The sequence below is a fragment of the Panthera leo genome, chromosome D2 (assembly GCF_018350215.1).
Source record: "Panthera leo isolate Ple1 chromosome D2, P.leo_Ple1_pat1.1, whole genome shotgun sequence".
Classification (NCBI taxonomy): Eukaryota; Metazoa; Chordata; class Mammalia; order Carnivora; family Felidae; genus Panthera; species Panthera leo.
This window is the reverse complement of record NC_056689.1, coordinates 28,928,365-29,042,937: the sequence shown is the minus strand read 5'-3', so window position 1 is coordinate 29,042,937 and position 114,573 is coordinate 28,928,365. Positions and strand designations below refer to the sequence as shown.

The 114,573-nt window shown below is 38.6% G+C and overlaps 4 protein-coding genes and 1 long non-coding RNA gene across 9 annotated transcripts; 4 read left to right on the top strand and 1 right to left on the bottom strand.

The window, feature by feature from the left end:
- The first annotated feature begins 2,040 nt into the window (after window positions 1–2,040).
- Window positions 2,041–49,015, top strand: RUFY2 (RUN and FYVE domain containing 2). Its single transcript, XM_042907603.1, is given in 19 exon segments — window positions 2,041–2,189; window positions 4,095–4,268; window positions 8,231–8,348; window positions 10,987–11,035; window positions 11,037–11,089; window positions 12,859–12,982; window positions 13,177–13,238; window positions 14,652–14,717; window positions 18,933–19,002; window positions 21,438–21,539; window positions 21,680–21,796; window positions 23,368–23,535; window positions 24,402–24,499; window positions 26,889–27,008; window positions 35,852–35,981; window positions 36,750–36,844; window positions 43,297–43,345; window positions 48,638–48,715; window positions 48,807–49,015. Coding segments are annotated over 19 exon segments (1,821 nt in total). The 5' UTR covers window positions 2,041–2,185; the 3' UTR covers window positions 48,951–49,015.
- A 2,359-nt stretch (window positions 49,016–51,374) lies between these two features.
- Window positions 51,375–63,602, bottom strand: HNRNPH3 (heterogeneous nuclear ribonucleoprotein H3). 5 transcript variants are annotated; one of them, XM_042907606.1, is made up of 10 exons: window positions 63,414–63,602; window positions 58,339–58,473; window positions 57,678–57,816; window positions 56,985–57,169; window positions 56,448–56,534; window positions 56,017–56,132; window positions 54,033–54,168; window positions 52,927–53,022; window positions 52,758–52,850; window positions 51,375–52,621 (listed from the first exon to the last, which is right to left on the bottom strand). In XM_042907606.1, exons 2-10 carry the CDS (start codon window positions 58,448–58,450, stop codon window positions 52,545–52,547), a joined length of 1,041 nt encoding a protein of 346 aa, XP_042763540.1. In that variant the 5' UTR covers window positions 58,451–58,473; window positions 63,414–63,602; the 3' UTR covers window positions 51,375–52,544. The 5 variants fall into 5 exon arrangements, with proteins under 5 accessions (XP_042763540.1, XP_042763542.1, XP_042763539.1 ...); XM_042907608.1 differs by having other exon boundaries at window positions 63,395–63,514; XM_042907605.1 differs by having other exon boundaries at window positions 57,030–57,169; window positions 63,395–63,477.
- LOC122201802 lies at window positions 59,908–68,516 on the top strand. Its single transcript, XM_042907788.1, has 3 exons — window positions 59,908–59,916; window positions 62,270–62,884; window positions 68,149–68,516. The coding sequence occupies exons 1-3, from the start codon at window positions 59,908–59,910 to the stop codon at window positions 68,269–68,271; spliced, it is 747 nt and encodes a 248-aa protein (XP_042763722.1). The 3' UTR covers window positions 68,272–68,516.
- Window positions 68,517–68,838: 322 nt separating this feature from the next.
- Window positions 68,839–75,509, top strand: LOC122201709. The gene is made up of 2 exons (XR_006194311.1): window positions 68,839–69,748; window positions 74,961–75,509. It is a non-coding gene; the product is annotated as an uncharacterized LOC122201709 (long non-coding RNA).
- A 13,600-nt stretch (window positions 75,510–89,109) lies between these two features.
- On the top strand, window positions 89,110–110,477 carry PBLD (phenazine biosynthesis like protein domain containing). The gene is made up of 9 exons (XM_042908966.1): window positions 89,110–89,193; window positions 99,309–99,408; window positions 99,764–99,862; window positions 102,575–102,684; window positions 102,768–102,797; window positions 105,273–105,361; window positions 105,622–105,800; window positions 108,457–108,519; window positions 109,628–110,477. Exons 1-9 carry the CDS (start codon window positions 89,110–89,112, stop codon window positions 109,738–109,740), a joined length of 867 nt encoding a protein of 288 aa, XP_042764900.1. The 3' UTR covers window positions 109,741–110,477.
- The last annotated feature ends 4,096 nt before the right edge of the window (window positions 110,478–114,573 follow it).

Genomic DNA, 114,573 nt, shown 5'->3' with positions numbered 1-114,573 from the left:
AAAAGCCAGAATAGTATTTACCTAGGGGGATGATGAATGGTGGCTAGGTGAATGGTGAATGGGTCCATCCTGTGCTCACTGATCTGGTGGTAGTCACCCAGCTGTTCATTTTATAATGATTCTTTAAACTTGTAGAGAGCGAGTTACTTATGTCCAGCAATAACCAAGCAGTTAAGGGTACTGCAGCAATCAGATATTTGAGGAGACCAGCACCTGCTGACTGTACCCCAGTACAAGTCTGATAACAAGCAGAAGCAGAGGAGCTCTGCAGGAGCCGAAGACTGATTAAATTCCTTTAAAAAAGGGAGGATTGGGCCACCTGGGTGGCTCGGTTGGTTAAGCATCTGACTTCAGCTCAGGTCATGATACTGTGGTTCACAAGTTCCAGCCCTGGATGGGGCTCTCTGCTGTCAGTGTGGAGCTCGCTTTGGACCCTCTGTCCTTCTCTCTCTGCCCCTCCCCTGCTTGTGCACTCTCAAAAATAAACATTTTTAAAAAATTAAAAAGGGGCATCCGCATGGCTCAGTCGGTTAAGCATCTGACTTTGGCTGAGTCTGAGCCCCAAGTCCGGCTCTGTGCTGACAGGTCAGAGCCTGGAACCTGCTTGGGATTCTGTGTCTTCCTCCCTCTACCCCTCCCCCACTCATGCTTGGTCTGTCAAAAATAAATAAAAACATCAAATAAAAAAAGGGAGGATATTTTAGCAAACTGTCAAGACACCTCAGACACCCCTCTGTGAACACTTTAAAAAGGCAGCTGCTGCTGAAGGCTCTGCCTGATGGATCTCAGAACAAAACTGAGATCCTTCAGTGCTTGAACATAATATGTAAATATTAAGAGGTGACCCAACAAGACTGAGGCTTTATCTCAACTGCACACCCACAGACTTCTGGTTTGGTTTGTTAACTTCCTACTGGCTGTGTTATCTTTTGTTGTGTGACTTGTAAACCCCAGTTTAATCACGTGGTGAAATGTCATTGAGTTCAGAATCCTGAACTTGTTTTATAATTATGTTAATCTTGTTTTATGACTGAATAAGGCTGACATTGTGGAAAAACACAACTCGTGTTTGTATCTTTATAGCTTGCTCCTGACACTGCATATATGTTTTATACTTTTTTCTCTATGTATGATTATCTCACAGTAAAGAAAATTAAAAACCAAAAGAAATAAACATAACAGAACTATACTGGCCAAGGTGTTGAAGAGACAGAGCAGAGCCCCATTTTCATGAAATTTCTCGGTCTTTCTGGCTCCGCCACTGTCTTAACAATTGCTGATCTAACTAGGTAATAGCTTAAGTTTCCCAGGCTTAACCTACCGTCATGTGCCCATGTGGGTTTTTTTTCCTCTTAACAAAATTTTTTTTTTTTTTGAGTTTATTTTTGTGAGAGAGACAGAGTGTGAACACGGCAGGGGCAGAGAGCAAGGAAGACAGAATCTGAAGCAGGCTCCAGGCTCTGAGCGATCAGGATAGATCCCGATGCGGGGCTTGAACTTGCAGTGAAAGCATGACCTGAGCCAAGGTCGGATACCTAACCGACTGAGCCACCCAGGTGCCCCTTTACATGAGAAACAGGTAGCTTTATTTCTATACCTCTGTCCCTTGATTAGTGTGGCCCTTCCCCCTGCCGGTGTATTTACTAGTTTAAAAGTCGTTTTGGGGCTGCTTAGTTGCAGCAGATTTCTGCCTACTGTTAACTGCTTCAGATTTTCTAAATTCTTCTGCTCCCCTAAGTTTGAGAAGAGTGAAGGGAAGCGGTCAGGTGTGTCAGATGAACCCCGCCCCCGTGTGGATGAAAACGTTTGCACGTGGCTCGCACCCTTTGGCAAAGCGGCCCCAGCGCGCCAGCGAAGCCCCCGGGTGAGAGACTGGTGGTCCGGCCGGTGACCAGCCTCAGGCTCCTCACACGCGAGGTCACCTTCACGCTCCTCTCCCTTCTCCTTCCGGTCCGACTGGACGCGAGGAGGCCTGGCGAGGGCGGGTTTCTCTCCCGCCGGTTGCAGGCCCCGCGGCCCCCCACTCGCGGCGCCGCGGGACCGCCCGGGCGTCCTCCCGCCGCCGGGAGCGCTGTGGGCCGCGGCAGGCCTGGTGGCAGACGCCGTGGCGGCCGCCGCGCGCCTGAAGGAATCTGCTGGCGGGGCCCAGGGCGTCCCCGCCCGAGACCGCGCCGCCGTCGCCGCCATGGGTAAGGGGAGCGGACCGAGAGCGGACCCTGGGCTCTCCGTCCTAGGACGCGGCCGGGCGAGGAGGACCCGTGGTGATAGGCACCGAAGCCTCGGGTCGCCACTGGGGCCCGAGTCCGGGCCTGGACCAGGGCGGGGGCAGCCGGGGACTCGGGGGTGCCGGGGATCGCCATGGCAACGCGCGGCCGCCCCTTGTTGCCTCCCGACCCCGCCCGGGTTCTAGGGCCTAATGGCCGAGGGCTCCTTGTCTGACGACTTCCAAGGGGCGAAGCCAGGGTCGGCCAGGGGGCCGCTCCCGGGTCGGTGGAACAGCCGCGGACGGGCGATGACTTTTCAGGTTTGGGGGTGGCGGAGGGAAGACGCGTCTCAGGTTTTGGCTTGGGTGCCCGACGCCAAGGGCGGGAGAGGTGCAGCGATGCCGCGCAGGACCCCGGGTGAGCCCTCCGTGGGGAACCTGGGGCGCCCCGAGCCCTTTGGGCAGCCTTACTGCAGGGAGGCAGGGAGGGGACTCTGGGCCCGGGCGAGACGAGGGGACTGGCCCTTGGCCTTGTTGGGGCTGCGAAGAGCCGGACACATCTTCGAGCCCGGGCGGGGCGCGGTCGGCGTGTAAAGGCTCCCGGGCGAGGAAGCTGCGGGCGCGGAGCATGGACCTGCCTCGGAGCAGCTGTAAAGGCGCCTTTTGTCTGCTTGTCCCTTCACAAGTTACGGATCGTGATCCACACTGTTAAGAAAAATGAGAATTGGTACAGATTATGAAACATCAAGTGGTTTCCGAAAAATGAGGGAATCACACCACGATGCAGATTTGAAGGAGTGATGTGTGTGCAGATTTTCCACCAGTTAGCTTGGTCATAGCTGTTGTGGGTGTTTGCATTTTTAGTTGCTTAGAATTCTGACTCAGGTTTCACCCTTAGCTCAGAACTTGAATACTGGATCATTGGAAACCCTGGACTTTTGTTCAATAGAGGAGGAACGGACACTTGGTTCACTTGGACTAGTAGATTTGCCAGAGATTATGAAAGGTTATATTAAGTGCTTTCATTTTTCTGCACTTAATGTTGTCATCTGTGTTGGCTGTAAATATTCCTGCCTGTCACAACAGTGGTGAGAATAGGGGGAAACATCTGAATTTCTAAATTAAGAATAAAATTTGTGGGGAAGAAAAAGAGTTTTGTGATATGAAAATATCAATTAAAAATCAGTTTTTTTTTTTTTAATGTATCTGTTAACTTAGTTTTTGACTGAATCAGCTGTGTGGAAGGGCAGGGAACTTAAATGTGAAATAAGGACTCTGCTTTTATTTCCTCTGGGAAAATAAAGGAGTCCTGAAATACAGAACTACAGTAGCAATGAAAAAACAAGATGGAAAGAGGGCTAAAATGAAAGAATTGAATGGCTTTGCCTGTATCCCCTTATTTGTCCAGTTGTTTTTATTTACCTGTCATATTTATAGATGATAGTGTAATTTTAAAATTGTAATTGCCTTTTATTGCCAGTTCTGAACATTTTTTGCCTTGAGATTCATCCTTGGACTACTGCTGTCCACCTTTTGCATGAGACTCTTAAATATGTTATTACTCCAATCTTAGCTCCAGAAGTCATTAAAAAAAAAAAAAAATCAAAATTCATTCTCCCTGAAGAGGTACCACAAAAAGTAAAATAAATACCAGAAAATAACAAATTTGCACGGTCTTGAGAATAATCCATAAACTGTGTCTTGGGTAGGCATGGTAATGTTCTGTGGTGTGTGTGAGAGACAAAAAGAGAAAGTGTGGGTTAGTTAGGGAGACTAATTTGTCAACCAGAGAAAAACAGCATTGTTCATTTTACAGCAGAATGAAAGGGTTTATATGTTTTTCAATGTCATGTCTTGCAAATGATGATGGACTCCTTTCTTGTGCTTTCAGCTACAAAAGACCCCACAGCTGTAGAGAGAGCAAACTTGTTAAACATGGCTAAGTTGAGTATCAAAGGACTCATTGAATCTGCTCTGAGCTTTGGCCGCACTTTGGATTCTGACTATCCCCCCTTGCAGCAGTTCTTTGTTGTTATGGAACATTGTCTGAAACATGGTCTTAAAGGTATCATGAGATTAAAAAAAAAAAACTAATTAACTTATAATCCCCTTGTTCCATCTTAAACATCCTGGAAAATGTGATATTTGTTGAGGCCATAATTATTGTTACTTTACATTTGAAAAATACTGGGTGGGTTGGTTTTGGGAGAAAACAGCCCACTGCTTTATGTTTTCTTAAATAAGTTGTCTTCGGAAAGTGCCTACGTAGGGGCTCCTTGGTGTCTCATTTGGTTAAGCGTCTGACTCTTGGTTTTGGCTCTGGTTCATTAGATCGAGCCCACATTGGAGCCTGTTTGGGAATCTCTCTCTACCTCTTTCTGGCCCTGCCCTGCTCTGCTCATTCTCTCTCAAAAAAAAAAAAAAAAAAAAAAAGATGCCTACTTAGTGTTTTGTAAAAACATTTTCCATTTCCTCCCCCCCCCCCCCAACATATTCTGAAGTGATTTGTTTTCTAGGGGAATTATAGAGTTATTTAAAAAATTTTAAGCTTAAAACAATGTTAAAATTAAAAAAAAAATTAAGCTTAGTGATCCCAATATGAAGTCTTATTACTAGTTTCAGTCCTATTGAACAAATACATTAAAATAGTTGATTGTTGGGGCATCTGGGTGGCTCAGTCGGTTAAGAGTCCCAGTTAGGCTCAGGTCATGATCTTGTGGTAGGTCAGTTCAAGCCCCATGTTGGGCTCTGTGCTGACAGCTCAGAGCCTGGACCCTGCTTCAGATTCTGTGTCTCCCTCTCTCTCTGCCTCTTCCCCACTCATGCTGTCTCTCTCTCAAAAATAGACATTAAAAAATTTTTTAAAAAAATAGTTGATTGTTGAAATATAAACCTCCTTGGGACCCTGGAAGAGATCTAGAAAGATTTTCTTCTGGATTGGGTTATCGTAGAAATGTGAGTGTTCCCTGGAAATGATGATAATAGTGGATATTGTATTCTTCTACACAGTTGAATTTATTGTTACTTGTGAAATGTTTATATTATATTTAGTTATTTAATATACATTGTGTAATAACTATTCTTTTACTTATTGCATTAACAGTTGTTGGTAGTTTTGGTCTCTACTTCTTTTGATCAGCTGTGTAGGGGCTCTGTGAGTAAAAGTTTATACCCAAGTGACTATTATAATGCAAAAGAAGCTTGCCTGGTTCCTTGTTGGTATAGTATGAACCTGGTTAAGTTGGGCAGACCTAGAAGTTCTGACTAAGGGGCAGGAAAGTGAGGATCAATGTCAACAGCAGAAGAGGTTTACATAAAATTGAGAAGGAGCCTTGACATCGAAATTTGAGACTCTATGTGATGTTATTAAAGTACTAACTTCTTTTTTTAATTAAACATTTTTATTGAGATATAATTAACATTATTTTCAGGTATACAACATATGATATTTTTCATTATTTTCAGGTATACAGCATAATATGATATTTTTATGTATTGTGAAATGATCACCACAATATGGTGATATCCATCACCATACATAGTTACAATTTTTTTCTTTTGATGAACTTTTAATATTTACTCTCTTAGCAACTTTCAAATATATGACAGTATTATTGTAGTCATCATGCTGTACATTACATCCTTATGGCTTACTTATTTTATAACTGGAAGTTTATACCTTTTGACTACCTTTACCCATTTCCTTTGCCTCCACTCTCTGCCTCTGGCAACCACCACTCTGTTCTGGTTTTTATTTTGTTTTTTTTAGATTCCACTTTTTCTTCAATTGAGGATGAAGTAATTTTTTAAAATTTTATGTATTTTGAGAGAGAGAGAGTGTGCACACAGGTGCATGCGGTGGGAGGGGCAGAGAGAGAGGGAGAGACAGAGTCCCAGGGCTCCATGCAGGGCTTGATCTCACAAATTGAGATCTTGACCTGAGCTGAAACCAACAGTCGGATGTTCAACCCACTGAGCCACCCAGGTGCTCTGAAAACAAAGTAATTCTTAAAAATTGTGTAAAGAATAGTGAAATCTACTCTTTTTGTACATGAACCAAACAACATAGAAGCACATAGAACAAAAACTGTTTCCTTCATTCTCTTCCTTGTCTATTCCTTGTCATTGTTCTAGCTCTTTTCTGTTTTTTTTTTCTTTTACTGTATATAGAATTATGCTATAAGTATTATTCTGTGACTTTGTTTTAAAAGATTGGTGATATGGTTTGGAGATCTTTCCATTTACATAGAGCTCTTTATCACATTTTTAATGGCTCTATAAAGTTTCATAGTATATGTATACCATAACTTAATTAACTGTCCTCCTCTTAGTGTACCCTTAGGTTGCTTCCAATTTTTTACTATTAATATTGTGTTGGGGCTCCTGGGTGGCTCAGGTGGTTAAGCTTATGACTTTTGATTTTGGCTCAGGTCTCACAGATCTCACAGTTCATGGGTTTGAGCCCCATGTTGGGCTTTGCACTGACATCATGGAGCCTGCTTGGGACTCTCTCTCCTTCCCTCTCTTTCTGACCCTTCCCCACTTGTATGTTCTCTCTCTCTCTCAAAATAAATAAAGTTAAAAAAATTGTACTGTAAGTACATTGTTGGGTATGTGTGTTTGTATACTTGCTCTCTTTAGGATAGGATTCCTAGGAGTAGAATTACTGGGTCAAAGGATATAGGCAACTGGCCTCTATGAAGCCTTCACTGATTTATCAAACATCATATTTTTTCCTACTCTTAACATTATCAGTCTCTAAATACTTCTTTCAATACATCAAGAAGCCACCAATCTGATCTAACACCTTGAGTTTAAAAAGAATTGTTTTTTTAAATGTTTATTTAGTTTTGAGAGAGAGAGTTGGAGCATGAGTGGGGGAGGGGCAGAGAGCGAGAGAGGGAGGCACAGAATCCCAAGCAGGTTCCAGGCTCTGAGCTGACAGCACAGAGCTTGACCCAGGGCTCCAACCCATAAACTGCGAGATCATGACCTGAGCCCATGTCGGACACTTAACCAACTGAGCCACCCAAGGCACTTGAGCTTTAATTTGCTTTTCGATAAACTTTTATTTAAAAAAAATAGCAGTGACAAAAACCTTTATTTTCTCCCATGCTGCAGAAATGGAATTTGCAAAATGATGGCCAAATAGTTAAATTTTAAACTCTTCTTTCCTTTTTTTTTTTTTTTTTTTTTAGTTAATTTATTTTTGAGAGAGAGTGAGGGAGAGAAAGAGAGCAAGCCGGGGAGGGGCAGAGAGAGAGGGAGAGAGAGGATCCCAAGCAGGTTCCACACTGTCAGTGCAGAGCTGTCGTGGAACTGTGAGATCATGATCTGGGCTGAAATCAAGATTCTCATGCTTAACCCACTAAGCCATCCAGGTATACCTAAACTCTTTTCTGAATTTATTTGCCTTTACTTCACAAAATATCAGGAGGCATGTCCTAACAGTCATAGGCTTGTCTTGATGAATCAATGTGAAGCTACTTTGTGCTGATTTTTTCCCCCGAAAGGAAAAATTGCTTATCTTGGTGATTGTCCTTGGTTAGTGCATATGATAATCACCCTTGATCTGCAGGAGATCTGGTCAGTACTAAGAAAGAAATATGTAGTGATTTCATGGTTTTATATTACCCAATTCTCACACCTTTTATATTAAAAGTAAAATAACTACTTATTTGTCTTTGGTTTATTTAATAAGCTGATAAAGATCACCCTGCTAGGGCTGCCAAACTTCTTTATTTTGGTACTGGTAAAGAATAATCCCAGTTATTTTTTTACTTTAATTACCTGCCTGCATATTTCTCATAGGGAAGAATGGCCAAGATGCATATTTCTGATAAGGAAAAAATATCAGGATCCTGATAAATAGGTTTCTGATCAGTAGGGCTGTGTAGTGATAAGAGAGGAAAGGTCTTTGAATAATTGTGTATTAAGTTAGAAACGTTGAAACTAAATATTTAAAAGGAAGTTATTACAATTTTATATGTTGAAATTGTATGCATTATATGTACTGTTTTTTTTCAGTAAGAAAATCATTTTTGAGTTATAACAAAACTATCTGGGGCCCCTTGGAACTGGTGGAAAAGCTGTACCCAGAAGCAGAGGAAATAGGAGCCAGTGTCCGGGATTTACCTGGTCTCAAGTAAGTAATCTTATTACTTGTTCATTTCTGACCACAAAAGAATATTTACTGTTTCTTAAAAGTACCTTACACTCTATTATCTTCTCTTAGCTGTAAGTAGCCTTTTTGCATTCTCTCCTAATAAAATTCTATTCTTTCTATATGGCTTAGCTCAAATTTCATTTCCTTTATGAACTTTCTCTTAGCCTCTTCGGTTTTTTTTAAGGTTTATTTTTGAGAGAGAGACAGAGCGCAAGTCGGAGAGGGGCAGAGAGAAAGGGGGAGACACAGAATCCAAAGCAGGCTCCAAGCTCTGAGCTGTTAGCACAGAGCCTGATGTGGGGCTCGAACCCATGATCCATGAGATCATGACCTGAACCAAAGTCTGACACTTAAGTGAGCCACCCAGGTGCCCCCTGTTTTAGCCCCTTCAGTAAGAACTAACTGCTTTTCCATTTATACCCTATCACTGTATTCACTCCTTTATTCTGTGACTTCAATTCTGCATTATATTGCAGGAAACTGTAGGTCCCTTTAAAATAAGATGTGTCAATTATGCATTTCTGTTTCCTGAGTGTTAAGCTAGTTTGCAGGAGTAAGCTAGTTGGCAGCAAGTAACTATTTGCTGAAGCCGGATTTAGGTTAAATCCAGGGCATAGGCTCAGGAGATTTGAATTCTCATATAAGACATTTATATATATGGGACTGGTGCAAATTACTTTTCTTTCTCTGAAAATTGGGATGTATAGTGTCATGTGCCCATTTCACCAAACAAATATATAATGTTGTAAACGTTGCATTTTCTGTCAGATTATCAGTGTACTTTCTCTTAGCTTTATAATTGAGAGTTTTACATGTTACAGGGAATATGGTAGTGTTTTCTGGCTGTTAACACAACATCCAAATATTTCCAAGTTGTAGTTAATTGAATGATAAAGTAAATGGCTACTGTTTATTAAGCACTGTATCAGGGTAATAAAATGATTGTTTTCCATGATTTGTCTCATTTAGCGCTTACTTCAGTCTTACAGGGTAGAGATTATTATAATAATTACATAGATGTGAAAAATAAAGGTCAGAGAAGTTATAGTTAATACATGGCAGAGTGAGGATTCAAACTCAGTTTTTATTTTTATTCTTATTTATTATCATTATTATTTTTTGTAAGTAATCTCTATACTCAGTGTGGGGCTTGAACTCATGCTGAGATCAAGAGTCACATGCTGTATCAACCGAGCCAGCCTGGTGCCCCTTAGACTCAGGTTTTAGAGTTAAATAGCAAGTGATGTTCACACTTGATGTATCTTATAATGATATATTAAGAAGGATAGTGATTTTCAGCAAAGATAGAAGAAAAAGGGAATTATAAGTCTCAAAAAGAGAAGTATAAACAGGGGTGCCTGGCTGGCTCTTGATCTTGGGGTTGTGAGTTCATGCCCCACATTGGGTGTAGAGTATTTAAAAATAAAATCTTAGAAATACACAATTTGGTTATTTTAATATGAAAATACATGTTCATATTGTTTTTAAAAAGCCTAACTCTACAAGAGTAAAAAATGTTTTCTGAAGAATGGTATTCATTAAAATGCTACACCATAAAAATCTCATTAGCTCTTTGTTGTGAAGATTAGTTTTCCTCCCATAATACCTGCTGAAACATTCTTTGTATAAGAAAACATAAAAGTGTGAATGATATCTTTCTCTTTAAGAAACCATACATATTCTGTAAAATTTGCTTTTACTTTTACTAAATGATAGAACTTGGATAAGATGTGTGAGATTGAATTTTTTATGGACAACTGGATAGAGAAACATTTGAAAAATAACAAGCAGCCTGGTGATTTCTCTTTAATTAATTACCAGCTCAGTGCCTTCTTTTTTTTTTTTTTTTTTAAGCTCAGTGCCTTCTTTGTTATGATTTTTAAAATTCAGATATGATGTCAGTTACTTTTGTTTTTTAATGTTTATTTTTGAGAGGGAAACAGCATGTGTGAAGGGGAGGGGCAGAGAAAGAATTTCAAGCAGGCTCCTCACTGTCAGTGCAGAGCTGGATGTGAGGCTTGAACTCATGAACCCTGAGATCATGACCTGAGCTGAAATCAAGAATCGGATGCTCAACTGACTGAGCCACCCAGGCATCCCATAATGTCAGTTACTTTTTGAAGGCATTATACTGCCTTATTTGATGCATTTTGTATATTCATCTTTTATTATTATTATTATTATTATTATTATTATTATTATTATTACTATTTTTTAAGTAACCTCTATGCCCAGTGTGGCTCTTGAACTACTCTTGAACTACCTGTACTGATTAAGCCAGCCAGGAGCTCCTTGCATATTCATCTTTAGAGGGTTAGGTCTGTTTGGACAAAATATTTCTTACAGAAATAGCCTCACTATTCAGAGTCCTTTCTTCTAAGGCATAAAATGTTACCTAGATGTCTTGCAGGTGCAGGTTTACCAAAGAGACTTAAATAGCTCCCAGGGATTAGATTGCATGCTCAAAGAGCTAGCTTAAAACTGTAGACACAAAGATGAAACCATGATAAATTGCAGTTTTTATTTATTAATATGTACCTCAACAGAAATAGTATAATAGACTACATATTCTATAAGGGTTGGAGCAGTTTTCTGACCAGTTCGTTTTGCTTTTTAGGACCCCCCTGGGTCGTGCAAGAGCATGGCTTCGATTAGCCCTCATGCAAAAAAAAAATGGCTGATTACCTGCGTTGCTTAATTATTCAAAGGGATCTCCTAAGGTTAGTACCATACCATTATATCATGTTCATTTTCATTTAAAAAATTTCATTTATATCCTATTTTCCAAAGAGAATTAAAGATGTGGTACAAAAGGAGACACAAATACAATAAGATGGTATAAAATAAAAGAAGAGCAACGTGAGAGAGAAAATCATGGTAAGGACATAACACGGATCAGGAACTAGCCTAAAAAATGAATACCATAAGCTTTGTTTTGGCTGATAAGCAGGAAATTTATTTATGTGTTATATTTGTAAGTTAGTTTCATTTTTTTTCTAAATTAGAGTTAATTCTATGAATAAAAATTCGTATTGGGATTTGGAACTTTAATTCAAGAGGTTTCTTTTTACATACTAAACTACTGTTTCACCTGTGTTGTGGGCACTTTTTAAACTGTCAGTTTAAATTGAAGGCCATATATTTAAAAAAAAATTTTTTTTAATGTTTATTTTTGACAGAGAGAGAGGGAGAGAGAGAATGAGTGGGGGAGGGGCTAAAACAGAAGGAGACAAAGAATCCAAAGCAGGCTCCAGGCTCTGAGCTCTCAGCACAGAGCCCGACGCGGGGCTCGAACCCGTGGACTGCGAGACCATGACCTGAGCCAAAGTCGGATGCTCAACTGACTGAGCCACCCAGGTGCCCCGAAGGCCATATATTTTTAAGCAGACTTTGAAAATTTCAAAGTAAGATAATCAGTTGTCAAAGGGAGCAGCCCATGGCTGTCCCTCCATTTGCACTTCTTCTCTTGGAGTGCCTCTCTAATGTTTTGGAGAATCTGGTCATTTCTTTTTTAATGTTTATTTATTTTGAAAGAGAGAAAGAGACTGTGTATGAGCAGGGGGAGGGGGAGAGAGGGAGGAGAGTGAGAATCCCAAGTAGACTCCACACTGTCAGCATGGAGCCCCGATGTGGAGCTTTATCTCACGAACTGTGAGATCATGACATAAGCCAAAATCAAGAGTTGGATGCTTAACCAACTGAGCTACCCAGGTGCCCCAAATCTGGTCATTTTTGGTTTTACTTATGACTCTGGTTATACATCTTGGTTTTTCCCATTTGTTAAATGAGAATGACCATACTTTAAGCATCAGCAATTTCTCAATAATATTCTGAAGGTCAATGAAAGTGATTAAATACTGTAAATGGGACTTCTTGAGGAAGGCATGAGACCATGGTAATTAGTTCCATGAATACGTAATTGTCAAGTCTTAGTTTTTAGATTGTCCTATTTCTTTCACAAGTCCTTTGTTTGAACATTTTTTAGCATATAGATATCCATAAGTATCTTTAGTTGATGATTATTAAGAACACTTGCAATGTACTTATCAAATGTTGATTTGAACATGGGCTTTGAAATGTTTCATATATCATTACCTACCTTAGTATTTGTCCCAAGACTCTTAATAAATCCTAGGCTTGAAAAGTCAACTCTGACAAGTATTGTAATCAGATCAGTAATAGTCACTATGTCTTCTGAGAGTCACGGACATTCCAGACCTCAGTGATGCCTTTTTCTTTTGATATATATTTCTTTGCTTCTCTTTTCTTTCTCTGTCTTAAAATTCTTTTTTTCTCTTTTCTCTTTCCCATTCTTTTGCGTTGTCTATATAGACACTAATATTTCAAAATGTTTGTTATTCACATCTAGAAAAGCTGATTTGAAGAGACCTAATTTGTATGGATTTCATGTTTATATTACTGGGCTGAGATTTTAAATTTATGTTTGAAAGAAATTTGTGTTTTAAGCTTTTTATTTTGATTTCCACAGTGAATTTTATGAGTATCATGCACTAATGATGGAAGAAGAAGGAGCAGTGATTGTTGGGCTGCTGGTTGGCCTGAATGTGATAGATGCTAATCTCTGTGTAAAGGGAGAAGATTTAGACTCACAAGTAAGTGAAAGTGACCAAAACCAAATGCAGAGAGTTTTTAGTTTGTGCTGTTCCTCTTGGATCCAGTTTACAACTCTAAATTGTAAACAGTGCTATTAAACATGAAAGGAAACTTAAGAGTGAAATTCAGTTGCATGTTAAATGTACTTCTAACATTTCTCCCCTTTAAATAAAAATAACATTATTTACTTTAGGTTGGAGTGATTGATTTTTCCATGTATTTAAAGAATGAAGAAGATATTGGAAATAAAGAAAGGTACGATTTTCCTAAGTTATTTCACATGTTGTATTTTCTATGGAGCTCTTTACAAATCACCATGGGGTCCATCTACTGATAATGTAGTTTTTATTTACTTTTTTGTGCATGGTTCCTGCTTTATTTTGTTTTGCTTCCATATAAAAATTTCACAAAGCAAAAATCACTTAGAAGGAGGCTTTAATACAAGGTTATGACTTTTGGTCACACCTGTTCTTGAGACCTATTTTAATAATCAGCTGTTTTTTGTGGTAAAAGAGATGAAAACTTATTCACAAGTTTACAAATGCTGGTTCATTTCAAGATCCAGTGTTTAAATTTAAAATACACTCATTACAGCTTAGAGAAAGGATAACTATGTAGCATAATAGCTGTGCTAATTATTGCTACAGTTGGAGTCCTATCACAAATGTATCAAAATAATATGTACACCTTAAATTTATAGTTATATCAAGTATATTTCAATAAAAAATATACTGATGCAAAAGAAATTCTTAAAAAAAATTTTTTTTAACATTATATTTATTTTTGAGACAGAGAGAGAGAATGAGTGGGGGAGAGAGAGAGGGAGACACAGAATCCGAAGCAGACTCTAGGCTCTGAGTTGTCAGCACAGAGCTCCATGTGGGCTCAAACACAGGAACCGTGAGATCATGACCTGAGCTGAAGTTGGACGCTTAACCAACTGAGCCACCCAGGCACCCCGTCTTTTTTTTTTTTTTTAATGTTTATTTTATTTTTGAGAGAGAGAGAGAGAGAGACTGGGCATGAGTGGGGGAGGGGCAGAGAGTGAGGAAGACACAGAATCTGAAGCAGGCTCCAGGCTCTGAGCTGTCAGCACAGAGCCTGACAAGGGGCCAGAACTCATGAACTGCCAGATCATGACCTGAGTGGAAGTCAGCGCTTAACTGACTGAGCCTAACAGGAGCCTTGATGCAAAAAGAATTCTTAAATATATTTTTTAATGGTATTGTTAAATAGATTACTTCTTAATACTAGATTTAATAAAGGTTATAATTAGTACACTGTTTACTGCCTCCTTAATGTAAAAATGTTGAATTTTATTTTAAAAGTAAGATAATGTGGGGTGCCTGGGTAGCTCAGTCTGTTGAGCATCCAACTTAAATGATCTCGGGGTTTGTGGGTTGGAGCCGCATGTTAGGCTCTGTGCTGACGGCTCAGAGCCTGGAGCCTGCTTCAGATTCTGTGTCTCCCTTTCTCTCCGCCCCTCCTCTGCTCACACCTTATCTCTTCAAAAAATTAATAAAAACGTTAAAAAAATTTTTAAAAATGAAGGCAAGATAATTTTTTTGCCATTATGTTTTACAACACTTTTAGGTGATGTAGATACTTGTTTGGTCATCCATTGAACACCTTTCCAACTGACACAAAACTACTTTTCCCCATCTTTAGGAATGTTCAAATTGCTGCCATATTAGACCAGAAGAATTATGTTGAAGAATTAAACAGACAACTGAAGTAAGTATTATGGATACTTGAATACTTCGTACATTTGTGACTATTGTCTTAGGGGTTTTTTTCATCCTTTTTAGGTCAGCTTTACCCTATTCCTTCCTACTAAATATCTTTGAGAACGGGTTGAGGGAATAGAGAGTGGAAATTAAGAATACAGAGAAATCTTGGAGATAATTTTCAACAAAAAATGAGAGTCAGATTTTCAAATAGGACCTTGAGAGAATTTAAAGATAGAATTTCTGAAGAGAGGTAAAAAAAAAAAAAGGATACAATTTCAGGGGCATCTAGGTGGCTCAGTTGGTTAAGTGTCCCACTCTTTAAAAAAAAAAAAAATTAAGTTTATTTATTTATTTTGAGAGAGGGCACACAGGGTGTGGGGAGGAACAGAGAGAGAGAGAGAGAGAGAGAGAGAGAGAGAGAGAATCCCAGGCAGACTCTGCAGTATCAGCACAAAGCCCAGTGTGGGGCTCGAATCATGAACTGTGAGATCATGACCTGAGGTGAAATCAAGAGTCAGTCATTCAACCACCCAAGCCACCCAGGCACCCCTAAGTGTCCCACTCTTGATTTTGGTTCAGGTCATGATCTCACAGTTTGTGAGTTTGAGCCCCACATCTGCACTGTCAGTGCAGAGCCTGCTTGGGATTTTCTCAAGGGGCACTCTCTCCCCCTTCCCTAGACATGGACAGGCTCGCTCTCTCTCTCTCAAAACAAATAAGTAAACTTAAAAAAAATTCAATTTCAAACTTATCCCTGTACCCTTGAGAAAAAAAGGCTAGATATAGTGGAAGTTTATATCATTTTCATGATTCGAAAATTCATTTTTCCTACTTCAACAAGCTTCATGTGTAAATGTGGCTGTTGCCTCCCATGGTGGAAGTTTTTTCCTTACAGTGTCACCTGGGCATTGAAGCTGTCAGTGAATACTCTGGGAAGAATTTTAGAGATCTGAATGTAAAATAGTATAGTGCAGTTCTGTCTAATAGAAGTATAATGTGAGTTGTTATACAGATAATTTAAAATTGTAGTAACCATATTAAAAGAAACTTGAAATTATTTTAGAACTATATTTTATTCAATCCAGTATATACCCAAAATATTATCGTTCAGTATAAAAACTTTTCATGAGATACCTTATATTCTTTTTTTGTTTTGTCTTCACAATCCAATGTGTATTTTACACTTAACACATTTCATTTTGGACAAAATAGCATAGGTATAGTGAGGAATCTTTGATATGTAGTTAGAAATGGACTGTTCCCATTAATTAAAATGAGTAGCAAAAATGGCAATCTTTGGGTGATGGTATTATGAATAATTTTTTATACTTTTATGATTTTCTAAGTTTCAGTAAGCATAAAATATAATTAAACATTTTCCCATTAGAAGAAGAAACTAAAGCTGTAATTCTTGCTTTCTCTGTGAAGTTGGATAGGAAAGATCTTCTATTTGTGCCTTTTTTTAAAGGAGTTTTAATGTTCATACGAAATATGTGTGTATGTGTGTGTATTTAGTAATTTATATTTCTGAGATTGAGATTATATTTCTAAATGCAACTTTGTATTCCTTATTTATTTAATTTTAAACCTTTATTCCCTTTTGGGAGCAGGTAATGTATTCACATAGTTTAAACTTCAAAAAACACACACAAAAAAAGTCTTCCTTTCACCTGATCAACTACCTGGTTTCCCTTTTCAGGAATAATTAATAAGTTCTTGTGTATGCTTCCAGAGATACTTTATACAAATAGACAAGAATATGAATATATATTCTTAAAGTTCTCACCTTCCTCTCTTTTTTTTTTACACATAAAGTAGTATAACTTACACACTATTAAGTTTTTTTTTTTTTTGAAGGAGAGAGAGAGAGGCAGAGCATGAGCGGGGGAGGAGCAGAGAGAAAGGGAGACACAGAATTCGAAGCAGGCTCCAGGCTCTAAACTGTCAGCACAGAGCCCGACACGGGGCTCAAGTTCACAAACTGTGAGATCATGACCTGAGCCGAAGTCGGACGCTTAACCGACTGAGCCACCCAGGCGCCCCAACACACTATTCTATACTTCAGTGTTTTTATTCAGTTTATCTTAGAGTCTATTCCATTTGGTTCAGAGAGTTTTTCTCATTTTCTTTTAAAATATGTGTATTAAATCATTTACAGCAATACTACTGCCTTATTTTTGTACATTTTATGTATTTAAAAATGTTTCATTGTTTTTCTAATTAGAAAGTTTTTGTATATTTAGAATATTTCAAAAATATAGAAAATAGATATAGAAAAAAATAGAACTCATATTATCCTTCATTCAAAAAAACCACTGTGAGGATTTATTGTTTTTAAAAGTGCTTTTTTTTGTGGCGCCTGGGTGGCTCAGTTGGTTAAGCGTCTGACTTCAGCTCAGGTCATGATCTCACAGTCCGTGAGTCCGTGCCCCACTTCAGGCTCTGTCTCTCTCTCACTCTGTCATTTTTTTTTTTAATGTTTATTTTTGAGAGACAGAGATAGTACATGAGCAGGGGAGGGGCAGAGAGAGAGGGAGAGACAGAATCCAAAGCAGGCTCGTGCTGTTCTTGAAAAACTCAAGTTGTTTACCTAAGAATATTATATTTATTTATTTATTTTTAAATGTTTATTTTTGAGACAGAGACAGAGTGTAGTGGGGTAGGGGCAGAGAGAGAGAGACACATAGAATCCAAAGCAGGCTCCAGGCTCTGAGCTGTCAGCACAGAGCCTGACGCGGGGCTCGAACTCACAAACCGTGAGGTCATAACCTGAGCTGAAGTTGGATGCTTAACCGACTGAGCCACCCAGGTACCCTAAGAATGATTATATTTAAAAATGATTCGGGGCGCCTGGGTAGCTCAGTCCGTTAAGCGTCCGACTTCAGCTCAGGACATGATCTCACGGTCCGTGAGTTCAAGCCCCGCGTCAGGCTCTGTGCTGACAGCTCAGAACCTGGAGCCTGCTTTGGTTTCTGTGTCTCCCTCCCTTTCTGCCCCTCCCCTGCTCATGCTGTGTCTCTCTCTGTCTCAAAAATAAATAAAAACATTAAAAATGATTCAATATGCATGAAAAAACATTTTTCTTGTTTCACCAGTTAAGCTAAAATACCAACATTTATTTCTGAGGCTGGTATAAAATGTGTTGAAATCTATAGATTTTATTTTAATATATACAGCATATCATGTCTTATTAAAGTTTGAGATGGTAGAATCAAGGCCTTGATAAATAGACTCAATAAAATGTACAATAATGTTCAGTCTTGATCAGTTTAAATAAAAATGTAAAAAACCAAGTTGTTCATGTGGCATAATATGACTTTCAACTATATCTTTGAAAGTCAGGGTGTTTGCTTAGCTGCAGGTTGACCAGGTACCTGATGTATATGTGGTATTCACAGTTCTCAAACTATAGGTGACTTTAGAGGTCTTTAAGTTATTATGAAAGTGGATAGGGGAAACTGAATGAGGTTTGTGTTGGAGACCACTGTGTAAGTGTCATTAAGCCACTTCTAAAGTAGATATTTAAAGTTCATCCATTAAAAAATAATTTTGAATTTAGTTTTTTTAAATTTTTTTTTTTTTTTCAACGTTTTTTATTTATTTTTGGGACAGAGAGAGGCAGAGCATGAACGGGGGAGGGGCAGAGAGAGAGGGAGACACAGAATCGGAAACAGGCTCCAGGCTCCGAGCCATCAGCCCAGAGCCTGACGCGGGGCTCGAACTCACGGACCGCGAGATCGTGACCTGGCTGAAGTCGGACGCTCAACCGACTGCGCCACCCAGGCGCCCCTGAATTTAGTTTTAACAATATTTGATGATCTTTGTGTGGAATCCATTTCTAAGTATTATAAGTTAAATGTGAGAAGGACTCTAAGAAGACAACAAAAGTAATGAGCAGCGTAAAATGTAATTTTAATAGAAGTGATTCCTTTTCTATAGTCTTTATTGCTGTCCTAGGCAAATGAAGTTATCCAACTTAATGAAATTTCCTACACCCAAAAATTCAGGGCTGTTAACTAACCAGAATTGAAATAAAAACTTAAAAAAAAAAAAAAAAAACAAAAACAAGGAAAAGAAGGATTAGTTAACCTTCAAAAAAAAAAAAAAAATTCAGGGCAATTGGTACTTGTTAGTCAACACATTAAGTCCAGGATAACATACTTTTTTTGCCTTTGTGAGTTTGTGTGATTTGAATGAGTTTTTTCTTTATTAATTTCAGCAGCACAGTCAGCAGTCTCCATTCAAGAGTTGACTCATTAGAAAAGTCAAATACTAAGCTGATTGAAGAGGTATTGTAATCCAGCCGTGGATAATTGTGTTTCATGGACCTAGTATTTGTGAACCTTTTCCATTTTAAGTATGAATATATTAAGCATGTGCATGCGCACAGGCACATTTTCATCATTATGATGGAGTATTTGCAATATTGTTGTAATTGATGATTAGAAGTTCTAGAGAAATCACATATTCTCAGGCAAATTCTCAGGTGAATCTGTGAGATACTCCTAGAAATTAGCTCCAAAGATGACACTCCTATAAGCTCTTCTATAAATAAATGTGATTCTCATTATAAAATCTGGATGACCTGTATGTAGATAGTGACTCACCTATAGTTTGAAATTCCTGTTAAAATGATACTGTCCTTGTTGTACTATTCAGATTCCTTTTCTTTACAAGCACCACTACATGATCATGTCCACCCTTTCTCCAGCCCTCCCAAGTGTAAAACTCATCCCATATGTTCTGGTTTCCTGCGTTGTCAAAGTGGCTATCTGGTAGTCCCAGACCAGAAATTTATCTCTGCTCTCTTTTTAATACTGTTTGTAAAGTTACTTTAAGATAAGTTCTTTTGTTTTTTAAATCTATCAAATCACAGAGTTACTGCTTTGTATTTTCCGAATTATTTAGGCTAAGAGGATGGAATGTGTTACGAGTGCTATGAACCCTACTTACTATGTTAATTAAAATTGTTAGTTTAGAAGTGGCCTCATTTTTCCAGATCAGAGAGCACATGATTATTTACATGATCGCAGTTTAGAATGCATCTTTGTTTTGATGGTTTGGGACCATTTGATAGTTTTTTCTTTAAATCATAAGTGTACTGTTTAATCCCTATCACCTGTTTCGCCCTCCCCCCCCCCCCCCCCCCCACCTTCGCTCTGGTAACCATCAGTTTGTTCTTTCTATAGTTAAGAGTCTGTTTCTTGATTTCTCTGGTTTTTTTTTTTTCTTTGCTCATTTGTTTCTTAAATTCCACATGAATGAGATCATACTGTATTTGTCTTTCTCTGACTGACTTATTTTGCTTAGCATTATACTCTGGCTCTATCCATCATGTCATTGCAAATTGCAAGATTTCATTCTTTTTTATGACTGAATAATACTCCATTGTATATATTATACCACAACTTTGAAAAAAAATTTTTTTAGTGTTTACTTATTTGAGAGATAGAGAGACAGAGACAGAGCATGAATGGGGGAGGGGCAGAGAGAGAGGGAGACACAGAATCTGAAGCAGGCTCCAAGCTCCGAGCTGTCAGCACAGAGCCCAGCGTGGGGCTTCAACTCATAAACTGCAAGATCATGACCTGAGCAGAAGTTGGATGCTTAACTGACTGAGCCACCGAGGCACCCCATATACCACAACTCTTTTATCCATTCATCAGTCAGTGGATACTTGGGCCACCTCCATAGTTTGGCTATTGTAAATAATGCTGCAATAACCATAGGGATGCATGTATCTCTGAATTAGTATTTTTGTATTTTTTCTAGTAAATGCCCGGTAATGTGATGACTAGATGGTAGGGTAGTTCTATTTTAAGTTTTTCAGGAACCTGCATACTATTTTCCCCAGTGGCTGAGCCAGTTTATATTCCTACCAACAGTGCCTGAGGGTTCCTTTTTCTCCACATCCTTGTAAACACCTGTTGTTTCTTGTGTTTTTTATTTTAGCCATTCTTACAGGTGATTTTAGCCATCGTGGTTTTGATTTGCATTTCCCTGATGATCAGTGATGTTGAGCATCTTTTCACATTTGTTGGCCATCAGCACCATTTGATAGATAGATGGGGACCATTAGAGCTGCTCACTAGTTTGTGCCTCTTCTTGGCCTTAGGCGCACTCTAAAGTTCAAGTTATATCCCTGATGAAGTGTTCAGAAATTTATGTGCAAGCCAACATTAGGGGTAGGCCCTGCTTTCCTTTCCTGGAATCCCTTTTTTCATTCTAGGCATCAGAGCCAAGCCACTCAGTCATTCATGGCTACCTCTGATGTTGAGAAATGTCTCATATTTGTGATGGTCACTCAGTATTATTCCTGTATTTCAGAGAGTGTCCTATTTGGTTATTGTGAAGGTCTGTATCACATTTTCAGTGATCGCACAGCCTTCTTTCCTTATAGATCTTGTCTTTACACAGATCTTTACAGTCTTATTGTTTCCTGGCACTTTGTATTCAGAAAATATTATAAATCAGATAAGCATAATATGTTTTAACTAACATATTTTGACTAATAAAATGAAATAATAGAAATAAGAGTATAATTTTTTTACTGGTATCTTGGGATAATAGCGTATTTTTCTTATGAAAACTTCTGTACATGTGAGACATTTGACTAGTTTTAGGATTTTATATTTTGTTGTTCATAGCCATGAACATAACCTGTAAAGCAAGTATAAGTAATGGTGTTTAAATTCTTTTTCTTTCCCCGTTTTGTAATTTTTAGTTAGCAATAGCAAAGAATAATATCATTAAACTCCAAGAAGAAAATCATCAATTACGAAGTGAAAATAAATTGATTTTAATGAAAACACAGCAGAACCTAGAGGTAAGTATAGACTGATTGCAAACAGACCATCTTATGTCAGAAATTGCCACTTTGGAGGACTTGTGCATAGACTGGATATTTATTTCTGTGCTGTATTAATAGTAGTGATTAAATAGTAAAAACTTATGTTTTATTTCTAGGTTACCAAAGTAGATGTGGAAACTGAGCTTCAAACATATAAGCATTCTCGGCAGGGGCTTGATGAAATGTACAACGAGGCCAGAAGGCAGCTTCGAGATGAATCTCAGTTAAGACAGGTATGTATCATTAGCAAAAATAATAATAATCATAATAATTTGCCCTTAAGCAAGTACCATTTAAAATCTCTTCTTTAACCTTATCTTCCTTGGTGTGGGATAGAAATCTCACCAGTTTGCAACTCTCTCAAGTTCTTTTAAGTTCCTACTTTATCAATTGTTTTTTAAAGTGTTTTTAAAATTTTTTTAAAGTTTATTTATTTTGAGAGATAAGAGTGAGCAGGGGAGGGCAGAGAGAGTGGGAGAGAGAGAGAATCCTAAGCAGGCTCTGTGCTGATAGTACAGAACCTGATGTATGGCTTAAACTCATGAACTGTGAGATCGTGACCTGAGCCAAAACCAAGAGTCAGACACTTAACTGACAGAGCCACCCAGGTGCCCCTTTAAAGTGTTTTTAAACTGTGAAATGAGTGGATTGAGTGAAATGAGTAAAACCATATTAAAGTTTTTATTTATTTATTAAAAAGTTTTTTGTTTAATGTTTATTTTTGAGAGAGCATGAGTCGGGGAGAGGCAAAGAGAGAGGGAGACAGAGAATCTGAAGCAGGCTTCTTGGTGAGAGCAAAGCCCGATGTGGGGCTTGAACCCAGAAACTGTGAGATCATGACCTGAGCCCAAGTCAGACGCTTAACTAAGCCACCCAGGCGCCAAAAGTTTTATTTATTTATATATTTATATATTTATTTGAGAGAGAGCACCAGTGGGGAGGGGAAAGAGAGAGAAGGAGACAGAATCTCTAGCAGGTTCCACACTGTCCCCACAGAGCCCCAGGCAGGGCTCAAACCTATGAACCGTGGGATCATGACGCGAGCTGAAATCAAGAGTCAAGCTTAATGGACTGAGCCACCCAGGCACCCCAGTAAAATCGTGTTTAAAATTAACTTATTTTGGGAGCACCTGGCTGGCTCATTCGGTAGAATGTGCGACTCTTGATCTTGGGGTCATGAGTTCAAGCCCCATGTTTGGCATAGAGGTTACTTTTAAAAAATTAACTTATTTTTTAACCTTTTAAATTGTTCTAGTATATATAGAAAAATACAAATGTACACCTTAATGGGTAATAACATTAATACCTATGTAATCACCACCCAGGTCAAGAAGAGCGTATGGCCAGCCTTTCTATCCCTTTTGCTATATATCTGTTATGCTATTTATTTATATTAGGAAACTTCTTTTCATTCTGATATAAAATTCTTGAAGAGAAGAAATTAAAACTGTGAGGTGGGATTTTTGAGTTATCTTTGGCCTTCACTTGTACTGACTGCTTTTTTTCTTTGATTAAGGAAAATTAATACTGAATTAATGAGGCATAAAATACTTAATTCTTGAACTAGTAGAATAATGATAATAGAATCTAGAAAATACTTTCATTTTAGCAAAATATGCAGTTGAAAATATTTGGAATTTTATGTTGTTATAGGACCTGGTTGATTCCCTTTAGTGGGGCTTATACTTCAGAAGAGTACTGTGCATATTGAATAGAAAATCTTTTGTGTTCTTATTAACTGTTGTGTATCTGATTTTTGACATCCTGAAGTGGTGTGTGAGTTGAATGTATATTGAAATTGCAGGATGTGGAGAATGAGCTAGCAGTACAAGTTAGTATGAAACATGAGATTGAACTTGCCATGAAGTTGTTGGAGAAAGATATCCATGAGAAACAAGATACTCTGATAGGCCTTCGGCAACAACTAGAGGAAGTTAAAGCAATTAACATAGAGATGTATCAAAAGTTGCAGGTAAGGATCATTCTTAAATTCTTGGAATTTCTTGAGTTGAATGGAAATTGAAAATGACTATTTGTATGAAGCATCTGGTTTTTAAAGGGATGAGTCATTTTAACTGTGCCATATTGGTAATCAAAACCAGTGACTTTTTTCTAAATGGAAGCTTAAGAAATAGAGCAGACTATTTCTTAAGTAAGGTATCAAAGAACAAAAAAATCACCTACCTGATTTCCTTTTAAATGCTGAAAGGTTAAGTATGAAGATTAAATCTTTTGGGAAAATTCACCCTAAATATGCAGGACATTTTTGTGAATTCTTTATACAGTATAGTCCTGAGCAAGATTTAGATTTTTTTAAAAGATTTTATTTTTTTAAGTAATCCCTACACCTGATATGGGGCTCATACCTACAACCCCAAGGTCAGAGTCACATGGTCTACTGACTGAGCCAGCCAAGGGCCCCAAGAAAGATTTAATTTTAATTGAAATGCTTTCCTACAATAGTTACAAATTCTCTCATAAAGGGACATCACTGTTTAAGTAGTTTGGTGCCAAAAGCTCTTTATATTTAATTTGAAATACTTTACATTGAAACTATTTTACATAGTTTACAAGAGTTTATTTTGTTGTTTTCCCAAAAAAACGCTGAAGGCAAAGTGTGTGTGTGTGTGTGTGTGTGTGTGTGTGTGTGTGTGTGTTTATTACATTTTAATTGCAGACTAGTAGTCTACTGCTTTACTTTATATCATAGGAGTATTTTGATCTACAGAATAACTGTTCATTTCAAAGTAAAAATTCCGTAGTGAAATGGTATACAAAACTTAAAAGTATTCAGGTTTGAAAATCAAAGCCACTATAGTTTTTCTTTTTTCTAAATAGAGTTCTGAAGATGGCTTGAAAGAAAAAAATGAAATAATTGCCCGACTAGAAGAAAAAACCAATAAAATTACTGTAGCTATGAGGCAGCTGGAACAAAGGTACAGAACCTCCAGTCTTAGTTTCTTTTTTTCCTTTTTTTCTCCCTTTTCTTTATTCAACTCTGACACCTGCCACAAAAACCATTAGGAAAATTTAGTTTAGGACCTTCCCCCTCACCCCCCGCAGTAGGATTTTGCCTTTTTTGTTTTGGTTGTTGCATGGAATCAAGTTGCTTTATATTAGGCTGATTCATTTGAATTTACCATTTTGTGGATTTTCATAAAAAGGTCTGATATTGACAATTTCATGTGGTTCAATTTATTACATAAAACAAATACACAAGCAAAAACTTAAAAAAAGTGAAAAACGAACAAAATCTATGGTGGAATTATCCCTGATTGATTTCCATGCATATTGATTGTCATATCTTTTGTCATTCACCATCTCTATCTGAAATTAGGCCTTGAGTTTGCAGTTTAGTGTGTTTCTTTGAGCTAGGACCCTCAACTGAAACCAAGAAATAATTTTATTTAAATTGAATTGTTTTATATTGGCATTTTTCACTTTTATTGTTGGAAAATGTAATGTATTTCCATTGATCTGTCATGTTGGTGTCAACATATGTCTTATCATTGCTTTCTTTGAATCTACTTATGAAAAACATAACTATTAATGCTTTATTGACATGAATATTCTTTTATTGACATCCTCTTTCTTCTTTTTTCTTTTTTGTTTTCTTTATCCCCATTTTTACATTTTGGACATCTTTATTACCTTTTTCTGTCTTTGATTTCTGTCCATTCCATTATGAAGTGACAATGATTTGTTAACTCAAACTAGGACAATTGCAATGTCATTGGTGAAATATGCCAGCAGTGACACTCAAGACCAGTACAAGCTGGTCAAAGATATATCTTTCTGAAAACCACTTGTATTTAAACAGACTAAAAGAGAATCAACAATTTTATAATATATTAAATAGAAAATAATTTATGCTATTAAGTATTTGAAAAGGGTATTAGGAACCCTATACACTTCTTGATCAGCTGCTATGGTAATACACTGCCATAAAGCAGAGTGGGTGCACTTGGATTTCCAAAAACACATTCCTCAAACCTTGTGCACAAAGGCTGATTTGAGTATTGACCTTTTGGAGGTCAGGATTTTCAAGTGCAGTTTTATCTTTTTAGCTACTTTTTGATGGAAAATATAAACATTGTTTCAAAATAAGTTAACCTTTGGTTTCACAATGTGTTGGCACAAATTTTTTCCCTCTTGGCCTAATGGCTTCTTTACTGATTTTTAAATATGTTTTAAAATAGTTTACAACCCAGATTGGCCATTCTCTTGTGCTTTAGCAGCTCAGTTTTCCAGTTCCCTTAGCCCTCTTCGATGATAGCACAACTTCAAGCCCTACCTCACTCTGAGTTTTATTTTGGTTTCTGTAATCTTAGAGAAATGTGCCCTATCCCCTCACCTTAATGTTTTAAATTTAGATTTAGAGATAACTTGAATGTTACTCTCATTTGCTTAGAAGTGGCATTATACTTCTAAAATGTGTCAGGGTTGCCCCATTGGTATGGTTTTAGGAAGAAAAGAGGCAATTTTTTGGCTAGTCGAATAGAAATTTTACCTGTGATCCCCTACAAGGAGTTAATGTCTCTTGAATATGTGGGAAATGTTTTCTTATAAAAATATCAAAGTTAAATCTAAGAAATCCTAGATGGGAGGCAGGGAGTGGAGCTAAGCACAGTGAGAAGCAATGACTTAAAATAAAAACAGCAAATGAAAGTCACATTTTTAGCTAATTTTTAAATGTCAGTGATGAACAAAAATGATCTCTAGAGAATGTTGCCAACTAATACCATATTCCTTTGAATCTTATCACGCACATGTGCATACACACACAGAGCTTTTGGCATAATTTAGTAAATGAATAAAGATCTTACAGGGAGGACTTGGCTGTTATTTGAAGTAATTGCAGGTCTTTGCTCTTGGCCTTGTAGCACACTTGATTCCTGGCATACACATCCTAGCATAGTAAATAACAAATGTGGCTTCTTCACCTAGTGTAGACATAAATACTGTGCTTTACATGGTTTTGTAAAAAGGCAGTAATGCACCTATTATACTTTCAAAGTTGATTCATAATGCTCTACATAAGTGGTAAAGGCTGTATTGCTTTGCATTGTTAATTATGAACAAGAAATAAAACAAATTTGAAGATAGTATTCTGGGCATATTATATGTTATGTTGAAAAAAAATCACAAAACAATTTCTAGACATTGTGTGGCTCTTTCACGTTTGAGTTTGTGAGTTTCCCCCCAAACTTTGTTTTCATTTAGAAATGTTTCTATTTCCCCATTTTTCTTTTATTTGTCTTCTTCACCCTTTTACACCCTAGTTCTAGCCTCAGTTTTACCCAAAGTTGATTTGAATTACACCAGATTGCAGCAAGCAGAGAAGGCGCAAATGGAAGCCGAAGATGAAGACAAGAAATATCTACAAGAGTGTCAGAGTAAATCCGACAGTCTGCAGAAACAAATCTCCCAAAAGGAGAAACAGCTGTGAGTATTTCACTCTTGGAAACAAATACTTGTATTAACATAATTTCCACTGCCCCTTTTTTGCACATCAAGATAGGATACCTATATTTTCGTTTAGTTAATGATTACAGCTAGATTGTGGAGTTCTCCTTGGGAAAAAAAGTTAGAAAACATAATTATGATAAAACCTATGTTTCCAGATATGAGTGTAATAGGCCTTTATAACTCAAAGGAACTTATATTATCATAGAACATGATGTTTTATGAGAATATTTTTATTAGTACTTCATATGATAGATCTGTATATCACCAACTAGGAAGGATGTCAGTATATGTCATTGGACTGAAGAAAAAAACAAGTTGCAGATAGTATGTGAAATATCCCATTTTTTATAAAATTAAAACCATGTACATGTGTATATTTACATATACATAGAAAAGAGTTCAGGGGCACCTGGGTGGCTCAGTCGGTTAAGCGGCCGACTTCGGCTCAGGTCACGATCTCACGGTCCGTGAGTTCGAGCCCCGCGTCGGGCTCTGTGCTGACAGCTCAGAGCCTGGAGCCTGTTTCAGATTCTGTGTCTGCCTTTCTCTCTGCCCCTCCCCTGTTCATGCTCTGTCTCTCTCTGTCTCAAAAATAAATAAATGTTAAAAAAAAAAAAAAAAAGTTCAAAGAATTCAGATTCAGGTTCAAAGAATTCAGATTCACTCAGGGGAGTGATGGCAGATTAACAGGGGTATTTTAGTTTTTACTTTATAAACATCAGTATTTATTCCCCAGTAAGTATGTGGGGAAAAATTAACAACAATAGGAAATAGTTATGTATCATATTTAATAGATCATTAAGACTACATGCCATTTATGATGTGTAACTTGCTAAGCTGCAAGATTCAGTGATTGAAGTGATAAGTTCTTCCTCTAGTCTTGCTCATTTTCTAATAGTTCTGTCAGTTATCGAGAGGGCATTTCTTGAATATCCCATCTATAATTGTAGATTTGTGTATTTCTACTTTTAGTTCTATCAGTTTTGCTTCTTGTATTCTGATTCTGTTTGGTGCCAACACATTTAGGATTGCTGTGTCTTTTTGGCGAATTAATCTTTTTATCATTTTGTGATATGCCTCCTTGTCTCTGATAATTTTCTTTACAGGATATTAATAGAGCCATAGCTGCTTTCTTTTGATTAATGTTGTCATGTAGTAAACAAAAAATTAATGTTTGCATTTTTCAGTCTTTAAACTTTTGGTCTAATATTTATTATTATCAGTATATTTGAAGTAAGTTTCTCATTGTTCACGTTTTTTATCTGTTCTGACAATCTTTTTTTTTTTTTAAGTTTATTTTTGAGAGAGAGAGAGAGTATGCACATGTACAAGCAGAGAGGGGCAGAGAGATAATCCCAAGCAGGTTCCACAGTATCAGTGCAGAGCCAGACACAGGGCTTGATCCCATAAACTGAGATTATGACCTGAGCCAAAGTCAAGAGTTGGGTGCTTAGCTGACTGAGCCACCCAGGTGCCCCCTAACAATCTGTTTTAACGATGTATTTAGTCCATTTACATTTAGTGTAATTGTTGATATGAGAGCTTAAGTCTACTATTTTATTGTTTTTTTTCTCATTCCTTTATTTCATTTTTCCTGCCTTCTCATGGGTTGAATATAACTTAGAATTCCTATTTATCTCTAGTGTTTTTAAGTGTATTCCTTTGTATAGATATTCTAGTGATTGCTCTACTTTCTTGTATGTTTGCAGCTTTTCACAGTCCACTGGTGTTTTACTACTTTGAATGAAGTGTGGAAGTCTTACCTCCACTTGGATCTTTTTATTCACTCCCCTTTATAAATTTTTTTTTTGAGAGAGAGAGAGCAGTGAGAGAGGGAGACACAGAATCTGAGAGAGGCCCTAGGCTCTGAGCTGTCAGCACAGAGACGAATGTGGGGCTCAAACCCATGAACCGTGAGATCGTGACCTGAGACAAAATTGGACGCTCAACTGACTGAGCCACCCAGGTGCCCCTATCCACTCCCTTTCATAACATAAATTGCTTAAATATTTTCCCTGCATAATATTGAGAACCACATCAGACAGTATTAGAAAGTTTTTATTAATTTTTTTAAGTAAACTCTAAGCCCAGCGTGGGGTTTGAAGTCACAACTCTGAGATCAAGAGTTGCATGCTCTACAGCGGAGCTAGCCAGGTGCCCCTACATCAGACAATATTATAGTTTGTGCTTCAACCCTGAAACATAATTCAGAACACTCTTTATTATTTCTTCTTTACTCTTGATATTTTAAGTTTTCTTCTTTGTGTCTGGAGAACTTCTTTTGCCATTCTTTTTAGGATAGGTCTATTGGCAGCAAATTCTCTTAGTTGTTTTGTTTCCTCCCATCTGCAGTCTTGATTTCACCTTCATTTCTTTTTTTTTTTTTTTAATTTCTTTTTTTAATTTACATTCAAGTTAGCATATAGTGCAACAATGATTTCAGGGGTAGATTCCTTAATGCCCCTTACCCATTTAGCCCATCCCCCCTCCCATGACTCCTCTAGTAACTCTGTTTGTTCTCCATATTTAGGACTCTCTTATGTTTTTGTCCCCCTCCCTGTTTTTATATTATTTTTGCCTCGCTTCCCTTATGTTCATCTATTTTGTATCTTAAAGTCATAATATGAGTGAAGTCATATGATGTTTGTCTTTCTCCGGCTAATTTCACTTAGCATAATACCCTCTAGTTCCATCCATGTATCTGTGTTTGGCAAGATTTCATTCTTTTTGATTGGCGAGTAATACTCCATAATGTGTATATATACCACACCTTCTTTATCCATTCATCCATCGATGGGCATTTGGGCTCTTTCTATACTTTGGCTATTGTTGATAGTGCTGCTACAAACATTGGGGTGCATATGTCCCTTCCAAACAGGACACGTGTATCCCTTGGATAAATACCTAGTAGTACAATTGCTGGGCCATAGGGTAGTTCTATTTTTAATTTTTTGAGGAACCTCCATACTGTCTTCCAGAGTGGCTGCACTAGTTTGCATTCCCACCAGCAGTGCAAAAGAGATCCTCTTTCTCTGCATCCTCACCAACATCTGTTGTTGCTTGAGTTGTTAATGTTAGCCATTGTGACAGGTGTGAGATGGTATCTCATTGTGGTTTTCATTTGTATTTCCCTGAGGATGAGTGATGTTGAGCATTGTTTTATGTGTCGATTGGTCATCTGGATGTCTTCTTTGGAGAAGTGTGTATTCATTTCTTTCGCCCATTTCTTCACTGGATTATTTGCTTTTTGGGTGTTGAGTTTGAGAAGTTCTTTATAGATTTTGGATACTAACTCTTTGTCTGATATGTCATTTGTAAATATCTTCTCCCATTCTGTCAGTTGCCTTTTAGTTTTACTGTTTGTTTCCTTTGGTGTGCAGAAGCTTTTTATTTTGATGAGGTCCCAATAGTTCATTTTTGCTTTTGTTTCCCTGCCTCTGGAGATGTGTTGAGTAAGAAGTTGCTGCAGCCAAGGTCAAAGACGTTTTTGCCTGCTTTCTCCTGGAGAATTTTTATGGCTTTCTGTCTTACATTGAGGTCTTTCATCCATTTTGAGTTTATTTTTGTGTATGGTGTAAGAAAGTGGTCCAGGCTCATTTTTCTACATGTCGCTGTCCAGTTTTCCCAGCACCATTTGCTGAAGAGACTGTCTTTATTCCATTGGATTCTTTCCTGCTTTGTCAAAGATTAGTTGGCCATACGTTTGTGGGTCCATTTTTGGAACCATTTTGGTTCTCTATTCTGTTCCATTTATCTGAGTGTCTGTTTTTGTGCGCATACCATACTGTCTTGATGATTACAGCTTTATAATACAGCTTGAAGTCCGTCAGCTTCATTTCTGAAGGATATTTTCAGAATATCCTTAGAATTCCAAATTGACAGTTCTTTTCTTTCAGCACTTAAAAAGGGTTGAATATTTTCTTTGGTCTTCATAGTTTCTGATGGAAAACACTGTCATTTGAATCCTTGTTCCTTTTCCCAAGATTATTTTCTTTTGGATTTATCCTTTTTGGGCTTTGGTCATCTTCTGTGTGTGTGTGTGTGTGTGTGTTTATTTTTGAGACAGAGGCAGAGAATGAGCAGCGGAGGGACAGAGAGAGGGGGAGACACAGAATCCAAAGCAGGCTGCAGGCTCTGAGCTGTCAGCACAGAGCCCAAGGTGAGGCTTGAACTCGTGAACTGCGAGATCAGGACCTGAGCCGAAGTCTGACACTCAACCGATTGACCACCCAGGCTCCCCATGGTCATCTTCTTGATACTACACTTTATCTTAGCTAAAAGGACAAGAAGCGATTGGTCAGCTTCTTGAATCTTTAGGTTTATCTTTGACAAATTTGGAAATTTTTAGGCATCTTTTTTCCTACATACATTTTCCAGTCCACCTGCTTTCTCTTCTCTGGAATTCTGATAACATTGAATGTTAGAATTTTTTTTTTTTATAGTCCTGTAAGTTTCTAGTCTATTTTTTCTTTCTTGTTCAAATTGGGTAATTTCTATTGTAGTGTTGTGTTTTGTTTCTCATTTTTAAGTAGACTCCATGCTCAACATGGGGCTTGAACTCACAACCCTGAGATCAAGAATTGCTTGTTCTACTGACCGAGCTGGCTGGGCACCCCTCTACGGTAGTGTTTTGAAATCCATTCTTTTATCATCATCTTCATTCTACTGAGCCCATTTAGGGTGGTTATTGTAGTTTTCAGTTCTAAGATTTTCATTTGAGTGTATTTTCTTCCTTCTTTCTCTCTTTTTTTGCTAAAGCTTCCTGTTTTGTTTCAGGTATGTTTTTAATTGGTCATAGGAGCATTTTTATGATGAATGCTTTGAAATTCTTGTCTAGAATTATCTGACATGGTGGCATCTGTTTTCTCTCATCCAAGTTGGGATTTTTCTTGGGTCTTGTTATGACAAATTTTTTTCAATTGCATTCTGGATGTCTTGAGAATTATGAGACTGCATCTAATTTAATTTTACATTTGAGCAGTTCTCCACTGAAACCACACCAGCAGGGAGAAATATAGACACTGACTCTTTATACCAAGTGAGTATAGCAGAAGCCTAGGACCATTCTGGATGGGATAGAGAAGGGTGCCTAACTATGGGGCAAGGATTGAAATCTATGCTTTCCACTTACTCTCCACTGACACAGTGGAGGAGAGGAGTTGTGTCTTGTTACCATCAAGTAGGAGTGGAAGTCCAGGCTTTCCTCTTGGTCTCTGCTGGTACCATCCTGGAGGGGGAGAGTTAGAGGTATCTCATTACACTGGGCAGGGGTTGAAATTTAGGTTTTTCACTTGGCTTTCACTTACCCTCTGGCGAAAGTGAGAAATGCCTTGTTACTGATGTAGGAATAAAAGTCCAGGTTCCCCATATAGTCTCCACTAATATAAGGGTGGTAGACATCTCATTACTGTTGAGTGGTAGTGAAAGTCCAGGCTCCCCACTTAGCTTTTGCTGACAGTGGTTGGGGGCCTATTGTTTTCTCCACCTTCCACCTGCTCCACCCCCCGCCCCCAGAACAGGGTATGTATTGTCACAAAGGTTTCTATCATGCTAGGCTACCTCTTCCCGGCTCTTTAGCAAGAGAGAGGAGGCTTTTCTTGGGGCGTTTTTTTTGTAATCATTTTTTTAAAGTTCCTTTTAACCTACTACAAAAATAACATTTTTCTTATTCTGTAGAATAAGGCTTTAGGCCAAGGAGTATCACCTTAGTTGAAAACTTGCATCATTTGTACATTATGAAACTAAAACCCATCCCCCAAAACAAAAACACTCAGTAAACAAACATTTTCTCTTAATTTTAATACTTCCATAAAAGGATAGCTAGCATTTTCAGGGCTCCCTTGGCAACAAAAATCACAAGAAGCATTTAATTCATCAGGTTTCTTTCTGTCTTTTTTTTTTTTTTTTAATGTTTATTTACTTTTGAGAGAGAGAGAGAGAGAGACAGAGCTCAGAGCTCAAGCAGGGGAGGGGCAGAGAGACACAGAATCCGAAGCAGGCTCCAAGCTCTGAGCTGTTAGCACAGAGCCCAACGCCAGCTCAAACCCATGGACTGTGAGATCATGACCTGAGCTGAAGTCGGATGCTCAACTGACTTAGCCACCCAGGAGCCCCTAAGTCATCAGGTTTTTTAATGATGTGAAATGTTTTGTTGTTTAAGCCTGTGCCCTACCAAATGAAAAACATGAAAAGCAAGACTGGAACACTTTTGCCAGTCACTAGAATACAGTTTTAAAACCCTGGTACTCTGTGTTACTGAATCACTTAGACAAATCTGATATTTATCTGCATTGATGCAGCTATTCCTTGACCAAAGGATGATCCAATTAACACTGTAGGGACCTGGCCCTTCCCTATAGGGCTAACCTATTCAATAAGTCTTGGGTACAACTGTAGAGAGATGTTTGTTTCTGCTGAAGCCATGAAAGTAAGTTTGTCTCTCAGTTGGTGACATTTTGGTAGAGTATGAACATGTGAACATGTGACATTTTGGTAGAGTATGAACATGTGAGCAATTTGGTAGAGTGTGAACAATTTGATTGTCCCTGATGGCTTAAAAAATTGAAATGGTTTCTGTAGAAATGGGCAGCTGGGACTGTGTCCAAGAAAAACAAATTCCCATTTTGGAGAAGTAACTTTATTGATTTCTGACTATGAAAATATTACATGCTGTTGGTTAAATGTAAGAAAATATAGAAAAATGTGAAGAAAATAAAAATTAGAGCAAACTTTTTTAACATTTGGTGAGTATCCTTTTTTCTGGTATGCATAGATGTTTTTTATGTTTTTTAGACAGGATCATGCTACATGCTCCTTAGTATTTTGTTTATTGCATTTACTATGTCATGGACATTGTATCATATCAATTAACGTAGGCCTATACCGTCATATCAGTTAACCTGAAGGAATCCTTTAGCCTGAAAAATTGTGCTTAATTCTCTGAATTTACAAATCTTTGATTATTGGTGAGATCCTTTTATATATCTTTATTTTGTTAGTTACCAGCTCCTATCATCTACTTTTTTCCCTTGGGGTGTTCAGCTTATTAATATTTATTTGTAAGAGCCCTTAATGTATTGGGGCCCCTGGGTGGCTCAGTCAGTTAAGTGTCTGACTTCGGCTCAGGTCACGATCTCGTGGTTTGTGAGTTCGAGCCTCGTGTCAGGCTTTGTGCTGCAAGACTGCTTTGGATTCTGTGTCTCCTTCTCTCTGCCCATCACCTGCTCACACTCTGTCTCTGTCTGTCTGTCTGTCTCCCTCTCTCAGAAGTAAATAAACCTTAAAAAACATTAAAAAAAAAAAACCTATGTATTTACTCTGGGTATTTCACAGACAGTGAAATGTTTTCTAAGTTTACTGTTTTTAAACTTTGTTCATAGTGGTTTTTTCATTTAGATATTTAAAATATTCATGTAGTTGTATTTTTCCTTTTTTCTTCCTTTATGGTTTCCAACTTTGGTGGTCAACATGTGTTTTGACAATATATTTATAATAACTTAAAATTTTTTTCCCTTGCTTTTTCTCTCAGTCTTTTTCTGATTCTGGATGATGAGGCCACTCTGTAGTTTAGCTACTTCACTTTTAGTAACATAAACCTGTTTCTGTATTTTTTTCCCTTTTAATTGATTTATCTATTTTTGAGAGAGAGTGGGGAGAGCAGAGAGAGAGAGAGAGAGAGAGAGAGAGAGAGAGAGAGAATCCCAAGCAGACTACACATTGCCAGTGCGGAGCCTGATGCAGGGCTTGAACTCATGAACCGTGAGATCATGACCTGAGCTGAAATCAAGAGTCGGACGCTTAACTGACTGAGCCATCCAGGCGTCCCTGTATTCTTTTCGAATGTATAGTGAAATAGTATTTATAAACAATTTGTAAATTCCATTTAGAGGTATCTCTTCTCTTCATCCTGAATTATAAAATCTGAAATTTACTTCAATGAGAAATAATGTGGCTGTAGATGGAAATGCTAACTTTATGAAGAAACAAAAGTAATCAAAATATTAACACAAGAATATTAAAATGATGTAATATTGTGATAGTGTCAATATTATGATACGTTGGAATTAAAATTTAAAGTATTAGAAACTGTAGCATTATCAGCATATGCCTCATCTGTAATACCTACTTATGAGCAATAATTTTCAAAATGATTTCTTTTCGGTATCCTAAAATGTAGGAGTTTGACTACTTTTGTTTTGCCAGTTAGTACCTATTAGAATGATTAGGTGGTGTTTCAGATGTGAATTGGCATTTCCAGGCAGTATGGATTTCCCCTCAGTGTCTCCTTGGTCTTAGATTTGTCTTGTAATTGGTCAGCTTTCAGCAGTAGTCGGTAAAGTAACACTTTGTATGAGGGTTGATTTTTCTGTGACTGATGTTAAATTGCTTTAGTGGTGGCTGTACTTCTTATATCAGAAATATAGTTTGTTGTAAAATTTTCCCATGGCACAGAAATGTAAATAATTAAAACCTCACATTTTTCTCCTTGATTCCATTCCCCAGATGTAACTAGTTTTAATCGTGTGATATGCCCTTCCAGGCATTTTCTGTGTTCTTACAGTACTTATGTTTACAGAATTGAAAAATGACATAAATTATTATTTAGCAAGGAGGTTTTGTGGTTGGCAAATAAGTTGATACCTTGGGATCAAAAAACCCTGTGCTGCTGAACTTATTTACCAAAAAATATTTATGAAAGAAAATACCTGAAGAAATGCACAAAAGTGAAAACAATCAACCAAAAAGATGCTGTTACTAAAGAGTACAAACAACTCTCGTGTGATAAATAGCACTAAGCTTCTGTGTATTTGTCATTCAAGGGTGCAACTGGAAACTGATCTGAAGATTGAGAAGGAATGGAGGCAGACTTTGCAGGAAGATCTTCAAAAGGAGAAAGATGCCTTATCTCATCTTAGAAATGAGACCCAGCAAATCATTAGTCTTAAAAAAGTAAATGGTGGTAAAACTTTTAAAAATTATATCTTTGAAAACTAAGTTACTTAAAAGGAGAAATCATAATTTATATTTATACCAAAGAGACAGAATATACTAGTCATTTTTTTTTTTTTTTTAAATGAGGAGCGCGCCCTCTTGTGGCTCTGGCCTGACCCTGTCGCTTCCTAACCACGTGAGCTGGGCCAGCTGCTTCTCTTTTTTTTTTTTTTTATTTAATTTTTTTTTTTTTTTCCAACGTTTTTTATTTATTTTTGGGACAGAGAGAGACAGAGCATGAACGGGGAAGGGGCAGAGAGAGAGGGAGACACAGAATCGGAAACAGGCTCCAGGCTCCGAGCCATCAGCCCAGAGCCTGACGCGGGGCTCGAACTCACGGACCGCGAGATCGTGACCTGGCTGAAGTCGGACGCTTAACCGACTGCGCCACCCAGGCGCCCACTAGTCATTTTTAAAAATACCAATAAGAAGTGGCTCTTGGCTGACTCGGTTGGTAATATATGCAACTCTTGATCTTGGAGTTGTGAGTTCGAGCCCCACGTTGGTTGGAGAGTTTACTTAAAAAACACAAAACCAGTAAGGAGATTAAATGAATGTGAAATAGGTGATATTTGATGGAGCAGCGATGAAAGAACTTGGACATAGAGTTCTATTTTTTATAAAAAACTAAAGGATATGTGTTCCTAATTATTGGTATGTATACAATTTGGAGTTTCTTGTTTATTTCCTTTAAATTGCATTTTCTGTCTTTTTATTGTTTTGAAGGAGTTCCTTAACATCCAGGATGAAAATCAGCAGTTGAAAAAAGTACATCACGAACAGGAGCAAGCTCTTCAAGAACTTGGCAGCAAACTTAGCGAGTAATTTCTCCTTTTTTTCTTCACCTCTGTAATCATTGACTTGTATAAAGGTATGAATGAGTGTGCCAAACCAAATAGGAAGAAAAGTTTAAATGTAGAAAAGAAAGATATGAACTATTAAGGAAAATCAAAACCAAACAAAAACCTTAAGGATAAACATGCAAGACTGTGGATTGGAAGGATTTTGTTAAAAGTTGTGTTCAGTTTAGTAAATTTAGCTCTAAACATTTCCTGTAGATAAAAGTTAAGACTCTAATTTCTTCAAATTAGAGAATTCAGAAGTCCATTTAATATATTTTTCCCAGAAAAACAGAAACCAAATTTCCAAACTATCTGGAGAGATCTTCTTCAGACTGTTTTGAGAAGGAGTTAACATTGTGAGGAGTGGAGAGTGTTTTATGCTAGATTTGGGGCTTAACTTCATACGGCAAGGTTGGTTCTGTTGCAGTGAAGTGTTACTGGGTTCCTAGAAAGACAAGAAGGAGAAATGTTGTTCTTTCTCACACCTTCCTCGTTGTTCCGTGTAGTCTGTGTTTTGGGTTAGCAGCTTCATCTTTGTGCCCTGATAGAACATACTGCCAAGTATCTGAGATAAGCTCTAGAAGGTTTAATTTAGTATTAAATGTATCACTGCCATGTAAAAAAAAAAAAAAAAAAGTGTCACCTTTTTTAACACCGAAGAGTAAGAGTAAGAAAGCTACAGTGCCCATAATCTTGTCACCTATGTAAATCCCTTTGATGTTTTATATGGTTAGGAAGTTAGTACACCTTAGAACAAAACTGTACCTGAGCATCTCGGCCTTTATGTGGATGTGGTTAGTTACATATATGTACCTATATATCATTTGTAAAAATTAAACTCAATAGAAATCATAACTAGAATGGAGACTTCATTGCTAAAGATGAGATTTCTTTAAGAAGTCTTGAAACCAGTTTCCGGTTGCCACAGGAAAGAGTAGTTCACTAAAACCACTAAAGGAAATACCAGTTTTCAAAAAGATAAAGCTGTTGGGGCACCTGGCTGGTTCAGTTGTTAGAGCACGAGGCTCTTGATCTCAGGGTCATGGGTTTGAACCCACGTTGGAGGGTAGAGTTGGCTTAAAAAAAAACAAAACAAGGATAAAGCTATTTTTGTTTCTGTCAATTCAAAGAACAATTTGCATTGTGACTCTGATAAGCAAGATTTCAATTCTAATCTGGCATCCACCTAGTGAGCACTTTGACTCGGACCCTATGCTAAGTGTTTATTACTTTATTTCCCATATATTCGTTCGACAAATATTAAGCTTGTATTATGTGCCAGGCACTATTCCAAGTGCCAAGTACTCAGCAATGTACAATCCCCACAACAAAAAATACTTTTATTAAGATCATAAAGGCTTAATGTTAAAACAGATTAGAATAGGGGTGCCTGGGTGGTTAAGCATTGGACTTCAGCTCAGGTCATGATCTGCTGGTTTGTAAGCACGAGTCCCGCTTTGTGTGAGCCCTGCTCGCGCGCTCTCTCTCTCTCTCTCCCTCTCCCTCTCCCTCCCCCTCCCTCCCTCCCCCTCTCCCCTCTCTCTCTCTCCCCTTCCTCTCTCCCCTCCCTCTCTCCCCTCCCTCTCTCGCTCTCTTTCTGCCCCTTGCTCACCTGTGCGCACACACTCTCTCTCTCAAAAAAAAAAACCAAAAAACCAAAAAAACCCCGAAACAGATTAGAATAGTAAAATGGGAATAACTTTTCACCCATCTCCCATGCAGTGCTAAAGACTGTGGAGTTGTAAACTCATGATCATTTGAATGTTCAGATAGCTGAATTCATCACTTTTTTTCTTTTGAAGATTTTATTTTTAAGTAATCTCTACACTCAATGTGGGGTTTGAACCTATAACCCTGAGATCAACAGTTGTGTGCTCTACTGACTGAGCCAGCCAGGCGCCCCTGAATTCACTTTTTTCCCCCCTTTTTCCTTTAGACTGGTTCATTGTTTCTCAAATTTTATTTTGCATGAATATTACTGCTCAAAGTTGGATATACTCAACAATCTATACTGAACTTTATGGGCTATTTAAGGAATTTTCAAGAGTTATTTTGACTAGGTTTTTTTGCATGTACGGACTGCATGTCTAACCCCTGTGTAAACTACTGTATGCATGTTCTTCTGAAGTTTGTGGGTTTTTTTTTTTTTTTGTCTTTTTAGGAATATATTAGACGTTTTTCTGTATCAGTACATACTGATATTCCATAGGATGGATGTGCTATAGTTGAAACTGTTTCTAATTTTTTTCTTTTATAAATGATACTGCTGTGAACATCCTTGTATGTGCATGTTGATATCTTGATATACTTAAAAAAATTTTTTTAATGTTTATTTATTTTTGAGAGAGACAGAGACAGAATGCGAGTGGGTTAGGGGCAGAGAGAGAGGGAGACACAGAGTCTAAAGCGGGGCTTGAAGTCACAAACTGTGAGATCATGACCTGAGCCGAAGTCAGACGTTCAACTGACAGAGTCACCCAGGCACCCCGATATACTTTAATGAGGATATCTGAAGAGTAATTTCCTAGAGGTGATTGCTGCCCCAGAAAGAATGTGCTTTAAAAAATTCTGGTCATAACAAAACATCCTCCATCCAGTAGTAGGAGAGAATGCCTGTTTTTGCCGCTCTGACAGTTGAAATTCTTGTTTTAATTTGTGTTTCTTTAACCATAAGCAAGGTTGAGCATCTATATTTATTTATTTTTTAAGTAATCTCTATTGCCAATATGGGGCTTGAACCCATGACCCTGAGATCAAGAGTCATATGCTCCACCGACTGAAGCAGCCAGGTGCCCCTGAGTATCTGTATGCATTTGTATTGCATTTGTATTTATAGTTTATTGCCTATTCATATCTTTTGCATATTTTTTGGTTGACTTGCTCATTTTTTTCTTATGGGATTTTAAAAGTTGTACACGGTGTACATCTTTTTTTTTTTTTTACCAGTTTGTCTTTTGTCCTTTTACTTCATTTATGATACATTTTTTTCTCATTAATCTTCAGATTTTTGTGGCGCAGATTTATTAGTTTTCCTCTACTGTTTCTGGGACCATAGTCCATAAGACATGGGTAGGGTCCATTTTGAGTCAGAACTTATTTTATCTTTCTCAACTGTTGTCCTCTGAGTGGCGAGAATAATTTATCGGGGCTGGATGAGGTGCAGTGGCCCCTGTAAGTTTCCCTGTACCAGTTTATCTGTGAAATGCCTGTTCTCTTCATCCTCCTACTCCTGTGATTAGAAGCTATCAGATTGAAATTAAGTAAAAACCGATTCCTCCCTGGTACACAGGGTGATGAGTATTTGTTACAAAATTTGTTGATGAGGGAGGGACTGAGGTTGGAACAGTACTTTATAATCTTTGCTTCTATTTCACCAGAAGCCTTTAGGCTATATATAGACCATTTGAGTATTATTTAAAATGGGGAGTGGGAGGAGAAAGGTCATTTGGAATAATAGGAACCAAATTTAATTTTGTTAAAAGGTAAAAGTTATATTTCAGGAAGAATAGTTTTTATTTATTTTAAGTTTATTTGAGAGACAACATGAGTGGGGGAGGGGCAGAGAGAGAGAGAGAGAGAGAGAAAGAGAGAGAATTTCTCCCAAGCAGGATCCATGCTGCCATCGCAGAGCCTGACATGGGGTTCGAACTCATGAACCCATGAGATCATGACCTAAGGCAAAACCAAGAGTTGGATGCTTAACTGACTGAGCTACCCAGGCGCCCCTGGAAAGAATAGTTTTTAAACTTAACATTCAATCATTTTCTAATTATGATTAAACTTAAAAATTAGTATTCATTAGTATTCATCTACCATTTACCAGCTTTGTGATTTAGGGTTATTTAACCCCTTTAAGCCCACTTCTACATTTGTAAATTGGAGAGCTGTAAAATCCCCAAAGGGTTCTTTTTCTAATTAACTGAGAATAAATATGTGAAAGCAGCTAGCACAGTGCCTTTGCTTATCACAACTGGAGTATCATTTTCTTGTCAGATGAGGTTGGATGGGAAAATTACTCTCTAGTGCTCACTTTCTGAACCTATGATTTTAAATGTAAATGATTAATTTTAACTAGAAAAATACTTTCACTAATGAAATATTTACTCCTATTGGCTTCTTATTGAAGGATTCTTTAAAATAATTTTTGATAGATTTTGAAAGGTTTTAAATGTCCTGAGTGAATTATAGTTGTAGAGAGACTAATTTGAGGGTTGAACAAAATGAAGATAAACTTCATATTTGAAGAAAACGTGGAGCATGAAATGTCAGGGTGGAGTATACAAGGAAGAGAATGTAAACTAATATATCTGTGTTATAATGGCTGAGTTTAAAATAAATGAAGGGTCACCTGAGTGGCTTGGTTGAGCGTCTGACTTCAGCTCAGGTCATGATCTCACAGCTTGTGAGTTCAAGCCACGCATCAGGCTCTGTGCTGACAGCTCGGAGCCTGGAGCCTGCCTCAGATTCTGTGCCTTCCTCTCTCTCTGCCCCAACCCACTCGCATTCTGTCTCTGTCTCTCTCAAAAATAAACATTAAAAAAATTTTTTTTTAAAATACATGAAGGGTGATAGCTAACTTTCCCTTTAACCTCACCAAGGCCTACATTCCAACAACAAGAATTTTTAGTTTAAGAAAAGAAAATTTCCAGGACTCTTCCAAATGTAGTATTCTGTAAATGATATTCTTTCCACGTAAACAAACTTACAGATTTGTTTTCTTTCCTCACAAGCAGAGGTTTTTGGATTATCAGAGGCTTGTGGAATTTATGGATGTTTTCCTCTAGTATCGTAATCGTGTCATAATCGATTGTGTCACATTTGTTACAGTCTCCTATCTGATTTTGGCCCTTCTCTGTGCTGTCTTCATGCCATGGTCAAATATATTTCACACACTTTAAATTCTTGTTCCTAAATGAAAGCTAATTAAAATGTATAATATAGACATCTGTTTCCTCCCTGTCCAGGACAAAGAGGACATGTTCTTGTACATTGCTTTTATTGGAACTGTAACTGATACTCCTTTCTTCGGGATACTTTGGCAGTTCGTATCAGAGGGGGACAATCTTTACGGTGTCTCTCTCTCTATATAGTCCATATCTGTGAACGAAGGCATTCATAACGATTTATGCAGTGAATGCCATTAAGCTGCTTTCATTCCATATTCAATTTTTCTGTGTAGCACAGTTGCTGTTTTGGCCATGATTCCCATCAGCATTAATTTTGTTCAGGCACATTTTGTAGATGTGAACTCAGCCAAGAAAATTTTAGTATTGTGTTTGTACTTTTAAGCTGTGTAATTTTACATTGATTATTCCCATTGTAAAAGTGTGAACTGGGTAAAAAACATTTTTGTTTTTATGTGTTGAACAAAGCATTTGTAGTATGAAGCAAGTTCCTAATGTTCTACCTCAGGAGCAGAGATGTTAGTTCATGGACCTTTTGATTCAGTAATTTCATTTATAAGTTATCCTGAGAAAAATAATAAAATATTTTGGTCATTCCAATTTTAATGAACAATTTTTGTGGCAAAGAATTTGAAACAAGTTGAAAGTTCAACAGTAGATAATTATATAAACTACTTTATATTTTTCATTGTTTACGACGTAACCACTTAAGATAATGATGTGGCAGATACTTAATAACAGTCAGCTCTCAGCCTTTCAGGATATATTATTACCTGAAAAGAGCTGTTTATGGAAAATTATATAACTGATGGTTCCATTTAAAATATGTACATACTCATCTCCTCAACATGTAGATTATTGTCTCTTGGTGGTGGGATCACAGATAATTACTGCTGTTTGTAATCTGCATGTTCATTAACATGTGTTTTCAAAAGGTGAAAAGTAGCACAGCTCTATTTTCCTTAATATTTCTATTCTTATCATTCTTTTGCACCTGGTAGAGAAACAGTGTGCGTAATGGTTAGCATGTGGGCTCCAGCTTTATGGAGACCAGGGTTTGAATCCTGCCTTGCGCAGTTACTACCTCTGTGACCTCTTACGGGGGTGAAACCTCATTAGGCTTCACCTTATTGATCTTTATTGTTGTTGTTGTTTTTAATTGATCTTTAAAATAGGGTTTTGTTTTGTTTTTTAAGATTAAATGAGTATATGCATGTGAAATTTATAGCAAGGTGTCGGGCACACATAAGCCTACAATAAATGATAGCTTTTATTAATATTGTCATAACCACATGAAAATGCCAATATTCTTCTGTTAAAGCAATTTTTAAATTTAAAAAGGACATTTTTGCTTTAGGAAATTTAGAAAACACAGGAAAACAAAATATAATTCTAGTCAAAGATGATTAGAATCATGTATGTACAACTTTGTATTCTTTGAAAACCCAATACCTTAATAATGAATTGCTGGATGTTCTATATTTAATGTATTTACTGAAATATGGATCTATTTTATAATCTTTTTAGATCAAAACTTAAAATAGAAGATATAAAAGAAGCCAACAAAGCACTGCAGGTGAGTAGGAAGTGTCTTCCTCAAGTAGGGAAGTATAGATATATGTGACAGTCTCCAACAGAAGGTAAAAAAAGTCCTGTATGAATCTAAGGTATTGTAATCGAGTCCCGCGATGTATAGAGGCAGAAGCACTAAACAGGGAGCTGGGACGATGGGGATCCAGCTCCTCCCTATTATTCCTCTAGAATTAATAATCATGTTGGAAATGACCTTGGAAATAATTTTATCTACTCTCCTACAAAGCACGGCATGACAAAGTGAAACAGTCTTTGACTTTGAGCTCGAGTTCCTATCCTGGTCTGTTACTTATCGGGTTTTGACCTTCAACAAGTCATACCTTTATGGAGTCTGTTTTCTCTTCTGAAATGGCTGGTGAAATGGCCTTATGATTTTGCACGGCTTTGCTTTGAATATTGAGGTTAATATGTGTGAAAAGTGATTAGTACAGTCTATCAGTATATGATTCTGAATGTGTCTGGATACAGGAATCCCTTCTACAACACAGGAGAAAAATGGTCTCTCTGTGAGTACTTCAGTGAGATTGCCTCCTACCACATAGCTTCCCATTTTTTTAATTATTGTTTTTTTTAATGTTTATTTACTATTGAGAGACAGAGACAGAGAGAGACGAGCCTGAGCAGGGGAGGGGCAGAGAGAGGGGAGACACAGAATCTGAAGCAGGCCCCAGGCTCTGAGCTGTCAGCACAGAGCCCGACACAGGGCTTGAACCCACAAACCGCGAGATCGTGACCTGAGCCGAAGTCGGATGCTTAACCAACTGAGCCACCCAGGAGCCTCATAGCTTCCCGTTTTTAAAAAGTTATTTATTTTAGGAGCCCTTGGGTGGCTCAGTTGATTGTTTGACTTGTGATTTCAGCTCAGGTCATGATGTCATGGTTTGTGAGTTTGAATCCCATGTTGGGCTCTGTGCTGACAACGTGGAGCCTGCTTGGGATTCTCTCTCTCCCTCTGTCCCTCCCCTGTGCATGCTTTCTCTTGTTCTCTCTCTCAAAACAAAATAATACACTTAAAAAAAATTAAGTAATCCCTACACCCAGTGTGGGGCCTGAAGTCACAACCACAAGGTCAAGAGTTGCACGCTCCTCTGACTGAGCCAGCCATGTGCCTCCATTTTGTTTTTTATCAAAAAACATGAAAATGTTACATGTAAATTATTTAAAAGGTAAATTAGTGCTAGGAGGACTTAAAAAAAAAAAAATAGTAGCAGTCTCTTGTTCTTCACCCCCTTATCCCTTATCTACTCTAGCTCCTGCCACCTGAAGGGAGCTACTCTGAATTCTCTTGGTTATTTCTTCTGGCACTTATCCCCCTATTTCTAAATAATATGCAATATAATTCACTCATTTATTTAAGACCTATTTTAGATATATATTATTATTTATTTCTTTGAGAGAGAGACAGACAGACAAAGAGAATATCCCCAGCAGGCTCCACGCTGTCAGCACAGAGCCCAAAGCGGGGCTTGAAAACGAACCATGAGATCATGACCTGAGCAGAAACCAAGAGTCAGGTGCTTAACCAACTGAGACACCCAGGCGCCCCTATTTTAGACCTGTCTATTGCCTGGTTAACATGGTAGATGAGGAGCATTTGCTCACTCTCACCTTGGTCTGTTTGCTCTTCATCGTCCTCCCAATATAATGAAGTAAAAGTTTCTGTGGAATTCATTTACTGGATATGCTTTATTATGGCTATTGAAATATTCTTTGTTGGGCCATGTGGTATATATTGTGACTATATTTTCTTTCTTGAACTACTTTTTTCCTCTGGAGTTAATAATTGCCTTAAAAGTTTTGTTGTATTTGAACATCAGAGTTTGCTCATACCTTTAAACACCTCTATAATATGCTTGATAAAAGTTTTCCACATGGTAAAATGAATCAGGTAATTATTTAATTTTTTTTTTCCTTGGAGTCCTCCCTCCTGGAGTTCTTTGCTCTCCTGCTCCAGTCTGGTCTGGTTAGCCCTGTCTTGACATTTTCCTTTTCTTCCATTCTCAGAATTCCCTTCACCCTTCTTGAATGTTAGAGCTCCTGTTACCTGAACCCCTTAACTTCTTTCTTGGTTTACTCCCTTGTTTGGGACAATGCATTCTTTGATAGCTTCCTGGAAAATGTTGAATGAAGGTCAATGTTTTAAGAATTTGTGCATCTGCATAGATGCCTTTTATTTTGCTCTCACATTTTTTTGGACGAGTATGGGTGTCTGCCCAACTGTCATTATTTAAACTCTGTAAAATTTTTTTCATTATGACACATACCGTGTATATAACTGTATTCATACAACTTAAAAACGATGGTATACTCTGTGACTTAGTTTATAGGGAGATTACATTCTCCTCTTTACAGTAGCAATTCTCTATTTTGTGTTAACCACTGTTGTTTTTCTTTATAGTTTTATCATTCTTGTCTATCTTTATAAAATATCTAGATTTTTGTTTTTGTATACATATGAAAATGGATTTATTTATATGTGACTTAATTTTTCTTGTCCTTGCTATTGACCTGTTGATTGGGTCTGGGAGGGCTGTCCTCCAGTTTCTTACATTCTGGATATTATCTGCCATTTCATAGTAGCAAACTTGTTCCTCTGTCCTCTTATTGCTGTAAACTGGAAGTTAAACCTAAAAGGCTTGGTTAGATTCTGGTGCAGACTTCTCTGAGAATTTTTATCCCTGCTACCATATTTTTAATATTCAGCAGGCCTTATTTACTCATTTTTCCTTTTAAAATTAGCAATCTGCATTTTATCTCTGATGATATTCATTATAGTTTCTTTAAAGTTTTCTTTTGCTACTGCCATTCTGTCTTCGGAATTCCCTTCTTGGGTTTGTTTCTTTGGCTGAAGTACGTCCTGCCTGTCATTCCTTAAATGTTGGAATATCCTCCCATCTCAATAAAGGCACAAAAAATCTTGGAAGTCCTGTGTGTGTTGGCCGGGCGGATGAGAGTGGGTTGTTACAGACCGGTAAGCCTCACCATTGAGAAATCTGTTAACTCACAAACTGTTGGCCATCCTCTCCAAATTATGTTAATATCTATAGGACTTTTCTCTGGGGCAATTGAGTTTCTCCAGAGAAGGATCCTCTAATATCCTGTCTTGGGGGTGTAAGTTGGGCAGCTGACATTTTGGAATTGGACAGAGAATAATGGCCATGTTTACAGAATGATAGCTTCTAGTTTTGGCTCTGCTTGAAAACTGCTGTTTCCTTGAGGAGGCAACTTCAGCTCTCTGGACAAGTTTTCACATCTGTAAAATGGGAATGGAGTTGCTAATCTCTGAGGTCCCTTCCAGCTGATGCACAAGGCTTGCCCTGCAGTGTACACATACAGCCTTTCTATTTGGGAGACAGGCAGGGTGAATTCAGTCAGATTAAAATAAGATTGGAAGGCCAAGCTCTGATGTCAGAAAGATTAATTCTGAACCTAATGATGCTGCTTTGAAACCTGCTTCACATCAGGCTTGCCATCCCTTAAGGTATAGCTGGGCAGGAAGCAAATCTGCTTCCACTAGGTGACTTTTGGACATTTGGGAAGTCACTTTCCTTTTTAATGGCATTCATCAAGTTGCATTGGATTATTATTTTAAATGTTTTCTTTTTTATTTTTGAGAGAGAGCATGAGTGGGGAAGGGGCAGAGAGAGAGAGGGAGACACAGAATCCAAAGCAGGCTCTAGGCTCCAAGCTGTCAGCAAAGAGCCTGATGCTGAGCTCAAACCCACGAACCACGAGATCATGACCTGAGCTGAAGTCGGATGCTTATCTCATCTTGCTTTAAAAAAAAATTCTACAATTCAAATCATTTAAAAAAAATTTTTAAATATTTATTTTTGAGACAAAGCACAAGTAGGGGAGGGGCAGAGAAAGAGACACACACAGCATCCAGAGCAGGCTCCAGGCTCTGAGCTGTCAGCTGTAGTCAACACGGACTAGAACTCACGGACCGTGAGATCATGACCTGAGCCAAAGTCGGACGCTCAACCGACTGAACCACCCAGGTGCCCCCAAGTCATTTGATTTGATAGTATTTGATATCTGGTATTTGATAGTAGCTCTCCAGGTTTTTTTCTTTTCTCTAGCTTACTTTAAGAATATATAACATATACATGTAATACATATGCAAAATATGTATTAACTGTTAATTCGTAATGCTTCTGGTCAACAGGTTTTTAAATGTAGTTAAACTTTGGGGGGTTCCAGTTACACGTGGATTTTTTGCCTCTGTGGTGGATCGGCACCTCTAACCCCCAATTTGTTCAAGGATCTGCTTGGTTCTTTGGCATTGTGCCTTAGTCTGGGCTATTTTAAAAAGGAACATGTGGTGAGATTAATCAGAAGCACTCAAGTATCTTCTCATTATAAAGCTGGCATCATCTAACAAAGTTGCTTTTGTAGGGAAAAAATGTTCTTAGCCAGGGTCTTGGATGGGTTAAGAATGGGTCAATTTAGAAATTTCAGGTGTCAAGTTAACTCTCACCGGTTAAAGACTACTTACATACATATTCTACTTATCTACACAGTAGCTATTAAATTTGTTATATAACTTAAGGGAAATTAAGTCCTATAAAACAATGTAAGGTGGTATCTAAAATGACAACTTCAAACGTGATTTCCAAATTCTCTTCAAATTTAAGGACTTACGGTGGTATATGGTATACATTATGCCAAACTCATGCATTTCATAGTGAAAATGTATCCTTATTGTTGGACTAGATAATGTCCAAGGTTTTTTCTTTTTTTTTTTTTTCATGTTAGTTTTGAGAGAGGGAGAGACAGAGTGCAAGCTGGGGAGGGGCAGAGAGAGAAAGGGAGACAAAGAATCTGAAGCAGGCTCCAGGCTCCGAGCTGTCCGCACAGAGCCCGACACGGGGCTCGAACTCACAAACCGTGAGATCATGACCTGAGCCAAAGTCAGATGCTTAACTGACTGAGCCACCCAGCCAGGCGCCCCGGTTTTTTCTTTCTTAAAGTGAACTCCCATCAATAGATTTAAAAACAAAAATCATGGAAATGTCCACATACAGTTGTACAGAGAAGTTAACCCAGTTTCAATATTTAACAATATATTGCCAATCTTGTTTTATTTATATTCAACCCCTACCCCTTCTTCCTTATCCAGATTATTTTGAAGCAAATCCCATACTTGTTTATCTCTCCAACTATTTCAGTATTTCTATATATTCCTACAAGAGGTTCTTGGTTGAAAATGTTTTCACATGTAATTTTTATTGTTAACACTTTGAGCATTAATATGCACACTTCTTCCTACTAGGGACTGGTTTGGTTGAAAGACAAAGAAGCAACACATTGTAAACTTTGTGAAAAGGAATTCTCGCTCTCCAAGAGAAAGGTAAGGGAGATAGATAGGAAGTGAATCCAAAAGCTTTGGTGCAAACATGTCTTCTAATTTTATTCATTCTTTGATTTTTTCCATTTAATAGCACCACTGTAGAAACTGTGGGGAAATTTTCTGTAATGCTTGCTCTGACAATGAACTGCCGTTGCCTTCTTCACCAAAGCCAGTACGGGTTTGTGATTCCTGTCACGCATTGCTGATCCAGAGATGCTCATCTAACTTGCCATAAAACTCCAGAACTAAGTCCTTACGTATGAAAGTACCTACAATGGATGGTTAATGTATGAACCTGCATACGCTGTGTTTAGACAGTCCTTCTTAAGCAGCTTTCAGATGGTATTGGTTATCAGTTTTATCTTCCACACATTCATGGGAATTAGAAGCTATAGAATAGCTCATTGTTATTCAAGAACTTTCAACAGGGCATGCTTTAAAATAACTTTAGCTTAATTCCTCATTAACTTTTAACGCCATTTAAATCATGTAACTTTTAACGCCATTTAAAAGGCCAGATAACAAAGTTCACACACACACACACACACACACACACTTGCCTTATTTTGTAAAGGCCTTCTGTAAGGGTGCAGATTAATTCTCCAGATTGTCAAATTGGCATTTGATGATGCCTGTAGTTTTAATGCACTTTAAAGCTTCACAGTTCTCAGAGAAAGATCAGAAATACATTGGACTTTTTGCAAGTATTAATATTCCAACTCAAGACTTTTCCTTAGCTTGCAAAGATTTCAACCTTAACTTTGTCCTTTCTGCCCTACTTCATTTGCCCATCTTGCATTAGAAAAGGCCAGTACTTTATCCTATAGAATTTCCTTTTGGTCATCCTCTAATCATTAATGTATTTATTAGTACTTCTCAGATACAGTGGTTTAAAGAGGTATTATTTATTTTACCTCAATTTTTTCCTTTGAAAGGAAGTTAAAACTTATCCTCCTTTACCTTTCTTTTTACCAAAAAAAGAAAAAAGTTCTTACAGATCTTTCCATACGCTATACCTGCTAACACTGCTAGTTTTTTCAGGGAGGGCTCATACTTCTTTCAAAAGAAAAATCTGTCCCCAGAAAAAAGGTTTATTAATAGTAAGGGATTACAAGCTCCTTATTGGTTCTCCTCTGAGCATTAAAGGAGAAACCTAAAATAGCTAAACTTTGCCTTTGATAGGACTTGGGTAATTAACTTTATTAGATTTCCATTCTAGTGACTTTTAGGAAGCATTACATCATAGTGATCCACTACTGCAGTTATAAACACAGTGAACTCTTCACCATATAATGAGAACCTCCAAGGCAGGATTCTTTCTGCAACAGATGATCTGGTCTCAGCCCTGCCATGACACATGAACTAGGTCAAGCATGAAAGATTCAGTGAACACTAATCCCCTTATACTGCTTGTAGCATACCAAGAATATGTAAAGTTACCCTTGTATAAGTAATCTTTGAATAGCATCACCACTTGGGAGACCCCTCTTAGGTATTTTTAGCCATGCACTTTAAGTCTATGAATCTTTCACACAGATAGGAATTAATCCTAGGAATATTATAGAGAATTAATCATGACCACTTCCCTCCTACCTAAAACGGTTACTACTCTGCAGGATCATTTCCTCAGAATATATGTATTTTCACTTGGGTTTAAAACATGAATTTTCTAAATTGCCAAAGTATGAAACCAGTATTTTACTCGAATTATTTTCTCCATATCCAGTTAGCTTTTGAGGTCTTCAGTTAGAACTGTTGTACAGATTTTTAGGTGGTCTTTCTTGAATGTCGACAGAAATATTGTCAAGAGATGAATTATATTCTTGAACTGTTTTGTATTGATGGGATGAATTAACATTTTTATGATTACTAAAAATGAGAATAAGCAAATATGAAATTTCAAATACTAGGTGTTTTATTACTGTGCTTACTAGAACAAACTTTTGAATGTGATTTTGCTTAAATTCCAAGGCTTGGTTTCATTCAACAGACCATGATTTTCAGTCCCCTTTAAATTCATTATTCAAAACTCCCATTATCCCCATTGATTTGGGCTTTTTGTATGCAAGCCTTTGGGACAGCAATACAACTTGCTTCATTTAGTTTGGGCTCTTATTTAAAAACTATTTACTAAATTTTGGACTTTGTTATAAAACTTAATTTGTATTGTGAATCTACACTTTCTATTTGTCAAGATTTGCCCTCATAGAAACTATGAATCTCACAAACCATTCCGTCTAGCCAGTACTACAGTAATGCTATGGTGGTGCCAAGGAATTGTAATTCTTACTCTGTGCTGTTTTAAAACAAAATGTGAATTTTATAAACCAAATAAAAGATATGAAAAATTGCCCTTTGAAAGGCTAACTTGCATTTATGACTATAACTTTTGATTTTAATAGGGTAGTCCTGGGAAAAAAGCCCATAGGATCTCTAAAGGGTTAAGTGGTATGAGCCTAATACTTAAACGGATAATTAAGGGAGGAGTACAAGCATTAAACAAGTCACTGCTCCATTTAAGCTAACACAGCTTCCTTCTCTAACAGCAGAAATCACTCCTTAGGAGTCACTTTGTCCAGTGTTCACGTAGATACGGCACCTTCTACCAATATGATTTACAATCAGTAACCGACACAAAGCATTCTAGGACAGACCACACTATTATCTCCCATGTTGATATTTATTACATTAATAACATTTCTAGCAAAAACAAGTAACAAGGTCAATAACTGAATTCACATTGACAGGTTTCATTTTGATCCATTAGCCAATTTGGAAAAAAGCCATATTGATCAAAGGGATTAAAAGTAAAAAGCACCTTTTCCTTGCTACATATAGTATTTTTAAACACAATGGCTCTAAAACTCCAAACAGATATAAAATGCAAAATCCAACTTCCAGGACTCTCATTTTAATTGACTATCACATGGACTGGTCTCTTACATTTGTTTAATCATTTATACAGTTACTAAAAAACCATATACTTTAACTATTGGGCAGGAAAACTGAAAATAACAGCTGTGAGAATTATACTCCACAGTAAATACTTTTTGTACTGAATTCTCATGTCACTGAGAACCTTAACCTAGTCTAACATTTAGAGAGAACTTACAACTATCATTTTTTGGGAAACATTTTTGGTACTTCAGTCAAGTGCTGAGTGAATCTTATTCTAAACTCTAGGGCTAGAATTTAAACTTCCAACGCTCTCATCCCCAGGTAACACAATTAGGAATATTCAGAAATCCAGATACCCTTTAGATCTTCATTTCAGAGCTATGCTTGATAAATGACATTTGAAAAAGAATGACTAATATAGAAATTAGTGGAATTTATACTCCTGAAGCCACCTACACTCATCTTTAGGTTTTATATATTTACAGTATTGTCCAGGAGAAATTAAAAGAAAAAAGTTACACTATTTTCCAAGCTCTATTCCAGATGTCTGCTTATTAAAGACTTGTGGTTTATGCAAAGGTGAACCATTGTCCTCTAAAATTACACTATACTACTACTTGTAGAGCTAATAGTAAAATACATCAACCCAAATCTTATGAAAGCAGCACATCCTTAGGAGTAACTAGTATATAAAAAGTATCAACATCAGTGGTTTGAATATAAAAATTTATTTTTAAGTCAAAGTATGCAACAAATAAAACCTACAGAAAACAGATTTTCCCATCACAATCTGTTGCTTTACCAAATAATATTTTGAAAACACATTCCTTCAGTCATTATAAAGTTCTTAAAATACAAAAGAAATTAAATCTGTAAGAAAGTCTAGTAGACCAGACACTGTTGTCAGGACTTTGATGTTGGTGGTTATGCTTTAATACATCCCACGCCATCCACCTCCACTCATGCCACCTTGCCCATAGTAACCTCCACTGCCTCCACCGCCACGGCCTTTAAAAAAAGAACAAAAAACACAAGAATTGTTTAGCAGGAAATATCAGTGCATACTACGTTAAAGATAACATGAGCTTAAAAACGTCCACACATGGGACTAACAGATCAAACCACAGTAACCAAAGACACTTACCATAACCACCCAAGCCATCAGGAGTACCATATCCTCCACTGTAATTGTTACCCATTCCCATTCTTCCAACAGATCCATAACCTCCCTGATTATCTTAAAAAGAAAAAAAAAAAAGTTGGAGATTGACTGTAAAATGTGTAACTCTGCTTATTTAAAAAACTTTACATACCCATTCCATCTCTGCCATAGCCTCCCATTCCAGAACCTCCCATTCCAGAACCGCCTCCAGGAGTAGAATTCAAGAAGAGTTCAATGTACCGATGTTCTTTAAGAAAAAAGAAAAGATTAATAGGGATGAGAGCAATGATGGATCAAATTTATCAATAAAAGCATAAAAATAATGACTAGCTAATATTAACCTGAAAGCATGTCTATAGACTTCCTATTTACAGAGTTCCTCGTGGAGTGATAAAATGAATGCCAGACGGGCTACAAACCTAACTTACCAAGTCTGTTCAAATTGTACAACCCTGAACAAGCAAAAACTGGATGAGGACTCTGTTTCCTCATCTATAAAAAGGGCTGATTCATTATTGTAGAACCAGCTAGTGTACTTCTTAAAATATATTCCATGTCCCCAGGGACACCTGGGTGGCTGGCTCAGTTGATTAAGCATCCATCCCACTCTTGACTTCGGCTCAGGTCATTATCTCATGGTCATGAGATCCATGAGACCAAGCCCTACATCAGGCTGTGTGTGCTGGGCATGGAGCCTGCTTGGGATATTCCTTCCCTCTGCCCTTCCCCTACACGTGCTCGCTCTCTCAAAAAAATGTATACTCCACGTCTCAAGAACTGAATTAGAATCATGAAAGTAATGTCCACAAAAACCTATTTTCTACTGACTACAAAATGATCTGTGTATAGTCAGATTTAGGAATCACTAGTCAGGGTAAAATTTAATATTTAAAATGGATTTGATAACATGCAGAAATAACTTCCCCGAGTTAGTTGACATATGGGTTAAGCGGTGATTTGCAAATGGCATGGGAACTCAGGCAAATGCAAGTAACATACCTATTTTCCCCCAATAATAACTTAAGCTGTAATAACCTGTCAAGTACTAAGCCTGAATTACCTTTTCATTAAAAAGGCCCGTAAAAAGCCTTTAAAAAGTCTGAACTTATTAGAGGCCATATGGTTTCAGGTCCCAATAACTGCCAAGAATTGTATCTACAGATCCTGTAACATCTTACATATGAGGAATTACAAATGAGAGTTATTTTAGAAATTCACACCTGAGAAATGAGTTAGCAAGCCAAAGATACCACTTACGCATGTTATTCTTATCTTTAGACATGGCAGCTACGGCATCTTCATGTGTCACAAATTCTACATCTGCTTCTCCTGTTGCTCTGCCATCAGCTCCAATATCAATATGCACTCGTATTGGATTTAGTGGTGAGAAGAACTAAACAAAACATTTGTTATTAATTTTTCTATTTAGATTATCAGAAGTAAATTACCACATACCCTTATGCATTAAAACAAACCTCTCTACTGCCCTGTATTGCAAGGCTAACAGATCAACTACAACAGTTCTGGGAATAATATAAAATTATACACTCAGGGGAAAATGCAAAGAAATTCTCTTTAAAATAAGCTAATAATGGGGCGCCTGGTGGCTCAGTTGGTTAAGTGTCTGACTTCACCTCAGGTCATGATCTCACTGCTTGTGAATTCGAGCCCCCACATTGTGCTCTGCTGACAGCTCAGAGCCTGGAGCCTGCTTCTGATTCTGTGTCTCCCTCTCTCTCTGCCCCTCTCCCACGCTCTCAAAAATAAACATTAAAAATTTTAAAATAAGCTAATAAGAGTGCCTTGGTGGCTCAGTTGGTTAAGTGTCCAACTCTTGATCTTGGCTCAGGTCTTAATCTCACGGTCATGAGTTCAAGCCTTGTGTTGAGCTCCACCCAGTTTGGAGCACTTAAAAAAAATAACCTAAGTAAAAGAAAAAGCAAGCTAAGTGATATTAAAAGAAAAAAAAATTCTAACCCAAAACACAGTTCACTCTAAACAGAAAAAGTGTCATATCCTACCACTGAGAGGGAGAGGAGTTAAGTCCTCTGTCCTCCCAAGAAAAGTATTTCGAAATTGCTAAAGGATAAATAGGTCACCTGAGACTTAGAAACATGCACAGAGAATTTAGGTGTTAGGATTTAGACCAATGGAATTTGATAAACATATACCAACTATATGTGGACAGCTCCCAAAATATATTACTTAGTTCTAATCACAAGTTAACCAGGTTGAAGCAATCCTAAAAAGGTACTTAGGCCATCAGTTCCCAGTAAGATCTACAGCTAAATTCATTTTAGAACTAGATAGTAGTCTTGGCTTTGTAAGGCCCCCAGGATCTCTACGGCAACTACTCAGGAGGTAAGAATGGATGTGACTAGATGCACCTGGGCTGAAGTTTGCAGATTCTCTAACCAATTTGAAATCAACCAATTTCAAATCAGCAATAGCATCTATGCCCATTATTTTCACAGCTCCTGTTTCTAATCACAATATAGCTAGAAAGTCAAACTAAACTAAACTTTGACTTGTTAACGTATTTCCACTTCCAAAACTTGACAAGGGCAATAATACTCCAGTCATCTCTACTCTATGCTGATCACTTTTCACTAAATTTTTTAAAAAAAGGTTACTTATTTGAAAAAGAGCATGAGGGGAGGAGGAGCAGAGAGGGAGAATCCTAAGCAGGCTCTGCATGGTCAGCACAGAGCCCGATGTGGGGCTCGAACCCCTGAAACCCTGAGATCATGACCTGGGCCAAAATCAAGAGTCAGACGCTTAACTGACTGAGCCACCTAAGCATCTCTTCACTGAATTCTTAACTGGACTTTCTAAGTAAATCAATATACAATGGACAAAAAAATATTCACTGATAAGGATATATATATACATATTTATATACAGTATTAAAGGAATTCTGACATTAAAACTATAAAAAACATGAGTCCATTTAAGAATGCTTCAGGGGCGCCTGAGTGGCTCAGTCGGTTAAGCGGCTGACTTCAACTCAGGTCACGATCTCGCGGTCCGTGAGTTCGAGCCCCGCGTCGGGCTCTGGGCTGATGGCTCAGAGTCTGGAGCCTGCTTCCGATTCTGTGTCTCCCTCTCTCTCTGCCCCTCCCCCGCTCATGCTCTGTCTCTCTCTGTCTCAAAAATAAATAAAACGTTAAAAAAAAAAAAAAAAAAAAAAGAATGCTTCAAAATTGGATACCAGAATAAAACTATTACTAAAATTACTCACATTAGCAATGTCATTTTCAGTTGCACGAAAAGGTAATCCTCTCATATGTACAAAATGACCACCATGAAATCCCGAACTTGCATCACCAGCTCCACCATAGCCGTGTCCTCCCATACCTAATAAAATTTCCAGATTATAAATGGCTGATACATGTAAAGCCTCTTGACAACACTTCTTCTCTATACATTACTTTTCCTATTTATACCTTTTTCTTTGCCACCCAAGAAATCTTAACACAGTTGTTCTAAACATCAAATAAAGAATCATTCTGAGTATCAAATACTGTAAGTATGTATCTGTATAAAAGCCCCATGTACGGATGCACTGAAATATGCCTATTTTTATACAAGTCACTTAACCTATATTAAACCACAAATGGTAGTAAAATACTAATATGCACCTAAAAATGAATGTCTTTAATATTTATTTACCTCTTCCATCTCTCATTCTGTCATCGAAGCCATCATTTCCATAGCCATAATTATTATAGCCACCATAGTCATCAAAACCTCCATAACCTGTATAATTTAATGAGAAATACATGAATACACTTTCAAGAGATAAATTTTATAAATCCAGTTTATAGAAACATTCTGTGACAACAGTCTGGTTATCTTATTACAAGTTTGCAACTCCCAACTCAGTGCATGTGAAAAAAAGCAGTTAACACTTGGTGGAAATAAAAAAATCTCAAAAGGATACATTTAGACATCAAATTAACTTTCATTCTGACGTTAAACAGAAAATGTCAAAATATGCCAAAATCTTCATTTTAATTTCTGTATTATGTAGGTGCCAATATGTGCATCAATCAAGTCCCATAGCTGGCCATGGGAATTCATATTTTCATGAACAGGTTTTTAAAACCTAGTAGGTACTGAAATTACTGCCATTTCTATATTTCTTGACAAAGTGTCAGGAACATTAAGAAAATGACAACAGAACCTTTGTTCATTAGATACACATACCACCATCATATCCATCACCTCCTCGTCGCATTCTGTCATACATACTTCCACGCCCAGCTCCATAATAACCCCCTCTTCCTCCTATCGGTCTATCATATGGTCCCGGTCGCTGGCCCAGCAATCTTCTTGGTGGATCATAAAATCCTTTGATTTCACTCCTGCTACTTCTGAAGATCTCAATATACCTATTTAAAAATGGTTTAAGGTACAAGTTTTAGCGTAAATGTATTAGAATAAATAAGATACTGGGCAAAAATGCAGTAAGTTTTTCTACATCTAGATACATAACCCAATTTAAATTGCCTAAATACACCATAAATTAACATTTTTTACACCTACAAACTTAAATAATATTTAAGTTTTACATAAATAAATTAGTCATTTGAAAACAATTCATAATAATTTTAGCTTGTTTCCTTTAGTACATCATAGGTGTTTAGAGAAAATAGCTGATTATAAAAAAGCATTTATCAACATCCTATAGAGAAATGGAAACAATCTAATTTTAATTTAAGCAAACTATTAGCATTAATTCCCCACCCAAATCTGTAGTTTCCAAGTTAAATTTAGATAATTATCAATTCTTTTAAACTACCCCAGAAAAATGTTATTGTAACCCCCCCATTTAAGCAATAGTGACCCACAACCCCCAAAAATAAAAATTTAACACCATCCCAAACTCTCCATCCCCACCTGTGCCCTATTCTTTCCTTGTGTTTCCCCAGAGCATTTTCTGCTATCTCCTTTGAAGCAAACTGCACGAAGGCCTCCCCTGTGCTTCTCCCCTGGTAGTCCATCGTCAATGTTATCCCATTTGGCACGATTTCCAACCCTTTAACCCAAGGACAAATAACCCCATCAAGGGGAACAGTGTTAAAGGCTGAAACATTCCCATCTGAATCAAATATTTAAAACAAGTCTAAACAAAACAAAACAAACAAAACAAAAAAGCTTAAGTTTCCCATCACCCCATAATACAAGCGGAAGATTTTTTTCAAATATTACTGGATTACATATTTTTTTTTGCAACCAGTGTCTTTTTTAAATTACATACACTAAAAGCTCACCTATATTACATTAAAAAAGCCAAATCAAATTTATGCTCCATATAATTCATGGTTCATCACACATAATTACTCTCAATTAAGTTTATTGCACATTAGTTAGGTTTCACATATTCTAAACATTCTGTACTGAATATTAACTGGAGCATATTTCGTAACATAATACATTAACCAAGATACTATACTCAAAAAGACCCCAAAACAAATGGGTTTTACAAATTAAAAACTGAGTAATATAATAAAAATATATAATTAAAATACTACTAAACTTTGACTAATACTAGAGGTACCTTGAAAGAACTGAACTATTTCCTCTTTGCTGCAACCAAATGGCAGTCCACGAAGTCGTACTGTCCCATCACTAGCGTCATTTGGACCATTATGTTTCATAACCCAATCCATCTCAATAACGTTTGATTTAAACGCTATAAAAAATAAACAAGCACATAAAGCAGTCAATCAAAATATACTCTTGCTACAGGTACTGAAGAAACACCACTCAGTGGTGTACAACAGGAAATGTAACATATGGCTTGTTGACAATGCAAAGGCAAAACACCTTCCCATTTTGGGGTTGGCAAAAAGGGAAAAGTGAGTGAAACCTGTCCCACCCCCCACAAAGTACTGAATTTCTAAGGCCCAAATATTTTATAATGCCCAATCTTAAGAAAACTTACACAATTTCAGATTAGTCTTCAAATTCCATTTCCTGTCACCTTATTGTCAACTCTAGCCTTTTCCTCATTTCTCCAATTTTCATTCACTTTTCAGGTTTTATTATTCATTTGAATCATTATGCAAATTCTTTAAAACTTAATTACTCAAAAGCTGCACATACCACCAGTGTCCACTTACAGCAAGAGCCTAAGTCAAAAGTTCAATGAGTACTTCCTTCAATATTAGAAAAATGGCATTACAAAAGTCGTAATTTTTAGATGCACTTTAAATCTGAACAAGTCAAATTGCTTTTGAAGGAGGGGAAAAAATTGATATCTCTACTTTAAATCTAAACACTTCTCAAAAGTTTTAAAATGACTTAATTAGGGTATGTTTTAAAATCGGGGTAAAAGGCCTCAAAAGGCCTTCCAACAGTGTCTGTTTTTTGAAGCTACCTGTTTGGAGTATATTAAAGATGAGTTTACTCACTGCTTTACTTTTAAACACAAATTTTAAAAGGCAACACATTCACATTTTTTTTTTTTTTTTAGGGTACAGTAAGAAGCCCTCCTAGCCTTCCAGAAAGAACCCATCCACACCCAGCTCCCTTCCCAAGAGACAACCATCCTTTTAGAATTCCAGTACATTTTAAAGAGGCTAATGCAGAAGTCCTTCAGCTGCAGAAACTTACCAGACGTTACAAATTTCACTAAGCAGCTGTAGGAATCCTACTCACCTGAGTATTTCAAACCTTTCCCTCACCACCTCCTCCCCTGTAAACAAAACAATTTGTTCACTTGATTCCTTTACGCTTGAAGGTATTCCATAACAGTGTTCACTAATATTTAATTTCACACCATCTAATTATCAGTGCAACTGTGAGAAGTAGCATCTGCAGAAAGTAATTTTTTTTTTTTTGCTAGAATTGGTACATTTAAAAAAAAACGGACAAATTTTCCCAATGTGGTTATTAAATACCTCTGCGTGTAAATAACAACTTTGAGACTTGTTTTGTGGTTTTAAAAAATCCTGGGAGGCACTCTAGACACAGACACCAAAGTGGGAAGATTTTGAATTTTTTTTTTATCAGACGTTACAACTGATTTTTACGCACATGAATACTTGATGTGAATTAAGAAAACAAACAAAAAAATCATAAAAAAAAAAACAACCCTGGATTTGAATCCCTATTCTGCCACTCAATGGCTGATGTAAGCAAACTTCTTAACCTCTCTGTTCAACTGTAAAATACAGATAGCACAGGTGCTTATACTTCACCGGACTGTTACTTTTAAGACTCGTTTATAAAGCTTGGTCCGTAGCATGGCTAATCATTCAATGGTAGTCACTGGGTTTTAAAGGGCCCTGTATAACTACTGAATTATACCACAAACAAAATAAAGAAACCTTAATTAAAGGACAGAAAACTATCCTGAGTCTTGAAATACAGATAGTTAAAGTCTTTTCCATAGTCAACATAGGCTTAAGCTTTCAAGCTTCCTAAGGAAGGATTATGTCCAAGGCAGAGGAAAAAGGAGGGCTTTTTGGAAATGTTTTCTATAGCACCTATTAGATAAAAAGCAGAGTAGTCCTGAAAAAAGTAGACCCTGAGTCAGTTTGAGAAAAAGTTACGACATTTTGAAGATCTCTACCATTTTCTTAAAAAAACCCCAAAAGACTTTAAAAAATGGCATCAACTTAAAAAAAAAAATTCCTATAAAAGATGACTCAATAGAAAAAAAGAAAAATTAAAGGATGTAACATCAAATGTTACTTCTTATAAAACATGTAAGTACTTTGCAAAATCAATTTAATGTGTTGTAAAAAGACCTTGGTGTGACGCTTTTTATTATTTAGAACGTTTCTTTCTTCAAAGTAAAGATACTTTGTTTTGGGAACAAACAAAAAGATGGTAACTGACTTATCTTCACTATAAACTTTAGCCCTTTCTAAGAAACACAAGCAAGCACACTAGTTTTGATTTTTGGATCAGTCTATACTAAAAAGACCTATACAAAACTAACAAAACATTAAGTCTGTAAAAAACACAATAATAAACTTAACACAATTGTAAGTGGAGAAAAAGTTAACCAGATTCAGAAGACAAACTATTTCACAGGATGACTCTTCTCCACTCTACATGTATGAAGACTACACAATTTTAAAAGCCACACTTGATTATTCCTTCAAAACTCAAAATTTGAGTCTAGAATTCTACTTACAAAACAAAACCAAGACAAACTCTGAAAGCATACAAAAAGACAATTTCCTCTAATACATTAATAAAGCGGTCTCAGACACTACCTAGAGTCTACCAATTATTCAGGATAATCCATCTCGACCTTTCTTTGCAAGTTTCAAGACTAATCCCAATTCTGCTTTAAGACTTCCAAGTGTTAGCACCAATTAAAAATACCAGCAGCTGAACTAGTATAACTGAAGTCACTTTTGAGTGAGACTTTAATTTCCTAAACATGATATTAAGTGAAAGAAGCCAGTCACAAAAGTCCACATGATTTTAAATAGGTAAAGTTTATGGTATGTGAATTCTATCTCCAAGTTGCTAAGCATCTAAGAGGTAAAATGAAATATAAAATTCCTTTAATACACAGAGGCATATACTATCTTCTGAAATATAATGAAGTTAGGGTTTGATGTAACAATAAATAACTTTATAAATGGTAGCTCACTAGTCTTAAAAAATGAGAATGAACTTCAAATTTTGGCAATAAAGTGATAATTAAACTGAACATCTTACATCATTTCCCCTTGCCAATGTGTTTGCTCCTTAATTATCAGTAGAAAAGGTAGACACACCACTAATACCTAAAGGAGATGTTAAGTCCCTAAAATTACAAAGGAGTTCTTTTTTAAAACAAAGTTTACCATCACCTATTGCAGCTCAGCCACTTGTATACCAAAATAAGAACATCAAAAAAAGAACATGGTTATTAAAAATATAAAAGGTAATTAGTAATCAGATGGATTTCCAGATTATGCAGGTGAAAGGACACAAAAAAAGGTTTCTAGGGTAATCCAATTAGGAAAGCCATTATATCATGTACTACTTTACAGAAAACTCTAGGCTTTTTCAAAGGCTACTAAAATCAGACCATCTTCAACAATAGGAAGGTTTTTTGTTTTTAAAGCTGAAAAAAGTAGGTAATAAGAGTTCTTGTAAGGACTCCTATTCATTATCGGGAACTCTTTATAAAATTCTCAGGCCCTGACTCACTTTTTCAGGTACTCAGTGAAAATTACGGACCTAGCTTCCCTGTGTTCTAAGGAACCCCCGCCCCCCCATCACACCACCACGTGACTGGGCTTTCGGTTTGTTTTGTTGTTGTTGAGTAGGCTTTTTTTCTTGGCCAAAATATCACCACTGTCCTATACTAAATAAAAAACATGCTTAGCTGCCAAAAGAAAATAAATGCTAACTGTATTTTGATGTATTTTACTTCTACAGCCTCTCTGCACAACATACAACTCTTGGAGACTTAATATTGAAAGTAATTAAATTCCTACACAAATTTATGCCATCACTGTTTTAACTGCTTCCCAAAGGTAAAACTCCTACTTACATTATTACTCAGTGTAGTGCCAAACTACACAAAACCCACTGCTAAACCACCCACCCCTGCCCAAAAGTTCAAAAGGCTGTTATCAGAGTTCACTGGACCCGAACGATTATTTAAATTGCCCATTTCACATTCCTATTCGAAGTCAGCCGCTTTTCTGCTTACAAAAACAATCACCCACAAAGTCTTTACGTTTAAGAGAAATGTGAGAAAAATAAAACCCTCTGGAAAATCAGTACGTACTCTTTTCGAAGTTCCAAATCTGGAATATAAGGGCCGGCTAAGCGTCCTTTATTCCTCCCCGGAGACTTTTCGTTTATCTAGCTGCCCTAGAGACCGGAGAGCTAAGGAGAGTACGCCCCTTCCCCCCGCCCCCCCCATCTTTCCGTCCGGCAGCCAAGCCTGGCTTAGAAACCGTCGCCACCGGGCGGCGGAATTACAAAGGAGGCCGTCTGCCTCCTTTGTCCTGGATTTGGGAGTTGAGCGCCTTCGTCGCCATTGGCTTTCCTCCCCCAGCTCCAGCCTCTCTCATCTTGGGAATCTGCGTCAGAAGTCACTCGCAGTCCCGCCAGCCCAGGGTAGCCCAGCCGAGACTGCGGAGGTAGGGAGGCCGCGGTGGGAGGCCAGGCCCATCCGGCGCCATTTCCATCGGGAGCGCGCCCGCCAGCCCAGACCCCCCCCCCCCCCCGCCCCACCAAGTGCCCAACCTTTCCCTGCTCGCTTCGCTCCCCTTCCGGGGGCGCTGTGACCTCCCCCCGGCCTTCTAAATCAGTTTTAGGAAGCTTAGGGGCAAAAAAGTAGAAAGAGGGGGAAGGGCGGGAAGCCGAAGTGGCCGCGCCACCGTACCCAAAATGGCGGAGGCCAAACCAGCAGGGAAAGCGGGGAAATGCTGGATGACCCCCACTTCGGGCCTCAGTTTCGTCCACTGAATTTCACCTGAGCCAAGTTCTCCCCCACCGCAGGCCGCCCTCCTTGAAGTGGGAGATCGCCTGGGAGGCGCAGTGTGACCGCCTCCGAGCAGCGACCTCCACACTTCCCCCCCCCCACCCCCTCTCAGTCTCTCTTTCGTCCTTCTCCCGACTCCGCTCTCGAAACCACCAGCCCAACCTACCCCCTTTTACTTCAGATACCCTGTCGGGCGACAGTAACGCCGATTCTGGCGCTCGAGGGGTCGGTCGTGAAGAGGAAGAAGTCGCTCGCCTCGTGTAGCGCTCGCCACAACGGTTCTTCCAACCGTCTCAGGCGGTGGCAACCGCTAAGGGAGCTGCGCAGCAGAGCGACTGGCTTGGGGGGATGGGAGAGAGCGAGCGAGAAGGAGGGGGTGGGGCGAGAGCAACGAAGACCAGCTCCCCGCTCTCGCGAGACCTGGGAGTCGCTCCCGCCTTGGCGCTGGCGGCAAGAAGTGCGCATGCGCGCTGGTGGGCCGACCAATTTGTTTGAGGAGGAGGTGGGGAGAGTGGGAGAGGAAGTCTAGTTAGACGCGCGGGTTACGGTAAAACTGTTAAATGCTCAGAGCTCACCTTTCTGCCCATTCGGGGAGGATGTGAAGTGGCAGTTGCAGCCAGTGTGTGTTGAAGGAACCATGGTGTCGCAGTTTGGAAAAGTTTTCCAATACTCTGTCCCCACCAAAACCAAATTCGATAGAGTCCCCACCCTAACCCCTCCCCCCACCCTCCTCACCTGCAGGGAAAGGATGCCACGTGATACGGAGGCCAAATGCGGAGAGGGATTTTCTTGTCAGGTTTGCGTTATGCGGTAAAAATATTGTTTCCCCGCTGCGAAGACACCATAGTGGGTACCAGGCCCCCATTCCGCCTCTAATCTGGGGCTCCTCCTTCCCTGTAGTGGCGCTAGGGCACCGGGCCCAGCCCCCTACCCACACACAGGCGGGCCTCCTCCCTGAGGGGCTTCTTGATAAACCCCCTCCCCCCCACTAGTCCCAGGAGAAAGTTCATCTCTCCACTTGTCTATATTGACGTATAATTAATATGCAGTGTTATATTAGTTTCAGGTATACAACAATGATTTGGTAATTATGTATATACATACTACTCAGTGCTTACCAGGAAGCACTGTACCTCTTAATCCCCTTTATCTATTTCAACCATCCCCTCAACCCACCTCCCCTCTGGCAACCACCAGTTTGTTCTCCCTTTTGAGGAGTCCATTTGTTATTTTTTGTTAGTTTCATCTCTCCCACTTTATAACCTGGGGCATGGATCAGGTGCTGACGACTGACACCTTAGGGTGGTTTTATAAACAGGGCTTTGCGTTCTTGAAAATTGCAGTGCAAGTGACACCGACCTAGTATTTTTTGGTTGTGCTGTCCTACGCCACCAAAGTCCTTAGGGACACGTTATGGCTTTTTTTTTTTCTTTTTTTTAATTAAAAAAAATTTCAAGCCAAATTTCTGTTGAATGGGTGCAGGCCAGTCCTGGTAAAGAGATCAGTGCAAGTGCAAACATAGGAACTGTACATGAAGTGCAAGAGAGGGAAAGAAATGAATTTGAACACAGGGATGTTCCTGTAGTTGGAAATGTGGACAATGCTGATGAGGGATACTAAGGCAAGCTGAGGGCTAAGCACAAACTAGCACAATCCCCCCCCACCCTCAGGTGGGATATGTGTGATATTCCTCAGGTACCCCGGCTGCCCAAAAACAAAGGAAAGGATGGAAATCAAATGGTTAAACTGATAGTTTCCATCAGTTTACAGATATCTCATCAATAGCATAATCTCCGGGAACTCCCTACTATCTTAATGATAATGCTTTGCTAGAGGTAAAAAACAACCTTAGTTTGGCAACACCTAGGCTTCCAGTAATCTGTAAATCCTCTTTAGTATATGGAAATCCCTTTAAGAAACTTTCTTTTGACTTCAGCTCCCCCAACTCCACAGTATATAAGCAGTCACTCTGCACAACCCTAGTGCATCTCTTTCTCTGCCCACGGATCTTGTCCTGTGCTTTAATAAAATCACCTTTTTGCACCAAAGATGTCTTCAAGAATTCTTTCTTGGCCGTCAGCTCTGAACCCCACCATCACCCTAAAACCCCAACAATACTAGGTTGCAGACCTTTAATATTCAGTCAAAGACTTTGTACGTTCTACTATAGAAGTTGGGAAGACCTTGAAGGGATATAAGGGGTGTTAGCAGTGGAGAAGCTTGAATAATTTTTTACCCCATGAGATCTGCAATGTGTAAGGTGTAGGCCGGAGACCAGTTACCTGCATATAATGGAAATCTCCATTTATGGTTTAATTCAGCCTCAAACCTGCTTAAGACAAATGTGGGACAGTAAGAATTGGCTAGGTCATAATGCCCTAATTTTCTTGAGCCCACTCCCTCAAAATACCTCTTGGAGAAAGGGCGATGGGACAGTGTGGTCATTATTACAAGACACAGAAAAACAAAACCTGGATAACATAACATTATGATTCATATTTATTAAGAGCTTGCTTGAGCTAGTGCTGTGCTTAATTCACTGACTCCTTACAATCTAAAGGATAATTATTGTCCCCATTTTACACATCAGATGCGTGAGTTTAGAAGTACAAAAGTTGGGGCACCTGGATGGCTCAGTGGGTTAAGTGTCTGATTCTTGACTTCTGCTCAGATCATAATCTTAATGGTTCATGGGTTTGAGCCCCAAGTTGGACTCTGTACTGACAGCACGAAGCCTGCTTGGGATTCTCTCTCCCCCTCTCTCTCTGTCCCTCCCCTGCTTGTGCTCTCTCTCTCTCCCTCTCTCTCTCTCAAAATAAATGAACATTAAAAAAAAAAGAGGGGGGCGCCTGGGTGGCTGAGTCAGTTGGGTGTCCAACTTTGGCTCAGGTCATGATCTTACAGTTCGTGGGTTTGAGCCCCGTGTTGGGCTCTGTGCTGAAAGCTTGGATCCTGGAGCCTGTTTCAGATTCTGTGTCTCCCTCTCTCTCTGCCCCTTCCCCACTCATGATCTGTCTCTCTGTCTCTCAAGAATGAATGTTAAAAAAAAAAAAATCTTTAAAAAAAATTAAAAAATTAAAAAAAAAGAGAGTACAAAAAGTTGCTGAAGGTCATACACCTAGTAATGGAAGCTAGGATTTGAATCAAAATGGTTTTACTGTAGGGGCTAGGGTCTTAAAGCATTCTAGACCTTCCTGGGGTTGCAAATAACCTAACCCTATGCATTAAGGGAACAAGCATCATTTTAGGCGAATTGAAGTTACTTAACAAACATTACCATCTCAGGAGACAGTTCATTGGCTGGAGACTTTTTTTTAAAATGTTTTATTTATTTATTTATTTATTTATTTATTTATTTATTTATTTATTTATTTATTGAGAGAGAGAGAGAGAGAGAGAGAGAGAAGAGGGGCAGAGAGACACACACACACAATTTGAAGCAGGCGCCAGGCTCCAAGCCGGCAGCACAGAGCCCAACGTGGGGCTCAAACTCCTGAACCGTGAGATCCGTGACCTGAGCTGAAGTTTGTCACTTAACCAACTGAGCCACCATTATGCTCCTGGCTAGAGATGTTTGAAGAGGCCTGAAACTTGATGTACTGGTGTCACTGACACCTTCAGCCCCTCTCCTCAAAAAAAAAATTGCTATGTTAGACTCCAAGCTCCCACACTTCAGATGGAGTTCTTCCTGGGTTCTAGTTACATCACTACTTTACCTTTTCAGTCTTTCAACTTGATTTGGCAGATGGAATGCTGTAATCCCTTTTACCTCTTGCCTGAATTCAAATAATACATTTAGTGCCTGACTGAGTTTGGCATTCTTTCCACATACTTAATTTGTATGGTTCTGGGCCACAATCCTTAAATCATTCTAATGGCTTTTCACCACTGAACTGCAATGTTTTCTTTGTGTTTTGGCCACAATTCCTGTATATTGGGCACTTTGTTGTTTGCCAGTGTAAATTCTTAGGAAGGACTTGAAATTAGTACATGTATTCCTTTTGCTTTTTTATTACAGCAAGTAGGAAGCTTTGAATTAAAAAAAAGTACACTAGGGGCACCTGAATGGCTCAGTTGGTTGAGCATCCTATTTCCGATCATGATCTCAGGTGTGTGAGTTCAGGCCCCGCATCAGGGGGCTGTCAGTGTGGAGTCTACTTTGTACCCTCTGTCCCCCCCCCCTCTGCCCCTCTCTTACTTGTGCTCTCTCTCTCTCAAAAATAAAAAATAAGCATTTAAAAAAAAGGACACTAATTTTGGGGCAAATGTAATTTTAAAAAAGATTTTCTTTTTTTTTTTTAATTTTTTTTTTTTTTAACGTTTATTTATTTTTGAGACAGAGAGAGACAGAGCATGAACGGGGGAGGGGCAGAGAGAGAGGGAGACACAGAATCTGAAACAGGCTCCAGGCTCTGAGCTGTCAGCACAGAGCCCGATGCGGGGCTCGAACTCATGGACCATGAGATCATGACCTGAGCTGAAGTCAGACGCTTAACCGACTGCGCCACCCAGGCGCCCCAAAGATTTTCTTTTTATTATTATTATTATTATTTTTAAGTAATCTCTACACCCAGTGTGGGGCTTGAACCCACACCCTGAGATCAAGAGTTGCATGCTCCACCAACTGAGCCAGACAGGTGCCCTAGAGGCAAACCTAATTTTTATTTGGCTTCCTATTTTACTATTTTTCTCAAAAGAAAAAAAAAAAAAGTCTATCTACTATTCCCATTGGCAAATTGAATCCTGTAAGTCTTGGTGGATTGGTTCATCACTGCTCCAGTGATCCCTACAGATTGTTTCCAGATTGATCTCTGTGGAATTGTTTCCATAGAGATGGTTAGAACTAAGGGCTCCGAGCTGCTTTTGAGATTTTGTTTTCTCTTTGTCTTCCTTTCGGTCATTACAGTACTTTTCTATTAGTACAGAGATCAGAGGAACTCTGGAGAGGATCTTGTTGGAGGCCATAATGAGAGAAAAATGAAAAAGGAGAGGATATGGAAGTACCCACACTCCCCAGAGGAAAACAAGACAACAAATATGTAATCATGTATTACACCATCAGGATGAAGAGGAGAGGAAAATTCCATGCAGAGCCCAGAGAAACAAAAAGAAAGAGAAATTGAAAGAGATTGCACCCTGCTGGGAGAGGGAAGACACATTCACTAAAAATTAGTTAAGATAATTGTTCACATACCTCCAATAGCATTCTAAAATAACATAAAAACTGGATTTTACCATAATCTTTTTGCCATTATGAAAAGCAAATAAACTAAAAAAAAAAGTAGCAAAACCCACAAATAAGTTTCTAGGAGTGTGTTTATAAAGTAGTTGATGCCTTTGAACACTAAATCTGTCTTACTAAGGTTTTGTAAAATGCTTGTTCTTTGATTTATATCATACTTATCTAGTGTCTTCGGAAAGCAGTGATCTTCCTTGTCATGATTCAAAATTATTTCTCAAGACAATGTTTCATTACATAGTTTACATTCTTGATACTTTTTGTTTCTTTAAGTCACTTTTAACTATTCATTCTGGGACTAGGGAAACCAAAAGATTTCATCCAATTTCAATTATACACTAAGTAAACAAATGGAAACTTAAAAGGAAGAAAGCACCAAACACACCCTTTTTCTATTTTTTGGAAATAATTAGAAGTATTGAACATTCTTTCTGTTCTAGTGGATTATTGTGAAGAATAGAGACAACAGCTACAAAAGTTAGCTACGTAGGAATTTAAATCAAATTATTGTACAGCTTTTAATGTGTCATAAACACATTAATAACTTAGAAATAGCACAGATAATACAGTAGCAGACTGTTTCCCCATACACATGATTTTCAGTTTCTGAGTGGTAAATGAAAATATAATTTTCATTATATATGTACCTATGTCTCTCCATATACAATGATGATTATATTGGGGGTAGAGCACTTTAAGTAACTAGTTTTCAGTACAGGCTAGCAAGTTATTATTTTATGGGCCAAAAAATAGAAGAACCAAGAGATAAATTAATGCTTCAAATTTTACAAAGAAATTCAATGGCAAAACTTAGAATGGTCTTCATAATCGAGGCTTTGGTTCCAATCTCAGCTTTGACACTTCCCTACCAGCTGCTTGATTCTGAGGCATTTAACTTTTCTGAACCTCAGTTTTCAATCTCTAAAGTGGGTTATTAGGTTGTTATATAGGATAGAGATTAGTAGCAAATATTTCTAGTCATATCCTCTTTCATGTGTGTCCCATCATTGTTAATAAATTTGGCTCATTCTTGTTGAATTTTTATTAAATATGGTGTTCTAAGCACTGTGTTGCAGGGCAGCAAATTATTCCAAGGAAATCTGTGAACTCATATGAATACCAAGTATCACCTCTGGACAGAATAAGTAATATGTCACATGTAATGTATTGTTGTTTTTCTAATATAGGCAGACATGGTTGCTGTTGATACAATGGAAATTGAGGAGCATATAGGTACTCCATTAAATAAATATATTAAACTATAGAAAGTACTCAAATAAGGTAAGCATAGAGTGTTTGAGGAACATAGAGTAAGACCATTAGCATAACCGGAGATAACTCCTGAGCTAAAAACTGGATAATAAGTAAAATTTACCTAGAAAAGGCATTCAAGGCTGAGGACACAGTAGGATCCAAGGCATGGAGACAGGAAATAATTTGATAGAAGTGGGAATTCTAAGCAGCTGGAGCACTGCAAAATAAAGGAAGGGTATAGGTAGTAACCAGATCTTGGGGGAGTTTTTATGCTACCTTGTAGAGCTTGGCTTTTGTTTTTAGATTGAGATCAACCTCAGATTATATACTTCTGGCTGAAGTACGGAGGGTGGATGTTGAGAGGAGAAGAGAGAAGACTAGGAGAAGGCTCAGCAGAGATGATGAGGCCTTAAACTAGAACAGTAAGGATAGATATATAAGAGGATGTCTTCAAGAAATATTTATTTTCAAATGTTTATTTATTTATTTTGAGAGAGAGAAAGGTGGGGGAGGGACTGAGAGGGAGGGAGAGAGAGAGAGAGAGAGAGAGAGAGAATCCCAAGCAGGATCTGTACTGTCAACAGAGCCTGACTTGGGGCTTGAACTCATGAAACCATGAGATCATTACCTGAGCCGAAATCAAGAGATAGATGCTTAACCGACTGAGCCACCCAGGTGCCCCTGGGAATTAATAAACTTAAAAGAAAATTAAGAGACTTATTTATGGCCTAACATATAATCTATTTTGGAGAATGTTCCATGTGTACTTGAGAAAAATGTGTTATTTACTATTAGTGGGGGATGTTGTATAGATGTCTGTTTGGTCTGTAGTGTTAGGTTTATAGTGTTATTAAAGTCTTCTGCTTCCTTCCTGATCTTCTGTCTCCTTGTTCTATTACTGAAAGTAGACTTTGAAATCTCCAACTATTATTAGTTGTCTATTTCTCCAATTATGCCAGTTTTTTCTTCACGTGTTTTGGGGTTCTGTTGTTAGGTGCGTATGTGTTTATAATTGTTACATCTTCCTAATGAATTGATCCTTTTATCGTTATAAAATGTCTTTGTCTCCAGTAACAACTTTTGTTTTAAAGTCTATTTTGTCTGATATTAGTATAGTTATTTAAACTCTTTTGGTTACTCTTTGTATGGCATAATTTTTTCCCATTCTTTTACTTTCAACCTATTTGTGTCTATGAATTTAAAGCATGTCTCTCAATGAGATACCACATCACACCTGTCAGAATGGCTAAAATTAACAACTCAGGAAATAATAGATGTTGGCAAGGACATAGTGAAAGGGGAACCCTTTTGCACTGCTAGTGGGAATGCAAGCTGGTGCAGCCACTCTGGAAAACAGTATGGACGTTCCTCAAAAAATTAAAAATAGAACTACCCTACGACCCAACAATTGCACTACTAGGTATTTATCTGAAGGATATAAAAATTCTTATTTGAAGGGGTACATGCACCCTAATGTTTATAGCAACACTATCAACAATAGCCAAATTATGGAAAGAGCCCATATGTCCATTGACTGATGAGTGGATAAAGAATATGTGGTATATATACACACACACACACACACACACACACACACACACACACACACAAATGGAATATTACTCGGCTATGAAAAAGAATGAAATCTTGCCATTTGCAACAACATGGATGGAACTAGAGTGTATTTTGCTAAGCAAAATAAGTCAGTCAGAGAAAGATAAATATCATATGATTTCACTCATGTGGAATTTAAGAAACAAAACAGATGAACATAGGAGAATGGAGGGAAAAATAAGATAAAAAGAGAGATGGATGCAAACCATGTGAGACTCTTAAATACAGAGAACAAACTGAGGGTTGCTGGAGGGGTGTTGTGTCCAAGGATGGTCTAAATGGGTGATGTGCATTAAGGAGGGCACTTGTTGGGATGAGCACTGGTGTTGTATGTAAGTGATAAATCACTAAATTCTACTCCTGAAATCATTATTACACTACATGTTAACTAACTTGGATTTAAATAAAATTTAGGGGCACCTGGGTTAAGTGTTTGACTTCGGCTCAGGTCATGATCTCACATTCCGTGGGTTCAAGCCCCGTGTTGGGCTCTGTGCTGACAGCTCAGAGCTTGGAGCCTGTGTTGATTCTGTGTCCCACCCCCCCACCCCCCTTTGCACCACCCCTGCTCATGCTCTGTCTCGCACTGTCTCTCAAAAATAAATAAATGTTAAAAATTTTTTTTGAATGAATAAAATTTAAAAATTAAAAAAAAGTGTGTCTCTTATAGAAAGCATAGTTAGATTAGTTAAAAAAATTAATTCTGCTGACATCTGCCTTTTGATTAGAGAGTTTATTCCATTTACATTTGATATAGCTACTGATAAGTTATGGTATAAGTTTGTCATTTGCTATTTATTTTCTACATGTCTTATGTCTTTGTTTCTCTATTCCTCCACTACTGCTTTCTTTTGTGTTAACTACATATTTTATATCTATATATAACTTTGCATATATATGATATATATTTTATATCTCTATATATCATATATATGAATATTTTTGAAGAATATATGTTTAGGGGCGCCTGGGTGGCGCAGTCGGTTAAGCGTCCGACTTCAGCCAGGTCACGATCTCGCGGTCTGTGAGTTCGAGCCCCGCGTCAGGCTCTGGGCTGATGGCTCGGAGCCTGGAGCCTGTTTCCGATTCTGTGTCTCCCTCTCTCTCTGCCCCTCCCCTGTTCATGCTCTGTCTCTCTCTGTCCCAAAAATAAATAAAAAACGTTGAAAAAAAAAATTAAAAAAAAAAAAGAATATATGTATATTTCTGTAAGAATGCATTTGTAAGTGTACATAAAGAAAACAGAAGGATATACATAAATAGAGAAGGCTAAAAGTTTTTAAGAGTTATTATTTTGTTTACTTATTCATAAGATTGTAATAAGATCCATAATATTAAAAAGCCCACTATTTCCCACCATTGCTAAAGTTAAATCCAAATAGTATGTTGTAGAGAGATAGCATTTTTCTCTAGAGACTCTGTAGATCCACTTTTCCCCATTAATTTCAAGATAGAGCAAAATTTCACAGTGCTTTACAAAAAGATTGATGTCTTTTAACTGTGAGACTATCCAGAGATTCAGAATTCAAAATACAAATATGCAGTATAGTTGGATAGTCAAATATACCTACTATATTGCAGTAGAAAGAGCCTAAACAATTTTTGGCCTATGTTCAAAGTTTTACTACTGCAAACAAAGTGCTGAATCATGTTTTTCTTAGAAAGAATCATAACATCAGTTTATAACCTATTTTCTTCAGTTCACTCTAACTCCTTGGACTTTTTAGGGGGCAAGAATGTGGGTCTTATTTTCAAGTAGTCAAAGTATTTTTTAAAAATTTGGTTGAGGGGTGCCTGGGTGGCTCAATCAGTTAAGCATCCGACTTTGGCTCAGGTGATGATCTTGGGGTTTGTGAGTTCGAGCCCCACGTCGGGCTCTGCTGACAGCTCAGAGCCTTGAGCCCATTTAGGATTCTGTGTCTCCCTCTCTCTCTGCCTCTCCCCCACTCATGCCCTGTCTCTCTCCTTCAAAAATAAACATAAAATTTTTTTAATTTGGTTGATAAATAGTATGTCATAATGATGAGAATGGTAAACTTCAACAGAAATGTGAAAAATTCCAAAACAGTGGGTGTTTGAACATAAACATAGGTGAGGAATTCAAAACCAGGTTATTATTTTAACAAAACCAGGCTAATATTTTAGCAAAGGCAGTGTTCCAGAGCTCTATTAAGTCTAGGAAATATGCATAATAGTAAACACAAAGTAATAGAGTGCCATGTACATACACACACACACACACACACACACATATATATATATATATATATATATATATAATCTTCACTGCTAGATGAAACTAATTCAAACATAAATTCAAACATAAATTTTTTTCCAGATTTTGATTTAAAACTTATTTTACTTATAATTATTTTTTATAGTTATTTTCTTTTTACCAGCTAGTAACATAGACAGTGTTTATGTACATTTTGAATGCCAGTACTCTATTCTTAAGGATTTTACATTTTCAAGGAAGTAAACTGGTATTTACTAATGAGTAACCTAGTTTTGAGGCAGCAGTCATAAGCAAAAGCTAAGTGGGTTCTTTTGTGCTAAGAGCTAGGGAATAACAGGAATCAACTTTCTGTTGTCTGTAGTCCCAGGAGACTGTAAACAAACTAAGAGTATTACAGAGGGACAAATAAGCATTAGTGTTCCCAGGCACACCCATGGGCAGGTTTAATGACTAAGCTATTTGAATGTGAGGCTTATGATTTCTCTACATTTACTTGGTAGATTAGAATTCAGGAAAGTGTCAGGGTGCCTGGGTAGCTCAGTCAGTTGAGTGTCCGACTCAGGTCATGATCCTAGGGTCGTGGGATCAGCCCCATGTTCAGTTCTGTGCTGTGAAGCCTGCTTGAGATTTTCTCTCTCCCTTTCTTTCTTCTCTCTCTCTCTCTCATTCTGCCCTTCTCTCCTGCACACGCTCTCTCTCTCAAATCAAAAAAGAATTCAGGAAAGTGTCCACACAGTTCTCAAAAACAAACCTGATGGATCTCTGGGGGAGGTAGTAGGACGGAATTGTCAAATCGGATTTTAGTTTTTTCTGTACTATCTTATTGTTTATAAGGAGATTATATTAATATACTAAATTGATGATTAAAAACTTTAAAAAAAAAGTTAAAAAAGAGATACGAATAATTGAGAAATAATCATATAAATGTAGATTTATGAACTTGTACCCTCTCGGGGTAATTGATTCCTCTTTAAACAGCATATTTATTTGGCATTTTTGAAGGGCATATAAAGCCACTCTAGGGGTCCAAATGGAATGTGATTAAAACTAGAGAAGAATAAATAATTAAATTAAATAATTTGGGTCATTTGAAAAACACCCTGCCTGGTATCTGCACCTCAGGACCACCTTAGGCTAACCAGGATGCCAGAATTTGTGCAAGCCTACTTACTGGGTGAAGAAAGGCAAGCTGCTTAAACTTTACCTGCCTCAAATTTTCTCAGCAATTCAGTGGGAGGTTATGCTGCTTTTTCCTTGCAGAAATGAAATCACAATTTATTTTAAGGGGAGAGAGAGAAAAAAAAAACAGAGACATATTCAGTAATAAAGATTAGAAGAGCCTTGAGATTGAGAAGTATAGCTCACTCACTGATGTCTCTCCTCTCCCAGGGTACCTGGCATTGGAGCCTGACACACAGTCACTGTTGAACTGAAGTTTGGATTTCCAAATCTACAAAGATGAAGATCAAATTGTAGACAACGGCTCCAGCAGATCTTTAAAGCCTCACCTCTGCTCTCTCCTATCCTCTTCGCTCCTCTATTTCTATATCCAATTTGCTTGCCCTGTCATCAATCCATGCACTCTGCCTAAGATACCTATTCCCACTTTTGGAACAGCCAGACACTTTTTTGTGTATGTTTTTGGACCAACTTAAATGCCACCTCATCTCTGAAGCTCCCTCTGACTGTCTCCTGGGCAGTTATTGCCCTAGCATCATGTTCCTAAGCATCTTATGTAATTTCTTTCATATTACAATTTTTATGTTGGGTTCCCCACTGGTTGAGAATTCTTTGAAAGAGAGCTAGTGACTTATTTATCTTTTTATCCCCAAAGTCTGGCATGTGCCTGGCATTTAGGAAATACAAAGTAATGTTTAAAAAATAAATTGTTAATGTGAATTTTACCTTAAGCATAATCTGTCACCATAGGGCACAACAGGGCTATCAATTGATTACATTAAAAAAAAAACAAAAAAAAAACAAAACTCTTCCTTTCTCTACTTTTTGACCAAGAATAAAAGTTAAAATCAAATTATATAACATTTTAGATAAATATTTTTATGATTTAAGGCATTAGAAACATCATGCATTTTCTATATGATTTTTCAAGTATAGCATCAGCATCACTTGGAAACCTGTTAGAAATGTAAATTCTTGTGCCTCATCTCAGACTTATGAAATCAGAAATTCTGGGCATGAAGTTCAGTAATCTGTATTTTAACAAATCCCCCAAAGATGATTCTGATGCACTTTTTTTTTTTAATTTTTAAGAGTTTATTTATATTTGAGAGAGAAAGAGATAGAGATAGAGAGAGAGAGAGAGAGAGAGAGAGAGAAAGCGAGCTTGAGCTGGCAAGAAACAGAGAGAGAAAGAGGGAGAGAATCCCAAGCAGACTCCATGCTGTCAGTGCAGAGCCCAACTCAGGGCTTGATATCACAAACTGTGAGATCATGACCTGAGCTGAAATCAAGAGTTGGACGCTTACGTGACTGAGCTGCCCAGATGCCCTGACCAAGTGTAAGTTTCTTAAGCATTTTTATTTGTTCTAGAACAATGTTTCTCAGATTTTAGAATGCAGCAGAATTGAGGCTTCTGGGTGGCTCAGTTGGTTAAACGTCTGATTCTTGGTTTTAGCTCAGGCCATGATCCCAGGGTCATGGGATTGAGCTCTGCATCAGGCTGAGCATGGAGCCTAGTTAGGATTCTCTCTCATCTCTCTCTCTCTCTCTCTCTCTCTCTCTCTCTCTCTCTCTCTCTTTCCCTCTCCTTTCTCTCTCTCCCTCTGCCCTTCTTCCCTGCTTGTAATCTCATTCTCTCTTAAAAAACAAAACAAAACAAACAAAAAAACCCTTACACTTGGTCAACAACTATTTTTATGTAATCAGAAATAAATCTTGCGTGCTTAAGACAATACGGTTTTCTAGTATTTCTTTTAATTTTGTTTGGAATTTCACACATTTTTTCATAAATGATAAAATGATACATTTGCTTTCAAATTCTAGTGTTTCATAGAAATTAAGAAAATAATCCCATTTACAACTGCACCAAAAATAATAAAATATCTAGGAATAAACTTAACCAAGGAGGTGAAAAACCTGTACTCTGAGGACTACAAAACATTGATGAGAGAAGTTGAAAATGACACAAGCAAATGGAAAGATATTCCATGCTCATGGATTGGAAGAACAAATATTAAAATGTTCATACTACCCAAAGCAATCTACAGATGTAATGCAATCCCTATCAAAATACCAACAGCATTTTTGACTGAACTGGAACAAATGATCCTAAATTTGTATGGCACCACAAAAGATCCTGATTAACCAAAGCAATCTGAAAAAGAACAAAATTGGAGGTGACACAATCCCAGATTACTACAAAGCTATAGTAATCAAAATGTATAACTGGTGCAAAAATAGACTTATAGATCAATGAAACAGAATAGAGCCTAGAAATAAACCCATGATTATATGATAATTAATCTTCAACAAAGGAAGCAAGAATTTGCAATGGGAAAAAGACAGTCTCTTCAACAAATGGTGCTGGGATAACTGGACAGCTACATACAAAAGAATGAAACTGGATCACTCTCTTACATAATACACAAAAGTAAACTCAAATGGATTAAGGACCTAACTGTGAGATCTGAAACCACAAAAACCCTAGAAGAGAGCACAGGCAGTAATTTCACTGACATTGGTCATAACAATGTTTTTCTATGTATGTCTCCTGAAGCAAGGGAAACAAAAGCAAAAATAAATGATTGGGACTATATAAAAATAAAAAGCTTCTGGAGAGTGGAAAAAAACAATCAACAAAACTAAAAGACAACATACTGAATGGGAGAAGATATTTGCAAATGACATATCTAATAGAGGGTTAGTATGCAAAATACATAAAGAACATATATAACTCAACATCAAAAAACCCCCACAAATAACATAAAAAATGGGCAGAAGACATGAACAAACATTTCTCCAAGAAAGACACAGATGGCCAACACACATGAAAATATGCTCTACATCACTTATCATCAGAGAGATACAAATCAAACCCCAATGAGATATCACCTCACACATGTCAGAATGGCTAAAATAAAAAACAAACAAACAAAAAAACAAACAAGAAGTGTTGGTGATGATGTGGAGAAAGAGGAATCCTGGGGCACTGGTGGTAGGAATGTAAACTGGTATAGCCACTGTGAAGGATGGTTCCTCAAAATTTTTAAAATAGAATGACCATATATCCCAGTAATAACACAGCTGGATATTTACTTGAAGAACAAGAAAACACTAATTTGAAAGGATATGTGCACCCCAATATTTATTGAAGCATTATTTACAATAGCCAAATTATGGAAGCAGCCCAAGTGTGCATCAATAGATGAATGGATAAAGAAGATGTGGTATATATAGACAATGGAAAATTATTCAGCCATAAAAAGAATGAAATTTTTCCATTTGCAACAATATGGATGGATCTAGGGGGCATAATGCTAAGTGAGATAAATCAATCTGAGAATGATAAATACCATATGATTTCAATCACATGTAGATTTTAAGAAACAAACAAATGAACAAAGGAAAATAAGAGACAAACTGAAAAACAGACTCTTAACTATAGAGAACAAACTGATGGCTACCAGAGGGAAGGTGGGGGGGGGGGGCGGAATGGGTGAAGTAGGTGAAGGGGATTAGGAGTACACTCATCGTGATGAGCACTGAATAATGTATAGAATTGGTGAATCACTATAGTGTACACCTGCAACTAATATAACACTGTGTATACTGGAATTAAATTCTAATGTTTCTTATACCAAATTCCTTTGTATTTTTGAGTGTCTGTAAATTGTAAGAGAATTTTAAAGTTCTGATTTTTTTAAGTTTATTTAATTACTTTGAGAGAGAAGAGAGAGCGAGAGGGGAAAGGGCAGAGAGAGAAAGAGAGAAGGGAAGGACAGAGAGGGGAGGAAGAGGCAGGGAGGGGGAGAGAGAGAGAGAGAGGAGAGAGAGAGAGAGGGAATCCCAAGCAGATTCCACACTCTCAATGTGGAGCCTGATGTAGGGCTTGAACCCACAAACTGTGAGATCATGACCTGAATGGAAATCAAGAGTCAGATGCTTAACTGACTGAGCCACTCAGGTGCTCCAAAGTTCTGAGTTTTCATTTCAGTGATCTGAAAAATTATTTTGCACTTAAGACAAAATTTCTCATTTTCAGTGTTTACAATTTCATGGAACTAAGATTTTAGTTCCTTAAGTGAGAGTTTCTCAAATTCTGGTCCTTGCATATATTCTAAAGCATAGTGGTTAAGAACATGGACTCTAGGATTCGACTGTTAATTAGGTTCAACCTTAGGTATTACCTAAATGTAGGACTTGGGCAAGTTACTTAAATTTTCTGAGCCTCCATTTACTTATTTGTAAAATAAAGATGGAGATTATAATAGCATTTATCTCATGGGGGTGCTCTGAGGAGTAAATGTTCTCAGAACCATGTCTAGCACATAAAAAATACTCAATAAGTATTATCTATTATTATTCTTAGAAATCTGTAAAGCAGTTAGGATTCTGTTTAAGTGGTGGTCTCTTAATTTCCACTCAGGTCATGATCTCAGGGTTAGTGAGTTCAAGGTCAGCATCGAGCTCCACACAAAGAGTGAAGAGCCTGCTTGGGATTCTCTTTTTCCCTCTTCTCTCTACCCTTCTCCCACGCATGCATGCTCGCATGCTCTCTCAAAATAAACAACAACAAAAAGAAATGTTTTCATTTGAGAAGCAATGCAGTATATCTAGAAGCTTCAAAGTACTGAGTTACAAAATTTTATCCTTCTAAACTAGATTAAGAAAACTTCAAAAAAGTAAACAAACACTGTACTTTCATTACTTATTATTATTATTTTAAAAGTTCATTTATTTTGAGAGAGAGAGAGAGAAAGAGAGAGTGCATGAGTGGGGTAGGGGTAGAGAGAGAGAGGGGGAGAGAGAGAATCCCAAGCAGGCTGTGAGCTGTCAGCAGAAGCCTGATGTGTGGCTCGATCTCAAGAACCAGGAGATCATGACCTGAGCCAAGATCAAGAGTAGGACGCTTAGCTGACTGAGTCACCCAGGCGCCCCTAAACAAACACAGTTTTTACTTATTTATTTTTAAATGTTTATTTTTGAGAGAGAAAGAGAGAGAGAGAGAGAGAGAGAGAGAGAGAGAGAGAGAGAGAGAGAATGAGCTGGGGAGGGCAGGGAGAGAGGGAAACAGAGGATCTGAAGTGGGCTCTGCACTGAGATTGGAGAGCCCGATGTGGGGCTTGAACTCAGGAACTGTGAGATCATGACCTGGGCTGAAGTTAGACACTTAATGGACTGAGCCACCCAGGCACCCCACGACCCCTGTATTTTTAAAGCTTGCACATGTATTTCATGATCACTATGGAAAAATTAAGCAGTCTTTTCAATATATATTTTCTCATCCAATTGAACATGTAGCTGATGGTTAGGGCCAATGAGGCTGAAGTTCAATGAGGTTAAAAATGTGCTCCTTTTGGCACACCTATGATAGTATTAATTCTGTTAAATTTGTGAAAACTATGCTCTAGTATCAGAACTTTAATTTGTTCTCTATTCAAATTTTCTAAAATAAGAAAGGCAATCTATAATAAAATTTCCATGTAATTGCATGAACCAACTGCAGTGTACTGACAATAACAGTGATGCTCCTGAAACAGAAATGTTGGCTGGCACGTTATGGAACCAGGTTGGAATGCTGGCGGAAAGACCAAGTGGCACTCGGAGATCTTGGAAGGCAGGAGGTTTATTTTACACTGGTGGGCTCGGAGGAGATCATTCTCCAGAGGTCTGAGACCCAAGCACAAGCAGGGGGACAATTCACCATCTGTTACTTCCGCATTCCACATTAGTAGTAATTTGGCACACACGGCAAGCAGGGCAGGAAGAAGAACCCGGAAGAGGGGTCTCTAAGCGAGAAACTAGAGCTTATGTCAGTCCCATAGGCCATGTTATGGTGCATAACTTTACTTATTTTCCCAACATTTCCCCCTTTGATGCCTCTTTTAAAAATATTTTTTTAGTACGCATCACCCTTTAGCTCTAGGGGTTGGTACCCTTGGAGGGCTAAGATGTGTGTTGCAGTTTGGCAAGCAATGGTGTTTTCAGTGAAGCATACCAGGGTTTTAAGATACAGAGGCCGATGGTCACAAGTAAAATTATGGAAAGGAGGGGTCCTGCCAGGGCAGGAAGCCAGGATTTCCAGTTTGTGGGGCAGCCTCTAATAGTCCAATAGTAAGGAGCAAGAGTTGGCAGAGTTGCATCCAAGCACCTGGACTTAGTCCACACGCTGATTCCTCAAGCTTCTGCTGTGCACAGGCCAGCCAGCTTCCGGGGTGTGGCTGGAGCAGGGCTGAAGATCTCAGGGGCTGGGATCTTTTTGAGGGTCAGTTTAAGCGGGTCGACCAGGTCTGAGTTACTTTCCCAGGTTGAGGGCTCTTTAGAGTTGGCCTTCTTAATTCTGGAGTGATGGACCCATGGGGTCTTATTATTATCCCCACAGAATAACCACCACAGAAGATTGTCTATACATGAAATACTGTGACAATTTTTCTGAAGTTTACCTCAAGGTGTCTAGTTTAGGCAAACAAATATTAAAAGACAATCAGAACTGGAATTTAACACTCATAACAGTGTGTTGTTAAAACATAGTTTTTCTCTCTAAAAACTCCCATTTCCAGAGATAGCCAAATCGAGACCAATGCATTTGTAGAACAAATCCAGTTTTAACAAACCTGGCCTAATTATTTACATAAGCTCAGCAAAAATAGTGACAAAGTTTGCTTTGTTGGAACCTTTTGTAAGGAATCTCCAGATTGAACTTTTAGTAGCCTCTCCAGGCCAGAAGCCAAGCCAAATACTTGCCATCAGACAGGCCTGCAACACCTGTAGATTTGGGCAAATTCCTCTTCATGAGGTCCCCAAGATATCCTGAGGTTCCTGCACCTGCCAGGAAGTGACCTTCTTTACTCACCTAGTGAGACTGCTGGGAACTCTGCAAGCAAGGTATCAGGCCAACATTTCTAAGGGGCTTTATGGCTCTGTATTTCATAAAGCCACCTTTAGTTCCTTAAAGCTGTCTGGTCATATCTGAGTCTATGCATATAATTCTCAAATATGACATTCCAGTCAAAGCCTTGGTAAAATAACCAGTATTTCCAATGGTGATCTGTAACAAGATGAACAGATTCTTATTGAACTTATGCAAACAACTGTAATTGTTATGAAAGAAAGAATACTGAGAGTTTTTGAATTTCCGAGAGTTTAGGTAGAGAGAAAAGATAAACGCTTCAGTTTACAAATGAATTTCTGTGTATTCTTAATCTGGAAGAGCAAACATTAGAGAACCAGCAATATTTCCAACAAGAGTCTCAAAACTATAATCTTCCTCAGTTCATTTAGTCCTATGTTTCTAATTCTTGTTCAGTTTGAACGCAGCTTTTCAGTTCTAGAAATTCTTTCATCAAAGACCTCATAAAAATGAAATCTAAAGCTTTGGTTTTCCCAGCAGAGAAAAAAAAACCCTTTGTTTACACTGTCTTATCAAGAGCAGATCAACAGTCCAAGAAAACTTTGTCTTTTGAACACAGAGAAAGGCAGGATTTCAACCTTATACCAGTGTACTTTTCAAATTCCATTTATCTCAACCTTAGTCCATCCTGAGCACACACAAAATTCCGTTCCAAAGATTTCCCTTCAAAAACCTTCTACAACTTTCCTTTGCCTTCAAACTTCGTACCAAAGCCATTTCTCTCCAAACAACCAGTCTCATTTAGGACAAAATTATTTTCTTTTACTCTCAATAAAAAATGTATTTCCATTCCTTATATCTTTCTTACATACCTCCTACTTTCCTACATACAAGGTTGCTTTCCTTGTTTACACCAGAATTTTTTTAGATGGTAAGTTCATGAACCAATTAAGCACAAAGCATGTTTTCCATCAGGTCCAAACAGCCTTCGTTTCTCTGCAATAAGAAGTTAAAAACACAAACCTATGTTGAGTAATCAAAGCTTTAGCACTCCATCCTATTTGGAAAGTTTCAGGTTACCAAAGACCTTAAAAGCTATCTTAACAATTACCCATGAAAACTTTGAGACAGACAAAATTAACTATCATTTTAAGTCATCTTTTTGCTAACAAATTGCAACAGAGATAACATGAGCTTATTTGACCTTTGCTGATAACTTTAAACACAGGTCCAACGAACTTAAATTAGTTCAAAAAATTTTTTTTGCATTTTTAAAAATTATGTTTTTTTTAAATTTTTTATTTTTAAAAATTTACATTCAAATTAGTTAGCATATAGTGCAACAATGATTTCAGGAGTAGATTCCTTAGTGCCCTTTACCCATTTAGCCCATTCCCCCTCCCACAACCCCTCCAGTAACCCTCAGTTTGTTCTCCATATTTATCAGTCTCTTCTGTTTTGTCCCCCTCCCTGTTTTTATATTGTTTTTGTTTCCCTTCCCTTATGTTCATCTGTTTTGTATCTTAAAGTCCTCATATGAGTGAAGTCATATGATTTTTGTCTTTCTCTAATTTCACTTAGCATAATACCCTCCAGTTCCATCCATGTAGTTGCAAATGGCAAGATTTCATTCTTTTTGATTGTCGAGTAATACTCCAATATATATATATATATATATATATATATATATATATATATATATATATATATATACACACACACCACATCTTTATCCATTCATCCATCAATGGACATTTGGGCTCTTTCCATACTCTGGATATTGTTGATAGTGCTGCTATAAACATGGGGGTGCATGTGTCCCTTCGAAACAGCACACCTGTATCCCATGGATAAATGGTGAGTAGTGCAATTGCTGTGTCATAGGGTAGTTCTATTTTTAGTTTTTTGAGGAACCTCCATACTGTTTTCCAGAGTGGCGGCACCAGCTTGCATTCCCACCAACAATGCAAAAGAGATCCTCTTTCTCCACATCCTCACCAACATCTGTTGTTGCCTGAGTTGTTAATGTTAGCCATTCTGACAGGTGTGAGGTGGTATCTCATTGTGGTTTTGATTTGTATTTCCCTGAGGATGAATGATGTTGAGCATTTTCTCATGTGTTGGTTGGCCATCTGGATGTCTTCTTTGGAGAAGTGTCTATTCATGTCTTTTGCCCATTTCTTCACTGGATTATTTGTTTTTTGGGGGTTGAGTTTGAGAAGTTCTTCATAGATTTTGGGTACTTACCCTTTATCTGATATGTCATTTGCAAATATCTTCTGGTTGCCTTTTAGTTTTGCTGATTGTTTATCCTTCACTCTGCAGAAGATTTTTATTTTTATGAGGTCCTAAGAGTTCATTTTTGCTTTTGTTTCCCTTGCCTCCAGAGACATGTTGAGTAAGAAGTTGCTGCGGCCAAGATGAAAGAGGTTTTTGCCTGCTTTCTCCTCGAGGATTTTGATGGCTTCCTGTCTTACATTAAGGTCTTTCATCCATTTTGAGTTTATTTTTGTGTATGGTGTAAGAAAGTGGTCCAGGTTCATTCTTCTGCATGCCGCTGTCCAGTTTTCCCAGCACCACTTGAAGAGACTGTCTTTATTCCATTGGATATTCTTTCCTGCTTTGTCAAAGATTAGTTGGCCAAATTTTTTTTTACATTTATTTATTTTTGATAGACAGAGAAAGACAGAGCACAAGTGGGGAAGGGGCAGAGAGAGAAGGAGACACAGAATCCGAAGCAGGCTCCAGGCTCCAAGCCGTCAGCACAGAGCCCGACGCGGGGCTCAAACTCACAGACCACGAGATCATGCCCTGAGCTGAAGTCGGATGCTTAACTGACTGAGCCACCCAGGTGCCCCAAACTTAAATTAGTTTAAACACCGAATATGTTTTGCCTGCGTCCACTTAAAAGCCAATCAATTTTTTCCCATCGTCAATTTTCACCTGGGACACCAGTGGAGGCATCTGAAGTGGGTGGTCCAAGGGGGTGCACTTTGCTCCTTGACCTCGAGGGTGGGAGGAGGAACCATTGGTGCCTGAGGCACTGAGGATGGTATAGGACCACACCCAAGTTGGTGCAGAAACCTGAGGGGGAGGGGAAGGCGAAGCAGCAACTGCTTGGGAATATTCCTTAAAGTCCTTGTCCCGAGGAAGACTAACCACAGTTGGCTCCAATTATAGCTGTTAACCCGGAAAATGAATGAGGGAGAAGCCCTCACATCTGTTAGGCAGAGGAACATAGAGAGTAAGTGTCACCTTCGGTCTGATTCTATCTCAGCCCAGACCAATAAGGTCCCCTTCTTGAGGTTCCTCCTGATATCGGCTGGGCTTTGGGGGCCCCTTCCGATTCAGGCACTCATTCTTCCAGTATCCCTTTTCCTTGCGGTAAGTCTTTTGCTAAGGGGGCTCTGGGCTTCCCCCCTTTTGGCGGCTGGACCTTCCCTGGCCTGATGCCGCCATGGACTGTACGCCGTTCACCACTGAATCGCAGACGGGCCCACACAAACCCTGTGGGCTTTTGGGAACCTTAACGGTGCCCACCTGTGGAGCCACAGAATCTAACTTGGCAGACCGACTCGCATGTTCACACTCACATACACACCAGAGGTTATTACATTCCCTCCCACAGAATTCCTACCTATGATGTCTTTGGGGAGTGATCAGGTCTCCCTTGCACCTCTAAGGGTGGGCTGGACTGAATTGGGGCCCTGTACCAGAATTCCTACCTGTGAGACCACTGAAGTCTCCGGGGAGTGATCAGGTCCCCCTTCCACTCTTGTGAGTGGGCCTGACTAGACTGGGGCCTGGCCTTACCAGTTCCGACGTCAGGTCCAGGTCCTCACCTGCCAAGTCTCCTGGTGTCCGGCGGGAATGGCGGAGCGGGGCCAGCCTGAGGCGACCGAGCGAGAGACTGCCGAAATTCAGGCAGGACTTGCCTTCTCCGTTGTGATTCCTCATTCCGTCACTGCCTTGTCATTTTCCCAAACCGGTGGTAACAATGGGCCAGCCCGGTTGGGTTTCCTGGTCAGGGAACCAAATATGTTACGGAACCAGGTTGGAACGCTGGAGGAAAAACCAAGCAGCACTCGGAGATCTTGGAAGGCAGGAGGTTTATTTTACACCGGTGGGCTCAAAGGAGATCATTCTCTAGAAGTCTGAGCCTCAAGCACAAGCATGGGGGGGGGGGTGGATTTATAGTCTGTTACTTCTGCATTCTGCATTAGTAATTTGGCGCACACAGCAAGCAGGGCAAGAAGAAGAACCTGGAAAAGGAGTCTCTAAGCTAGAAACTAGAGCTTATGTCAGTCCCATCTTATGGTGCATAACTTTACTTATTTTCCTAACAGGCAAACTTTACTTGTTTTCCTAACAGGTTCTGTGTTGAGAACCCCTAAGTATTTGTCAGCAATGTATGAAATTCCAGTTTTGATGTATGCTTAGCATACTATTTACTTACATAATTCATTCAATAAATATTTATTGTGTGCCAGGCACTGCTCCAGGAACTGAGATCATAGGAGTGATGAAAAACAAGAAAAGGTTCTCTCTGCTCTGTACAGTCTGGTTAGAATAATCCAGAACACAAATAAAAACCCAAGATACATTTTGTTTGTCACATTGTCAATGGTGGAATGCTCTCATTTGCTGTCTAAATTGGTACTCTCTTTCTGAAGGTAAATTTAACTGTATGTGTAAGTTAAGATGTCTTATATACTTTGACCCAGGGATTTCGCTTTTAGGAATCTCTTGTAATTAAAGAATCAGAAACGCAGATGATGCTCAACAAGTTTGATCACTACATTATCTATACAATTGAAAAATTAGAAATCAGTATTCACCAAAGGGGAAATGGTTAAATAATTTATATACCTTATACATATAAGCCTATTTATTGTAAGTCTATTAAAATGATGTTTTTTTTACTGATGCATAGGGGCACTTGTACCCCAATGTTTATAGCAGCACTCTCAACAATAGCCAAATTATGGAAAGAGCCTAAATGTCCATCAACTGATGAATGGATAAAGAAATTGTGGTTTATATACACAATGGAATACTACGTGGCAATGAGAAAAAATGAAATATGGCCTTTTGTAGCAACGTGGATGGAACTGGAGAGTGTGATGCTAAGTGAAATAAGCCATACAGAGAAAGACAGATACCATATGGTTTCACTCTTATGTGGATCCTGAGAAACGTAACAGAAACCCATGGGGGAGGGGAAGGAAAAAAAAAAAGAGGTTAGAGTGGGAGAGAGCCAAAGCATAAGAGACTGTTAAAAACTGAGAACAAACTGAGGGTTGATGGGGGGTGGGAGGGAGGGCAGGGTGGGTGATGGGTATTGAGGAGGGCACCTTTTGGGATGAGCACTGGGTGTTGTATGGAAACCAATTTGACAGTAAATTTCATATATTAAAAAATAAATTAAAAAAAATAAAAATAAAATGATGTTTTTGAGCATTTTTTGAAGCATTTAGTGCCCTCAAAAATACTCAAGCTATTCTGTTAAGAAAGTAAAAACTCTGATTAAAAACTGTATATCTAAAATATTAATAATGTTATTGCTTATAGGTCAAAAGGTACAGACTTACTGAAGAGACTGAATAGGGTCAAAACGTATAAACTTGCAGTTATGAAATAAATGTCATGGGGATGTAATGTACAGCATGGTGACTATAGTTAGTGCATATTTGACAATTGCTGAGAGCAGATCTTAAAAGTTCTCAACATGAGAAAAAAATTTTATAACTATGAATGGTTAACAGACATTAACTAGACTTACTGTGGTGATCTTTTTGCAATATATACAAATAGCAAATCATTATGTTGTGCACTTGAAATTACTATCATGTTATGTGCATTATACCTCAATTTAAAAAATTTGGTATTTGGCAAGAAAGTTAAGCAAAATAGTGGTAGAAAGAAAGAAAGAAAGAAAGAAAAAAGAAAGAAAGAAAGAAAGAAAGAAAGAAAGAAAGAAAGAAAGAAAAAAAGAAAGAAAGAAACCCATAGGCTTGGGAGCTGCCCAGGTACTGCAGCCAGCTGTGGGTACTGCAGCCAGGTGTGGGTAGCCAGCAGCGCTTCCCATGTTGTTTATCTTAATTCTCTTGAGAACAAGAAATGAATGTTAGGATATTTTTTTTAATGTTTATTTTTGAGAGAGAGAGAGAGAGCAAACAAGTGTAGGTGCATGAGTGGGGGAGGGGCACAGAGAGATGGGGACAGAGGATCTGAAGTGGGTTCTGTGCTGACAGCAGTGAGCCAGATGAGGGGCTCCAACTCACGAACTGTGAGATCATGACCTGAACTGAAGTTGGATGCTTAACGAACTGAGCTACCCAGGTGCCCCTCTTTTTATTTTAAATGTTTATTTATTGAGAGAGAGAGTGAGAGGGCAAGAGGGCACAAGTAGGGAGGGGAGAGAGAAAGAGGGAGAGGGAGAGGGAGAGAGAGAGAGAGAGAGAGAGAGAGAGAGAGAGAGAGAATCACAAGCAGGCTCCACACTCAGCACAGAACCCAATGTAGGGCTTGATACCAAGTGTGCACTTGGATCACGACCCAAGCCAATATCAAGAGTCTGATGCTTAACTGATTAAGCCACCCAGGTGCCGATTTTTTTTTTTAAATTTAAACAAAGCATCCCCTAATTTGTGGAATTTTTAAAAAATTCTGTAACTTTGGGAGAGAGGGATCCATCCATTGCTCTGACAAGGACCATGCTTTGTAGTAAAGCAAAAGAAACACCCAGAATGTTAACAGAATTTATCTCTAGGGAGTAGAAGTACAGATTTTTTACCCCTGCTTTTCTGTATTTTATAGATTTTCAGTAAAGAGAAAGTATTATTCTTATAATGAAAAGCTTTATTTTAATAAATATGTCACATGAGCTCAAAAAAGTCTCCATGTGAAAAAAAAGTCTCCACGTACAGGTTTACAAAATAACACAAAATTAATTAAAGCTTGAGACTCCTTTACTATGTTAAATCCAAAAAAACCCAAAAACTAAAAAACCAAAACAACAACAACGTTATTGTTGATTTGCATGATTATGGGTCACTCTTTAACTTTCCAAGTTTTTTATAATGAGGATACTTTTTACAATTGGAAAAAAAGCACTATTTTAAAAGGCTTGTGATTCATTGGCAGACTATAAGCAACATATATGCCCCTTGGACATGTCATGTACTTCATTAAAAATATAACCTAAGCTAGTTTGGCTACTCTAACAAAGAATATGATTATGTTCTTAAGTATACGTACAGTATAAACATCAATACAAAATTTGAAAATAAAATATTCTATTTATCCAGTATTTGAAAACAAATTCAATTTAGAGACTTAAAAATACTAGGGGATCACCTATCTTTAGGTGTATTAGAGAAATTGTTGACTTTGTACCTGGGAATTAATTATTGGTTGCTTCTGTACACCAAGTAAAACATTAACTTCCTGATTTTTTGCAACAACAAGAAATAAAGCAGGCTACTGGCAATTTGGAGAGCAAGGAAAATGAAGCTCCCTATTTTCACAGTAGATGCATTTACAGCAAAAGCATTTCACGGGAATCCTGCTGCTGTTTGTCTTCTGGAAAATGTAAGTACTTGGTTTTGAAGTGCGGTGCTTAAAATTCTAGATTCCCGTAGAACCAAATATTTCTTAAAAACAACAACAACAATCAGACCCACCTGTTTGTCTTTGGTTTGTGTTCTTTGTCAAATGATATCAGCGATGTTTATGTCTGCAAGTTGATTTTGACCAAATTATATGATGAGAATGCTTACACCCAGATGCTTTAAGTCTAGAAAAATAAAGACTTACGTAAGGAAGAACTAGAACCTATTAAGAAAAAAAAAAGATATAGAGCTCATTTTTAGCCATCAGGTTTTCATTTAGTGAGCACCAAATGTGAAAGCGAATGAAATTAGATGAGTTTTATGTGACCAGACATGGATGATATTATATTTAACATAAAAGATTTTAGCTGGATATCTTTAACCTTAGCTATAGTTCAGACAATTAGAAATTCTTTTCAGGACCAAGTAAATGAAACATTTTGCAAAGAATTAAGTAATTAAGTGGTAATTAAGCTCTAATGTAGGGAGAACTTTTTTCTTGAAAGTCTCGTTTAAAAAAAAAGTTTATTCATTTTTGGTAATCATTTTTGAGAGAGAGTGGGTGGAGGGGCAGAAAGAGGGGGCGGGGGACTGAGGATCCAAAGCAGGCTCTGCCCTGAGAGCAGAGAGCCCCATACAGGGCTCAAACCCATGAACTGGGAGATCATGACCTGAGTCAAAGTTGGATGCTTAACCGACTGAGCCACCCAGGTGCCCCCTAAAAGTCTTATTTTAAAAATGGCTTTTGGTTAGGATGAGTATTAACAGAATAGTTAAATATTCACTGACCTTCAGTGCTTTGTGTTGGTACCTGGGTATTAGGAAACAAGCCAAGGAGCCCTTCCACTCAGAGCAGTTAGTGCAAGAGCAGATTGCCTGAGAATTACTTCGAAAACACAGTAAGCATTTGATGATCTTAAATAAGTTTTACTAAGCTGGGCCAAGTGTGTGTTGGAGACTTTAAGTGCAATGAATGTCAAATTGTATATTAAAATCACCCAAGGAGCTTTAAAATTCCTATGCTCAAGTGCATCCCAGAATCTCTAGGGGTGGAACCCAGGCAGCACTGTTTTTTAAAGTTTCCCCAAGTGATTCTATTGTGCTCTCAAGATGAAGAATGGCTGGGGTTTTACTGAGATGGGTGAATGCTGTTGATTGAGTTCTTGGTACACTTGGTACACTTTCTCCCTCAAGCAGAGCAGCAAAATGGTGATGAAAAGTCCTCATCTTGTCCTTAAGGATACATTCATTATGCAACCTTGCAGCTGGCATCTTCCAACCATAAAATGCAGGAAGTAATTAAGTTAATAGGCTTTACCAAGTAACACAAGAGCTTGGGAGGATTATTGAGAGAATGATTAACAACCAGATTCTAAATCGTGAACTTTCTTTAGAAATAATCTGGCAAACAGCTTCATGTCAAGGAATTGTGGAAATGAATGAAATTGCTTAAGAGACTTAGTGTATTTGTCGCATGTCCTCATGTAATCTCCTCGAAGAGTTCTGAAAATAGTTTCTAGTGATTTATATACTCAATTTTCACCAAATGACAAGAATTAGCAATATTCTTCAATTTATTCCTTTTACTTCCAGTACATGTACTACACACCGGAGCCTTTTTCTCGCTCTTCAATTATATTTTACATGTTTTTTATATATTTGGAAAAACCAGGACATAAAAATTTAAGCAGAGAACTTAGCATAGTTCAAAGCAATATGCTTCAGTAAGAATGGAAGAAAGAAAAAGAAAATGAGGAAGCCCACGATTCAGGGATGCTCTCCCAATTCATTTCCAGGCTTTGGACCTGTGGGACCAGGCTAATTTGGTGGCCTGCCAGAGACAACTGAATAGATATCTAAAGAATAGTTTGCTAGTTTCCTATTCTGTGGTCTGGGGAATCCTGTTCTCCTAGAGGCTAACTTGGCACTTTTCTCAATTCATAAGCAATAAAAATTAGAGTGGAAGTGTAAACTGTGGTTTATGCCCTTGGATTCTTTTACCCATGGTTGGACACAGTGGATACCTGAAACACCTAGAGAGAACACAAATAAACTTAGGAAAATATCAGAGACAAATAACTGTTAAACCTTGTAATGTTTCCCATAATTTGGTCAGTGTTTAGCCTGTCATTACTGTATTCTACAAATATTTGTCCATATCTGCCACGAGCCAGGCTTTGGGGTAGGGACAGGAGGTACAAAGTTGAGTAAGTTTGCCTGCCTTTGAGGTGCTCAAAGTCTAGTGGGAAAAACAGACATGTAAACCTGATCATTATTCAACAGTTACCACAAAGGCTAAAAGATGTACAAGAGGGACTCAGAGAACAGAACAATGTTGGATTTTTCAGATGGGAAACTACTTCAGATTTTAAGTGAAGGGCTTCAAAGGGATGTTCTTTTTTGTTTTGTTTTGTTTAAAATTATTTAAAAATTTGACCGAGATGAGACTAATCGCAAAAAACTTGGTGGGCAGACTAAAGACAAAGTAATTGCTCTTTGAGCTGTTTCAATACTTGATAAAAGACTTCTGGAAGGAAAGAAAAAAAAAAAAAAATTCTGGCTAACAACATTCCAAGAGCTTCTAGAATATTGTAAAGTTTCTTTTGTTTTCCTTTCTAGACAAGTCCATTTAAAGAATTTTCACGCGAGTAACTTTTAATGCTGTACATTAGCTGAAAATAAAAACTGATTAAGGGCTAAATGGAATATGGAACAGATAATTGAAAAAAATATTGAAAACCTTAAAAACTTGATGGTGTCCTCAAATGCTGGACAATCAATTTGACAATAAAGATCATGTACAGGTATAAAAATGTATAGAAACAATATTTTAAAAAATGAAACAGATATTTTACTTTGATAGCTGTGTAACAACTACAGGAATTCATGACCAAAAACTTGAATGGGTCAGAGGGCTATGGTAGTGATAAGGGGTGATATGCTGTTTATTCTTTTGTAAAACAGTGTTAATTAATGAAAATAACATATCAATAGGGGTAGGGAGCCTGTAATTATTCTCCTTCATATTCTAACAAAGCCTCAAGTTGTTTTGTTGTTGTTGTTGTTGTACGTAGGTGTTGTTTGTGGGTGTATGTTTAGGGTGGGGTTTCTCAACAGTGGCAGAACTGGGTAGTTCTTTGTAGGGTGAGGTTGTCATCTGCAGTGTTGGCCGTATCCTTGGCTTCTACCCACTAGATGATAGCAGTCTTCCCTTTTCCCTATCATGACAATAAAAAATTGCCCCCAGTTGAAAACCACTGTTTCAGAGGATCTTTTAAACAGTCTTTAATATTTGTTTTGTTTGTTTTAAAAGTTTTTATTTATTTTTTTTAGTATTCTCTATACCCAACATGGGGTTTGAACTCATGACCCCGAGATCAAGAGTCGCACATTCTTCCATTTGAGCCAGGCACCCCTAAACAGTGGTTTATTCTTGAGTTTTCCTGTTAAAATTATCTATAAAAACAGCTTTGTTGCGTGCCTAGAATATACATTTATTCCAATTCAGCTGGCATCTCCTGGCCACGTACCATGTGCTGGACACTATGCCACAATCAATATAATATTCACATATATACATATGTGTGTGTGTGTATTCTTTTAAACACTAACCCAAACATTTCCAGGGACAGTAAGGAGGATTGGCTTTGCACTTTTAAAGAGGAATGCTTCATTTTAGTTCCTAAACAACTCGCTGTTCCAGTTTTCCTGGTTAAATTTAGAGGGTAACGAAGGCTTCTTTACAGCTTGGTGTGTTATGTATTTAAGGAAAAACAAGTATACAGCACTACTGTGTTCAGTTCAGTTTGTGCTTTAACTCATGTGGGGAAGCTTATGACGCAGTGGCCATTTCCAAACCTGGTGCCCTTCCTTAGAGGATCACTGGCTCTGTGTGCCTCTACCGGGTCAGAGGCTCCTGGGGTTTCTCAGGAATTCCAAAGTCATATCTCATTTTTATGGCCAGAAAAGGGATGAAGAGTGCAGAGAAGATTTTTCTAGGCCATTGAAGGGTTTTCTCTTGCCCAGTATTTGAGGGAAGAGAGAAATGCAAGGGAGGAGACGCTGATGTGGGAATTTCTACATCACTCTCTTCTAGCACATAACCCTCAGCTTTGGAAGCAATGACTTCAGGCAGGTTCAGCCAGATACTGTGCTAAATTGCTTTTTATATGTTATCTCATTTTATCCTTACATCTACTCTAAGAGTAGGTCTTATTATCCCATTTTACAAATTCGAAGACAGAGGCAGAGGAAGGTTAAGTAATTACCTAAGTGGCTGACTTCAGGATCCCCACCCCAGGTCTGCCTGACTGCACGGCCCATGCTTTTAACCCATCATACTCATCACCACAGTAGACATGTTCTCCCACGGCATCCCTTACTTCCCAGTTGGTAGCATGCATCACTCTTGAAATTCATTTAATGCCTGTCTTCCTCACTAGACTGCACATTCTATGAAATCTTAACCTATTCTAACTTGTTCTATTACACATGGCCTAGCACATGTCAGGCACTAAATAGCTATTGAGTGAAAGTAAATCTATTAATTAATTAAATTATGGCAAAAATCTCTAAGAGTTCTAGCTAACAACTACTGATCTTTTATTCTCATTGGTGAGGTGGGGTGGGCGGGGTATGCAAGGTGAGTATGAGCTTTGGGTTCTATGATGGAGCTGGAGAGACTAGGCACCCGTAAGAACCATCAGGAACAACCAAAGATGGCCTACAGTTTGAGTGCTGCATTGTGTGGACATAACTTCAAAATATGAAATACAAGTGCCTCATAAGGAAGCTCCTGTTTCTTCCTGGATGATTTACAACTTTCCATATCCAAGTGTGTTTCCTTTGTTGGGATCCATCTACAGCAGAGGGACAAATGAACTGGGAACGATAGCAGGACTATCATGTTTTGACTGTCATGTTTCTAAACTGCCACAAGATGGGAGTATTTTAAAACTTTGCTCTGATTTTCTGATCATTAATGTTTGTGGGCCAAATGGTGAGGATACCTTAGTGTCCCAATGCAGTACACTGGAACTCAGAAAAACAACCATGCCTCTGTTTTTGCTGTTGGAAATTTGACTCATGAGATTGCCAAAGGGAAATGGATATTAGAGGAAGAGAATTAACAGTTGTTGGTGTGTAACCTTGATGTGCTGCATTTGAAAATAAACAACTTTAGGGTAAAATGAAAAAAATTATTAGAACAAAAATTCAGTTTTTTGAATGAATGCAGTCTCTTCTAAAGCTCTCAAAGTTGAAACAACATTAGCCCTCTCACGATTCACCATTACCTTGACCTTTTGTTCCAGTGTAGAAATTCAGCTGCCTGAATTTGAGAGCTGCTACTATCAAACTTTCTACAGTCTCTGGTCCTGCAGACAAATAACAAGTGCATTTTAAGTGTCCTGGGACAGAAATTAGAGCCACAGAAATTCAAATTGCAATTGGTGCAATACATCGAGGTAGAGAGGACTAAAGAGCTGACAGTCATGAAGTGTGTGTTCTAGCTGATGTGCAAACAAGCCCATTTGCAAAGAAATCTATTACCAATAGATGGTGAGCTTGGCTATAATGTGGGATGCTTTAATGAATTTTGAGACTCTTGTTGTAAAGGTAGAGGGAAGAAGTAGACAAAGAAAGGAAGGATGAGGATAAGGAGTTTGGCCAGATCAGATAGAGGAAGGATTGGCAGGCACCACAGGTTCCTGCAGCCGCAGAGGCAAATCTGGAAAGACCAGCACAGTCTTTTCTTTATTACGCCTTCAATCACCACTGAGGTCTGTACTAGGGAATTAGTTGGCTCCCAGTTTCTCGAGGGTGTTGTATGCACAGACATGTGGGCCAGTTTCCACACAGAACATTCAGTGGACTGCAAGAAGTGCTCCTTTTTTAAAAAAATTTTTTTTAATGTTTACTTATTTTGAGAGAGAGAGTGCAAGTAGGGGAGGGGCGGGGTGGGGGGGCACAGAATCCGAAGCAGGCTCCAGGCTCTGAGGTGTCAGCAGAGCCTGAGAGGGCTCAAACCCATGAACCGTGAGATCATGACCTGAGCTGAAGTCAGATGCTTAACCTGCTGAACCACCCAGGTGCCCCTGCGAGGAGTGCTTCTTAACATTGTTACCTTATTGGCTGGGATGCCCAGCAGACTCACCCCGCCCCCACTCAGGTGGGACTACTTACTCTCTGGGCCCACAGGTGTGACAGGTGTTCATGCCATTTCATTACTACCATCCTAATTCTCCTTGCCTCGGCTCACGGAATCCTAGAGTGTCAAGGAGTTAACAAGAACAGAAGTGAGGTCAAGTGAGTTGCCCAAGAAACATCCCCAGTATAAAGCTCTTTGCACAAACTTTCCTGTCCAACTCACCAAAATTTGTCCTTTTCCTAAGTCTACCTCATAGCTTCATCTTTAAAGTCCTAGAGTATTGGGGTACCTGGGTGGCTCAATCACTTAAGCGTCTGACTTCAGCTCAGGTCATGATCTCACTGTTTGTGAGTTTGATCCCCACATCCAGCTGTGTGCCTGGAGCCTGCTTCAGATTCTGTGTCTCCCTCTCTCTCTGCCTCTTCCCAGCTCATGGTCTGTCTCTCAAAAATGAACAAACATTTAAAAAAAATTTTAAAAAAGTCCTAGAGTATTTATTGTCAAAATCTATGTGTCTCAATTATATACTCTCTGGTGTTGCTCATTGTTGCTGCGTCTGTCTTGATTCCCTGCAAGATGCTAACCCCATTGAACATGGGTCCATATCTTATACACCAGGGTTTCTCAAACTTTAATGTGCACATGGATCACTTAGAGATCTAGTAAAAAAAAAAAAAAATGGAGATTCCAGGGGCACCTGGCTGGCTCAGTTGGTAGAGCATGTGACTCTTGATCTCAGGGTCATGAGTTTGAGCCCCATGTTGGGTGTAGAGATTACTTAGAAATGAAAATCTTTTTTTTTTTTATATTTATTTTTGAGAGAGAGAGCAGGGGAGGGCCAGAGACAGAGGGAGAGAGAGAATCCCAAGCAGGCTCCGTGCTATCAGTGCAGAGCCCAACACAGGGCTCGAACTCACAAACTGGGAGATCATGACCTGAAATGAAATCTAGAGTCAGACACTTACAAACTGAGCCACCCAGGCACCCCCAAAATAAAAATCTTTAAAAATATGAGGACTCTGATTCAGAAGGTCTGGGGTGGGGCCTGAGACTCTGCATTTCTAACAAATTTCTTCAGTAGTGGTGCTGATGCTGCTGGCCTAGCACAGCACTTGGTAATTGACTGATTTCTGCCTTCCCTGAGAAATGTTGCAAGAATCCATCTTCTCTGATAGACATTGTTTTTCCTGTTTGCAGTGTGTTAAAGGGATAATAATAGTTTGTCTTTGTTATGGAGAGGAAGAGAAGTGTGGCTGGTTAAAGCATGGGCTTTGAGCCACTCAAAATAAAAGCTAACATTTATCAAGTAATTACTATGTGTTGGGCACTGTGATGAGCACTTTATGTGCATTATTTGATTTAATCTTTTGAAAGGAAAATATTAACTAAAACACAAAACCATTGTGTTATGTTTGGGTTTTCAGGCAATAAATACCAATTTCTTTTTTTTTTAAGTTTATTTATTTATTTTGAGAAAGAGAAAGAGGGAGAGAGAGAGTGAGAGGGGGAAGGGCAGAAAGAGAGAGAGAGAATTCTAAGCAGGCTCCACCCTGTTAGTGCAGAATCTGATGTGGGACTTGAAGTCACGAACCACGAAATCATGACCTGAGCTGAAACCAAGAGCCAGGTGTTTAGCTGACTGAGACACCCAGGCATCCCAATAAATATCAATTTCTTAAGTAATTTCTCTTTCTATAGGACTACAGAGCATCTATAGGTTTTGAATACGGTGTTCCTTTAAGAATAGCTTAGTAAGTCCACTAGGATTTTTATATTAGCTGATAGTTTAAAAAATAACCACTATTTTGTGCCTTATATGAGTGTGTGGAAAGTGTTTCCAAAGAATGTGCATCAACTAAAAGAGAATGGGTGTTTAATTTACATAAGTCAGATAAGTGAATTATGAATTTATTAGTATAAAGTTGTAAATCTTATTTCTGGGTTTCAGGGGCTCAGGAATAGTACATTTGGCCAAAGCAAAAATACATTTGTCTTGAGACTTCTTTAGAATTTAAATCTAACTAGTGAGCATTTGTTGATTAAAAAGTTGATTTTCATTCTCTAAAGGAAAACGCATATTTCTGACCCATTTTTTTTCTTAAGAGGAATGTGTGTGTGTGTGTGTGTGTGTGTGTGTGTGTGTGTATTTTATGTGTCTCTACAGTAACTCTTTCACTTAAGTACTGTTGTCTATTTTAAAGTTTGTCTATTTATTTTGAGAGAGAGAGCAAGAGAGAGCACACACGAGCTTGATCAGGGGAGGGGCAGAGAGAGAGGGAGAGAGAATCCCAAGCAGCCTCTGTGTTGTCAGCACAGAGTCCAATGCGGTGCTCGATCCCGCAAACCCGAACCATGAGATCATGACCTGAGCTGAAATCAAGAGTTGGACGTTCAACCAACTGAGCCATCCAGGTGTTCCTGTTCTCCTCATTTTTAAAGGTGTGGAAACTGAGGCTCCATGAGATAAGTGACTTCCCCACTCTTGCACTGCTACTAGGACCTGACCCAGGATACAAATTCACATTATTTTTTTACCATTTTCTGAAAAATTAAAAACTTACAGAAAAGTTTGAGAATGGTACAATGAATATCCATATACCCTTCCTCTAGATTCACTAGTTGTTACCACTTACAAAGTCCACACTCTTAACCACGCTACCATTTATTAGGCATATTATGACCTTAGGATATTACATAACCTCTCTGTATTTGATTTCGTTATATACAAGTAAAAATATCTATACTGAGGGTTTTTTTTTAATTTTTTAATATATGAAATTTACTGTCAAATTGGTTTCCATACAACACCCAGTGCTCATCCCAAAAGGTGCCCTCCTCAATACCCATCACCCACCCTGCCCTCCCTCCCACCCCCCATCAACCCTCTATACTGAGGGTTTTTTTTTTTTTTTTTTTTTTTTTTTTTTTTTTTTTTTTTTTTTTTTATTTTTTTTTCAACGTTTTTTATTTATTTTTGGGACAGAGAGAGACAGAGCATGAACGGGGGAGGGGCAGAGAGAGAGGGAGACACAGAATCGGAAACAGGCTCCAGGCTCCGAGCCATCAGCCCAGAGCCTGACGCGGGGCTCGAACTCACGGATATACTGAGGGTTTTTAAAATGAAGATAAAGTGGGGTGCCTGGCTGGCTCAGTCAGTACAGCATGTGACTATTGATATCAGAGTCATGAATTCAAGCTCCAAGTTGGGCATAGAGGTCACATAAAAAACAAAATAAAAAGGAGGATGAAGTGAATAATGTATTCTTTCAGCAAATGTTTAGTGAGCTCCTACCATTCTGGGATGAATACAGAACATTGTTCTAAGCCAGGACAAAGCAAGGTAGCACATTGTATGCCTTCATAATATCCCTTCATAATGTCCCCTCAGATGGTGGGAGACAGACAGCGAAGGGATACACTGGGTAAATTCAGGTGGCCTAAGCACTGGGAGGAGACAAAGCCTTTAGACACAGTGGTCTGGAAGGCTTCCTGAAGGAGGTGAGCTCTGGCCTGAGGCCTGACTTATAAAAGGAAATGCATGTATAAATGGGGGCAGAATGGGCCAGCCTACCCAGAGTGCATGCTGAACATCTTTTTATTCAACAAGAAAGGAAGATTGTGAAGTTTCTCTTTGTGGAGATTATTTAGAAGAGAGTATAGGCTCTCAGACAGATTAGATAATAGTCTGATGAAAGATAGGCCAGGCCAGTAGGTTTTCCAGAGTCTGTTCCAGCTCCGAGCATCTACAACCTATGAAGGGTGCTACAAGCATAGATTTCTGAGAAACAACCTTTGTAAAAGTATCTGGACTTCCTTGGCAATTATTTCCTGTGAAGCATGTAACTTCTAATATTAAAAAAGCTATATCATTAACTAATGGCAGTTGCTGTCCAAGGAAGTCTGATTTGTTTTTCTGGAATCTCAATAAACTTTTGTTTCTAATTTAGAAATTGGATGAAGACATGCATCAAAAAATTGCAAGAGAAATGAACCTCTCTGAAACTGCTTTTATCCGAAAACTGCACCCAACTGATAACTTTACACAAAGTAAATATGCTTTTTTTTTTAAAAGCCATTCTTGAATGATACCAGAAGCTGCTTTTCCAGTGGGGAATGATATTTAAGAGAGATGCCTATTTACTATTTGCATGCAGATAGGAGAAGAGCAGGGGGAGATTCTGATTTAGTTTTCAGTTCATCTCGGGGAGCAGGTGTTGGGTGATTTGAACATTTCAGCTCCAGATCAGCACTGGGGAGCCTGACGATGCTGGCCTCCTTCATTCCTCCTTTCAGCTATTAATCATGCTAGGGAAATATCTAGAAAAGAGTAAGAAAATAAAAAATTTGTGACCCACTTGTATAGGAATGATCTCATTTCTCTTTGGTTTTTCTTCCTCTGAAGGTTCCTGCTTTGGATTAAGGTGGTTTACGCCAGCGACTGAGGTTCCTCTCTGTGGCCATGCTACCCTGGCTTCCGCAGCTGTGCTGTTTTACAAAATAAGTAATGTGATTTTCTTTTATGAACCCATCATTTAGCAAATAGCCAATATTTAAAAAAATTCTCAAAGATACTGGTATAAAGACATCACAGAATCTATTTCATGCAATTCGGTACACCAAAACAAAAACAGCCCCCGAGACTTTGGCCTTCCTGAATATGTGCCAGGCATGTTGGAAAGCCATGGTCAGTGTTCTCTAGAATGCCATTTTATTTTGAAGAGGAGTTCTCTGGTCTCTGACCAACACAGCGGGTGAGCTTGTGAGACACAACAGGCATCTCACATGATGTGATATCTGGGAACCATAAGGCACTTTTTGCTCTGAATATGTCCCCACCCACATTGAAATTCATTTTGCAAGAGCAGCAGCTGCTGCTGCTGCTTCTTTCTTCTTCTTTTTTTTCTTCCTTCCTTTCTTTTCTTTCTTTCTTTCTTTCTTTCTTTCTTTTTCTTTCTTTCTTTCCTTTTTCTTTCTCCTCCTCCTCCTCCTCCTTCTTCTGTAAACTGTACACCCAATGTGGGTCTTGAACTCAGGACCCCGAGATCAAGAGTCACATACTCTACAGACTGTGCCAGCCAAACGCCCATCACAAGAGATTCTTTACTCTGAAGATTCATGAGCCCTGACTATACACATTTACCTTATGAAGAGATGATGCAGGACCTCAATCCTACCAGTTTTCATCCTAGCTACATTTAGTGTAATAAAGGTCAGGGCTTTGTGGGAATGGGGTAGGGGAGAGATGCCTAGAAATGCCCTAAAAGTGGAGATGGAAGTAACCATGAATAGGTGTAGACAACAAACAGGAAGTTAAACAAGGAAATACACAGGACGATATGACAGAGGGTAACTGTAGTGAGTGCAGAGTTGGAAAAGGAGGTTCTCTGGGGAGTTACTTAGATGGAGGTGGTAGGGAAGGTGTTACAGGGCGAGTTTCCCCAGGAAGTGGACTCTGAGACACACTGCATGCCGGAAGAACTGCGGGCAGTATTCTTGGGATCAATGTTTGTAGGGGAGTAAAGAAAGTGGAATACAAGAGCGAGAAGGTGAACTGCAAAGTGGTAGCAACAAAGAAAGGCCTAGGCCAAATCCACAGGGAGGTCTAAAGCTGCGAAGGTTCTTTAAGTAGTATAGTTCTAAATAGAAGCAAAAGTTTAGGCCTTTGTACCTTCCATTGACCAGCCTCCAATGCCCAGAAAAGCAGCATGACCTTGGGTAAAATAGCTCTACTCACCCAAGGGCAATTCACAGAGTGGGACTCAGCTGAGAGCTGTTGGTCACCAACACCTTCCACAACCCGGTTGGGGTTGGGTGAAGGGGGAGAAAATCAAGCCTTCAGGCTGTACCTGAGAGCAGATGCCTCCTTAAATTTGTTCCTCTGTATTTCCTTGCCTCACCTAGTCCTTGCCTTGAGAGGGGAAGGTTGAGTGAGATTTTGGACAACAGCATGCACTAGAGAAGGGACCTTCAGGCTGAAGAATATGAAGCCATCTGTACAAAGAGCTAGACTGTGAGAAGGAGTCAGAGGTAGCAGCAAATGCAAAGCCCTTGAGATGCAGCCTGTATACTAGGAGTGGCTGGAGCTTCTTGGGGGTGACTGGCAGGAGATAACATTGAGAGTCAGGTCAAGGCTCCTCTACAATGTAATCCATTATATGTCTTAAAAAGACAATTTTGGTTTCTGTGGATAGGGGACAAGAACCCTTTTCCTGAAGGCAGGAAAGTATCCTGAAATATTGTTTAGGAACTCAGTCTTGAAAAGTAGATTTTACTGAAGTTGGATTGAGTGTCTTTTGAAACCCCACATTGGTTGAAGTGAGGCAGAGACTTGGAATAATAACCTTCAGATCCCCCATAGGGTGGTCTTAAGGTTATATAAGTTATGAAAAGGTGCTTTGTAAATAATAATGTATTCCACCAATTATAATAAGAAAAATTAAACTTTGGGTTTTAGAGTATAAATTTTATAGTCAGTGAAAGTTAATTGACAATGCCAAATTTCCTTACCTTTTAGATATGGTTAAGTTTCACAGAAATATTAAGGGGGAGGAAAGAATTAGGTCATAAATCTTTGTTTTCACTAAAAATGTTACCCACAATGAGGTCAGATAAGTGGCCCAAGTTGTATCAGTAACATGAAGGCTCAATCTTCAAATGATAATTTTATGTATAGCTTGGTTTATTTAGGGTAAGCTTGATTTGTTCCTTTAGACTGTTGTTCATAATTTGTATATTCTATTTGTCATCCCTTTGGCATATCTTAGACTAGTATTATTTGTAACTCTATAGTGTATATTTAAAAATCTGCATTAGAAAACACTATTGCATCCCTATGAGGTAGGTTTAATTTTTACCCCATTTTATTGATGAGGAAATGGAGGCTTAAGGAGGTTAAATAGTTTGCTCAAAGGCAGAGTTAGTAAGCTAAAAGAAGCTGGCATTTGAAGCCTTGCAGTATGATGTCAAGTCCAATCAGTTATATTCTCGGTTCTCAAGTGAGAGTCCAGGGATGCCTTTCTCTACTCTGGACCACAGTAAGGCAAACTTGGACCCCTCCTTATGGGAAAAGGCAGCACTGCCACAGAATCTAGGGAAACACAATAGTGATCAAAACAGATATGTAAGTATATAACAAAGTTTATTTTCCTATTTCTTGATTTTCTCTCAAAATTCCTGTATAATTGACAAAAGTAAGACTCTTTTTTTTGGCCAGAAAATGTGAATAGCACTCTAACCTTTGTCACTCTGAGTGGGGAACTAACGGCCAGAAGAGCACAGGATGGTATCATCCTGGATCTGCCTCTTTATCCAACTCACCCCCAGGTAAGCTCTAATTATTGCCATGAACTGTATACAACTGACAGCTTGCCTGTTTTACAACGGTCTTGTCTCTTCTCCTCATCTAGGACTTCCATGAAGTGGATGACTTGATAAAGGTTGGTGAAAGGAATTAAACTTAAGCTCATGTGATCTGGTCATTTGAACATCTGGTCTGATCTGTTGTTTGAACACAAAGGATCAGTAGCCTTTGACCCCCAAAGATAGGCCTTCTATCAGTGTAAATGTTCCAGTCTAAGCTCGGATGAAGAGTGCGCAGTGCATTTGAGGTGTGGATTTTAATACTGAATGTTATTTGGTGAGAAGGTTGAGCAATTTTCCCTGACCCTTCATTGTCAGTATTAGCTTCCATGAAGGTAAGGGGAGGACAGACTGCTGTGTGGTGGCTGAGAGAAAGAAGAATGGAAGCTGCCTGGCAGGGCGATCCTAATTTCTGTGGTGGAGAATGAGGCTGAGGTCAGGGAGCTGTGCTTTGATGGAGGAGGGCAGGAAAGTCTGGCTAAGTTGAGACAGAAGGCAAGATTCAGAGTCTGCCTTCCTCTGGAGGTCTATATAGGGGTGGGTCTTAATAACAAGAATAACAATAATGATAATAAACATTTTGGAGAGTCTCCCTGTGCAGTACCAGGTGCTAATAAGCATTTCACATGCAATATCTCCTGTAATTCTCACTGTTCCCCAGTGAAGTATGCACTATGGTCATCCTGTGGAGATGCCAGAGGGGCAGAGCAGCTCTGGATGACCAGGTACTTAGTTTGTAGAGAAGGAAGGGACTGGTCAAGACCAGGACAAGGGCTGCAGCGACAAAAAAAAAAAAATTCTGTAAAATGGCCTTTGTGGGTGCCACTGGGGTGTTTCTCATTGACTTTTCAACTAAAGCATTTATAATCTGTTTAGTGTCTTATATTGTCTATTGTTTTCAAAGAGTAGCAGTAAGGATTATAGATTCTGATTTTACACTCAGCCCCACCTGTGGCTCAGGTTTTGGAAGACAAGCCAAATTCATAAATGAACTACTTTAAGCATGTTGTCAAGAAAGTGGAAAATATTCATAGCATAGACCTTGGTCATGGTAGAAAGAACTTAACCTGGTATCTTTATGCCTGAGGCTCAGCATTTGTAAAATGGGCACGATAAAGAGTTAGTTATAGCGAGTATTGTCATTTTATGTTCCTAGAAACTAACAATAAGATTCTCAGCTGAGAATTAGACTTTCAAATTGACATAAGAATTCATGCAGAGGAGGGTTGAATAATCCTTCTGAGAAACTGAAAGTCCCCAAGAGCAGATGGGATCTGGCTGCCAGAGTTTCCATTTCTAGAGGGACGGACATTATTCAGCTGTGGAAACAGGGGCAGACAGTTGAGGCATCACCCAAAGTGGATGGAGTCTTGGTTTTGGGACCTGGAACATCTCAGCCCCTAGAGAAGATTAGAGAACCTGAAGCGACCTAATGATGGTCAGATCACTACTGTGTAATTCTCATCTGCTCTGCCTACAGCCAGTGGTGGTGCCAAAGGGTGACTTGGAGAGGCTTTTCCCCCCTTATAATCTCAGCACTCCAAATCAACAACCAATCACACAAATAATGTTCTAGGATATGAGCAAGATTGTGTGCAGTCTTAGGTAGAGCGTGAATGAAAGTATCTTTAGTAAATGTTGCTATGTTACTGATCCACAGCACACAGTCTGAGTGAAAACAGTGCTTGCCAAACAGAGTAGTGTTAAGATGAGTGGTCTAGTCCCCACTTTTATTCAAACTGCTGGCCCTGAGTCCTTGCCATATAGAATCTCCTGTTTGCTGATGCTGGGACTCCATGTATATTCTTTCTTTTTTTCTTCTTTTTTAAAAAAAGTTTTTTTTTTAACATTTTATTTTTTTGAGAGACCGAGAGAGACAGACTGCAAGCAGGGGAGAGGTAGAGAGAGAGGGAGACACAGAATCTGAAGCAGACCCCAGGCTTGGAGCTGTCAGCACAGAGCCTGATGCGGGGCTTGAACCCACAAACGTGAGATCATGACCTGAGCTGAAGTCGGACACTCAACCAACTGAGCCACCCAGGGCGACCACATATATATTTCATTTAATCTTCACAACAATGTTAAGAGATGGGCCTGAGGCCCCCATTTCTACAGACAGTAGACAGATTCAGAGCTTTGACTCCAGGGCCCCTCAGATCTGGGTCAAGGTGTGTGAGTGTGTGTGTGTGTGTGTGTGTGTGTGTGTGTGTCCGTCCCTGTCCCTGGGCCTCTCTAAGTCTTCCTCTTTATTTGCGAGGAAAATGCACACTTGAAAGAGTAGAGTGTGGAGGCACATAGTAATACTTGTGAACAATGCCTATCTTTGGCTCTCAGAGGGTAAGCTCAACCCCCTTAAAGGTCTCCGGTCTCCAGGAAACTAGCCTTCCTTGGGCAACACCTTGAGAGCTGAAACTGAACTAAAACTCTTAGGATTGGAGATGTTGGCTATGCCTGGCACACAGGAGATGCTCATGAGAGGTTTTTCCCCACACAGAAGATCAATGATTTGACCCAGGAGGCACTCCTGAGGAGTTTTTGGTCTGTCTCCACAGACTGCCATAGGTGATACACTGGTCCAGGACATCCGCTATTCTCCAGATACCCGAAAGCTCCTTGTCCGGCTCAGTGATACTTACAAGAGGTAAACAAGATTTTTGGCTTTGTCAGCACTTTGGGGAGGGCTGAGAACCCATATTTATAGCTCTCGTTTTGTTTGTGCTATGTCCAGTCAAACCATCATTTATGTAGTCAGAGTTTTGTTCCCAGGTAGCAAGATATTCAACTTGCTTTCCTCCCTGACTGCTGAGCTGTTTGCTCAAGCTGCACCCTATCTTGCTTTAGAGAGTCTGTGTAGTGGTCTGTGGGATGGGTTTGTCCTAATGGGTCCTATTTATGAACAAGGTCATTTTTGGAGAACCTGAAGGTGAACACACAGAATCTTCTGCAAGTGGAAAACACAGGAAAGGTGAAAGGACTCATTCTCACCCTTAAAGGAGAGCCTGGAGGGCAGAGCCAAGCATTTGACTTTTACTCCAGATATTTTGCACCGTGGGTTGGTGTGGCTGAAGACCCTGTAACAGGTACTTTTTGACTGGGTCCTGGGGATGGTTCAACAATGAAGGAGGAGGATAACAAATAGCTGTTTAAGTGCCCTTCACATGACTTTTCAGGTTGCTTGGGTTTTGAGTTGTTTCTGTTTCCTTATCTCCCCTGCCCCCATTCCTTCACTGAAGTTTCATGTGACAACTACAGAATTAAGCAGGCAGTATAGCAGCCTTATGTCAGACAGTCTGAGTTTACATCCTACTTTCCTAGCTGTTGACCTGGAGCAAATGACTTAACTTTTAAAAATTTCTGTTCCCTCCTCTATAAAATATGAGTATTACCTCATAGGGTTATATAAAGATAATGCATGGTAAGTGCTTAGCACAGTACCTGTCACATAAGTGCCCAATAACTATTAGCTATTTTAATAGTAACGATAAAACTGGCTCCCTGAACCAACACTTCCAGATCTGCCATTTGCAAAATTCAGGGGCTGATGTCCACTACAGTCCCAAAGCCTTTTGTTTCTTTTTCAATGACCAGCCTGCATGATCGCTGACATCTAGATAAGATTTGGTTTTTGAAGGATAAACTCCTGGGTTGTAGGTGGGAAATAGGGACAGGAAGAGCTTTCCCAGCCTACCCCCAAAGTGGGTGGGATGGGTTTGGGGACAGGGTTATTCAAGATCTGCCAGCCGGAAGCAGAGGGATGAAATCGAAGATGGGCAAGGATGTGAAGCTTCCTCCTCTCATGCTCTTTGAGAAGAGTGGGCTGAGGAGAAAAAGAAGGGAATGCTTGATGGAGGAGGCTGGTGGATGGGATGGTGGCTGGGGCAGAAGGAGGCTGGGAAGGAACTTTGAGGCTCCTGCTCTGGTCAGAAGGCAGAGGCTGGAATGGTTTCAGGACTTTGACTTAGTTACTCTCTGAGAAAACACGTGAAATTCAAAGCTCAGCAAAGCACTTTTAAGGACTCAGGAGAATGCCCAATGACATCCAAAAAGTACAGCTCAGCGCTCCCCCATGGAAAAGAAGTTTTGACTGCATTTACACCCGCACAGCTGCTTCTAAAAGGTTTTAATTGGTACAGAGGGCAAGTGTTTTCCCCTGTAATAATGCTTTTCTAAAGTGGGAAGGTCTTTGGACATGATGACCAACCATCTCAGTTTGCTTGGGACTGAGGCATTTCTCAGCCTACAGGACCTTTGGTGATAAAACCAGGACAGTCTTGGGCAAACTGGGATGTTTGGTCATCCTAGGTGGATCCCTCATAACATCTGATAAGTTTTCCTAAAGAAAACCCATCCTTTTCTTCCCCCAGAGACTTTTCTGTCAGTTATTACTTTATTATTTTTTAAAGTTTATTTATTTTTGAGAGAGAGAGACAGAGCGCAAGCAGGGGAGGGGCAGAGAGAGAGGGAGACACAGAATCTGAGCTGCCAGCACAGAGCCCAACGTGGGGCTCAAACTCACAAACTGCGAGATCATGATCTGAGCTGAAGTTGGACGCTTAACTGACTGAGCCACCCAGGTGCCCCTGTCAGTTATTACTTTATATTTTTTTCCTTCATTTTAATATCTATTCACTGATATAAAACTAGGGTACAATCCAGTGAAAAAAATGTCTCACTAAAAGAAAGTTCTATTAGTACCAAAAGCCTGAAAAAGTTGGCTTGGTGGAAAATTTAACCTTTTGTCATAGTTCCCACTTTTCTTTGCATGTTCATCCTAGGGGGAAGGAGATATTTTCCTTGAAAGATAGAGAAAGATTTATGTGAAGCCCTTGATCTTCCTACCATGTGCTGACAATGAACTGATAGGACAAAAATTAAAACCTGCAGTTTAATTCAAAAAGATATATGCACTTTGATGTTTATAGCAGCTATTTATAGCAACCCAAGTGTCCATCAATAGGTGAATGGATAAAGAAGATGTGATACATGTATATGTGATATGTGTGATACACACACACACACACACGAATATTACGCAGCAATAAAAAAGAATGAGATATTTTTCCATTTGCAACAACGTGGATGGACATAGAGGTATTATGCTAAATGAAATAAATCAGGCAGAGAAAGATAAATACCATATGATTTCACTTATATGTGGAATAAGAGACAAAACAAATGAATAAACAAATAAAAAGCAGAATCAAACCTATAAATACAGAGAACAAACTCATGGTTCCCAGCGGGAAGGAGTGGGGGATGGGTGAAATGGGTGAGAGGGAGTAGGATATACAGGTTTCCAGCTATGGAATGAGTAAGTCACAGGAATAAAAGGCAGAGCATAGGGAATATAGTCAATGATATTGTAATAGCATGTGGTGATGGACAGTAGCTACACTTGTGGTGAGTATACCATAACACATAGAGAAATTGAATCACTATCTTGTATACCTGAAACTAATATAACATTTTGTATCAATTATACTCAAATTAAAAAATTATAAAAATAACCCTGCAGTTTAATTCAGCCTTCAGAAAGTGTAAAACATAAGAGATACATCATTTGGAGGAGCTTATCCATAAATTCTGTATCTTCGTTTCTACCTCCATTCATAATTCCACACTCAGCTGTGGCTAAGCCATCTAAGGTTTAGTCAAATTGGATAGTTGTTTGTAATTGCTTATAAATTTACCACAAAGTCACTCCTGTTTTTGTATCATAACTTCACTTCTTTTAAGGGTCTGCCCATGCCGTTCTCAGCAGCTACTGGTCTCAGCAACTGGGGAAGAAAGACATGCATGGTACGGCAGGGTTTTTTTTCCAATTTTTAAAACATTTGTGAACTTGAAGCTAGCATTCCTTCTCATATATACTATTTACTTGAAAATGTAATAAAATGTCATGCAAGTTTTTTTCATGAAAAACCCACATGAAAATGAAAGATTTTAAATTCCTTCACCCTGAATCCTCTACTCAGAACATCTTCCACCCCAAACATCTTCCACCTCTGTTCCTCCCAACACATAGACACACTTCTAATACAGTGAGTGTCCAATAAGCATTTGTTGAATAGAATCAACAAGCTGTGTAACTTTGGCCCAATGAGGTTAGTTAGTTGAGAGTGGATGATCACCAAAGTTCCATACTGCCATTGCTAGTCATAGGATTGAATCGAAAAAACTCCTTTTGAATTAAGTCCCTAATGATTAATATATTGCTTGGGTGTAGAGAAAAATAGATTGCAGCCAAGGGAGGTTACACAGTTGCACTAATCAAAGTAGGAGCCTGACCCTATGGGATGGAGGTCTTACTTAGTGGGAGGGTTAGGCCTTAGTGGGAGGGTTAGGGTCGGGTAACTCTGATTTGGGGATGGCAGCTTGTGGTCTAGTTACTCCCCTACGCACTGAACTCCAGGAAGACTGAGGCTGTGCCTCTTGTTTGCCTGACGTGTGGTTGCTTGATAAGCACAATTAGTGAACAAACTCCCTCTGTCCTCTTTAGGCCCAGGAAGATGAGGCTCTCTCAGGAGGGCCAAGATCACCCCTGTTTATCTCCTTAGACTTCTAGTCCATGCCTCTATCTTATCACATTTCCTTGTTTACTCCTGGATAGAAGCAGGGAGGAAGCTATAGGTGGAGTGTATCTGGGACATTACAGGAAGTGATAGAGGAAATGGCTCAGGAAGAAAAGATGTGGAGCTGTGTGTTTTGTGGATCAGTTGTGTTTGTGATTCCTCAGTGCTCAGGAGAACAGGGCAGGGCAGTACTCTGGACAGATGAAGGAATTTATTTTAAACTGAGCTGGGAAGATTCTAGAGCTTATAATAAGAGGTCTTTCACTATGTTATGTTAATTAAAAAGGGTGGAAACAAACAATATTAATTTGTGACTTGTATTATGTTTTCTTTAGCCTTTCAGTGTTCCTGCCGAGGAGGAGAACTGGAGATTTCACTGCGTCCTGATGGACGAGTTGACATTAGAGGTGGCACTGCTATTGTTTTAGAGGGCACTCTGACAGCCTAGAGGTGGTTGTGGTTCCATGCTGCTATTTTGAATGACTAAGTATTTTCTGCGTAAAAAGAAATGTGAGAGGATGCTTTTACCAAGTTCACGCAGAAATTAATCCTCATGTTAGAAATAGAAAAATGAAGACATTTTAATGGAAATTTAATAATGCTTCCTGACTAATTAACTAATGGAGTTTCGGCTCTACCCATATTTGAAATGTAAGTAACCAGTAATGAAGACTAATGTCGTCACCTTTGATTAAGACTACCAATCACAGAATGAGGAACAAATTTATGAGGAGTAAGATCAAACCATTTAAACTTAGGTGTGAGTATCTGATAGAATATTTTGCAGACATTAAAAAGACCTAATAACTATGTGGAAATATAGAAAAATATCTCATGATATAGTGCCAAGAAAGGAAATTACAGCGGACTATAAAATGTTAGCAATGTTATGCTATGTCTATGAATAGTATGAATTTATATGGATGAATATGCGTCATGAAGATAAAAAGGCAAAAGCTGTTCATATGTGTCAGAGGGTAAGATTAGGAGTCATTTTAATGCACCTAAAAAATTACTCCCTTATTGGGACAGACTCATGTTCAATAACTAAAAATCAGGACATAGAATAACCAAAAACCCCAGAAATTTCAAGAAATGTATGTGTACTAGTGTGGTAGTAAAATTAAATACTAAAAGTAATATAATATCTTTATCTTGATATATAGATTTAGAGTGATAACTTAAAAAGGCTTTATTCTCTTATTTTAATAAAATTAGGGTTTTTTTTTCAACGTTTTTTATTTATTTTTGGGACAGAGAGAGACAGAGCATGAACGGGGGAGGGGCAGAGAGAGAGGGAGACACAGAATCGGAAACAGGCTCCAGGCTCCGAGCCATCAGCCCAGAGCCCGACGCGGGGCTCGAACTCAAGGACCGCGAGATCGTGACCTGGCTGAAGTCGGACGCTTAACCGACTGCGCCACCCAGGCGCCCCATAAAATTAGTTTTAACATGAATTTCAATTCAGTGACATCTATAATATGGATACCTATAATTGACTTTGGGATGGGGACTTTTTCAAGTCATTAAGTGTTTGTTTCAGGTGATCTCATTGATGGCAATTCTCAGCCATCTCAGAAACTGTAAGCTAATGAGTTAGAAATTCCTGTAGTGTCCCAATTTTTGTCACCTTACTGCTACCATGTTTTCTATTTTTATTTCTTTTTGTTAAGGCATGTGACAGTGAATTTATTATAGCAGTAATCTTGATTTTCCCCTAATTTCCAATGAAGTAAACAATTCCCTAGCTTCAGGGTTTTAACTTAATGAGTAACTAGGGTTTTAACTTAATGAGCCACACATCTCACAGTTTATCACAATTCATCAGTATGACACCAAGGGTGAGAATCACTGGAGGGTTTTCACAGAGTGTACAGTTTTCTCAACCTGGGACTGAATTGTATGAATGATTTTATATAAATGCATAGTTGAAAGGGTCTGAATTTTATCTCCCAAATATATGCTAAGTTCTTTTTAAAAAATTATTTATCTTTAAAATTCTGGTATAATTATATTAGTGTTGTTTTAGTTTCAGGTATGCAATATAGCAATTCAACAATTCTTTATACTCAGGGCCTATCACGATAAGTGTACTTAAAAAAAATGTTTATTTATTTTGAGAGAGAGAGAGAGAGAGAGAGCGCACACCAGCAGGGGAGGGGCAATGAGAGAGGGAGAGAGAGAGAGAATCCCAAGCAGGCTCCGTGCTGTCAGCGCAGAGTCCAACTCAGGGCTTGTTTCCATGGACTGTGAGATCATGACCTGAGTCGAAATCAAGAATTGGACGATTAACTGATGGGGCCACCCAGGCGCCCCTTGATAAGTGTACTTTTAGTCTGATTTTGCACTCTGCTATTTCAACATGTGGCCTCCATGGTTGCTGCAGCAGGAGGAAAGAGTGCATGGAAATCTCACTATGTTTGGCTCAGAAATGATAGGTGTCAATTCTGTTCACAGCTTATTGGCCAGTACTGGTCACATACACCATCTAAGAGCAAGGGAACTGAGAAATGTGGCGGAGCTCATGGATATGTGCTGTGTATGGTGAATATAGCTGCCACACCTGGGGAAGATTTTTAGGTCACTCAGATGGCACCCCCTAGAGTGGCATTACTAGGGTAAATTCATCATAGTCCAGGGGCACAGGGGTGCAGGCTCAGAAGCCTATTATGTAAATGTACCAAGAGTGAATCTATCTTTCAGATGCAGACTCACATTTACCTAGTGCATAGAGACTGATGTATAAAGCCAGAATACCAATTTTTAATATTATAATGAGAAATGTAATAATCATGGAATGGATTAGAGCAGAGCATTTTTTTTCAGCATTTGCATATATGTTTGGGAAGCCAAATTTTATTAAAAAATTTTTTTTACATTTATTTATTTTTGAGAGACAGAGAGAGACAGAGCACAAGTGGGGTAGGGGCAGAGACAGAAGGAGACAGAGAATCCAAAGCAGGCTCCAGGCTCTGAGCTGTCAGCACAGAGCCTGACATGGGGCTTGAACTCACAAACCTTGAGATCATGACCTAAGCCGAAGTCGGATGCCTAATGGACTGAGCCACCCAGGCGCCCCTGGGAAGCCAAATTTTAATCAGAAAGCTGCTTTATTACTGCGGAGCTGAAACAAAGAGAGTCAGCAAAACGGACCTAAATGGCAGATGTCACCAAGACAAAAGCTTTCCCACTCTAACAATGCATTAGAATCCCATCATAATGCATTTAATTTACTTGAATTTAACTATACATGCTCATGGCATGGCCAAATGTGATTTTAGGGTTTAAGTATATTTATTTTTGGAATGCCCATGGTCCCTAATTCAAGCCAACAACTTTATCTGGCACTCAACAAAACAGTGAAGTGTTCCAGCACTAGAGGAAAAACTGGCAGTATTGGGCTTGTGCACTGGTATATCTGTCTTCTATGCTTTATAGGTTATTTACAGGATTTTCAAGAATAATTTGGACAGCACTCCGTTTTTGCCTTATGCACCATGTATGGTAGCCTGCCTCCAAAATGGCTGTCAATGATCCCACCTTCTGCTATTCAGACCCTTGTGCAGTCCGCTCCCATTTCACCAGGGTTGGTCTGTGTGACGAATAGAATATTCAGAAGTGATGGTATATCACTCCTGAGATTATATTATTAAAGACTGCATTTTCTGTTTTGGTAGGGGTGTGTGTGTGTGTGTGTGTGTGTGTGTTTCTCATCACTTGCTCTGTGGGAAGCCAGCTGCCCCTTGTGAACTGCCATAAGGAGCGGCTGATCAACAGCCACACGAATGAGCTTCGAAGCACATCCTCCAACCCCTCAAGACTGGGATACCTGTAGTTCTGCAGCCTTGTGAGACCCTGAACCAGACACACCAGCATAAGCTGTGCCAGATTTCTGACCTACAGAAACTTAGATAATAAATGTTTGTTTTAAATTACTAGGTTGTGAGGTAATTAGTTTTGTAGCAATAGATACACATGCTGTTTATTTATTTATTTATTTTTAATTTTATTCTAAAAATTTCAAACATATAAGAAAAGTAGAGAGAATATATAATGAGCTCCTATGAACCTATCACCCAGGTTCAACAATTTCCCACTCATGGCCAATTATTTATGCCTCCACTTACTTCTCCTCCCCCTCTGGATTATTTTGAAGCAAACTCCAGACAGACGTCATATACATTCATTGGTAAATATTTCTGAATTTAGCTCTAAAATATAGGGACTCTTAAAAAAGAAAGTAATCATGTCAATGATACTTCAATTAAAAAACAACAAGTTACTTCTCCCTATCAAAATAACACCAGCATTCTTCACAGAGCTAGAACAAACAATCCTAAAATTTGTATGAAACCAGAAAAGACCCTGAGTAGCTAAAGCAATCTTGAAAAAGAAAACCAAAGCAGGAGGCATCACAATCCCAGACTTCAAGCTGTACTACAAAGCTGTAATCATCAAGACAGTATGGTACTGGCACAAGAACACTCAGATCAGTGGAACAGAATAGAGAACCCAGAAATGGACCCACAAACATATGGCCAACTAATCTTTGACAAAGCAGGAAAAAATATTCAGTGGAATAAAGACAGTCTCTTCAGCAAGTGGTGCTGGGAAAACTGGACAGCGACATGCAGAAAAATGAATCTGGACCACTTTCTTACACCATACACAAAAATAAACTCAAAATGGATGAAAGACCTAAATGTAAGACAGGAAGCCATCAAAATCCTCAAGGAGAAAGCAGGCAAAAACCTCTTTCATCTTGGCCACAGCAACTTCTTACTCAACACATCTCTGGAGGCAAGGGAAACAAAAGCAAAAATGAACTATTGGGACCTCCTCAAAATAAAAAGCTTCTGCACAGAGAAGGAAAGAATCAGCAAAACTAAAAGGCAACCAATGGAATTGGAGGAGATATTTGCAAATGACATGTCAGATAAAGGGTTAGTATCCAAAGACTATAAAGAACTTAGCAAACTCAATACCCCCAAACCAAATAATACAGTGAAGAAATGGGCAAAAGACATGAACAAAACAGGCAAAATGTCTCCAAGGAAGACATCCAGATGGCCAACACATGAAAAAATGCTCAACATCACTGATCATCAGGGGAAAATACAAATCAAAACCACAATGAGATAACACCTCACACCTGTCAGAATGGCAATGGCTAACATTAACAACTCAGGCAACAACAGATGTTGGCGAGGATGCGGAGAAAGAGGATCTCTTTTGCACTGCTGGTGGGAATAAAAACTGGTGCAGCCACTTTGGAAAAGAG

Excerpts from the sequence above, each read along its gene's own strand:
- HNRNPH3 (XM_042907606.1), bottom strand. The coding sequence starts at position 58,450 with ATGGATTGGGTTATGAAACATAATGGTCCAAATGACGCTAGTGATGGG. Across the intron at positions 57,817-58,338 it reads AATAGTTCAGTTCTTTCAAG|GGTTGGAAATCGTGCCAAAT; the intron begins GTACCTCTAGTA and ends CTTGGGTTAAAG. Across the intron at positions 54,169-56,016 it reads CTGAAAATGACATTGCTAAT|TTCTTCTCACCACTAAATCC; the intron begins GTGAGTAATTTT and ends TGTTTTGTTTAG.
- LOC122201802 (XM_042907788.1), top strand. Across the intron at positions 62,885-68,148 it reads GCCCAGCCGAGACTGCGGAG|TACAGAGATCAGAGGAACTC; the intron begins GTAGGGAGGCCG and ends CTTTTCTATTAG.
- PBLD (XM_042908966.1), top strand. The coding sequence starts at position 89,110 with ATGAAGCTCCCTATTTTCACAGTAGATGCATTTACAGCAAAAGCATTT. Across the intron at positions 102,685-102,767 it reads TTTATCCAACTCACCCCCAG|GACTTCCATGAAGTGGATGA; the intron begins GTAAGCTCTAAT and ends CTCCTCATCTAG. Across the intron at positions 108,520-109,627 it reads GGGGAAGAAAGACATGCATG|CCTTTCAGTGTTCCTGCCGA; the intron begins GTACGGCAGGGT and ends TGTTTTCTTTAG.